The sequence below is a fragment of the Sceloporus occidentalis genome, unplaced genomic scaffold, assembly GCF_023333645.1.
Source record: "Sceloporus occidentalis isolate IW3139 unplaced genomic scaffold, rSceOcc1.0.p SCAF_65, whole genome shotgun sequence".
In the NCBI taxonomy this organism is placed as follows: domain Eukaryota; kingdom Metazoa; phylum Chordata; class Lepidosauria; order Squamata; family Phrynosomatidae; genus Sceloporus; species Sceloporus occidentalis.
The window spans coordinates 2,228,650-2,372,828 of record NW_028317045.1 but is presented as its reverse complement, the minus strand read 5'-3'; the positions used below and the strand labels follow the sequence as shown (position 1 = coordinate 2,372,828).

Below are 144,179 nucleotides of genomic sequence, written 5' to 3'. Positions count from 1 at the left end.
GCATGCATACAGAGACAGGCAAAAGGGGTAAGACATGTTATGTTTTGATATCCCAAGCTAGCACAGTCTATTAAATATTATGAAATGTTCTGTGGTTCAGTGGCATTCATTGAGGTTACTCCTAAATACACCAAAGAGGAATTGTACAAAGTTTTATGCATTCCACATCCTTAAAATACAGCACATGACCCGCTTTTGTACACAAAAAAGGCTTTTCTTTTTTATTCTTGTTTGAGCTAGCTGTTGCATTGCGGGCTGCATGAAAATCAGGTAAAAACAAAAACATCCAGCCAGGAGAGAAGAAAATGCTATTAAAAAAAACACGTAATTATTTATTTTAAACAAACATTCCTGTGCGTTCACATTCACCATGGACTTTATGTGTGACAAAAAATGCTGTATAGATACAGAAATAAATTATGTTTGATGTTGTTATCACAATTATTCAGCATTATCAAACCCTACAACCCTAATAATACATTTGTAATAAATTCACATACAGGGACATTCACTATGTGGAAAGCAAGAAAAATATATGAATATTTTATTAACATGCTTTCTAGTATTAATATTTATATAATATATTTATTGCTCGATGCCAAAGAGAATAACCAACTTTTTGAATAGTGTGTTCTGCAAACACAAAAACACAAGAAATGTTTCTACTAAGTACACAAAGCAAGCTTTACAATATTTTTAGTCTTTCCTAATAGAAAACATCTGGTAATGCTGAAAAGAAACATACAGAAACCCCCCACAGTCAAAAGGGAAAAAAAGTCTCTACCCTGTTTCCTGAGACACAGAAACAGCTTAAATATTCATACTGCAAGAAAAGTTATCAAAAATATTGTATAAGATGACTTACTTGTAGCAGAGACAGTCTCTTTGACTGACTATGGATGCAGTCCTCTTTCTGAGCACAAATTCCTTTCACACATTTTTACAATGAATGAGAAAACTCAATAGAGACCTACTAAAAAAGGAGGGGAGTAAAATGAAGCCCAAGTTATAGAACAAGCCAGGGAAAAAACTCAATGAAAAGTGGGTGGGTTCTTCCTGAAGTTTAGTACCTCCATAGATCTCTTTCACTGATTTTTTTATTTTTTTTATTTTTTTTTACATACAAACACAGATTTAATTTTTCAATGCCAAATTCATTGGGAAAACTTAAATTTCAACAACAAACAAAAACATGAGCGTAATTATATGAAAACTTTTTTAGCAGCAAAAATGATTTTAAGAAAAAAATAATAAACTACTTTTGGCCAGAATTATGAAAATTATGCTTTTATTTTACCAGATTATCTTTTGATAAGTATGTTTAAAAAATTACTTGATTTACAGCATCTCATTTCCCCTAAAAGTTCATTTTTGTTCAGCAAGCATGCTTTTTTTTAAATGGAACATATTTTCACTTTACTTAAGAGGAGTAAATGTTAAGCAGGACTGTTATGTTTTCATTGTTATGCTGCAGGAACCATGTTCAAACCTGTTTAAGATTATCACATTTTATTATTTTGTGCAGTAATCAAAATAGTCTTTCACAGGTAGAAGAATCAAGAATTTGAAACAATTTCCTGCTGTTAGGTTTCCTAGAATCTGTCTGTACTTTGTGAACTTTGTTAAAAAGACTACCATATTGACAAGCCTGATTTGTAGCATGCCAAGTAACTCATTCTATTCTATACTATCATGCTGAGTTGTGGAACATGATTTACTGTAAAATGTCCCATTCAAAAATTACCTTTTTCCTTATTTTTAGGACACTTATAGTGGGCATTATAGACACATACATAACAAAGTAACCTTTGTGTAATGGTTTCCTAAAAAATTCAGTTGTAAATTCAGCATTTATGTTATACATAAGTTTGTATGTGTATAATATCTGCACATCAATTCTCTTCTTCTTAGGATGTCTCCATGTTAACCGCTCAATACAGTGGCTCATTTACTTTGTTCTAGTAAATTTGCTTACCATATGTGACCCCTCTGATCGCCTTGCTCATGTGTCAGAGAACCTCCTATCAGAATCCAGTTGCTAAGTTTCTCAATTCAGGCATTCAGTAAAAGAAGGATGTGACTAAGAGCTAAGTTTTGAGACTGTGTAAACCACATATATTTTCCTTATATCAAACATAAACATATGACAGCTGCATGAACTGTAAAGTAGGGAGGAGCTGCAATGTTCTAACATTAATCACTGTAATAAGTTGAGAATAATAATAATTTGGAATTGGTGGTTTACTTGTCAGGTTTCTAAAAACACATCTAGACACCCGGTTTTTACTTTATTTAGTACAGTTTATTTCTTTACCTGCAAGCTATGGGGAATTCCTCACCTCTCAGCATAAATGATGAGTGCCACTGTCGTCAAATCATCAAATGAAGAACGCTGCCAGATGAATTGAGTGACAAAACATCTGAAAAGGGTTGTCTATTTGGGTCATCCTAGTAGGTTACTACTAGACAAACTTAGTTTTTACTGATGGTGTACCCATGTGTCTGGGAGCAATTGTAAGGAGGAATTGGGCAAAATAACCATGATGTTTATCTTATTTAGTTGGAGATCCTTTGAAAAAGCAGGAAGGGCTAAAATTACCAGGAGCATAAATTGCTCCACTTTATTTATATGAAGCTAACACGTTATAAGCAACAGGACAGGAAGTATTCATTGTATTTGGTATAATGCAAAAAACCCCGTTCCTTCAAAACACTGATATGACAAAAATAAACTGCAAAAGTGCAGAAAATTTGTCATCATTCATCCATTCGTCGCCATGTGTAACTGCCACCATTTCAAGCCATTTTGACATCATTACAAGCCATTTTCGCACTTGTTGATGAGGTAAAGTTGGAGGGACTGTGTATAGGAAGGTACATGTCAATGACTGATGTATAGAACTAGTCAAAAAAAGTGGGGTGTCTCATTGATGGTTATGGTTGTGATTGATGGGTCCAGCAACCTGTGGGAATGCAAAAGGGGGTCCAAGGTGTACCTAATAAAGTTGCCAGTGAGTGTATATATATATATATATATATATATATATATGTGTGTATATGTATGGATGTGTACTTGTGTATGTGAGCATGTGGACAGCCAATAGGTAGCAAATGCAGTTGGTCAGAGAATTAGGTTAGAATTGTTTTTTGAACTATCATGCTAGATCATCTATGATCATCTATGATGCTATCATACCAAGTGCAACATAAGTTTAAATTGTCTGGGTGTCTAGGTTTTACTGCCTAATACTTTTCTATATCCATTTATTCTAAAACACTCATATTTTAGGTGATATCCAGGGTTGTCTGGCTAGCTGATACTCTTGAACTGTGATCCAAAAAATATAATTAAAAAGTCCAATTATAGCAAAAAAACAAAGGCAAATAAAAAGCCTACAACAGCTATATATTTTTCAGGGCAATCCCATTACATGATATAAAAATGAAAATCATATTAAATTATTAAAAGCCATTCCCCTTTTAGCAGATGTATCTAATAATAAATAGTAAATACAGGTAAATTGTTCACAAAGCACATATAGGTGACTGTGTACAATATGACACACTTAAATAAAGTAATTCATCTTGCTAAAAAAGGAAAATAAAGATAGAAAATTAACATATCTGAAATGATGGCTTGTTGTTGCACCTTCTGAAAGCTGCAAGTCCCATTACTCTTATCATTTGACCGAGCCATTATTGCATGTACAAAATAAAAATACATTTTTTAATATCGATCGAAGAGCCTGCCTATGAATTTAGCTACGACTTTATTTTACTAGGGGAGGGGGTTTTATAGTAGGTGGGCTGATTTCCACATATTAGATATTTTTTCTGCATGTAGGGCAGCTGATCTCGCAATAGTCACTAGCAGAAAGCTGGCACTTTTTTTCCACCATTTGTTGTCCTTGTAGCATGCAACCGTCTTAGGGTATCTGTTCCCTGCACCAACCACTGAGCTATATAATCGTTTTCTTTTTATCTATCACTTACAGGGAATGCAATGGGAAGCCTTGATAGTGACACCACACAAGGTGTACATAGTTACCAATCAAAGCCTAATCTGCAGGCTAGGTACATAGTCACATAGCAAGCATAATTAGGTCAGCGTTCATTTCACATTGACTCCTTTTGAGGGGTAAGAGTCGATTATAGTTTGATGTTTAAGCGTGAAGTAGTGTATACGCAAATTGGATATTTTGTCATGCAGTTGGCTGTTGCAAAGAAATTGATTTAGAAGAAAATGACTATACATGTGTCTCTTTCATTATCCTGAAGTAAACAGCAAGAAGATAAAAAGGATCAAAATCCACATGAAATATGAAGCCTAATGAGGTTATCCTCATTATATTACAAACATACAGCTTGATCTTCTTAGCTGTCCTCCAAACTGCACGTTTTTCTTCACTTGTAAATTAATATTCTTTGAAACACATTTTATAACACCTCTTGAACAATTCCTGTGTAGTCCTTTTGAATTCACATTTAATATTGGATACCTTTTTATAAATTCCTTATTCCACAAATGTTTTTCAAATGTACCGTATTGGCTCGGATATAGGCCGCCCCCGTATATAGGCCACACCCTAAAAGTTTGGTGCTTTTTAAAAGAAAAAGTTTTTTTAATAGACATGCTGCCACTCCCCCCCGAGATATGCTGCCACTCTGCCCCCCCCGAGATATGCTGCCACTCTGCCACCCCCCCCCCGACTTACCAAAGCAGACTCCCGGGTGTCTTGCGGGGCCGGCGGGGGACATCTACGCAATACGCGTATACAACTTCCGGTGCCGGCACTCAGCGGATATGCCGGCACCGGAAGTTGTATACGTGTATTGCGTAATGTCCCCCGCCGGCCCCGCAAGACACCCAGGAGTCTGCTCTGGTAAGTCTTGGGGGCAGAGGTAAAACGCATTGTGCGGACGTTCACCGGCTGCGGCAATGCGCGTAAACAACCTCCGCTGCCGGCACGTCTGCACAGTGTGCTTTAACAATCTCCCTTGCGTGGGAATTCCCGTGCAGACGTGCCGGCAGCGGAGGCTGTTTACGCGCATTGCTGGTGCCGGTGAACGTCTGCACGATGCGCTTAGACAACCTCCCGTGCCGGCACCCCCCCTGTGGGAAGTGATGGCAGGGGAGGCTGTCTGAGCGTATCAGAGAGTAGGATGCAGGTCCCCTGCACCGCTGCGGGGATCTGTATCCTAACCCTGCTGCCTGCCCGGCGCCCGGAACTGCATCTCCCGGGCGTCGGGAGCTAGACCCCGAATATAGGCCGCACCCCCACTTTAAAGAATTAAAGTGGGGGGAAAAAGTGCGGCCTATATTCGAGCCAATACAGTATTTTGTTGATTGGTTTGATAAATGGTACACAAATCTGACCCATTTTATATATTTTAAAAATGAAAAATAGATTTTTACTATATTTTGCAGTATTTAATTTGTATAAAATGATAAATAAAAAGGTTCACATGGAAAATAGTAATAAGAGGTTATAGGAGCTCAGCGAGGGTGGCCAGTCAAGCACTGCTTTGAATTCACTTGGCAAAACATGTGTTGGACATGTCGCATAAAACATTTTTTTTTATGATAATGAGACACCCTACATGGGTTTATTTATGACTCTCACATTGTAGCCACAGATAGTATAGTAGATAGGACCGTTTAAAGAAAAGCTGATCTCCAGAATGCTGGCACCCATATGGAACACTATCTGTTTTAGGTAGGCAGAGTGGGGGTGAAAGGCACATGATAATAGCGTAATTTAGACAATTAATTATGTGTGCAAAGGAACTCAGACATCTGTCTAACTATCCTTAACTTATTGCTTACTATGTTCGCACTTTAAATATGCAGATTAAAAATGTTCTTTACTTTGAGTACCTCGATTGAGGCATTTCAGCTACACAATTTAAGAGAAGGAACCGATCATGGATCACTTCCTAAATGCTCTTTCTACCAGCAGGGCACCTTTATATTTAAAGACATGTGTCCATAGATCTATCACATGGGCCCCTACATTTGAAACACCGTTTCAGCGATAAATGATTGTTGATGGCTTTTTAAGCTTGTTTAACGCTTGTTTAACGACATGACAGGCCAGCAGGAGCTTAACTAGAAATCATGGGCCCTGGTGTGAAAAATTGCCCCAGGCCCTTTACCTTCAACACAACTGGTCTGTGCCTTCAGTGTCCCTTTGCCCGCCTTCCAACATACAACATATGTAAACACACACACAAATTACACACATCCACACATCATTACATATCCATGCTCACACAAAGAAGTACACACACACACACACACACACACACAAGAACACATGCATGTTCTCTCTCACACACACACACAGAAGCACGCATGCATGTTCACACACACAGAAGTACACATGTATGCTCGCACATAGAAGAACACATGCATGCCCACATACATACATATATATATATTTATATACATTCATATACTGTGATCCTGCACCCACACATTGTACCATGTCCTTGCCAACAGCACAGTTCTCAAACGTATTAAAAGGCAGTCCTTGGTGAATTAATGATAAGCCACAGTTTATTGTATAATCCACGTCAGCAGTAAGTAACAGAAGCATACATCCCAAATTCCCTACAAAAAAAATCCTAGCTCATCTGAGCTCTTACTAACATAGATGTTCCTTACTAATCAGGGTCTAAACCAAAAAAAATGCAGGCCTCACCAACCTTTTAGACTGTCACTTTGTTGCACAGAAATCTTTGCTGTTTCCAGGCCTCAAACAAAACACCCTTCTTCTGTCCATATTTTATCATATTGTTATGTGGCACAACCCATACTGTCAGGGTCCACCCTGCCTGCCAGGACTATGCAATAAATATTTATAATCATGTCTACCTGCAGCCACTAGTGGCCACCCTTCCCTCTCTGGAGCAACCATATCCAATTATTTGGGACAACTGAGCCTTGTTACCTGAGTTTAGCCCTGCCTTTATATACCTGCTCTGCCCTTCAGTCTGGGCCTTTGCATTTGTGTGGCTTGGGTCCCTGTTAGTCTACTTGCAGCTAAAGATCTGTTTTCCTGTTCTGATTACCTGTGTATGACCTTGGCTGTGTTCTCGATCCTGATTTGTGTACCAGACCCCGGCATGTCCCAGACTTACCTACCTTCCAAGCCATGTGCCCTGCCTGAGGGTTTCCAAACCTTGTGCCCTGCCTGAAGCCTTCCAAGCTGCGTGCCTTGTCCTTGCTACAACTCCCCTGTTCTTGCTACAGCTCCCCTGCCAGTGGGCTTCCTGCCGTCTGCCCTGCCAGTGAGTCTCCAGTTCCAGGACTGTCCGGCAAGACTTTCTACTTCATGTATTACCATTTACTGAATCCTGTTTAAGCTTTATGCCGCTGTATATACCAGTCCTGTTCCTGTTCATCAATACAATCTATTCTTGTATATCAGCCTGGTGTGAGACTGTTATCTCTTGTCTGTTCATTTATTGTCTGTCGAAATGCATCTCGGAGTACAGACAGAGTGTCAGGCTCATCGTATTGCAGCCCTTAACTGGATGTTGGAGTCCAGAGCGCAGGATTGAAGTGATTGAAATAAACTTCACAAATGACACAAGCGGAATGTTTGGTTATAGGTTATATTACACAAAGCAAAGCAAGACATCTCACCAGAAGCAGCAAAGTATGAGGCATATCATGCATACAGACTGCTGGGGAGTATGAGGGTAGAAATGTCCAGGTAACTATTCAAAAGGGTCTGGGACAGGTACAAGCAAAAAGGGGAAATCCAGTAGGCAGTCCGGGTCAAACAGGCTGGCAAAAGGGTAAACCCAAAAGGCAGTCCAGGTCAAAGAGGTAACAGGCAGGCGGGTAGGTAGGTAGGTAAATCCAACAGACAGATCCAGCGTCTGGCATGAACTATGGCTCCAAAGAACTTAATGAACTCACACTTCTGTTACTGGGAGGCAGGGATATAAAGCCTGTTCATTAGATCAGGTGAGAGTTGTCTAGGCTTCAGGTGAGGGAGGCAGGGTAATGGTATAACAAAACACAGCTGAACATAAATACACAGTTGAACATAAATACACAGAACACTGATTATATTCATAGCCAGATAATACAAACATGGTACAGGATGCCACAAAGGACAAAATTCTGTCTCCCTGTGCCGGTTCAAAATAGTTTAGAAAGGACCCTTCTGACCTGGATCCGCATGGTTTCAGGTCGAAAGGGCCCTTTCTAAACTATTTTGAACCGGCTCGGGGAGACAGGAATTTATCGGGGTCACGTGACCCTGCAGTAAAACCGAGGCTGCCCTCTGTAGTTACGCCAGTGCACGCCAGGTTTGTCATTGTTCCTTAACGCTATGTTTTTCAGTGACGTGCCTTTCACATCATTGGTCATTAAAGTATTTGAACTGACTGTAAATTAATGAAATATACAACAGTAAGAATCATAACATTTAAAAAACATGTAGATACAGAGTGCGTATAAGGACCAAGGGTCTCCAAGGTCTTTAAGGACAGAAACTTAAATTAACAGGCAACCAAGCATAGCCATTACCTTTAAAAAACAATGCTTACATAGATTGCTGTTCATAGAAATTTTTTTTATTATGTAACCTCATGACAATAATAGTGTACATTTGAAAAGAGAAAATATAAAGACATTGTAATTTTTGTTCTGTTTGTCCAATCAACTATTATATTTAAAAGCCTTGAAATTTAACCTGTACTTATATCTCCAAGGTTGAGTTTCAACTTTTCTTATACCAACCACAAGGATTTTCTCAGTGCCAGGCCTAATAACTTGAAAAACAGGCATTTTGTTAGATGAATACAAGTTAATGGTGAAAAAATTGAAGACAATATTATATTGTATATTTGAGCATGTGTTGGATATAAATATAACAACTCCTGAAGTATAATTCCTTGTAAGAAGATAAAGACAGGGCCAGTGAACTAGAGATATATAAGTCCTAGTCCATAACACAGTTCCACCAAGGGTGTCATCTCCATATTCTACCTTAGTTGTGTTTTCCATTGAGGGCTCACAAATACATAATTTTAAGTCCACGCCAGAATCTGTGCAATGTCTGTACAAACTATATGGTGTAAGCCTGCTGTACCCCAGGAACAAAATTCCTTCCATTGGCGTGTAAGTACTGTATAGAAGAGTCACAGTGAACACTTCTTCTGCATTACCTTTCACATTTGCTGACCTTACATAGAGATCGAACAAGATGATGGTCTCACTAAGATCATCTTGATTACTTATTCTGATGTTGTCAAATCTTGTGGCTCTTAATTTTAGACATGAATGTTTATTCTTATCCGCTTGTAGCTCAACAATCTTTTTATTTAAATAGCCCAGTGCAAATTCTGCAAACAAAGCATAATATGAATTATTTTTCTGCATTGTGTAGGACATCTGGCAAATGCACAAATTCGGGTGCAGTCTTGGTATATCACTACACGTTCTAGATGGAGACACTGGGCTTAGGAGTCCATCACTATTTACATTGTATTTTGGAGATTCTCTGTCGTTCTGGTTTACTGAAGGAAGAAGGCCGGTTAAAGTAAAATGTACATCAATAAGGCTCACCAGTCGGTTTTGGTTTGTGTGCAATGCTTCCATTTTGCCATTCCCAAGGAGTTTTGCTGCATCATCTGTTACTATGATAAACAAGAAAGGATGGAAAATTTCTACCTGGGATTCAGTAGACGCTGAAATAAAATTCCCATAAGTATTACCATGGTCCGAAAGAATAAACGAAATGGTATTTGGTTGACGTGCCAAAAAAGAAACATATTTAGACAAGTCGTTATCCAGTTGTTTTATTCTAATGCCAGTGTCCTCGTGTCCAGTATCCAGGATATGAAAAGTAAAAATAGGCTTGCCTAAGCTTATGAAATATCTTATAAAATGTTCCATGTATAATATAAGGTAGGTGTGATGGTGAATGCCATTGTAGCAGATAGATTCAGGTCCATGGAAAACATCTGTCACATTGTTCTCTTGCAGAATCAAACAATTACTAAAAGAAACATCCAATCTATCTATCCCAGCCCTGTGTACAGCTTCAATGAATATCTTTACCCTTTCTTGATATGGTGCAGACAGATTCATGGCTCTTTGTTCCTTCACCAGACCCCATTCCCATTGCCAGCACATGTCTTCAACATACAAAGTCTCATACCCATGAACCTTAAATTTAAAAAAGGTTTCATTAAGACTAACAGATTTTGGAGGCAGCTCGAAAGCATTAAATATGGGAAGGGATAATACATTACCTCCAAAAAGTGCTTGCAATGACTCAAATGTCCGACCCTTTATCCCCTGTAGAAGTTCAAAATCAAATACATGTCCATGTCTGAAATATTGTTTATTCAAGTTCTTAAATTTATTTATGGTCTTGGGCAAAGTCCTATAAAAATGGTGTCTGGAAACGGAATCCAGTAACAAAACATTAATATTTAATAAGGCCTTATTTTTCATGACACGTTCATGGTTTGCATGGAGTACAGGAGGTAAAATGAGAAGTTGTGAAATGAACATTCCATTCTTATTAGTACATTGGATTACACAATAGCCGTTATTTGGATAATTGTCTTGAAAGTCTACTAACAACTTTACATTAATGAAAGATGTAAGATCTTCAGATGAGTTCATTTTATGCCATATGTACTCACCTATTTTAGAAACGTACAACCCAATAAAGATAGGGTGATATTTCTTGCATATATCATGATGACAAAATGCTTTAGATTTTTGGGGGTTGGATACCTGATGGTCATAGAAAATATAGATATATTTAAAAATATGACATTGTAATAATAATAAGCAATTATATTTCCAAAATTACTTTATGGTGTAAACATCTTTAAGAAATTGTGTTTTTAACTTGTCTGTCTTGAGTATGTATGCTACCTTTCAACTGTATCACCACAATGTGTTTATTACAAATGTTTAAAATTTGTTTAACGTTTAAATGTGTAATATCTTTTAAACGAGACACTCACAGCAATGAAGTTCAGCTACCACTGACAAAAAGTTTCTCAAGTGACAGTAGAACGGGTAGAGACTACCTGAGGACTAATCTTCATTTACATGATCCTGGCACTAGATGTATTATCGGTATTGCTAATATTACTACAATATTCATTTTTTGACCAACCCCATTCAAATAAAATACAGACAACCATTTATTTTGTAAAGGCCACAGCTTTATTTATGATCAAAGCATTGTGACGCATAAAATCTTCTTTAGAACTTAAAACATACATTATACTGTAACCATGTAACATCTAAAATTAGGGTCCCTCAACCCCGCTTTTCTTATTACTACCCTTAACCCCATGGAGGTTACAAACACACCCCTTACAATTAAATATTCTAATTCACGTTCCCCCTCCCTCTGGGAACTCCCTCCAACTTTTTGCAGTGTACCCATACCATGAGCCGTAAACTGCACCAGCCTGTGGGAATAAGCACAACGGTCCCCTCTGCCCGTGGGAAAAGGCCCACAACTTCACAATAACTTTGGTTTCCATGAAAACGTCAACCAAGTACCGTGAATGAACCGTCAATAAAACCCACACAGAACCTCAGTTTCAACCAACCATACCATTCCCTTGCAAAATCTTTTTGGGTAGGTGGTGGGAAATTCTTCCACGGGGTTGTTTAAGTAACAGAAAAGGAAGGCCCCAAACACTTGACATCCCTTATAAAGCCTTCAAGTTCCCTCTTCACCCCCCTTTAACTTTACATTGCCTCTACCCTACCACCATAGGTCAGGCGTGCCTACCCAATAATCAAGACCGATAATAAGAGCTAATTTACTGCATGTCTACTACACCAAAAATTATATCAAACACTTCAGCAGGTCTGCAGATACTGGTCCACTTCAATTGGACAGATAAGAGAATAGTCAACATCTCCAAATGCACAAGTGAATCAAATGATGATTTATTTTGCTTTACATTATTTATAAATGGATATAACTATATTTTGCTTTTTAAAATAACTGTAAAGATAAGAACAACATTGTCCAGATTCATTTAAAGCAAATCTCCAAAATGCATTCAGAACACACCCCTTTAGAAAACATGCAATGAAAAATTATACATCAATTGAAATCTGGATGGAAATCTTGCTTACCTCAACCTCACAAATAATATGAGTGGGTTGGTGGGAACAATTGGCAGGACTTCTCTTAAAAAGAGTTTTCATTAATTGACAGGCACCTGGAACAAAATCTGCCCTTCTGCAGGCAACATTTTCAGGTATGGTTTTATTGGGATGCAGCTTAAAAATTGGACATGTATCATTAACGTCTATATTCTTTTCAGTCTTTTCATGCAGAGGAGATTTTAATTTGTCCATTGAAATTTGAATACTTGAGCTCATCTTCTGCTATGACAGTAAAACAAAATAAAGCTAATCAACAAATTAAAATACAGTTTATATAAAGTTTGGAGTCAAAAAATTTATCCTAAAACAGTCATATAAATTAATCTGGAGAGATGAAGCAAGGGATAATAGTTATTTATGGGATTTGGAGTGATCATGTCTTAATGAAATATAGAAACATAGTTTGTGACAGCAGAAAAGAACTCTAGAAGGCTAATCCACACCTATATAGCTATTTCTGTAAAGCAGAGTTTTATCACATTATCCCTTAGCCTTCTGCCAGTTAACTTCAAATAATGTTCTTTAGTTCTTCCGCTTGTATCTTTGTTAAGAAGGCTACCCTCTTAGACTCTACTTAAACCCTCAATACATGTAAAGGTTAAAATCATATCTTCCCTCTTTTGGGAAGTATGTCTTCTTAGTAATGCCATGCATTAGTGCACATGGTTTAAATTCTCTCTAAGGGTGAAAGTATACACAACTGAGTATAAAGTATATCATTTAAAAAATTTAAAGAATGTGGGTTAACTTAACTGAATTTAGAAAAGTATTTACTTATACTTCACAACATATTTTGTGTATAAAAGAACCAGATCACCTGTGTTTTTGTGATGAATGAATAAGTATTGGATGTTTTGGACAATCTTAGGTGAAGAGAATTATCCAGGTGGGAATTATCCATAATCATTTGTGTCAGCCACAGAACACACTGTAAAAGAAGAGTAATTATTTGTTACGTTACTTTAAGGCACTGCATGAGGCAGAACTGGAAAATGAAATCAAGTACGTCCTTATTTAACCAGAAAAGTAACACATTTCATACTCATACCTGAGAACATTCTGTGTTTGACATAGAGTCTATGACAGAAGCAGTGCTCCTCTTTTTATCTTTTTAGGGTAGCAGCATTTGGCCATGCACACTCATGCTCCAGTCCTATTCTTACCCACAAAGTTTATCTGGAACTACTTTGGCTGCTAAGGAAACCTAGCCCTGCCCTTCACTAAACCACACTCCAGAAGAGCTCTGGGTAGCCTATTGTGGAAAATTCTTAGGTACAGACATACATACAAATAGCTGCTCTGAAGTTATTATTTCCTCTCTCTTTCTCTCCTTGTATCCCTTTTTGCTCTTGTCTCTTTCTCTTCCCCTCTCCTCTCCCTTTTTATCTACTTTCTCCTATCTCCCTTTTTTTCTCTCCTTCTACCTCTTTTCACTCTCATCTATCTCTCCATCTGCCTCTCTTTTTACATCTTATTTTTCTATTTAATCTTTCATTTCTATCTTCTTTCGCTCTGGTTTTGTTCTCTCCACTTTCTCTCTTACCTATTCCCTCTCTATTATTTTCTTTCCCCTCTCTCCTATGTCTTTATTCTACCAATTCTCTCTTGCATTGTTGTCCCACACTCCCAGGAGTGTTAACAAGCAAAAGTTTTAGTTTTTTATACATTTCATAATGCAGAACTTGCATCTTATTTATCTATTTTGTAATTATCTTTCACTAACACCAGGGATACTTTCTAGAGTATTAAATAATATAAAATGATTTCATGGCTTATGCTTACCCAGTAAGCACCAGAAAGCTTTTGAAGATGCATCTTGATTTTCAGATGGAATACAATTTAATACACTGCTATGTATTTGAAAAATGACCAAATGTGTATACTTGTGCTGCCACCTACTGGTGATGTGTTATTAATGTGACTAAAATAGGCAAAACAGGAATGATGTATTATTACATTATGGACATTAAAAAATAAAGCATAATTTAGACATTTATTCTACTTTATATAAAAAGAAAGGATATATACAATAATAACGCAAATCGTTTTTACAGAAAACGGGGCCATTACTAAATAGTTGTGCAGGAATATATTTTGCAATACACTTTAACTACTCCATTTTTTCACATAAAGTTGTGCTCAAAAGTTTGCATACCCTGGCAGAAATTATGAAAACAGTCTTTTAATTAAGGCTAGTGATTATATGAAGCAATTTATTATTACATAGCTGTTTGGTTCCTTTGTTAATACTAATGATAACAGATATCGCCCAAATGGTCCTGATCAAAAGTTTACATACCCTTGAATGTTTGGCCTTGTTACAGACACACAAGGTGACACACTGGTTAAAATGGTGAATAAATGTTAATTTCCCACAGCTGCGGCTTTTTAAATTGTCAATGAGTTTGTTAGCTCTCACGTGGATGCACTGAGCAGGCTAGATACTGAGCCGTGAGGAGCAGAAAAGACCTGCGTAACAAGGTAATGGAACTTTATAAAGATGGAAAAGGATATTAAAAGATACACACAGATTAAAAATTTCAGTCAGTACTGTTCAATCACTTATTGAGAAGTGGAAAATTAGGGGATATCTTGATACCAAGCCAAGGTCAGGTAGACCAAGAAAGATTTCAGCCACAACTGCCAGAAGAATTGCTAGGGATACAAAGAAAAACCAACAGATAACCTCAGGAGAAATACAGGCTGCTCTGGAAAAAAATGGTGTGGTTGTTTCAAGGAGCATAATACGACGATACTTGAACAAAAATGAGCTGCATTGTCGAGTTGCCAGAAAGAAGCCTTTACTGCACAAAAAAGCCCAGTTACAATATGCCCAACACCATCTTGACACGCTTCACAGTTTCTGGCACACTGTAATTTGGAGAAATGAGAACAAATTAGAGCTTTAAGGTCACAACCATAAGCGCTATGTTTGAAGAGGCCTAAACAGCAAGGTTTATAGCGAAAAGAATACCATCCCCACTGTGAAGCATGGTGGTGGCTCACTGATGTTCTGGGGGGGGGGGGTGAGCTCTAAAGGCACAGAGACTCTTGTGAAAATTGATGGCAAGATGAATGCAGCATATTATCAGAAAATACTGGCAAACAATTTGCATTCTTCTGCACGAAAGCTACGCATGGGACGCCCTTGGACTTTCCAGCACGACAATGATCCTCAGCACAAGGCCTAGTTGACGAACGGTCAGCTATACCACCTGCAAGAATTTGAGGCCTCATAGACAACTATTACAAAAGACTGCACGCTGTCATTGATGCTAAAGGGGGCAGTGCACAGTATTAAGAACAAAGGGTATGCAGACTTTTTAACAGTGGTCATTTTATTTTTTCTTTGTTGCCATGTTTTGTTTTATGATTGTGCCATTCTGTTATAACATACAGCTGAATATGAAACCCATAAGAAATAAAAGAAATGTGTTTTGTCTGCTCACTCATGTTTTCTTTAAAAACAGTACATATGTTATCAGTTCTCCAAGGGTATGCAAACTTTTGAGCAAAACTGTATTGATGGTTATATTGATGGTATGACACAGTCAGTGGTACAGCATAACTCCCAATATCACATCAGCAACCATGCCGACGACCGACCCGCAGCCACTCTCCGGAATACCCGCAGGACGGTCCTCCGCCGCATTGAGTGGCACAGGTCTATCCTCCGCCGCGTCCACGCTGCATCTAGCCGATGACGTCACCAGCTGGGAACATTCAAAACCCAGTAGCTCCTGCTGCTGGGCACTTGGTATATTTTTCTCTCTGTGTGTTTCCAGATTGCTGAGCTATTATTCGTTGTGACCCTGCTTGTTTAATCGGACTTTGATGATTTTCTGGATACCCTGACCCTGGCTTGTTTAACGGACTTTGCTCATTTTCTGATACCCCTGACCCTGGCTTGGATACCAGACTCCGACAAATATTTACCTTACATATATGTGCTCGGCCATTGGTGCAAGCTTTCCTAGTTTTTACACCAAGTAGCTATGGGTTAACATGTGTCCAATGATTACACATTATTAAGGATCATCACAGATCAACAAATAATTTTTTTATGATGTTGACAAAAAAAAATCTACGCTATGACCTACAGTTGAATATGAATCCCATAAAAAAATAAAAGAAATGTGTTTTGCCTGTTTTCTTTCAAAATGGTACATATATTACCAATTCTCCAAGGGTATGCCAAATTTTGATCACAACTGTAGGTTAAAATGTTTTATTACCGCAACTGGAAATCTGCCGTTATCCCCACAATTCCAAACATGTTATTCCAATTGGAGCAACACAGAATCCTATAATGAACAATAACCACACCGATACGAAAAAATCTGGTCCCCCCTGGACCAACTGTAGACAACGGGCTACAATTTTACCGTTCTAGGATTATGTATAACCTCTGCTTATGGATCAATGCCAACTATATACACTATATCCACCTTTTGAGGATGCGCTTATTTAAACTACAGATCTGAACCCAGAACTTAAACAAGTTTGTTTTACATTAGTTATTCATGTTAATGTTTTCTTTTTCTTTTTATCTTTGACTCATAGGTTTGTTCTTTTCTAGAAAAGAAAACCTGTGCTGCATTAACTACTCTAAACAGCTAGATACACCACATTTAAAACACGTGTGTATGACCTTTGAATACACACAAGCATACTGTTTATTACTGGATAATTAATCTTGTAACTGTTTAGTAATTCTCTGTATGGGCCTAAATGCATATATATATATATATATATATATATATATATATATATATATATATATATATATATATATATAATAGAAATAACCATAGCAAAATATTTGTGTATATGGATATGATAAACATTGAATATGCATTATTTGAAACATGTATATTTCTGGATGTATTTGCTATCATGGTTGTATTCAATATGCAATTAAATTTAAAAAATGTTTAATCATTTTTCAATTGCTCAGTCTAGAGTAAGTCTATATATTTTGCCTTTATAGTGAATAGCAGGGGTAGATTTGGTACAAAAGTGGAACCTGTGAAACTAGCCCAAATGCTAGTTGAGGAAGAAAGATTTTTATATTTGTGGACAACATTTTCTACATTTCTGTATGTTCTTGTTCAACAGTTGGTGCACCTACACATATTATATATTGTATTTTAAGGACAAACAAAGCGTTCTTTTAAATCCGTAGTCATCTATATAATCCTTCATTTAGTATGAAAAAAAATGAAAAGCTGAAACAATTTAACCAAAAAAAATTTACTACTTAGAAATTGTACCAAACAGGCAACAGTCAATTTATATAGTGTTTTAAAAAGATTGGTACTCTCCATTACTTAAGCCTTACTTGCTATTCCCTGTTTATCCTGTAAATTATGATGGGTCTTTACATAAATCAATATATAATAATTGTAATAATAAGAAGAATATGAAGAAGAAGAACTCCTGCTAGGAACACTTACCAATGTTAGTACAATCCCCAGAAGAAAAATCACTTGTTTTCTTTGAAACGGTGGGAACAGCCTGTGCATTCTCTTATGTATGCATCCACAAATAAACATATTGCCTTTCTTCTTCTTTATGGTTAATGTCATATAATATTGGTCTTGTTATTGTGCCAGCATAGCAAAGATGTTAGTGTCTCCAACTTCTCCCTTTGTGTTTGTTGCCATAGGTCTTGTTTACCATCACTGCAGACCACTGAGCTGTGACTATATTCTTCCCTATACTATTCCTCCACCCTCTTCAAGTGTAGTTAACTACTTAAATCCCATTATTTTCCACCATACAAAATATGGTAGCTGCCCAGGGCCTTTGATTGTGCAGAATTAAGTGGGTAGAGGGGAAGGCTAAGGGTTTCAGTTGACATGAGGAAAAAGAAGAGATGCTGCAATAGAGGAGCATTTAGCAGTCGAGGGGAGAAAAGTAAACATAAAAGCGAGGGTGTTTGGAACCTTTTTGAAAGGCTAGAAAGTAACGTTTGCTCATGTCTATGTTAAGACAACCATGTGTCCATTTCGAAGCCAGATATACCAATTTATTTAGAAGCCAAAGTTGCCTGGTACACATTGAAGTTATACCCTATGAGTACAAACTGTTTCCAATGAATTCCCCTAAGTCAAAGCATCTTTATGGCAGAAATGACAGCCATAACTCAAAACTTCTTTTTGAGATTACTGGTGTTACTGATAAGCCACCTTCAAATTACTTTTTGAAAACATCACTTTTTTAGAGAACCAAATGTTTAAAGGATTAAACTGGGCCCTTTAGTATAGCAAATTATTTAAATGTTTTCTTTACTTTGAAAATGTAACTGATTTGTATATAAATTAGTGGGGGATTTGAAGAACAAGCCCAATCATGTCGTTAAATACAACTTATTGCATTGCAGTGGGTAGCTGGTAGACTTGCGCATTCGTCTTCGGGCGAACATGTAAACGAGCACGAAGAGGCCGTTTTTTTGTTCGTTCCGAAGACACGCCGAAGAGAATACAGTGCCGGCAAAACGTAGGAGAAGACGAAGACTCACAACCACGAAGAATCGAAGATTCAAACACGAGTGAGCTGATCCTCGTCTGTCCAATCAGCTCACTCTTGTGACGTCACGCTAAGGGTCTCGTCCAATGCCTGTGCTGCTGCTTTTTGAATTTCTGAAACCGCCTTTATAAGACCAGAGTTTGCCTGAGAGATCCATTCATTTTTCGCTGTGACTGCTTTGGCAACACTGCTGTGCTGCATCCGAGCGTTACAGAGAGATTGTTCTGTTCTGTGTGAGACTGGTAAGCCTCGGCCTGCCATTTCTCACAGTGTACTGTGTTCAGTTCTACTGAATTAATATTTAAAATAATTTTATTAATTTAATCATTTTTTTATTTAATTTGTCTGTCATCAACTGTGTAGTGCTGTTGAGTTGACAGTGCACCCAGTGCCTCACTGGCACTGGGATGCCCTTTCCCTGGGCTGGCACTAGTGCCTACTGCCTGTCCTGCTTAAATAAATTAAATAATAGAATTTATAAATAATTTAATAGAATATATTATTCATAATTGAATACATATAAAATTATATATATATATTTGTCAGTTATATATACTACAGTTAGTATAGTAATAGAATAGTATACTAGTGTAGAGTGTACTGTAGACATTCAAGACATCTACTAGTGTCTAATCTAAAATCAGTAATATTAATAATTAATAATTGCATACATTATAAAATTATATATATATTTGTCAGTTATATATACTATAGTTAGTAATAGTATACTAGTGTAGAGTGTACTGTAGACATTCAAGACATCTACTAGTGTCTAATCTAAAATCATTCAGTAATATCAATAATTATATAATTCTTATCTTAATAGTTAATTAAATTAGCTATAAATAAAATTAATAATTAATTACTACTAGCTTATAGTTCAGCTAATCTTATTAGTACTGGTGCTGCAGCTCTTTAGTTTGTGCTTTGTTTTAGCAACAGCAAGAGACCAAGTAAATTTTTCTTAATTAATAATATTTCATTTTATTTCATTTGTTTTGCTCACCTCAGTCCATCAGTGAAGTGAACTTGTTGGGCTAGTGAGTGCAGCCGCATAAATGCTGTGTGTTTCAGCAAGCAATGAAGCTGTCTTGCTGTGACATTTTATTTTATTTCTAATTTCTTTTCAAGAAAGATTGACTGTGTGAGGACAACAACTGTACTAAGCAAAGCTTCAAGCTACTAGCTGTAGTACTAAAATTATTATAATCTTTAATCTTAATATATAATATATTATATAATATAAATTCTAATTCATAATCTATAATATAAGTAATTCTAAATTCTAATCCATAATCTATATTCTTCTATTTATAATCCATAATATAAATAATTCTTGTAATATTTATTATATAACATAATATAATAAATTCAAATTCATAATCTATAATATATATAAGTAATTCTTTCTAATTCATAATCTATATTCTATCTATAATCCATAATATAAGTAATTCTAATCTATTAATAATATAATATTATATATAACTTAACCTCACTTTAGCTTAGTGGGCTTGAGAACGTCTGCCTAGAGTTAGACTAGAATACTAAGAAATATAGCTTTAGGTTTAGCATAGTAGTAGGATAGGCTCTTAGGCCCGTGTAAATTCAAAGTCTTGAATTTTTTTATCCCCTTTTTTTTTTTCTTAAGTTTTTTTTCTTAAGTTTTTTTAAACACTACACTACACACACAACACAAAATTTGAAATGGATCCTCCTTTTGGGACTAAGGAGGGACAAGCTCCATCTACCAACACCACCTACACCACCACCACCAGCACCACCACCAGTTCTAAGATGCAGCCTTTGCGTCAGTCTAGTCGGCCAAGTACTCAGCACTCAACACAACGCTGTGCTATTGGGGAAAGATACAGAAGTAAAACTTGGTGCAGGCAGCATAGCTGGTGGCCGTGCAAAAACCCCAACAGCTGCTTCTGAGCCAATAGCAGCAGCAGCAGCAGCAACTAGTGCTGGCAGCCAGAGACCAAGGCAGGTTGCTCCAACCTGCCTTGGTCTCTGGCTGCCAGCACTAGTTGCTGCTTAGTCCCAAAAGGAGGATCCATTTCAAATTTTGTGTTGTGTGTGTAGTGTAGTGTTTAAAAAAACTTAAGAAAAAAAACTTAAGGAAAAAAAAAAGGGGATAAAAAAATTCATGCAGTGCTCCACTGCATGTCCAGCCCACCCTGGAACAATTTGTGGCATTCCAATCCAAAAGGTCAATGTCCAAACAGCAGGCCAATAAAGTAACGCGACTGATTGGTCAGTTCATTGCTGTTGGAGGGGCATCCTTCTCTATGATTGAAGGGGAGCCTTTCAAACAATTGATGGCGGCTGTGGCTCCACAATATACAGTTCCGTCACGTTCCACTTTCAGCAGGAACATTGTCCCCTCATTGTATCGGTCCTGTGTTTCAGCAGTGAAAGAGGAGCTTTCCAAGGCTGCTGGTCAGTGTGTTCATTTCACAACAGATTTGTGGAGTGCACCTAGTGGGCAGCATGCCTTTCTTTCTTTGACAGCACACTGGTGGCAGCCCGGTGTGCCCAAGGAAGCTGCTGCAGCAGGCTACCGATCATTCCTTCTCCATGCAGAAGTGATGGATGAAAAGCACACTTCCCAAAATATTCTGCATGCGATGAGGAAAACGTTTAGCCTTTGGGTAGGAGCAGAGGCAGGCACCAATGTTGAAGTTGGTTTTGTGGTAACGGACGGAGGTGCCAATATGGTGAAAGCGCTGCAAGATGGTCATATTGTTGGTGTGCGCTGTGCAGCCCACATCATCCATCTTGTAGTGAAGGCAGCAATGTCAGAAGGAACTAATCTAGCAGCAGTAGTTCTGTCCCGGTGCAGAAAGATCGCTGGGCACTTTCACCATAGTGTTAAGGCTAGCCAACTTTTGAGGGAAGAGCAAGAGAGGTCAGGTCTTCCCGTACACTGCCTACGTCAGGATGTCAGTACACGGTGGAACTCCACGTTAGACATGCTGGAGAGGATTTTGGAGCAGCAGAGGGCAATCCATAATCTTGCCTCAGAGCATAATATTGGGATTACATCTACATTGAATAGGGAGGATTGGCCAGTGATCGCCCAGCTAGTGGCAGTCCTTAAACCATTCAGGGATGCCACTGAAAATTTTAACTCAAACACTGCCAGTCTGGCCCAGGTAATCCCAGTGTTCTCCCATCTAGGCAGCAAGATGGATGTGTTCCTTGAAAACCGTGAGGCTGTTCAAGGTGGCACTCTACATCCTGACGTAGCAGCCATTGTCAGGAAGCTGAAGGATCTGCTAAAAGTACACCTTCGCAAACGCATGGAAGAGAGTCCCGAAATGATGCTAGCGTGCCTTTGCGATCCAAGAATTAAGGGAAAGCTAGCTTTGAAATTCAATGTTCTCAGTAGCTACCGGGAGCAATAGGTCAACAAGGTGCGTGACTGGCATTGTAAAATGGGAATGCTGTCCGAGGAGGGAGAGGTGCAGGAGGAGGAAGAGATTATGTGGTCTGCTACTCCTAGCAGCAGCATCAGCAGCAGTGCCACAAGCATCACAACAACACAGCTGAGTGGAGCAGCTGCGTTTTGGGAAGAGACACTTGGGAGTATAGTTGGACCATCTGACAGAGCTAGCAGCAGAAAGGAGAGTAGTGCTGCTGAAATGGTCAAACTTTACCTCTGTGAAGTTCCTTCTGCACCTAATGTTGATCCTCTTAGCTACTGGGATGAAAAGAAGAGTGTGTGGCCTGCACTCTCATGGGTTGCGCAGCAGCTTCTATCATGTCCGCCAACCACTGTTCAAAGTGAACACGCGTTTTCTATGTCCACAGCGCTCACGCATGGCACCTCATCTGATGGAGCAGATTGCCTTTCTTAAATTCAATCTGCCCAAGTTGGGTTACCCAGCTCTTAGCTTGGAAAGTTAATTTGTTCAAGGTAGTTTCTCCCCCTGGTTGCACGTGTTTGTGGTGGCAACGTCTGCTACCTCCGCCGGTGTAGCCAATTTACGCTAGGGCCTAGTGTTTGAGTTCTGGAAGTCCGCTCCCAAACGCCATGGACTGACAGACTTTCATGCTTCGCCCTGGGGTGAAACAGGTGAGCGGGTCGTCAATTGCCCACTCATTCAACTTTCCCAATGCTGCTGCTGCTGCTGGTGGGGGTGCCAGCGTCTCTTCAATGCCAGTTCCCTTCCTGGCTAGTATCATGCCTCAAATGTCCCTAATGGTAAGGGCAGTTTCTCCCCCCTGGCTGCATCTGTTTGCGGTGTGGCAACGCCTGCTACCTCCGCCGGCGTAGCCAGCTTACGCTAGGGCCTTGTGTCTGAGCTCTGGAAGTCCGCTGCCAAACGTCTAGGACTGACAGTGTTTGGATGCTTTGCTCTGGGGTGGAACAGGTGAGCGGGTCGTCAATTGCCCACTCATTCAACTTTCCCAATGCTGCTGCTGGTGGTGGTGGTGCCAGCGTCTCTTTTCTGCCAGTTCGCTTCCTGGCTAGAGTCATGCCCAAAATGTCCCTAATGGTAAAGGTAGTTTCTCCCCCCTGGCTGCGTCTGTTTGCGGTGTGGCAACGCCTGCTACCTCCACCGGAGTAGCCAGCTTACGCTAGGGCCTTGTGTCTGAGCTCTGGAAGTCCGCTCCCAAACGCCAAGGACTGACAGTGTTTAGATGCTTTGCTCTGGGGTGAAACAGGTGAGCGGGTCGCTAATTGCCCACTCACTCGCCTTTCCCAATGCTGCTGCTGCTGGTGGTGGTGCCAGCGTCTCTTTAATGCTAGTTCCCTTTCTGGCTAGAGTCATGCCCAAAATGTCCCTAATGGTAAGGGCAGTTTCTCCCCTCTGGCTGCATCTGTTTGTGGTGTGGCAACGCCTGCTACCTCCGCCGGAGTAGCCAGCTTACGCTAGGGCTTAGTGTCTGAGCTCTGGAAGTCCGCTGCCAAACGTCTAGGACTGACAGTTGTTTGGATGCTTTACATAAACTAAAGCTGATTTAAAATGTGAATCACCTGTCTCTGTGCTGACTGATCTTATGCGGCGCAAGTACCAATTATACTGAAATAATGGAGATATATATATGATGAAATATATATATGAAATTATTTTCATTTGTGTCCGGATACCAATAGCATCTCCAGCTTTCATATTTAGGGGGGGCACATGGGGGACAGGGACCAAAGTAGGGGGCAATTATAAAATTCTACATATATTTATATATATATATATATATATATGCGTTAGACATGCATTTTTAACTACATAATATGGTATTTATCTCTTATACCTAAAGAACGTGATTGAAATATGATTTCAAAATTGGGAGTTATTTTTCGTTCTTTAATATAAGCCCCTGCTGCCAATATATATATATATATATATATATATATATATATATATATATATATATATATATAAATATTAGACCCTGTTGCCAAAATATTTTATATTGCAAAATTAAACCCCAGGAAAGCATTTCCTTGGGCCCCGCTCCATGCTCCCTTGCATGCAATTACTCCCTCCACTACCAGACCAAAAAAAAATATTTGCCACACTGGCCGCAGATTACCGTGACTTCTGTGGCTTTTAGAGGTCCTCTTCACCGCAATCATCCCCAGAGTCCCTTTGTCCCCTCATTCACTAAGCCACACCTCTCTTTTACTTACTCCCTGTACTTTAGATATAGATAAAATAAACACATGAAACAGTACTGCAGGTATTGATCAACTGAATAAGACATACAAAGCCTATATTTGCAGGTATACATAAATAATGTATGAAAACATAGCATAGCAGATTTAGATCAACAGAATAACACAAAAAACCAGCTTTGCAGGTATAGATGAATTGGAATTCACATAAAAACCTCAGCATTTAAGGTGTAGATAACACCCCTTAAATTACAGGCATAGATCACAGGTTGCACATCCCAAAGGCCAGCCTTAGTGTCCACATTGCCAACATAGAACCTGACTATAGATGTATAAGTAATTTGGGGAAAGGCAAAGATGGCACAAGCAGGGTGTTTGAGCCTTGGGGACAAAGATGGTACAGGCAGGGTGTTAATGGAACAAAGATGGCGCAGGGCACGGTGTTTGGGTACAAAGATGTTGTATGCTGGGCTGTTTGAGGGCAAAGATGGCTCACGCTGGTCTGTTTGGGGACAAATATGGCAAGTCCTATACATGTAATATGGGTGCTGGTCAGGTTCTATGTGGACGCCAAGGCTGGCTTTTGGGGTGTACAACCTGTGATCTATGACTGTAATTTAAGGGTTTAATCTATACCTTAAATGTTGAATTTACATGTGGTTTCCAATTGATCTATACCTGCAAAGCTGGGTTTGTGTGTTATTCTGTTGATCTATACTTGCTATGCTATGTTTCCATACATTATTTAAGGAAACCTGCAAATACAGGATTTGTATGTCTAATTCAGTTGATCCAGGCCTGCATTGCTGTTTCCAGGTGTTTGCATATACAAGTATATAAGAACTGAGAGTTATGGGTAATGCCTTTTAACTTGTATTATCCCATCAAATCATTTTATAGTTAACAGATGGATCATCGTCTATGCTTCTCATCACTGTCTGTGACTTCAATCAAAGCTGGTTTCTGTTTAAAACTCATTGAAGAGGAAAGTTTAGATTTCAGATGAGTCAGCTATTTTCTACTTTCTTCATATGTCTCTTTACTTTTAGTAATGTTGCTAAAAAGTTTAGTAATGATATGTAAAAGAGTTGGCAAGCTATGCAGGGCAAGTACTGTTAGGCTCCATTTATTTTTGTTATACACTGATATAATTTTAGTGCAAATATTAAGAATAGACCATCTTTTCATGTGTTTTCCTTCTTGGGCAGATAAATGGGCAAAATAGTTATTATCTGCTAACAAATTCTATGTTTCTATGATTAAAAAAACAACAAACATAATTTATATGGGCAAATTGATGCACACTTGTGTAAAGTAATTTAGTACCGAAAAAACCTCCTTTCCATGTTTAATATGCAGTGTTGGCACTTTGAGGTCTGCAACTTGGTTTCATGCAGAAAATTGGGCACTCAGGCCCAAAAACGTTCGCCATCACTGCCCTAAGCTATGGCTAGTTTAGTGTGGCTATGCACTCAACACAGCCTTTATTTGGCTTACAGAGCAAATGTCACGGTTTCATTGGAGACCACCACAGGCATTAGTATAGTACTGTTTACACAGTACAGCATCACACAGAATAGCAAACAAGTTATCAAATTTTTTTTCTTAGAATTTCACCAAAGGCTGTAACAACTTGGCTTCTTTAGATCACATGTAATCACACACAGTTACAAGTGGCAGACGCATGTTTTTATTTCTTAAAGTCTCTATATAACATTTTAACATTAACTGACCGGAGCATGGATCACACAGTTGAATAAACCTGTTGTACAGCTGCCACATTTCGGCCCAGTATTCAAGTTACTGACCAAGCAGTAACTGCTGCTAAGCACACCCCCTAAATACAAGGCCGGAAACATTTTGTTGAAAATCATAATCTATTTCAGGGAAAATGATGTAAGTGTACAGACTGGTTAAAGTCATATCGCATGAATAGTGGAGGCTCATTTGTGTCTATTGGACCTAGGAAGTATAAACAAAATACCAATCCACCATTGGAAAGAACAGTTCCTTTGTAGTGTCCTATGTGGGGCAGGGTTGCAGGAAAAGGGAAAGATGAGGACAAGGAAAAGTAGAATGGACAGAAAGAAAAAAAAGGGTGGACAGTTGGCCATCCACTATTTACACCGTTGATTCATGGTGAGTGTAACAATAAGGACATCTTGAAGGGCCAGGGATCCAGATCCTAAATCTGAATTGGGAAAAGTACCTCCATAAAGTGCTAAGCTGATGTAATGTCACAGTTTGTCTAGGTTACTAGAAGTTAATACACAATCTTTATGGCTAAAATGCACAATTCGCTTGATTGATATCTTTATTTGAACAGTGGAATATCTAGAAATGTTTGTGAACATGCAGCTCACATTGGAAACTGCCGTAAATTGATCAAACACTTTGCATGTAATACTGTTTTAAAAAGTCCTGTTTGATCAATTCATATGAAACATCAACAAAATGTTATGAAATGGTAATTCTCTAAAACATTCTAATCTCTAGCCACATTGGTACGTAAAACATTTTGCATTGCAAGTTTTATTGTATTTTAAGATTATACTAATTATGTTCTCTATATCCTGGAAGTGCTAGTCTAATTTTAGCATAATTATATGTTCCTTGGAGTTTTGCTCCTTGCAGATCTTTGTATTTATAAACCACAGGGATTTAAATGTCCAAATGGTTTATCATTCTTAGAGCTGATAGTGGTGTCTGAATGTCTGGCTGCACAATTCAGTGCCACTGATTAGTAAACTCTAAAGTATTCCACTTTCCTCCACAGATACAACTCTTTTTTGGGAAACTTCAGACTACTGTTTTCTAAATGGGATCAACTACTTGCTGTGCAACCTATTAAGGAATTTAGCCATGGAAAATCTCCCTTTTTAGGAGGGAGAGCCCTTCACTGTGCCCACTTCAAAGCAATGGCTACATGGTTACACACCAGTATATAGCTTTAAATATTGATACACGTAAAGTAATTATTTTACATTACATTACAATTATTTATATAGCGCCAGTGGATTCTGCAGTGCTGTTACAATCAGTGGAGGAATTGAAAATCACACACAATGACAAACTGGAGAGGAGAGGAGAACCCTGCTCTTGTGAGCTTACAATCTAGTTTTTGGAGGGTCGGCTGTAAGTTGTGGGAGTGACCTAGTTCAGGTTTTAAAAGTAGTAGTGAACAGGCTCTCCGCCCTTTCCCCTAGCTCGTCAGTAAATTTAGGTCAGTCTTAGTTGGTGGATGTGGGTGAGCTCTTTCTGCGGCATGTGAGATGTCTCTGTTGGGCATGCATGTGCCAGCCGACACAAAATTTGGAGGGGTGAGTTTGTAAACATCCTCATTCTGGTGCCGCAAGATAGAGAGTTGGTAGATAACTCTCCCTTAAGAATTTCTGTAGGGATTTGCAGCATTGCAGACATTTTGAGATATTACTCAATTTGCATACCTTGATCTTATTTGTGGGGCCTTTAAAAGGTATACAGCAGGCAATACTGGTTCAGATTTGTCCAGCAATTTCACCAGATTGATGCTAATAACGCCCTTTGCCTTTTCATAGAGCTGCAGCTGCATGTGCTGGAGCAGTGGCAGCTGTGAAAAAAATGGGTTTGTTGGTTATTCAATGAAAGATATTGTAAATGGTACAAAGGGTGAGGTGCATGTCCAAAAATTTGCAGTCAACGTCAGCAAACGAGGAGGTGGTAGCCAAAAATATTTTTTGATAGCATGTCCATTCCCTTCCCTCACGTTACACAATTTGAGGGTTCCCGCCTTGGCCTGGCAAATTTTGGTTAATCCATCCTTACCTTTCAGGTTCTTTGGTTAATGATGGGGTAGACAAGGAGAAAAGCAGGGTCCTTTAACAAGGTATTAGCTCTGGTTCCTACGGCCGGACAGGCATACTTGTTGTCGGAAATTTTGTAGAAGGTTATCTTTGGCGTTGATAAGTGCAAGGCATCTCAGACACTAGGCAAATAAAGGAGGACCTTCTGATAAGCCGCACCTTCCACCACCAGCTTGGGGCATAGTTCAATGGGCAATGGTGCGCCCAGGCATTGTCCACCTCATGGGAAGGTTCTGCATAGTTTGGCCCTCTTAGAATTGCTCCCTTTTGTCGTAGCTGTGGGGTTGTGGGGTACGGAGTTGGCTGACCAGGGGGGTTGTCTTCTGCACTGATAAAATGAGTGTGCTGTACGTCATTAACCACTCCACCTCAAGTTTGTTGTTGCCACTATTGTCTACTTCTCAGGCCTTCTAGAGTTGCTAAAGGAATTGTCATTTGTGCAGTCAGGCAAGTCCTACAGCAGGTTCTAAAGATCATGGTTGTCACTGGCTGAGAGTACAACTGGCTTAAGGAATGAAGAAGGTAGGAGGTAAGCCATATTCTCATAAGTGGAGGAGATGAAGGCTTCAGGTTCATTATTATTATTACTTATTGTTTTATATAGCTCCATCAAATTCTGTAGCGCTGTACAATGTGTGGACAGGACATAAGTAGTATGTAACATAATTTGACTTAGAGACAACAGGTGAAGAGGGCGCTTCTCAGGCGAGCTAGGTTCATCTAAAGGGACAGCAGTAATCCTTTATGTTCCAAGCGTGTGTGGCATAACGTTACCAATGACTTTGTTATTCGTAAGATTATAAAGGGATGGGAAAAGGTGCATGCAACCAGATAGGCATTGGTCTGTGTCATTTTGTCTCTTTTTTTAAAATCGGTAGTATCACCAGGTTTCACCGGCTTGTCATTCTGCGTGTGAGGTTGTATTGTTCCAGGCTGCTTTTTTGCTTGCATTTTTGGGGCGCTTCGAGTCGGGGAGCTAATTATCCCCAGCAAGGCTTCTCTGCGGGGTCTGCAATAGTCTGATGTCTCCTTGTTGGCAGGGATTGTGGAGATCATGGTCCATAGGCAAAGGTGGACCAATGGAGTTGACAAATTGAATTTGTCTGAAATGATTTTGACCTCGTGCACAAGTCTATTATGGAGATGTCTGACACTTAAGCAACGCTTGCGAAATGGCGATGGAGCACTACACAAGGGATATGGTGAAATCTTGGTTTGCTATCTCTTCGGCAGTCAGCTCAATTTTGTTCCAATATTCAGACAGGGACATCACCACCAGATATGAAAGATAAGTAGCCCCTACAAGAGACTTTGGGTCCATGAAGATTGGCAGGTATTCTATACCATCTAGTAATTATTATGTATTCTATTTCTAGTATTCAGCACGCTGCAGAGCATTTTGGGTAATAAGCATGATAATATGCCATTGGAACCTTGCATTGTGTGAGCAGCATATGTGTGTTATTGCATTCCCCTATAAATTTACAGTATAATTTCCGTGTTTTTGCCATATAGCACTGCATCTACACACTGTACACATTTAAATTGTGATATAATACAAATAGTAAAATGTAATTTTGGTGCAAAGTTTGTAGAGTGGTTCTATCACCATAACAGGGAATTGAATGGTCCAGCTGCTATGGTGATAAGAGTACTTTTCAATGTTTGCAACTGAATCACTTTTTTTATACATACCTGCCGTTGTATTCTCCTATCTCTTATGCAGAAAAATACAGTAATGCATAATGGATGTATGCCTTCTCCATAAATGCTACAGTTATAACAATATACCGTATTGTCTCAAATATAGGCCGCACTTTTTTACCCCACTTTAAGTCTTTAAAGTGGGGGTGCGGCCTATATTCGGGGTCTAGCGCCTGACGCCCGGGACATGCAGTCCCGGGCGCCGGGCAGGCAGCGGGGTTAGGATACAGATCCCCCGCAGCGGTGCAGGGGACCTGCATCCTACTCTCTGATACGCTCAGACAGCCTCCCCTGCCAGCACTTTCCACGGGTGGGGTGCCGGCACGGGAGGTTGTCTAACCTCCCAAGCGCATCATGCGGACGGTCACCGGCTGCGGAGGTTGTTTACCCGCATCGCCGCAGCCGATGACCGTCCGCACGATGTGTTTTACCTCTGCCCCCAAGACTTACCAGAGCAGACTCCCGGGTGTCTTGCGGGGCACATCTACGCAATACGCGTATACAACTTCCGGTGCCGGCACATCCGCTGAGTGCCGGCACCGGAAGTTGTATACGCGTATTGCGTAGATGTCCCCCGCCGGCCCCGCAAGACACCCGGGAGTCTGCTCTGGTAAGTCGGGGGGGCAGAGTGGCAGCATATCTCGGGGGGGGGGGAGGACAGTGGCAGCATATCTCGGGGGGGGGACAGTGGCAGCATATCTCGGGGGGGGAGGACAGTGGCAGCATATCTCGGGGGGAGAGTGGCAGCATATCTCGGGGGGGAGAGACAGAGTGGCAGCATGTTTTTTTGGTGCTTTTTTAGGGAAAAAACTTTTTTCTTTAAAAAAGCACCAAACTTTTAGGGTGCGGCCTATATACGGGGGCGGCCTATATCCGAGCCAATACGGTATATGCACCTGAAAATAATGACACAAAATACAACTGCAGACAGATATCAATCCCCACATATTTTGCCAAAACTCTGTTGGTTGGTAATTGTATAAGACTGTAAGTTAACAACAGAGGTTTTGGTAATTTAGCAGAAAGGTTTCAACTAGGAGATCCTTCTGCAGGACTGTAGTAGACAAATTCAATCTATGACACACGGTCATCCTAGGCACATGTAGATTGTGGTTTATTCATGAAATTACAAATCACAGCATCCAGGTTTGCACAAGAGGCTTCCTACTCAGCTGTAAAATGTATTAAGGTTTGGGCTTTTGCAACACAGGCCTTGCCCTGTTACCAGCCAGTCCTCTTATACTGCCCCACCTATAACCATGCCTCCAACAATGATGTCCTGTTTTGGGAACATGAAATGTTGAGGGGCATGGATGTAGAAGAGAATTTGATTTAAGACTTGCAAAGACTGTAGGTTCAAGAGGTCAGAAATATCTAATTGAACAAGGCTTCAATTGGACAAGAAAAGACCCTGTGGTAATTTAATAAAAAGAATGCTTCTTATTTGCATATTTTGTACCTTCCTGGACTAAACACTAGGCACAGTTCATTCTGTGAATACCAAGAAGCTGTACAAAAACAAACATATGAGTAAAGGAATCATGAGTTTGATTATTTCAATTATTAGAGTCGTAATAGTAAAGTTGCTCCTTTAGAAAGAAAGAGTCTCCCAAAGAACTGTACCACCAGTCACAACACACCATTCAGAATGCAAGAGAACACACCTTATTTGGACCGGGCATAGTTTATATAGTCACTTTACAAAGGATGGGGAAATTGACAAACACAGGATACAGGGAAGGATTAACATAATTAACATATCCCTTACAAAAAATTACTGCAGTTTTTCTGAAGTAATACTGCAGTTTTTTGGACATGAAAAAACTGCAATACTGCACTTTTACTGCATTTGTACTTCACTGTACTGCAGTATTACTGCACATTTAGTGCACTTTTTTTTTTATACTGCAAACCTACAGTTGTACTTCAAGTTGTACTTCAATCTACTGCAGCTTTATTGCATTTGTACTTCCGTACAAAAATAACTGCAGTAAAACTGCAGTACAGTGAAGTACAAATGCAGTAATACTGCAGTAAATGTGCAGTAATACTGCAGTAAAAGTGCAGTATTGCAGTTTTTTCATGTCCAAAAAACTGCAGTATTACTTGAGAAAAACTGCAATAATTTTTTCGTAAGGCATAACACAGTGGGCATGTGATTATGCAGACAACATCGACACCAGACTAATCTCCTCATACATTCAACAATGGTGAACACACAACCTACGTGAAGGGATTAGGGAAGAAACACTTTAACTGTAGACTAGACGGTGAATCATTCTTAATACATATAGAAATGGAAACAGGAGGGTGAATATACAAAATATTACAATTTAACCCCTATAAATCAATGTTAAATTGCAGTCCCAATACTTTTCACAAAATTACACCTGGTTTGGGCATGAAAAACTGGTCAAAGAAGTAGTTGGTCAGATATGCTTGAAAAATCTGGATCCAAGTGGTACTTCAAAGTTTCTATTCTGCCAGCTAAATGCCAGTAGCATGTGTTAATTTCAGAAAAAAGCTGACTACTGTTGATGCGGTATTTAGAAATGCTGATCTAGCTGTTACAGGAATCCAAATTGGCAGACAAATGGAAAGGGAGGTGCTGTGACTAGCTTTAACATTCAAAGCTATTATCCCAAGGTTTGTTGAAAATTTAGAAACAAGAAATCTGCAACATCCATTTTCAGACATCCATTTTCATTCTTACAAATATGCATTTTATTTCTATGTTTAACAAAAATGTTCAGATAACTATTATCTTTAATTAATCTTTATTTTTTAAACCTCACACAAGTGTGATCTCAGAACTAAGCTATTTTAGCCTCATAATTACAGCATAGGGTTTGTATGGTTGGTAATAGTATACCATAGCATTGTTGCAGTGGATTTAAACATAGGCACCAACATTACACTCATATTGCCAACAAGCAAGTCTTGTAGCTACATATCACTAATAGAGAGGCTATATAGGGGTTGCAGCACCCATGCCTCTAGGGGGTCTGGGCGAACCCCACGACCACTTGATCCTTTAAGTGTACGTGAGCATGGATGTCTATGTAAAAGTGCATGTGATCATGAATGTCTATGTATCAGTGTGTGTGAGCATGGATGTCTATGCATAGGTTTGGATGTGTGAGCATGTATGTATGTGTGTTTGTGTATGAACATGTATGTGTAAGTGGTGTGAGATGGAGTGTGTACATGTGTATTAGTGAGTATGTGTAAGTGTGTGTGTTAGCATATGTAATTTGTGTAAGTGTGTTGACATATGTGTTCCAGCGTGTATGTTGGAGGGGGGTGTAAGGGGCAAAGAAGGCACAGACAAGTTGTTGGAAGGCAATAATGGCACAGACAAGCTGTTTGAGGGCAATGATGGTACAGATAAGATGTTTGGGAGTACTGACAAGCTGGGGGCAAAGTTGGCACAAGCAGGCTTTTTGGTGTTTAGGATGGTACCAATAAGGTGCTTGGGGGCAAAGGCACTCACAAGCTGTTTGGGGGCAAAAGTGGCACTCACAAGCTGTTTAGGGCATAGGTGACACTGTGTTGCTTGGTGAAGTTGGAAGGCCAGGGGGCAATTTTCACACCAGGGCCCTGTGGTTTCTAGTTACATTCCCATTTCTAACCAATATTTTTACCTAAGAAAAAGACATAGCAGACTAAGATTTATTTTAGGGTGACATTTTTAGAGGCAATTAAGAGGCGGGCTGTGAACTTCCGACTTGTGGCATCAGAGTATGACCAGGGGGAGGATCCTTATAACTTTTAGAGGCCTGAGGACTAAGCTCTGAAATCATGCAAATGTTTATTACTATATCTTTAAAACTCACAACTACACTACAGTAACGATACTAGTCCTAACTTATACAGAACACATTAAAATGTTTCTAAGTTGTAAAAGAAATGTGCAACAGAAACTATACACTGGTGTCAGTAAACTCACCTCTTCTCTGATAATTCTGCAGTATGGAATAAGGAGACCTCAGGTTCCATACAGCCCTTTCTTAACCCCTTAAGGACAACGGGTTATACTTAAACCCATTAAGGACTGTAAGAACCCCCTACACCATCCCATGACGTCCAGATCGGACCGCTCCTCAATGAGACCTCCTCCGGTGGCTCCCCGGGCTGGCTCCGTACCTTACCGCTAGTCGCACCACATGGCCGATCGCATGGCCGGGGTAATCAGTCGACCCTTTTTCAAACAAAAAAAATAGAAATTATAGACAATACTTGGTCAGATCATAGTATAGTTTCAATCGAGTTGAAAGATAAAAAAACATGGAGAATTAAAGACCATTTACTTAATGACATAACCTTAAGAGAAGATCTTCTACATACAATAAAACAGTTCTTTGAAGAGAATGATCCAACTGACACTTCACCAATAAACAATTGGTGTGCTTTCAAAGCAGTATGTAGAGGTCACTTACTAAAAATAGAGATTCATAGGACAAAATCAGCTAAACAACAATAATCGAATCTTTACATTCAATTTTTTAAAATAGCTTGTGAAGTTAAGAGGAATACCCTCCATTTAAAATTCAGATTTTTTTACTCTACAGGAAGAGATAAATAAGCCTTTAAGACTTAAAATATCCAGAAATATGGAGAAATTAAAACAAAAATATCATATCCAAGGAAATAGAGCTGAGAAAATGATGTCGAATAAACTTAAGAAAATAAGGCAGAATAATAATATCAATAAGCTAATAATAAATGGCAAGACCAATTTACACCCAAGAGAAATAGGTCAAGCTTTTAATAAATATTATGAACCTCTATACAATCTTCCGGTACAAGGTATAAACAAAAGTAGAATCTTATTTAAAAAGATCTAAGCTACTTCAATTATCACAAGAGCAAAGATCTACGATAAATAAACAGTTTACAACAGCAGAAATCCAATTAATAATTAATAAATTAGAAAAAAATAAAACGCCAGACGGTTTCAGTAACTATTTTTTATAAGATTTTTGCAGAATCAATAATACCCAAATTAAACCTTGCATTTAATGATATTGCAGAAAAAGGATTTGCCCCAGAGGAATTATTCAACGCTAATATCCTCCCTATACTAAAACAGGGCAAAGACTCAACAAAGATAGAAAACTATAGGCCCATTTCGCTACTCAATGTAGACATAAAAATGTATTCAGCAATATCAGCTGCCGCTGGGGAGATGGGCCGGCTGCGCCGTCTCCCAGGCCATCTGTCAGCCGCTGGGGAGGGAGGACGATATCCTCAGCTCCCTCAATTGGGATCTGCCGCTGGGGAGGGAGGACAGGTTCCTCCCGGGTACTCACTCAGCCACTGGGGAGTGATGCCGCCTACATCCCCTCCCTGGTGCTGGGGAGATGGGCCGGCTACGCCATCTCTCAGGCCATCTGTCAGCCATTGGGGAGGGAGGACGATATCCTCAGCTCCCTCAATTGGGATTTGCCGCTGGGGAGAGAGGACAGGTTCCTCCACTCCTGAATCTGTGTGCTGCCGCTGGGGAGACTGGCCGGCTGCACCATCTCCCGTGCACTCAGCCGCTGGGGAGTGATGCCGCCTGCATCCCCTCCCTGGTGCTTCTGCTGCCGCTGGGGAGATAGACCGGCTGCGCCGTCTCCCAGGTCATTGGTCAGCTGCTGGGGAGGAGGGACGACACCTCATGGACTCATTATATATTTCATAGTGGTAATGGAATTGGCTATTAATCGGAAATTAAAAGCTGAAAAACATAACGTTAACAATGATAAGTGACAATGTCAAACTAACAACATTAATGATATGATGATTTGAGGAAACTTAGGAAACACACAATTTTGGAGGTTGGAGAGAATATGAAAGCAAAATTTCCTGCCCCACTCTTCGCAAGATTTCCTGGAAGCCCAGTGGACAGGGCACAAGGCAGAAAGCCCAGTGGACGGGGCACAAGGCGGGAAGCCCAGTGGACGGGGCACAAGGCGGGAAGCCCAGTGGACGGGGCACAAGGCGGGAAGCCCAGTGGACGGGGCACAAGGCGGGAAGCCCAGAGGACGGGGCACAAGGCGGGAAGCCCAGTGGAGGGGGCACAAGGCGGGAAGTCTAGTGGACGGGGCACAAGGCGGGAAGTCCACTTGAAAGGACACAAGGCAGGAAGTCCACTTGAAGGGGCACAAGGCAGGAACACAGGGGATGGAGTGAGGAGCCGAAATCCCCAGACACTTCTCCTTTAATCAAGGCTAGGATATCTTAACCTGAAAGAGCTTCTCGAAGCCACCTTAAAGAGCGACTGCTGGCGACCAGCACTACCGCCTTGCTGGCTGGATTTACCGCGTACGGATTCCCTGGTCAAGGCACAGGTTCACTCAATAGCTGGGGCTGGAGAACAGGAACACAGCTGGCAGAGGATCAGGTACAAGGCCGGATCAGGTACAAGGCCGGATCAGGTACAAGGCCGGATCAGGTACAAGGCCGGATCAGGTACAAGGCCGGATCAGGTACAAGGCCGGAGCCAGAGCAACACGGTCCTATAACTTCAATGCAAAGGCCCTGACTGAAGGGCAGAGCAGGATGAAATAGGCAGGGTCAGTCCAGTCAACGAGGCTCAGCTGGTTGCACTGATTAGGTCTGGGTGTTCCAGAGTGAGAAGGGTTACACCCAGGTAAGCAGAGGCAGCTGGTCTGCTCGTTAGCCTACAAGGTACTGTGTACACACAGGAGGCCTCTAGGGGCTGCCACTGATATGACGGGAAGTAAAATAAATACAGAGTCCTGGCTGACAGGGTGGAATCCTGACAAGAACCATTTGCAGTTTTGTCTTACGGTACCATAGTATCCAGACAAAACAGAAACTTGAACAAAGGGACACTTGTGTAGTAATCATTTACATACCCTTTGTTCATTAAGGGGTTTAACCAGGTCCTAGACATTTTTTTTCCAGGTAAATTCATAACATTTCCAGTTGACTGGAACTTGTTAGTTGTTGCACGGATTATGGAAATGGGCTATTTTCTTATACCCACTTCCCATTTTGTGAAGCTCAACAACCTTTTGCCGCACATTACAGCTATGTACCCGTTGTAATGAATGACTAAGGGAATTTGTGTTAACTAATATTTATACCTCTGTGAAACATGAAGTCACAGTTGACCCAATTCCTGTTCTTAGGTGTACTAAAAATGTAAAATATCACTGGGGATATACAACTATATTTTTCTCATATGAATTTAATGGGGGTATAATAATGTAGCACACATTTATTTAACAATTTAATTTTTTTATACACCTGTGCTGTATTTGCTCTCAGACATCAAACTGCAATGTATTTCTTTTGTATTGTTTGAAGCAAAGATCAAAGGCTTAAGCAATAAAGATAATTCTTCACAACCTTCTTTGCTCATATTTACCAAATGTGCCAATATTTATGGAGGGCACTATAGTTCAGATATAGATTAAATAAACAACACATGGAAAGATAGCATTGCAGGTATAGATCAATGGAATAAGACATACAAACCCTGTATTTGTAGGTATAGACTAAATAAATAACACATGAAAACATAGCATAGGTAACCTGAAAAATCCCAAGCACAAGTTATAGATCAAATAAATAACGCATAGGAAACCTAAATTACAGACATAGATCCAGAGCCGGCCTTAGGCGTTGTGGAGCCCTGTGCGGACTACTCCTCTGGCGCCCCCCCTCACTACCCCCCCTCTCTGCCCCTTCAAACTACCCCCTCATGCCCCTTCAAACTACCGCCCCTCAAACTACCCCTTCAAACTACACCCCCCCTCTGCCCCTTCAAACTACACCCCCCCCTCTGCCCCTTCAAACTACACCCCCCTCTGCCCCTTCAAACTACACCCCCCCTCTGCCCCTTCAAACTACACCCCCTCCCTCTGCCCCTTCAAACTACACCCCCCCTCTGCCCCTTCAAACTACACCCCCCCTCTGCCCCTTCAAACTACACCCCCCCTCTGCCCCTTCAAACTACACCCCCCCTCTGCCCCTTCAAACTACACCCCCCCCACTTACCTTGTTGCCGGAGTCCTGCGGTGAGAGCGGGAGGCATCCGTCTTCTCGCTCTGCCGCGGTGCCGGCATTTCATGTTGAGAGCCGGAATAGTCCGGCGCTCAACATGAGATGCCGGCACAGCGATGGAGTCACGGAGAGTAAGGGGCGCCGAGCGGTTGCCGAGAACTTCACGAGCAACCGCTCGGCGCCCCTGACCGGGACTTAGATTTAAGCATCGTTTTTTTTTTTTAAACTTTATTTAACATGAATGATGTTAAATAAAGTTTTAAAAAAAAACACAAAAAAAAACCCGATGCTTTAATCTAAGTCCCGGTCAGGCGCCCCTGCAACCATGGCGCCCTGTGCGGTCGCACACCCCTAAGGCCGGCCCTGCATAGATCACAGGTCATACACCAAAAGGTCAACCCTGACTTCCAGATTACACTCATAGCATGTTTCCAGCACCCAGATGACTGTATTTGCTCGATTATAAGACAAGGTTTTTTTTTTTCTCTTATATTCAGACTTCCAACAGAGGTCTGACTACAAGCGTTGCAAGGGACCTGGATCCTCCTCTCCTAGACAACCTCTGCTGCTGCCAGCACTTTCGTGGGGCTTCTATGACCTTTCCGGTGCTCCACCATAGAACCCCTGGCGGAAGTACCGGCCAGCAGAAACGGAGGTTCAAGTCTAGAGATGCATCGGTAAGTCGGGGGCATATAGGGGGTATAAGGCATATCGGTTGGGGGGGGAGTGGGATATCAGGAGCAAATACGGTATATCCACAGTGGTCTCTTCTCATAGTCTCAGGCCTCATCTCAGTGAGGTCTCCCCTCAGTCTGGCTCTTGCACAGCCATGATCTGTGGAGTCTGAGCACCAGGAGGTCATATCAGCCCCGACACTATGACTTCTGCATATGTGCCTGCCCCACAGAGAGAGGGCTGTGAGGGGAGATCTTTTGATCTCCCTAGCCAGCGCCTCTGGCTGAGCCGCAGACACAGTTAGACAAATTGTTTATAAATTAAGACAATTTAGTACTGTGTCTACACTTATTAGCATACCTGGGAACTCTCCGGGTCTGACCCGGAGATCTCCGGGTGAAGCACCACTTCTCCAGGTCAAGACCCGAATCCTCTGAGTCTTGACACGCCCTGCTCCCCACCCATTTTCCCATTAAATGGGGGTGTTTCCCGCTGACATCAGGGGCGTTCCCACTGATATCAGTGAGAACTCCCACCGACGTCGGCGGGACCACCCACCAATATCATAGGACCGCCCACTGACATCATGGGACCACCCGCTGACGTCAGTGGGCAGTCCAGGTTGCGTCCCGCAAGGGAAGGCTCCGGGTATCCGGAGCCCAGAAGTTCCCAGGTATGCTGATCATTACTGAGAATTAAGATGTGTGCCTACAGTCCCTGCCCTAACCCATTCATCTCCACAGGATATGAACAATGTTTTGTTTAAAATACTGAAAAGGTCTAGGTAAATACTTTCCACCCAATATTATGGGACACATATGCACAGTATGTGGCTGTTTTCTCAAAAGGATCCACCATGAAATGTTGGCAGTGGGGTGATGTCAAGAATAACATCATAGATTCACAACATTCCTAAAAAGACACTAGTCTACAGAACAATGTTTATGGAACATTGGTGTCTACAGTCACAATGCTTGTTGCCAACTAGGACAGTGTTACAGCATGTTTTTAATATATAAGGTGGGCAATGATGGGATATTGTTGTGTGTTCTACCTACATTATGTGAACAGCAGTGTGGTATCACGCTTTTTAAATAGATTTTCCAAGATATGAACTGTGTAATTCTTATACTAACACAATATATACATAATCTGTAAAGAGGTTAAAATGTCTACATTTCTTTTTAAATATAGACAGATGTAGAACAGCAAATTTGTGGGAATACGTAACCATATGTTGATTGCCAAATATAGTTTTTAAATTAAATATCTTACAACCTTATTAAAGCAAATAGGATGCAGATGTCAAAACATGTGGAATTTGTATATATTGCATGCCAATTATTTTTAAAACATGTAGTCATGTTTTCTTATTTATTAAAAGCACGTCAATTGGAAATTACTTCATGTTATTTTAAAGAACCTTCAAGCTTAACTTATTTTATTCTGATGCAGAATGTACACACATAATGTATTTGGTCTTTTTAGAGTTATAATAAACTATGTTATTTAGTTGTACTATAAGTAATGAAAACCAGGCTACAAAGTAATAAGGTATTTTAGCCAGTACATTTCTTGTAATATCGAACTAACCATTATCGCGCACCATAAATATATTTATGATATTTTTTATTCCCTTTCCAGATATGACTCGTTAAATAAATGACTTCAAATAGATGCTTACCATGTATTTTACATAAGGTTGTAGTGATGGCACCACTATTTGTGCATATAGGCAATTCCTGATTTTGCATTGCCAACATATTGTCACAATCCCTGAGAACTTTTAGAATGAGTTGGCTCTAGGTCTCATGAAATATGGTGGCTTTTGCAATTTTTGTTTAGTATTTTTTATTACTAATGATGCAAAACTGGCCCTATATGTAAGATTACTTGCAGACAAATAATGCAAAACTGGCCTTATATGTAGGATTGGCTGAAGACTCATTTAATTGTGGACATTTTTTGCCTCCATAAGGCAAAAAATGCCTTATGGAGGGGACAGAAAGGGTTTTAAAGAGACACTCTGGTCCCCAAATACTTTTATTGCTTAATTGCGTATTGGAATCCACTTTGCTTTTTACTGGAGTAAGAAAATTACATTTTAATCTTGACTGTGTATTATTATTCGTATCATCTTGAACTAATGTAGTGCCAATAATTTATGGAATGCATATATTTAAAGTGTGTAACAAAACTACAATTGACATACTAGGACAAGTGGGAACATTAGGTAAAGTGTGCCCTGCACTGAACCGTACATTCTAGATGATCTGTTTCCAAAGCTTTGCTCTACTAACAAATATCCAGTTTGAGCTCATAATCTGGCCCAATAACATTGTGTTGGAAACATCTTTCAGACAATAGTACCAAGGCATGTCAAACATTCACCAAAAGGGACTGCTTAGAAAGCACAGAGAGTGAGCAGGGAAAGTATCCAGTCAGGATGTAAATATTGCATTCAGGTCTTGTAACGCTTGATACCCTGTGGGCTATATGTGGAATTGCAATTGACCGGAAAAAGGCTTCACCCTAGGTAATAAAGTGGAGTACATATATGCAAAACCTGTTGGGAATTTTGTAGACTGAACATCATCTGAACAGAAGATGCTCCTTTTGAAACTATGTAGTTAGCCATAAGCACCAGTTGTGTTTAACAGTCTTTCAAAATGTTTAATAATTTATTCAGATTATACAATAAGAATGTTTCATAACTTTCCAGATTACTTTTCAAATCATGTTATCACTTTTTTCTCATTGAAGCATTCCTGAGCAAATATGTTGCCTGAACATAAAAAAAGAATAAGTTTAAATAAAAGATTGGGGGGGGAAAGTAATTTGTAAGAATGGAGGATTAATGTGCATATTTATCATTGTGTGGATTGAGGGACCTTAATAAATGTCTGGTTGAATCTGAGTAAAGAGACCTAAAAAACTAATGAATGAGTAGTACAGAATGCAGAGAATTAAGATAAGGAAAAAAATGGAGGACATAAAAAAATTGATGTAGTTTGTGTCTCTCCTGTATAGTAATTTGACAGGTACGATGTGTACAGCTGGTAGACTATAACCTGTACAACCATATCGGTTTTCGAGGAGGGACGGACTGCTATATTCAAAGAGAAACACAGTGGGGTTTATTCACTAAAAGGGAGAGTTTCCAGGATAGCAGTAGTTTAAATTCTCTCACTTTTATATTTTTTAAAGGGCCAACATTACCAGGTTTCCAGCAGGAATGGCTGACTTGGCTCTATATAATGTATAATTCAAATGGTGAGACTTTGAAGAAAACCTACTGATTTCACTACACATTATACAGGGCCAGCAAAGCTATTCCTGCAGCAGAAGCTCATTGAGGGCTCTTAATAATGTATAAAGAACCCAATGACTCTTCTGTGAGCTCAACTCTCCCTTCAGTGAAAAGACACCTTACTGTGTTAGGGTTGGCACACTCCCCACACAAACCTAAGAAGAGAGAAGAGAAAGATTTCTTGAATAACCCTGGTCATAGTACCTCATGATGTTTACCACTCTCCTTCTGAAAAGGGACTGTCGCTCCTAAACTCTGAAGAGTTATTCTTGTACACAACATGGAATTGGTCATAGGTGCCATGTTGTCTTTGCCTGGTTGAGGTTTTGATGCTACTCAGATTTGACTAAAAGGGTAAGTCGGTTTCAGTCTGTACATTTTTAAGCACTGTGGAATTTTCATAATTTCTGTGAATGCTTTATAAACACACAAAAAGTCAGGAAACTGTGGTATTCAGATAGAAATCCCACTGCATATGGACAATGCAAATACTTATTTGAATCCACTTAATCAAAACAAGTGTTAGTGACTTCAAAATCCAGGTAAGACAATGATAAAGAACAGACTTCTGAGAGATGTTAACTAGAAATTATCAAAATGCATTTTGAATAAGGTTACTTAAAGGGATGCTCTAGCCATCACATGCATTTATGATAGCCGAGTGTCCGCCTTAAAAAATGTTTGTTGGGATTTATCAGAATCCCCCACACATGCTTTGTTCGACCAAACACATCTCCTGCTTACCAGAGCACATGTCCATTATGCCCACTGCCAGCCAGCTCCAACGATGGCTCACACAAGACTTCCAGGGGGTCTAGCAAGACCTAACATGCACATGCAGATGCCAGTGATTGAAAAGAAACCAACTTGGAAATCAGATAACGGGTAGGGATTTATTTTCCCATTGAGTGTAGATAGGATGTTGTTTTTTTTCTTTACTTTTTCTTTTTGTATTGTTTAATTTGAATGAGTCATCACAGAGGAGATTTAATATAGATTAGATGGACACAATTTTCATGTCTCTTAAAATGGTTACTACCAACTCTCAGGGATTAAACTCCCCATTTAAAAGCTCCTATCTCTTTGAGATGTTAACTAAAGACAATATTGACATAGCTTTTATTCAAGAAACTCACTGGTTGTCGGGACAAGATAAAGGTCTATGGAAATATATAACATTTCCTCACATATTTACATCCTCTTTGATCGATAAAAAAAAAAAGAGGAGTTGCAATAATTATTTCAAACAAGATTAAGTTTGAGTATATACACACCATGAGTCTGATCGAGAAGGTAGAAGATTGATTTTGATATGTCGATTGAATGATATTGAATATACACTAGGGAACCTTTATGCTCCTTCAAAGGGGTCTGTTAGATTTCTTAATTCCTCGGTAGATGCTATATCTAAAATTCACAAAGGTCTTTTGTTAATTGCTGGCGACTTAAACTGTATTGCAGACTTTTTAAAAGATAGAAAGTCTAGCTATAAATGTAAATATGACTCTCGTTTAAAGATCAAAGCTGACTCTTTTTCCAATGCCCTCTTTAACTTGGGTCTTTATGATGTTTGGAGAGTGCAACATCCGCAGGAAAAGGACTATACCTTTTTTTCAGCGGTGCATCAGTCATATTCTCGTACCGATTATTTCTTAATGCCAGGTCAATCCTTAGAGATGTGCTCCACTTCTAGACTGGGGAACATCTCATGGTCTGTCAAAGGTATCCATCCCTCTATTCATATTATAGTAAATAGCTTTTTCTGATTTAGCTTGAAAGTGTATTTAGATGTTAAAATCTATTCTAAGATTTTAGCTCTTAGACTAAATTCAGTTATTCATAATCTTATACATATAGACCAAGCAGGCTTTAGACAGATTAGGGGAAGAAAACACCCGCAGGATCTTTAACATCATTGAATTTATTCACATAAACAAATTACCTTCAATAATACTGGCTCTTGATGCAAAAAAAGCATTCGATAGAGTTAATTGGGATTTTTTACTCCAAACTTTAAGTGTATTCGGAATAAATGGATTTTTTAAAGATCTGACTCAAGCATTATATATTAATCCTAGAGCAAAAATAAAAGGACCTTTTTTAGACTCTGATTTCTTTAATATAGCCAATGGAACCCGGCAAGGATGCCCATTGGCTCCGTTGTTGTTTGCTCTATCTATAGAACCTTTTGCTGCTCTTGTTAGAAATTCTCCAGATCTTTTTGGTATCAATATTAATGACTTAAGTCATCGGACCACTTTATATGCTGATGATATACTGCTAACTTTTTCTTCCCCGATGAAATCTGTGAAATCCTTTCTGGATGGGGTACACAGATTTGGGTTACTTTCTAACTACAGCCTAAATTTATCTAAAACCCAGATGTTGCCTATGTACCTTTCTGATTCTCAGATATTTTCATTATGTGCAATGTGCAATTAATAAACCTTCAGAAAACAGACTATCTAGGAATTAAGATAAATCCAAAACTTAGATTAGTCTCCACAATAAATCATGAAAAACTTCTACATGATCTTAAATCACTATTATTACAATGGGGTAGGACTGAGGTCTCTTGGTTAGGCCGGATTAATATCTTGAAAGCCTACATTGTTCCTAAAATATTGTATCTGTTCAGAATGATTCCATTTACAGTTTCTAACCTTTTGCTACTCCAATACGATAGACTTTTTTCTCGCTTCGTCTGGGCTGCAAAAAAGGTTAGACTCCCTACTGAACTTTTGAAAAGGACTTCAGATCAGGGAGGCTTAGGTTATCCCAATTTACGTAATCTTTATAATGCTTCAAGGATTGCTCATATGCTGGCTTGGCGTTTTGTGAATAATGTTCATCCTCCTTGGTATGAAATTGAGAGATTCAATTGTAATAATCAGGATCCCTCTCTATTATTCTGGATACCACAATCTCAGTTTAAAAAACTTAATATTTCTGCCTAATTATAAAAGACATTATGTATACATATTATAAAACCAAAAAAATATTTGGCAGGAATAATTGTATTTCAAAAAAATCTCCTTTAGAGATTTTGAGTCTGCTGCTTCCTGACCTCTCAATTACTAATTGGAAACTAGCCGGTATCGATAAGGTTAGTGATCTTTACCATCAGAACTCTTTGATCTTATTTGCCTCCCTTTCTGATAAATTCAGATTAGCTTCAAAATAAATATTTAAATATATTAGGGTCAAGTATTTTTTGTCTTCAAATACAATATTAGAGCAAGAGCCATGGGATAATATAATATCTATAAACTCCAAGAAACATATTATCTCTAATCTAGCTAGACTTTTTAAGCTCAACAGACCTATAGATAAACCCAAAGCTCTTAAGCAGTGGGAGAGAGATCTTGATCTCATCAGATCCACACAACAATGGCATAATGCATGGCAAACTACAAAAAAGGCAGTACACTGTATTAACTTACACAAACATTTTTATAAACTATCACATAGATGGTATCTAGTTCCAGCTAAAATGGTAAAATGTAACCCTCTGAAAGGACCTTTGTGTTGGCGATGTCAATCTGCAATAGGCACCCACCTACATATTTGCTAGATATTGGAGACAACAGGTCTTACCATCATGGCCAGAGGTTAGAGCACAAATACACTTTCAAGCTAAATCAGAAAAAGCTATTTACTATAATATGAATAGAGGGATGGATACCTTTGACAGTATTTGGTCTCGTTGGTATAATCTCAAAGATGATAGGGAAATACAAGATATTTAACAAAGTATTAAATAAGTAGTACCAACTATATATTTTTTCCTGAAGAGTTGATTTATCCTAAATTGCATCTCTCCGCTTCCCGATATCATTTTATGATATTATCTTCTTGTGCGTGTTTTTTTTTTGTTTGTTTTGTTTGTTATTTGTCATTTGATGGTGGTTTTTTTTGTTTGTTTTTTTCTTATTGAATGTTTTTGTCTATATTTATGTTAAAAAAAAATTTAATAAAGAAATAATAAAAAAAATTTTATGGGGAGGGTGATGCATTTTGTTTTCTTTCATGTTAAGAATGCATATTAAACTACTTCCAAATTAAGTACTTTAATACACTGTGACAAAAGGTGTGGTAAAGTGGTAGATGGCAGGTATATTAGACCAGCCTTGGTCAATAGTAGTCTGCTTTAAAATATGTCCCAGGGAAAGATATTGTTTGTCTACAAACTGCACTACTGGCAGTTTGCAAAACATAGTAAGGGTCCCTGGGGCGGAGCATCTGGAAGAGCAGGGTGGGCCAGTGCTCCAACAGCACTAAAGTCTGCATTCTGGACAGGAGCTCCACAGGTGTGGACCAAGTAATAGCTCACCTGTGGTTGATTAATTAGCAGGCAGAGGGTAAAAGGAACTGAGCCTGATTCAGAGAGAGAAGCCACTGTTATGCCAGCTAGGAGTGCTGAGGGGTGGTTTCTCTCTGCAAAGTCGTATTGATGGTAAGTTGTGACCTGTTTTGTACTAAGCCAGTGCTCAAGCAAAGACTGTTATCCTGTGCTGCTTATAACTGCTGCTGTTTATTCCTGTAAAATAAACATTGAAACTGAGCTGGATGTGTCCTGGGCTTCATTTACCCTAGAAGACTGTGGTAACAACCAAGATCCTTGACAAAAATCCCAAGGAAAAGGGAGGCCTGTCACAACACATTCTTCATTAGTGGGGCTGTACAGGGCACTGCCGTGTACCTTTAAGATATAACGGACAACTGCTTTTTCATACTGTAAAAAAACATATCACTACGCCATATGTCCTATATAATGGATTGCACTGCAGAGAGAGAACATGAACATACAAAAACATTTTGCTAAATTCCCTTTCCTTAAGGATCTATTCACTTAAACATATGTTATATAAGGCACTTCTCGGAGGTAAAAAATATTCAAGAAACAATCAACAACAATCATTTACACTCCAGCCTTTAACCCCATCAGTCCCAGGGGTTTTTGGTACCTCAAGTCCCAGAGGAATTTTGCCATTTTTGCGGTATGTCGGTTCAGCGATTATTCTCCTTTCCTGTGAATAATGTACCCATGTAAACTCTATATTGTTTTTTAAAGAAGAGATAGAGCTTTCTTTTGTAACCACATTTAGATGATTAGCTAAAAATTTAGGATGAGAAATTTAGTAAAAACTAGCGCAAATTAGAAAAAAAAAACCCTAATTTTTTATAAATTTGCCCTCTAAATCCTCAAATTATGTAAAGTGATAAATCCCCTAAAAATGTATCATTTTCAGAAATACCTAATATATATATATATATACATTGTAGGGGACAGCTCACACATGGGGCAGCAATGACAGTATTCACACAGGTTTCAAAAGTCAAGCATGTTTATTTAGATGATGTAGGCACAGAGCACCTTGAAAATAAAACAAACTCTAAGCCTGTCCGGCTCTAACTAAACATTCGGATACCTCTCTACAAGCCTAAGGTCTGAAGCAAAGCAAAGCAACAGGTTGTCCATGGGTAAAGCTTCATACCTGGTGGGCTGCAGCCCTGGCTGTAGCTAGTCCCTCCTCCACCCTGCAAACCCAACAGCCCTCTTTTAAGGCTTCCTCCCCAGTAATGAGCATAGGAAGCCTCACCTGAGGACTCCTGGGTTTGCTACCATGCCTGGCTGAGGAAACCAGGTGAGATATATACCCCATCCACCACTTTCCCATACGCTTTACCACAATATATATATATATATTTATTTATTTGGGTTTTTTTAATGGTTGGGGTCCTCTTAGTGACCTCTTGAACATGTTATTAATGCCAGCATAGTCTCCAACAGATCTGCAGTCTGAAATCATGAAATCACTTAAGTCAATACTGTATCATGGAAATCATGCCTGGCTGAATGTGGAGTGTGTCTGAGTTTCTTCTTAGTTTTTAGAAACATTTGCAGCTTTTTGAAAGGTGTACAGGAAATCAGTAAATAAAGAGAACTGACCGATTTATTTGACACCATAACCAATGTCTTTAATTCTTTAGAGGATGGCTCAGTTATTTGAAGACATCTCATTTTCTACACTAATTCTTATTTTGTAAAAGGTAGAAAGATTTGAAACCCCCCCCCCCAGAAAAACAACTGTATAGTGCAACTTGTACTACTTATAGTTGTTTATTTGGGTGGACCTGTTCTAGTCTTCTTCAGCATACCTAAGAATTGTCATTGAGTTTAAGAGTGGTCAATATACCGGTATTATATTTATTGAATTGCATAGTGTCATCATATTCCTTGGTGCTGTAAAAGTGGTAAGCATGACATAACTGGCAGTGCACACCAGTTAAGGAGGGACCTCTTAAACCAGCCTATGATCTACAAGTTTGCATTATTTTGGGGAAGTGTAATCAGTATTAGTATTCGTCAGTGTGGTGAAAGGTGGTCAGTATGTATGTGTTTGTAAGTTTATAAGCATGAGAGTATGAGTGAGTATGTGTGCAAGATTGTATGTTAGTTACCGACTCAGATGGTGCCAAACCTCGCTTGAGATCAATGCAGCTGTGAGTGGTTAGGATGGCATTTTGGACAATGCTATGCTTCTAACTTTGTGGGAATAGCTTGGCGAAGGTCCATAAAGACATGGTTGGATGAGCTTGGTGTTGAAAAACTTGACTGTCCCTTCAAACACCTTTGGGGTGAATAGAAAAAAAGATTGGAGCCAGGCCTTCTCAACATCAGTGCATGACCTCACATATGCTCTACTGGATGAATGGGCTAAAATTTACACATAAACACTCCAAAAGCTGTGGAAAGCCTTCCCAAAAGTATGGAAGCTATTAAAGCTGTAAAGTGGGGACCAACTACATATTCGTGCCTATGTATTTCGAATGCAATGTCAGGTGTCCCAATACTTTTGTGCATATAGTGTATGTGTGGTGCATCTGCATTACATGGTCATAGGAGACCCCCAAATCAAGAGACTTCAACAGTGGAACCAGAAAGGCACACATGTTTTGGGGGTAAAACTAACACTAAACATAAAAATAACCCCATAAACTAAAAATCCTCTGAAAGCACATCAACTAAGGATTTCAAAAACACCCCACTTACTTTTCCTTGTGGGCCACCACAAACACATATCTAATGGGAAAACAGAATTTGGGGCTTTTTTCTGTACCCTGTCAGGCACACTTTGGGATGGATGCCGTAGACTGAGACATATAAAACATCAATAAATAATTTCCCACTTCTCTGGAGGACACATATACCACATATGTGTGGTATATGAACGTTACACTGTCACAAGACCCATTATTAGAGTGCAAAGAGGTTTCAATTTTTTTTTTTTTTACAGCTGAACCAGGAATGTGCATCTCATGCATTCAGGGGTAAAACTAAACATCAGAATAATCCCTTAAACTATATATTTCCTAAACGCACAAAAGCCAGAGGACCTCAAAGACACCCCACTTACCGTTCTAAGCGGTGCATCACAACCACAACTCTAACAGGAACGCAGGAGGCTTCTTTCCTTCACAGGGTTTAGGGCTAGTTTTTTCAAATGTGTCTTTAGCATTTTGCAACCATGATGTACCAGGTATGTCACTGGTTCTATAGGGACACTTGGGCATAAAGTGTCTGGTACAGCACATCTCTGGCCGTGAAAAGGGTGGAGCTTAACTTTATGAATGCATACTTCCCAAGTATCACGTTTTGTGATATTCCTGAAATATCGGTAGTTAGGTATGTATGTAAATCTTTTCCAATAAAAATAAAAATCACTGTTTCTGTATTCATATATTAGCATCTATCTAGATTGATATATATACCATATTGGCTCGGATATAGGCCGCACCCTAAAAGTTTGGTGCTTTTTTAAAGAAAAAGTTTTTTTCATAGACATGCTGCCGCTCTGCTCCCCCCCGAGATATGCTGCCGCTCTGTCCCCCCCGAGATATGCTGCCACTCTGTCTCCCCCCAGATATGCTGCCACTGTCCCCCCCGAGATATGCTGCCACTCTGTCTCCCCCCAGATATGCTGCCACTGTCCCCCCGAGATATGCTGCCACTGTCCCCCCCCGAGATATGCTGCCACTGTCCCCCCCCCCCGAGATATGCTGCCACTGTCCTCCCCCCCCCGAGATATGCTGCCACTCTGCCCCCCCCCGACTTACCAGGGCAGACTCCCGGGTATCTTGCGGGGCCGGCGGGGGACATCTACGCAATACGCGTATACAACTTCCGGTGTTGGCACTCAGCGGATGTGCCGGCACCGGAAGTTGTATACACGTATTGCGTAGATGTCCCCCGCCGGCCCCGCAAGACAGTTGGGAGTCTGCTCTGGTAAGTCTTGGGGGCAGGGGTAAAACGCCTCGTGCGGACGTTCACCGGCTGCGGCGATGCGCGTAAACAACCTCCGCTGCCGGCACGTCTGCACGATGTGCTTTAACAATCTCCCTTGCCGGGACTCACCCCCTGGGAAGTGCTGGCAGGGGAGGCTGTCTGAGCGTATCAGAGAGTAGGATGCAGGTCCCCTGCACCGCTGCGGGGGATCTGTATCCTAACTCTGCTGCCTGCCCGGCGCCCGGAACTGCATGTCCCGGGCGTCAGGCGCTGGACCCCGAATATAGGCCGCACCCCCACTTTAAAGACTTAAAGTGGGGGGGAAAAGTGCGGCCTATATTCGAGCCAATATGGTATATACTGGCCGGAAACGCTACACATTTATAAAAGCAGTAATGAATACCCAACTGGAAAAATACAATAATAAAACAAGGAAATGTTACTAATTGCAAAATAAGTCATTATTGTTGTCTTACAAGAACTATTGCTATGTATCTATCTATCTATTACATTTTATTTATAGAGTGACAGCAAATTTTGTTGTGCTGTTACAATGTTGGAAAATAAAAATGAACAATAACTTTAAAATTGGTAATACCATTACACATGTTAGGACATATTGGTATTGAAGGAGAAGATGGACTTGTCATTGTGAGCTTGCAATTTATTAGGCGGTTGAGGGAAATGAGACAAAATTTGAGGGGCTGTGTCAGGAACCACTTTTTCGCTGCCTGAACCATGGCTTTTTCATACCTGTGGTATATAAATCTACCTCCACTAGTGGCCACCCTCCACCCTCTGGAGCACTCAGAACTCAATTACTAGGATCAGGTGTGCCTTGTTACCTGGGTTGAGCCCTGGTCAATACATCCAGCTGGGCCTTGTTACCTGGATTACCCTGCCTTTATGAACCTGCCCTGCCCTTCAGTCAGGGCCTTTGTATTGAAGTCTGTGGACCTTTCTGCTGTGGCGCTGCACTTGTACCATTCCTGGTTACCTGCTTTGTGTCCTGATCAAGTGGATTCCCTGCTTTGTGCCCTTCCAAGCGGGCTCTCTGCCTTTTGTGCCCTTCCAAGCAGGCTCTCTGCCTTTTGTGCCCTTCCAAGCGGGCTCTCTGCCTTTTGTGCCCTTCCAAGCGGGCTCTCTGCCTTTTGTGCCCTTCCAAGCGGGCTCTCTGCCTTTTGTGCCCTTCCAAGCGGGCTCTCTGCCTTTTGTGCCCTTCCAAGCGGGCTCTCTGCCTTTTGTGCCCTTCCAAGCGGGCTCTCTGCCTTTTGTGCCCTTCCAAGCGGGCTCTCTGCCTTTTGTGCCCTTCCAAGCGGGCTCTCTGCCTTTCGTGCCCTTCCAAGCTGGCTCCCTGCCAAAAGACTTATTACTGGTATTTATTTTGCCATACGTCCGGTTTCTTGCTTAGACTGTATTACCCTTATTTGCTTGTCCTGTTATACATAAAATACATCACATTACCTGGATTTCTGCTTGTGGTGTCTTTGTTTGCATAATCATGCACTGTGGGTTACAGACCGAACCCCAAGTATCCCCTGCGCATGGGCTCCAACCCGTCCTGATCGCCCGAGTCCTGACAGGCTGCTTGGGGAGGATAATTTGACTGCAGTGAGGATCACGAGGAGAAGTCGGTAAACTAAAGATCTAGAAGGTGGCCAGAACAGATGTTATCTTTAAGTGTTTGCAGGTAGAGTGTATGAGGAGGGTAAATTGTATGCTTCTCTGAAAAGGTGAGCTTTAGTGAGCATTAAAAGTTAGAAGTAGGGCACAGAGTGATAGAACTAGGTAGAGATTTCCAAAGAATAGGAATAGCACGGGTAAAATCTTGGATATGCGAGCGGGAAGAACTGATGAGGGTTGAAGGGAGACAGAAGTTGAGAGCAGAGCGAAAGGGGACGCCTACCTTTGTAGGAAAGGGTTACACATTTTATTATGGCAGGTATGGGGAGCAACAAATGAAAAAATAGAGAATATATTTAAATGATTGGGGAGAGGAGTATAGGGAGCCCAGATGGGTTATCATATATGGAATGAATTAGTATCTTGGCTGTGTCTTGTGTGAGGAAAGGACATATTTAATGCTTCCCAGATTAAAGTCTCCCTCTCCGTATGTGCTTATGGTGCATTTACTTACTTAATCACTGTGTGTAATTAAGTTATAATTTAGTTTATAAATACATAATGTTACTAAATCTATTATTGCAGCTTTTAGCTTTATACAACACTGTCAGTTCTATTAAAAATGTGGACTGTTCTTCCTACTGAGGGGCACTTGGAAGGTATGAGACTATAACTAAGGTGGAATACACATTGATACTATGTACGTTTCTATGTAGCCTAAAATGTTGTAAAATAAGATTTTGTTTATTTTAGTGTATATTTCACTTTGCAGAAATATTGTTGAAAAACAGAGAACACTATTCAAATGTAATTTTACACTGCTACGTCAACCAGAGACATGCCTATTAATTCTGGTTATCCATTATTTTGTATGGTGATAAGGCCCTTTGCAAACTTTGCAGCAGAATAAATTGTGAATCCATGCCTCCTTAAACCATTGACCTCTTTGCAAACCATATGCGTTAGCTTTATATGGGGGGTTAAGGGTATTTTTAAGCAGGGAAATTATTTAGATCTGCAGATAAAATAGAAAATAAAACTATGATGACATTATTATTGAATTCAAATTTATAATGCAATACTACCTTGCCTTCTTTGTCAATATATTGATATCTTACAAGGAGAGAGTTTTGCAAATTGATAGCAGTTTTCCATCATTTCATTTAAAAATTAGGCCTTTCAAATTAATATAGTTGTTAGCATTATAATCACCACCATGACATTTCAATAAAGGAAGAAGATCCACATTGGTTTATATCTAACTGTTGAAGTACATTGAAACAAGTCCAGTCTGGCTAATGGGTGCATTGTGGAAATTCCCAGTGGACCATTTTCCCTTGTGTGTCCCACATGACATAATCACTGGTTCTGCTGCTTTAGTGTGCAGTAGTCTCCATGAAGCTGGATAGATGGCTAATGTAAAAGTGTAGCATGTAGCCATGTGAAACCAGATAGCCACATACAAGTGAAGTTTTGACAACCAATTTTCATCCACAGCCTGTTCCTGTGTTGAAATCAATCAATAGCTAAATTTTTTTTTTTTTTAGCGTAGCTGTCACAAATGCGTTTTGCACTCTTTACACTTGACACATGCTTTAACGACGTATCCCTTGCCCTTGATGCAAGAAACAACCCTGACTTTCCTCAGGGACAGGGCCGGCCCAAGCAAAATGCCGCCTGGGGGGAATTTTAAAATGCTGCCCCCCCCCTTATCTACCCTTCCTCTACCTCCGTCCCTGACGCCCCCCCCCCCGTACTTACCTTTCAGCAGTTCTGCGGCGAGTCTTCCTGTTCGGTCTCGGTGCCGGCTTGTAATGCTGAGCGCCGGAAATGAGGTAATCTTCTGGCATTACATTACAAGCTGGCACCGAGACCGAACAGAGAGACTCGCCGCAGAGGAGAGAGAGAGGGGCGCCGAGTGGGTACTGACAGCTTGGTAAGCGAAAACCACTCGGCGCCCCTTTCTCTCTCTTTCACTTTAAAAAAAAAAAAAAAAAAAAGGGGGCTTGGGGCGGCAAAGTACCGCCCCTTCAAAAGTGCCGCCTGGAGCGGTTGCCCCACTTGGCTCCATTGTCGGGCCGGCCCTGCTCAGGGACAAAGTACGGGTTCCTTTCTCTCGACAACACCAACGGACAGAGCCCCGATCTCAGAGTTTTTGGTTGATGGCAAATTGCGACCCTTGGAAGACATTGTAGCTGACAGAATACCTACCGTATTGGATAAATTTCATTTCTTTCTAAAGTTCCACGGAAATAGACTCTGACCAGGGGACTTACTAGTTTTGAGCTTCTCTGTACCAGGCCCTCCCTGCCTGCTCACGGCATTTCTTTGTTATATCAGCTCCTATTGCAATCTCTGACAGCCATCCCACTACACTTTCAGGGCTGCTGGGAGCAGGCGTTGCAGATCACCTTGAGCCCCCAGGAGTGGGAAAAGATTTTTCTTCTCACTCAAAAGTGTTCCCGTAGCACGGAGCTGCAAGAAACTTCGTATAAACTCCTTACGCGCTGGTACCGGTCCCCTGAAGCGCTTCATGGCACCTCTCCAGATTTGCCCAATACATGTTGGAGGTGCATGACGGGGGTAGGTACACTTTTGCATCTTTGGTGGGAGTGCCCGAAGATAGTTCCATTCTGGCGACAGATTCATGCGCTCTTACCTAGGTTTACAGACTGTTCGATACCATTTTCACCAGCAACGTTCCTTTTACACAACACCACTAGTTCGATCTCCAGTTGTAGGAAATCGATAGTGCCTCATCTTTTGAATGCTGCAAAAGCTTTAATACCCCTTCATTGGAAGGACCCCTTATCTCCTTCCTTCAAGGAGTGGGTCTTGAAAGTGGAACACATAAGAACACTGGAGGAATTGGCTATGTCCTCTGATGATCAGAGTGAGAGATACAGTAGAATGTGGTACTATTGGATGGAGTATACTGCGAGCCCTGATGCTTGGTCCATGCTGGGACTCTAGGTGCGGACATGGCGCTTGGGGTGCTGTGGCTGAGACTTTTCCTAATTTGTGGGGTTTTTTTTTTTCTTCTCTCTCTCCCCTCACCACCATTGTTCCCTCCTGGCCCCTGCTTCTCTGTTCCCTTTCCTCTTTACGTAGCCCCTTGTCTTACCTTCTATGTTCCTCGCTTGTGATGCCGATTATGCTAGTCAGATCATTCCACGCTGCTCACAGCTATATGTTTACTTTGATTACGGATGCATGTATATGCTTATTTATTTTTCTTTTTTTTGTACTTCACTTGATATCTTCTGTGGATGTATAATATTCTGCTAGTCCCGCTTTGTCGGGACTCATGTTTCCCTTTCCCCTCTTCTTTTTGGTGTATTGTATTCCACCTCTCCCTCCCCCCTCCTGCTATAATTGTAAAATCCAATAAAAATATATTACCCAAAACAAAAAAAAAATTCCAAACATTCTCCAAAGCCAAAATCATACATATTGTGATACGTTTAGTAAATATACACTATAGTGCCAAAAATCTGTACACTACAAAAAGTAGGCTTTTGTGCCATGGATGATGCAAAAAAAAAACCTATTAGGCTTATACAAAGGGGCAGCACATGTTATGCTCTTTAGAAGAACTAAAAACCTAATTAACACCTAAACAGGTATATATATATATAACAGGAAAGAAAAGGCCCTAATCACATACACAAAGTACAGACATCCAGACAGGAGGTCTCCAAATGAATGTATGCAGTGCTTTAAGAAAGAGTAGATTAGACAAAAGCAATTCTCAACAGGGGCTAATTTAATTACAACTACAGTCAGGTTGTCATGCATTAAACAATAGCAAATACAGACTAACCAGCCTCAAAAGTAAACATATGTCTACAATACAATTTACAGACCAGACAATAATTAAAAAGGAAACCTGGATGGACATTCTGTGTGTCTAATAATGATAGTCACAAAATGAGTGAGGGCAGAGTTTTCAGAGTTTGGCCATAGAAAAAGGTTGGGGAGCTTCAATATATTAATTCAATGCATGATAATAAGAAAATAATAATTTAGGCATTAGTGTTTCTTTAAGCCTACTGCAAGTTGAGCAGGAAATTGTTTGATCTATAGATATATGACATATGTAACTCAGCAGATATAGGTCCTTATCTATCTGAATGTGACAAGTGGAAAGATGATCTACTGCACCACCACCATTTGTTTTCTTGTAACACCACACGGTTTGTAGTCTTTGGTTGAAGTTGATACTTTTTATTGGTCCAACATAGAAAAATAAGTAAAATTACATAAACTTTAGGGACCTTTCAGATTGAACACAATGTAAATATTTGCATATTCCCTGCACCTGCGGGTTAAATAGGAACTCTACATAAATATAGAAGTTGTGGGCCATGTTGGCACACCGTCATGGCCGACTAGGTATGAAAAGTGGCCTTGACACGTTAAGGCCAGAGCCTGCTAAATGACATACGCGCAGCCACGCATTACATTTCTATACTCCCACAGTCTATGGCTGCACTTACCCAGCCGGTCCACACTGGAAGGATAGATCTTTGGCTGGAGTGGCAGTAAGGGTAAGTGTGGGGTGCATTTGGCCATCAGCCTACAGGGCATTTGACTTGTGTGCCAGATGGCCAGTCTGGGTCTGGACAGTGTCGTGATGGGATGCAGAAGGAGCTGGATTTTTGACACTGGCAGCTGTAATAATACTCCTGGATGCACACTTTACTCCATTGTCGTACCTGTTGTGGGAAAATCCTGAGCAGTATTTACATGTTTGACCACTTTCAACACGTTCATGTGTAATATGAGTCCAGGTTGCTCGCACCCATGATCTTTAGTTTAAGCTGTTATCTTTAATCCCATCAAAGTGCAAATACCTTTTCTAATATATCCGATAGCAAACTGAACTTTTTAATCAAAATCGTAAAACAAAAGGGTTTTATCAATAAGATTCTAAATTGTAAAGGCCCTCCAATATTTTTTTTTTTGGTAAATCCAAATTATGTGAAATATTATTTATGTTGCTTTTGTAATGTTGAATATATACAAGAGAGTTGTAAGTACAAGGAACAGCCTTCCCTGGAAATTGTAGGGGCTAATGTAGGAAGGGAATAGAAGCATAAGAGCAACCTGTCTTTATGACAAGACCAAGGTCTAAATTAGTTTTGAGGTTTTTGAAACAGGACAAAATATGGCGACTAAATGGGCCCAATGCTACCAACGACCCTCAACGGTTCTATCACCCCAGATTCTTAAGTAATCAGCTGGGAACTGCACATTACCCGCATCTCTCCTGCGACTGGCTAACTTCATGTGCTATTCCAGCCCCACCTTTGTATTATGACCAATCACTGATCGCTGCCACAAGTACCGCTGCACAAGCCCATCTAAGGCAACCGGCGGGGAGAGAGTATTTTCACCAATACCCCCTTTCACACAACCGGGGATCGCGACATTTAAAAACAAAAAACACTTAAACAATAATTAAATCAATAATACACTCGTAGATCCAGCTTTTACTTCAACTCAAATCAACATGAACGTGGTTAGCAGAGCACTCAGCCACCCCTCTGTCCAATGGTTCGATCTACAGACGAGACAGGGACTGTAACCTTAGCGTTGTTTGTGTTACCACCTTCTGAACACCACGCCCACCGCTTGGGGCGTGTCCCAGAACGTTTCGTGGGCGGGGCGGGGGATCGAGCGCTGCTACGGGCAGAGCGGTGCAAGTGCATACAGCTGCTGCTTCTGTAGATAGAACGGTCAGGAATAGCTCTAATAATGTGACTGATCGCCAGATGAGAGGTCCGAGAGGACACAGGCATCAGACACGTCAAAACATCGCCTGGGTGAGCGACAGAGAGAACCTCATGGACTCTAGACGCCTTCTGTGATCAAACTTCGCTATGGCTGCCCAGTCAAGGTAAGCAGTGTCTGTTTACACGGAATGACCGCTTTAAAGTTATGTTGCCATTGGGCTACTTACTTATGAGTAGGCTGTGCCTTCATTCAAGTCGTAACCCTAATCATGGCGATCAACAATGTTTTTGATTTCAAGGTGTTACATCCGCTGTTTAGGGTTAAGTGAGGTTATAACACCAATAAGAAGAACGGGCGTGCTCGGATCTTAAAAGGCATCTCTCATTTAACCGGAGTGCATTGAGTAAAACCTGATGCACTTCATTGCTAAAGTAATTACTGGGCACAGTAAGAGGTGTCTGCCTCTATCCTCGGTGTGCAATTCGTAACAGGGGGAGGGGCGGGGAGATCTTCTGATCGGTTATTAACCCTTCAGAATAATGCAGCTGCCACTTTCCTGGCTATTTTTGGGTGGAAACCCTTTAGAAAACCCACACGGACGTTATGTCTGGCACTGTAACTTTTGCAGGTGTTTAGTAATGTATTTAAATGCCCCGTGACGAGAGTGCAGAGAGTAGGAATGAATCGGTCACGCTGTAGAGATGGGATAATAATTAAAATCCATTTACACAACGTATTATTTTCTGTTCTCCTCACCAGTGGATTGGCACCGTGCTGACAGCAAACTCCTTTTTTTTTATTTGTGGAAAGTCATAGTTCCAGGAAACATGCCTGACGTGCCACGTATGGATTGCTTATAGATAAGACACAGGGAAGGTTTGATCAGAGTTTGGAGTTGTAATTGTGTTAATGGCCATTCATTTTTTGGGGGGGCCATTGACTCTAATGGTCTGTTAGGGCCTCGTAGGTGTCTACTTCAGATAAAGAAAACTATCAGAACAACAGTTATTTGTAGGTAGCTTTTATATCAGTTTTACGGTTGGTTACATATACAGTTTAATCATTCTGATACAGGGCCCACCATTTCACACTTGCACATTTTACTACATTTATATTTATAAGAGAATAAGCAGCCCACATTTATTTGTTTTATATTCCTAACTAGTTCAACAAAAGCACCATATGCTGTATAGTGTGTATAATTAATATATATATATATATATGTCTCACACACAAGGAGTACTTTTCATTTCACACTACAAGGTAACAAGATAACATACTTCTTATTCTCTAATAGTTAAACAAAAGCACCATATGCTGTGTACGTTTTATAATATATCTAAATTGCTGTGTATTAAACTAGTGTTGTATTAAATTAGTGTGTGTGTGTGTGTGTATATATATATATATTACACACACACACAGCATATGGTGCTTTGTAGAGAATATAAAGTAAATGTTACCTTGTTATTGTGCCATTTACAACTTGTTACCTTGTAGTGTGAAATCAAAATTACTTGTGTGTGTGTGATAGATAGAGATATAATATAATATATATATATATATATATATATATATATATATATATAACCACAGAAGCACTGACTCTGTACTTTCAGTAGTGAGCGGCTGGTAAGTAATAGCTGACCCAGCTATTACCAATGTGCAGCCTTTTATAGGCTAACAGCCCTCTGCCCTTTCTACTGATATGGCTGATGACCTCCCTTCCCCCTTTTCTAAGGTCTTAAAACTTTAATGGCCAGTGGAGGTTGTCAAAATTTGGCCTTTTTAAATTAGTATTTATTTAGTTTTGTTAAACCATTATTATAATGTTTATTTGAAGACTGATCCTAATGCTTTGAGTCCTCATAAATTTGTATTTGACATTGTTGGGGCTGTCACTTACTGAACATTACGGTATATAAAATTATACCGCACAAAAATATCAGGTATATGTATTATTTGTGTACCTACCTCTATGAATGACACTGTCCTTATCTTTTTATTTCCTCACAAAGTGCATTGATGATCATGCGTTCTTTAACATTATGATTTGTATATCTGATGTAGGGTTGTATGTGTCCAAATAAATATGGCGCGCAGAATGTTTGTGTTTTCACATTATAGTTTCCATAGCTGTCTCTTTTAAGTAAAAAGTTCACTGTATTGGTAATATTAGGAAAGTGTCGCTCTAGTTCTGAAACTCACTCTGCTTCTATGTATATTTTTGCACATAAAAGTGTATTCCTTGGAGTGTTTTTCCAGGGCTGTCCCCTAGGCTGAGGAGGCATCCTTGGTGCATCTGTAGCAGACACCATGCTATGACATTCAATTTTTTTCCTTTTATAAGCGGCTTGGTGGGTTATCTTCATTATAACACAAGGATCTTGTTGGCCCTGCATAATGCATAGTTAAACTCAGTGAAATTTCTTCAAGGCCTCCCTACCCGCTAAATTATACGTTGTATGGGGCCACCTCAGCCATTCTTGCTGGAGGATCCTGCCAGTATTGGTCACTTTGTAATGGCTAACATAATGAAGGCGCTAAAAGCACAACTCCCCTTCAAACTTCCTGTCAACTGTTCCTTTAGTGAATAAACCCCATTTAGGGCACCATTGTTGGAGAAGTTATGGAAGGTCTAAATGGAGGGGCTTTATAAACAAGCCCGCGCATTGCCCTGAGCACGTCATCTTCCATTTTTGAGTATGGCCGTTCAGTTCCTGTTTGTTCAGTTGTTACTGTACCATTATTTATTGTTTCAATGAGAGAATAGGGTCGGAGTATTTGTGCCTATGGAGGCCTGGAATGCAATTCTGGCCTAACAATTTAAGTCTGGTAAAGATGATAATTTTTATTGGCTAACTGAAGTATAATAGATTGTAAGTTTTCAAGGCTATGTAGGACTCTTCATCTTGCATATTGTACATATCTGGGTCTCTTTTTTGGGGGGCATAATACTTATGAAGAATGGACCTAGATAGCCTTGAAAGCAAGCTAATACTTCCGTCAGCCAATAAAGGTATGATCACCAAATGTACTCATTTTCTACAGCTAACACTGTATAACTCTATACCTTAAAAAACAAAACAAAGTCCATTCTCCGTTGATCTGCAACTCATAATAACCATATTTGAATAGAACTAAAAACTATTTATAAAGTTCCATATTGTGACCATGCAAACACGGCCCTTTTTCCTTGTAGTCATTTTGTTTGCCAAATCCCATACTAAATTGTTACTGCTGTGTCCATCATAATAATATCAGGTTCAACGTATTTCTGTAACATTGTATTGGCTCCTGTTTAAAAACATTGATTCGATGGTATGTCTACCAAACTGGTGGTGGGTTCCATTTGGCTTGAGAATAAACGCCTAACCTTCCATGCCTACAGGAAAAAATAGGCAGGTTGGCACAAAAGAATTGGTGTTCTCCAGTCCTTTTGTAAATTGTTGAAACCTACAAAAAATCATGTTTCAGCCCTTGTAGCCTTAAGCTTGTACTGGCCACTAATTTTTTGTATGTTTGGCAAATCTATTTTACTAAAAGACTGGTGGGTGCCGTCTCTTTTGTGCAAACCTCTTTTTTTTTGTCTTTTTCATTATACCCCTCAACAGTAACCATACAAGATGAGAGGTGTTAGGGAGTCATAGAAAGTTTGGTAACCTTTAGCCAGTTGAGCGAGCTTTTTCATTTTCTGGTTCTTGGAGATCTGTGAAGCAATGATGATTTTTGTCATCTGATAATGATGTCATCTTCTCACTTGTGGCATCCTATCACAGCACCATATTTAAAGTCTCTGAGCTCTTCAGTATGATCCATTCTACTGCCAGTGTTTGTGTACGGAGATGGTATGCCTATGGACTTGATTTTATACACCTGTTAGCAATGGGTGTGCCTGAAAAGCATAAAGTAAATCATTAGGTTGGGTGTCTGCATACTTTTGATCATTTTATTTTACACGGGGAGTCTCCATGCATGAATGTTAAGGTTTGCATATGGGGTATAGTTCTACTATACCGCTCATGAAATGTCACCTCACTCTCTCTGCCTTAGCTTGAATCACCTTTAGTCACATTTATCAGCTTCTTCAGCAATTAAACCTTAACGTATCTGTCACTTTTATTTCTTCCACAAAAGGATTAATCTCAGAAACAATACACACTATTAGAAAGCTTTTTATTGTTTCAATAAAACAGTCTAATAATGCCTACTTTTGAGTCGCATGACCAAGCCGTCCCTACGTGTGTACGGGGACCTTGACTTTTGTGGGCACCTCTATCGGCAAAAACCTTATGTAACCACCATGCTTTTTTCTGGAATTCCTATTCATTTATATATGCATGTGATAGTACATATTGTTTAACAAAAGATAATAAACGCTCATGTGCATGTGTTCTCTGTCAAATCATAAAAACATTATATATAAAAAATATTTAGTTTCAGAACTAAACTCTCAACTGTTATGTGCTACTCCTACAACACGGGGGACAAATCCATGGTGTTTGGCCTACATAAAACCCATCTTTTTTTATTGTAGGATCTCTTAAACTTTTAAAAGAAGTAATTTTCCCTATCATTTATTTTATATAGTATAATTATATTACACTTTTAAGGAATATCTGGAAACGAGAAGGGGTCCCAACGACCCAGATTTTTTTTGCATTTTGTTGCTGTCTCATGCTTCTTTAGTCTTGTTTCTTGGTTCATTTCTCAGCGGTATCAGCTCCGTTGATGAGGCATCCTGGAGCACTAACGCAAGAATGCAGATCCTTGGAGCTCCGCTCTGATTGGACTGAAGGAGGGGCTCTCCCAATGGCCCCTCCCATTTGCATAAGTACTCCCAAGAGGCCAGAATAATGCAGAAACACAAAAGGCAGAGCCACAGCATATATTAAAGGGGCAGGCACTCCTTGGTTTCTACTATAGGGGCATGGGCATAGGAACCGGGGGGACAGACCCCCCCCCCCAGTAAATCATGCGGGGGGTCGATGAAGAAATCCTTCCCCAGGGCTGTAGGAAAACCCCCCCCCCCCTCAATCAACGCCATATGGCACCCAGGAAGAGGATAGAGAGGAGCGGCAAGCGGTCGTTTTCAGCAACCGCTCTGCACCCTTCTGTCTCCTCTGCTCCCTGCCGGCACCCGCCTCAGAGCTGCCCTGACTGCAGTAGTGGGTGCATGAGGCGTCTCTCTCTGTGCCGGCGCTCAGTGTATATATGATGTCGTATGCCGGCACTCAGCAGTGAAGCCGCGCACACCGCGGGAGAGCAGCGAGACAGTGGCCGTGCGCTCCCACCACAGGACTTCAACACGGTAAGTGAACTACAAAGAGAGGTAGGGTGAGGGTAGATAGTGAGAAGGGGCGGTAGGGAGAGGGTAGATAGAAGCTGGGTTTGTGTGTTATTCTGTTGATCTGTGTCTGTTTCCATACTTATTTATATATACCTGCAAATACAGGGCTTGTATGTCTTACTCAGTTGATCTATACATGCACGTGCTGTTCCCATGTGTTTTTTTTTCTATACTTGATTGTGTATTTGATCTATACCTGAACTGCAGGGAATAAGTAAGAGAGAGGTGTGGCTAAGTGAATGAGAGGACAAATGGACTCTGGGGATGATTATTGGGTAGAGGACCTCTCAATGTCACGGTAGGGTCAGGAGGAGGGAAGACTGTACTAACTTTCACAGTCTTCCCCTAATCTATGGTCAGTGTGGCAAATATTTGTTTTTGGTGTGGGAGTGGAGGGAGTGATTGCATGCTAGGGAGTGTGAAGTGCGGCCCAAGGAAACTCTTTCCTGGGGACCAATTTTTCAATATTTAAAAAAATAAATTTTTTGTTACAAAGATTAGCTGTTTTTTCCTATATTTAATGTATTACACATACATTATTTTTACCAGTGTTTCAAGTTATATATTATTGTATGTATTTGCAAAAAAAAAATGAGAAAGTGGGATATCTGATATCCCCCCCCCATTTTTAGGGGTTCGCCATTTTTGTGCTCCAAGTGGCCTGGTTAACAGAGCTGATACTGGTGAGCAACGGAGGAAGAAAGAAGAATAAGAAGAGGCAAGAGCTGCGGAAAATAATATATATTATTGACCAAAAAAGACCAGCTGTGCGCTCTATCTTAAATGTACCCATAGTCTAGTTGGCAGTGAACCAGCATACCTCTCGGTGTTTTATTAGGAGTGTGGTTAGTTACATGCAAGGGGTGGGGCTCCTTGAGACATAATATGTTTTATTTAGACAAATTAGTCTGTAGACATCTCTACATACTGTAGAACACTGACGCAATTATACACAAAGATCATTCTGAACTGCTAGAAAGGAGATAGACGAGGTCTCCTAAATAGGATCAGTGGGGGTGGTTATGAGCCAATAATGTGGTTTTTTGGGGGGGGGGTTCCTTTTTCTCTTTCTCAATCAAAAATGATGAGCTGCCACCTCAGTTTTGTTTTGCTGTTGTATGGTCTACTGGCCAACAATACAAGGAAAGAGAGTTATCCTACATTTAGTTGTAACCTTTATTGAATTTTTATTCACTTTGAAATTAATTTAAAGCAATGATTCCACTTGTTCATGTTGTGATTTAGCTAGTACAATGCACATTCCACGCTCTGGGGAAAATCTTTTGCAGCATCTGTTGCTTACTTGCAAAACTGCTAAAATAAGACCTGTCCTTGGGGGGGGGGGGGGGGGAGTGTGTATCCTAGTAAATGAGGTAGCTTGTTTTCTCAAGCTGTTTTGCCTGAATTCAGGAGCTTGTACTTCCCTGAGTTATGTGCCTGGCCACACTGAAAACCTTTCATTCCCACGGAAACCAGCATGCTAGTGTGAAGGACCTAACTACAGACACTCCAAGCCTCACTGGCATCTTTCTGAATAAGTGCATTCATTTTGATGAAATCATTGAAAGAAAAAAAACCCCCCCAACTTTCATCCCACTAGACTATACTTCATTTTACAAGCACTATTTACATTTATGTTGGTCATATTGCTTTTTTTATTTATTTAAAAGAAAAAAAAGCTATTCCTGCACATCTAATTATATAATGGATTTCACGAATCACAAAATATTTCACATTTTTTTTGTACGTATGCTTCGATCCCTTCCTAATGTGCTTGTAAGTGTTACTTATCTAAACAGTTATGTACGTTGGGTTCGGTGTTTATGACACATCTTCTTAGATTTTCACTCATTGACATCCTAACAAGTGCTGAGTTTGCAGGGTTTTTAAGCTCTGTGGGGTACCTCGTGATTTAGGATAATGAACCATGCTACACAGATCACTGGCTCACGAGGCATAATTGTTTCCCAAGCGAATGAAGTAATTTGGGAATTGCAGCTTTATCTTTGTGGTTATGGCTCTATAAAGTGCACCTGTCTTCAAGAAATGTTGTCATGATTGTGGTGGGCAAGTTAAAAAGGATGTAGCAAATCTATATCTTTTTGGTATATTTTTCTTCTTGGTGGCCCTAATATGACAGAACAGAGAATGTTAGCTGACGCCCTAAGAAGGAACCGTAAGGTAATAAAGTCTTGTTTCGGTTTTTGTTCTCTCAGTTTGTGTTGTGACCACCCTTTCCCAGCATCAATTCATGCTCCAAACGTCTTGGAGAAATAACCACAGTTTTGTGGATTTAGTCAGCCTCAGTTAATTCTCACTTTATGTAATCCCACACTTAATGATGTTGAGATCGGGGCTCTGCGGGGTCTTACCATCACTTCCAGAACTTCTTGTTCTAAAGATAGTCCTTAATGACTTTGGCTGTATGTTTTGGGTTGTTATCCTGTTGTAGAATAAATTTGGGGCCAATCATATGCCTCTGTGTGTGTGTGGGTGCTAAGCATTTAAATAGGTGGATGTCAACATGGAATTTGATCTACTAGTAAAACTAGAACATTTTGTGCGCATCTGACATGTAAATGGATAGCTGCATCCATGTTGTATTTTTTTAAAAATTTATTTATGAATTCTCCCTTTCCAGGAGGTCATTTTAGTTAATTGAGGATTGGCTCTGCTCATACGTACACAATAGGTGCTATAAGCTGCGTTCTAGTGGTTTTCTCCCTTGTAGCTGTTACTATGGCCTGAACCCAGTTGTGGCTCATCTTTTGCATTAAATGTTATACTTAGAGCCCTCGCTCCCTGGAATGACTGCACTTTTCCCCCCTAGTGTGTAGACATTGGGCTTTAGCTGGTCAAATCTGGCTAGTGTACTTTTATGGTTTAATGCAATTTGGAGCCGTTGCATAAATGGAACGTACGCATAATTAATAATGTTTGAAATGTTATGTGTATATATATATATATATATATATATATATATATATATATATATATATATATATATATATACACACACAAACAAAAGCCCTTGCATGCATTGTGTTGCGTTTCTGTGCAAATTATAACAGGGTACATTTATTGTTGGGAATACAAAAAACAACAAAACAACTTTACTTTCTCTGAAAAAAACCCAAAACATTAACTATCTTACTTTTTACAAAACATTAAACCTTTTAAATGACATAGACCTACATAAGTGCATGTTCTGATCCAAACCTTCTCCCAATTAAGTCTGTAGAACTATGCAGAGCCTTTCAGACTCCGTGTAAAAGGTTAGCACGCATGAACTGAGCTCGTGTGACATCAGCACTCAGAAGCATGTTCCCTTATCAGCTGTGAAGGTGGTAGTCCCTTGATCATTACTTTTTTTATTTTTTTCTGTTGGAACCTCCTGCCACAAGAGATGAGCATATTAAGAAATAGTGGAATTTGTGTGTTTTTTTATTAAATTAAAGAATATAGGTTACATTAAAATGAATAATCTAAATTGTAGTTTTGTGGGTGTCACAAAGAATCTGCTGACTGTGATTCCTTTGTCAGTGGGCATCAGATTCAGGAGCTTGGTCAGAATAGTTAGTATTTTTTTTTTACATAAGTACGATGGTACTTCTAGTGATTTGAGCTGTCTCTGCTTGAAGTGTTTTGCATCTTTCTGGATGTTACCTGTTGAATATGTCTCTCTTTGGGGCTCATTCGCTAAACAGTGAGTTGAACCATTTTATGTTGCAGCATTATGAAGTGCCTTGGCATATCGTACTATTTGGTGAATACTATTATTATTATTGTGTTATATAGCACCATCAAATTCAGTAGCGCTGTACAATACAATGCCTGTTTTCTGTGCTGTTTCGTGTGTGTGTGCCAGTATATTTGTCAGAAAACTATTTGCTTATTACAGTGGGGTTTTTTTTCTTTTCTTTTTGTATCTTTCGAAACGCTGGTGCTGGAACTTCACCTGTAGGGAAATCAACTGAAGTATACAGGGAGCTAAAACTTAAGATGCTTCCAAGTGGAGAAGCACCGTGGGATAGGCCATAAAGCAGCTGTCCGTTTCAAATTTGTTTTGCACGATAACCGGTGTGATTATTATTTGGCAAATGTATATGGGTTACTTACCAGGATTACAAGTCCAATGTGTATACCTAGAAACTTCCTGGGCTGTGATAGCTGGAAGAGCTTCCTTTTTCTGGGAAGGAACATGGCTTTGTGAGGTGGGGCTAACCTGACCCAGCCTTTTGGGTGGAGAGTGGGAGGGAAGTGGGCAGGGAGCAGGCTGGCCAAATGCCACACCCCTGCCAAAGAACGAAGGACCTGACCTAGGTGAATCTATTTGCATGCTCCTTTTCTGGTGATTTCTGACTAGAAAGAAGTGACGAGTAATGGTAATTTGAAACTCTTCACCTTGCTTCCAGCTGGCAAGAAATCTAACTTGTTTGACGTCAAGCAGCAAAAATCAGCAAATACACTGTTAGCACAGCAGTTGAAACCCAATACATTTGTTACCTTTAGTAATATCCCACATACTTCTCTTTCGCTAATGTTGCAGTAAACTGTAGATTCTTGTAAAAACTTGAGAAATAGAAAAAAAATCATCCATATGGTGTTGTTGTTCTCCTAATCAAAAAATGCAAAACAGGGGTTTTTGATTGTAAAGATTTAAATATGCCATGTGCTGAGTCCAGAGTTGTAACTAGGGCTCTCGGTGCCTGGGGCAGGATCAGAGGCTGTGTTCTGCATTGATGCCACATCAACTTCTGGAAGCAGGATGGGGTATTTGCATTGCTCAAGTGCACTCCTCACCTTTTTTTTACAAGTTAGAGTGCAATCAATGTTTGAGCTAAGTGAGACAACACCATATACTTCCTTGCACGAGACAAGCATGTACTAGAGCTGATCTTAAAGTAATCATGCTCTGTTCAGCCAATAAGTAAGTTGACTGTATTAGGGCTGCAACAACTAATCGATAATGAAAATCGTTGCCATCGAATTTCATTATCGATTTTATTGTTTATGAAATTAGGTTTTTTTCCCCAGAGCAAATGCTCAGAAAAATATAACACTAAGATTTATCTTATAATACTAAGATCCAGATCCCCCTGCAGCGCTGCAGGGGACCCGGATCCTCCTCTCTGACAGCTGGCGGGCATCTGTGCGATGCGTGCAGACATCCTCCTCTACTGTCCTCCACTTCCGCCGGAGCTTCTATGATGGAGCACCAGCGTGACGTGACCTTTCCGGAGCTCCACCATAGAAGCCCCGGCGGAAGTATCGGCTAGCACAGAGGAGGCTGTCTGCGTGCATTGCGCAACATTCACTGGCTGCCAGAGAGGAGGATCCCGTGCAGCGCTGCAGGGGAAACGGATCCTCCTCTCTGGCAGCCAGTGGGTGTCTGTGCAATGCGCGCAGACATCCTATGCTACTGCCGGCATTTCCGCTGGAGCTTTTATGATGGAGCACCACTTCACATGACCTTCCGGTGCTTCAGAAGTGCCGGCCACCAGCAGAGGTTATCTACGCGCATCGTGCAGGCATTCACCAGCTGCCCCTACTAGACACCAAGGAGTCTGGAGCACGGGGGGTAAGTCTGGGGGAGGCGTATTTGGGGTTATAAGGCATATCTGGGGGGGCAGTATTGCAAGCCTGGGCTCAAATATGCATAACTGGCGGGGGGCAGATTGGGGGGGGAAACAAGAAATGCATTTTTATTAAAGTTTTGTTGTTTTTTTTTTTTGTTTGTTCTGCTTTTTGTTTTTAACATCCTGTGTTAATTTTTCATGTATTTAAAATAATTTATCGGCTATGAAAATAATCGTTAGTTGCAGCCCTAGACTGTATACTGGTGAAATTAAACATGTTTAAAAAGATTCCATCTGCTTCCCCTTTAGTGACTTAATGTCTTAATCACCTACACCAGCAGTCCCCAACCTTTTTGGCACCAGGGACCGGTTGTGTGGAAGACAATTTTCCCACGGACCGGGGGCGGGGTGTTTTGGGTCTGATTAAAGTGCATTACACTTCTCTCCCAGCCTAGGGCCTGGGAGAGAAGTATAGTCAAGTGGTCCTTTTGTGCCACCAAATCAGCCCACCATCTATGCCCATCTTTTCCTGATTTTCTAATGCATATTGATGTGATGGTATTTGGGAGTTCATCAGTACACTAAAAAAAAAAAAAGTAATCAAACATGGGAAGCCTGAAGCCACAATTTAGTGCCAATAATCCTTTTTAATAAAATATGCAGATTGAAACAGAGTAAATAACACAAACCCTTTCCTTTCCCTCTCACTGATTTCTGGGCCTAGAAAGTTTTGTCCTCTGAAGTGACTACAAATTCAGGAGGGCGTACTATCTCCGGATAAGTGAAAATTAACTAGTTCAACTTATCCCCTACAGTAAGTAGGGATAGTAAGTGCCAGGAACCAGACAACCAAATACACAGGCTGTGCCACACCGACCCCCAACCACACACACATGTGATGCCCCAACCACCCTGTTGTGTACTTATACCCCCCAGCCACCCCCTTTTTGTGTTTAATTGTTGTCCCAAGGCACACCCCTGCCTTTGAATATGGGTCCCCTTCCACCTACCACCCCCACCTATTTTATTTCTTTTGCTGTCTTCCTTCCCTGCAGACTGCTCTCATCCGACATGTCCAGCTGTTACGAGGAACTGTTCTGCGTGACCCCCCCTTGAGCAGCACTTCGCGTCTTCAAAGGGTCGGGGACGAAGAGTCTCACTGAGGCACAGGGCCGCATGGTGCAGGCACGCCGGCCGCTTTAAATCATTAAGCGGAGGCGGACTTACGGCCACTTTAATACTTGCATCGGTTGCAATGGCGCTGCGGGCTTGTGCGGCCGTTTAGTTAAGATTCAGGGCGGCCCGGGAGCATTGCTTCTTGTGTACTTTATTGCTGTGCAAGAATGCATTTGCATTCTTCTGGCTGCTTTTTTGTTTGGTTCTCGATATTTTGTCCACCAACCAACTGAGAATGCATAAGTGCTATCAAAGCTACATCTATGTTGCGATAGAAACAACTGTTATTATTATTGTTTTATATGATATTCTGCAGCGCTGTACAATGGGGACAGGACATAACGTAAAGGATAAAGTAGGATATAACGTAACAATTTGACTTACAGGAACTAGAGGTGAGGAGGGCCCTGCTCAGACGAGCTAACAATGTAAAGGGAGTTGGGGAATATTACACAACAGGTAAAAGGTAAAAGTGCCATTGTTAGGGATACCAGCCACACTGGTATAAGTATTGCAGGAGACTGACTAGGAAAGGGGAGCTAAAGGAATATGGGTGCGTGTTTAATGTAAGCATCCTTAAAGAAGTGGGTCTTGAGCAGGGCCGTAGGAAGGGAGAGCACACGTGCAGTTGGCTGAAGCTACTCGTTAGTGCTATAGAATGATGAATTGTGCAGTCTAGTATCTTTTAAGAGAAAAAAAAGAAACCTAACCAAGTCTGTAATTCTTTCCTCTAAAGGGTTAAACTACATAAAGTAGCAGAACATTCTAAAGTTTTTTTTTTTGTTTTTTTTTGTTTGTTTTTCCTTTCAATTTCATGGTAGCAAAAACAATGAATAAGACAAAATTACAGGGTTTTTGTCTGAACTGTTTTGGGCATTAAGCAGCACCATGAATGATGTTTCTAAACCTGCATTCAGTTACAAAAGTGTACCATTTTTTGTTTTAAATTATCTATTCTCTTACCAGCTTGTACAATGAAGACAGGAATTTACTTCGCATCAAAGAACAAGAAAGGCGTAACCATGAAGCTGTTCAAGAAAGATGCCCATTCCAAGACCAGGCACCCCTTTTTCCAGAACCTTACAAGGTATTCCTTCTCTTCTTCTTTAATGAAAATGATTTTGTTTTAATGAAATATTGCTTCTCTCTAAAATGTTAACTCAGTAGGCTGAGTGGTTGAAAAGTAATGGATAATGCATAAAGGCGCAATACAAATGTCACAGACAGCCTCACCAAAAAAAATGCATATTAAAGTACTTTTTGAGTACTTCAATATGCATTCTTAAAATAAATTAAATAAATAAAGCACTTAGAGAGAAGCAGCAGCTCCTCTCATATTCCGTGGTCTAAAGAGCCTCTCTGCTGATTGGCTGGAATCGATGGCAGCCCAACACATTTCCTGAATGGAAAATAGCAGTGGGGATATTGGGATATAAGGGGCAGGTGCATAGGGGGAGTATTCTGCAGAACCCCATGCATTTGCAATGGTGTCACCATGATTTTAAAGGGACCTCTTAGCTATCATACATGAAAAAGGCGCCAGGAGTGTCTCTAATAAGGCTGATACATTTCTTCAGATTACCCACCTGTATATGTCCGATATCTTCTACTGTGTTTGTTGTTGTATCAGGCGCCTTAAAAACTTTCCTCAATTTATTGGGTTAAAGAGGTATCACCTTCACTGCTTTTTAGCATTATAGCAATCAAAGGTTTCTCTGTACAGCTATTCCGTTGAATACTACGGAGAGCCTTCTGATGACAGCTCTGTCATCGGGGCTGCAGCATATTCACCTACACACTGCCTGATCGCACACTTTGTGGTATTATTGCAGGAGACCCAATCGGGTTATCTATAGACCCCACAAGTCCCTGCTGCATGAAGGGGTTCCCTCGCAACCCCAGCAATGACTTCGTTGGAAGACATGCTGGCATTTAAATCCTATTTGAATCTGATAACACCCAAAGTGCTGTTACATTGAATTTAACACATTTTTGCTGCCACCACAGCTGTAGCCCTCCCCACTGGCAATTACTGCTTACACTGGATGTGGCTTCTTGCAAAGGTTTCATTAATCACCTGATTGGACCTTACTCTAAGCCCTGTCCTGGTTTATTATGTATTAAGAGATCACTAACTGAAATATAAGTGTCATGGCACGATGATGGCAACACAGGCAACTAGGAATTCCATCTTGGCACCTAGGGTATCTACTTCTGGACACCTGAATCGTCTCTACACAGAGCTGCTTTTCGCTTTATATGTGCTGCTGGAAGGCAGGAGCTGGGTGAAATCATGTGATGCAATGTCACATGACTGCAGTACTAGCATAGCAGGGCATTGATCCTGTGTGTTGTAGCTGGCTCTTATGAGTGTGTGTGAGAAAATTGTGATACTCTGCAATATGGGCCTGTCTAAATAAAGTCCTACTCTAAACATGCAAATATAGTGCATGCATTTAACCCCTTAAGGCCAAAGGATGTAATAGTATGTGCCCACAAAACTGACACTTGAATCCAGGGCTGTAATGTTGCATTGTCCACCACTGTCGCCAATCATGGCTAATTGCAGCCGCAATTGGCGGAAGGATAGCTGCCGCTGGCTTCTTGCCAGACCAGCAGAGGCCCATAGGAGCCACTTCCATGCATGCAATTGTTTAAGAGCCAATCACGTCCATGTTGCCAACAGTGATGTCTGAGGCAGAGATCACTGCCAAAGGTAATGTTGACACACTGTTCATAAGGTTAAAAAGAAGCAAAGAAGAGACCTGGGGTGAGTAGAAAATCCATTTTTTTTTCCTTTATAACAGGTCGATCTCTCTCATGTGATTTATTTATCTATTTTGGTGTGGCTGCATGGGACATATTACATAAATATTGGAGCCTTAAATTCAGGAGAGGATAATTAGTCCCCATAATTTCATAATACAGGCACTTAATTTCCTTTTTATTCCATGCCCTTGGTAACTGCTTTTTAGGTAGCTTATCCACTTTAAGTGTTTCAAGCATCCTCTGTTTTGTAAAATAGATATTTTTGTTTGTTTCTTTAGAGAAGCAGAGGTGATGAGCTGTCAAGTCGTATCCAAAGTATGCTGGGTAATTACGAGGAGGTAAAGGAGCTCATTGGCGCAGAACGCAATCAGAATTTTATTGGCATCCCTAAAAGTGCATTGCCGGTTTCCACACAAGGAAAATCTGACAGGTTTAGTGGTGCACATCGGCCAGTTGGGGCATCCAACTCTTCTATTGTGCCCTCTGGGCAACGGAATAGACATTACCCAGGCCCTGAGCCAGTGACAAGACACCTTGGTAAAAGTCAAAGCTGTGCTCAAGGAAATATAAAGAATAACACTCGTAAGGAACAACCTGGAATCAAGGCCATGGATAAAATTGGCAGACGAGTTCAAGACTTTTCCATTGAACAGTTAGCCTCTCCTTCCTCCATATCTGCACTTTCTCCCCTTCTCTCCTCCTTGTCCCCTCCAGGCGAGCCGTTGTCACCTTTACATTCCACCCATGACATGGATTCAATGCCACAAGGCAGCCATAGCCGTGAGAATGTGTACAATCATGTTAAATCATCTCCATCCCCAAGTGACACAGAGAAAAAGGATGGCCCTGCCTCCGTGACTAATTTAATACCCTCCACACAAGGATTCCCCACATCACTGACTTCTAAAACAAATGTGATGCCACAAAAACCCACAGCTTATGTGCGTCCAATGGATGGGTTAGATCAGGCCCCTAATCAGTCTCCAGATCTGAAGCCGCTGCAAGAAGACTACGATGAAGAGTCTTTTGGAACCTTTGCAGACATTAAAGGCAAGGAGAAGTACTCTAAACTGGAAATGCATTCTGTGCCGTGTGAGGTAAGGTTTTTAATATTTGTATACAATTTTGCGTTTAACCCACAATGATTTTCACAAAGAACTCTGCTATAGTAATTCTGATAATTTTGAATTTAGAGTGGACTTACCTCAACAGTCTGCAGGGGGTTCAGATTTAATGGGGAAAAAATGTATATAAGATATATTGGGGAGAGAGGCATTCCTACTAGTCTGCTTCTCTGTGCCCTACCACTACCTTGAGATACATGTAATGTGAAGACAATAAAATGTCTTGTTAGATTTACTATTTCTTCTTCAACTCAAGAACTATGGTACTCTTGATAGATCCCCCATTATATCTATATCTTTTAATTATGTTTTATGTTGGCATACATAAGATACAATTATCTTCTTTTGATAGTAAAGTAATTGAGTTCTGTACTTATATTTGCAATCCGTATGCTATTATCATCAAAGTTTTGTGGATTTGTTTTTGTGGCTTCTATTTATTCCAACAAGTTCAGGTCTTTCTGAGGCATGTTCTTGGAGTTTTGCTATATTGTGTACTTTCATGACTGCATCCAAAATAGGCATTGCAACAGCTAAAATGTGTTCTTAGTTCCGTTTTCATAATCTTTTGTGACAGTGTTAAGATTAACATAACAGAGCAGGACAAAGTGATGAACTACTGTAAAATTCACATGCTGGTACTCTGTTGTTGCCCGTAAGATATACCACTGATAAGATATACAATGAAATAGTGGAGAGGTTGTAAGTCAAGACTTCTATAAGGACCAGCATTGCAGCCATTTCAGTCACCTAGAATCTTCACAACAGGCTATAAACGGGTTAATATTACAAATCTCGGGCTCAGCTCATTTACGAAGTTCCCAGGTATTGCTGTAATTCACTCAGTTCCCCAAGTTTAACCAAAATGCTAATGGAGATTGTGAGGTCCACAAATGTTCAGATGTTTATCTTGTGTGATTATTATTATCATATTGCTGCATGCTCTTTATTAGGCCTGGGTTTTGAATGAACGGGTGGCCCTCCAGCTCTAGGGGTTGAGACGCAGGCCACTACCACTGCGTGGTCATCGGGTCAAGGGGAAAAAGTTTGAAGTGCACTGCATTTGGCTTAGTAGAATTAGATTTTTCTGCCACCGATTCTCTCATAGTTGTCGAGGTTAATTAGTGAAGCAAACGCCTCGTTCTCAGAGATTTTTTTACATAGTGCTGTATATATGAATCATTTTATTGGTGGCCTTTTGCAGTACTTATATCTAGGGCTGTCAACGATTTTCATTATCGATTAATCGAATCGATTTTTATCGATTATAAAAATTATAATCCGACCTCAAACAGAGATCGGATTATAACACTAGAATCCAGATCCCCCGCAACGCTGCAGGGGACCTGGATTCCCCTCACTGTCGGCCGGTCTCTCACTTCCGTCTCTCTCCCCCTCCCATACACCCCTCTGACTCCTCCCCCCTCCCATACATCACTCTGCCTCTCTACCCCGCTCCGTTACTGACTTCATAGAAGCCTCAGCGTAAGTGAAGGGCAGTAACGGAGGCTGTCTGTGCGCATCGTTTAGACCCCCACCGGCTGACACAGGATCATCCTCTTTGTCAGCCGGTGGGGGTCTGCATCGCACAGACAGCCTCCGTTACTCAACTTCACTTATGCTGAGGCTTCTATGAAGCTGCAGTGAAAGTTCCTGTCAGTAACGGAGCCGGGTAGAGAGGCAGAGCGGTGTATGGGAGGGGGGAGGAGTCAAAGGGGTGTATGGGAGCCACCCTCCCATACACCACTCTGGCTCCTCCCCCTCCCGAACGGCACTCTGCCTCTCTACCCGGCTCCCTGGTGTCTTGTGAACCTCCTGGCTGACAGGAGGCAGAGTGGAGTATGGGAGGGGGTAGGAGGCATAGTGGAGTATGGGAGGGGGTAGGACAGGGCTTGACAAATTTGTTGTGAATCTAGGCGCCAGGTAAAAAAGTTAGGAGCCAGGATTTTTTTAAACTAACAGTTGGTCAGGAGTGATCTGATCATCATCAGCCCACTTACTAAAATCACAGCGTTTGACCTGGAAGCACCCTGGACTTTCAGGTCAGTGCTGTTTTTTTTTTTGGTTTTTTTTTAACTCTTTCGATGCTGATGTTCCATTGGAGCACAGCATTGACTGATATTTAGTCCCCACAAGCTTGTGGGGACAAATGTTAACCCCTGCAATGCCACGAATGTGTCATACACAATTGTGGCATTGAAGGGGTTAACGCTGCACTGTCGCTCTCATGGAGCGATCAGGCAGCAGGGGGGTGTTGGGGCTGGTCTCCACACTCATGGGGAGACCAAAGAACCCTCTCCCCTGTCCCTGAAGCTGCCTCTGGCAGCTGGGAAGCAATTGCTGGTCTATAGACCAGCCACTGCAATGGGGAGTCTCTTTGATGACGACTGTAGGCTTCCATGCCTACAGGAATCATCAAAGGGCTTGTGGGGGCTCGTTTTTGCTGTTGCTGGTCTGCCTGGGCTTCCAGGCAGACCACCAGCAGCAGAGTCCCGTACAAAACGGGAATTAACCCCTAAATGCCGCGATTGCGGCATTGAAGGGGGTTAACGCTGCACTGTCGCTCTCATGGAGCGATCAAGCAGCAGGGGGGTGTTGGGTCAGGTCCCCACACTTGTGTGGGGGCCCAATCAACACACAACCCCCTTCCCTGAAGCTGCCTGTGGCAGCTGAAAACACGATTGCTGGTTTTCCAGCAACCGTGTTTTCAGCCTACAGGATCACTCCGTGGGAGTGATCTTAGGCTCGGGGGCGGGCTCTGTGTGGCTGTGCTGTCTGCCCAGACTCCTGGGCAGACAGCAGCAGCGCCCCCGTGTGGTGACTCAGCCTCTTACATCCACAATTTTTTCTGGATGTAAGAGGCTGACAAAACCTAGGCGCCAGGACAAAATTCTCTGTCGCCATGGCGACCTGGCGCCTGGGATTTGTCGAGCCCTGGGGTAGGAGGCAGAGTGGAGTATGGGAGGGGGTAGGAGGCAGAGTGGAGTATGGGAGGGGGGAGGAGGCAAAGTGGTGTATGGGAGGGGGAGGAGCCAGAGTGGAGTATGGGAGGAGCCAGAGTGGAGTATGGGAGGAGCCAGAGTGGAGTATGGGAGGAGCCAGAGTGGAGTATGGGTGAGTTATAGTGGTGTATGGGGGTATTATGAATTTCAGGGCATATAGGGGGTATAAGGCATATCGATATTAGGCATATCAGGGGGGCATAAAACATATCTGGGGGTAAAAGGTATATCAAGGGGCTCAGTTGCATATCACTGGCATATAAGAGGTATAAGGGATATATGGGGGCAGAGTGGCAAGCTGGGGGTCAGATGTGCATAACCGGGGGCAGTTTGGTAAATAAAATTTTTTTAAACAAGGCTTTTTTCTCATAGTTTTTATTAAATATGAAAAATAGTTAACATATGAATTAATATTTACTAATAACTTTGTATTAAAAACTAGTTTGAGAAACACTGTGTTTGGGTTCTTGTAGCTTTTATTATGTCAGTAAAATAAGAAGGTGAATAAAGAGATGAAAGTGTAAATTGTACGTTTTTTATTACATTATTTTAAATTGAAATTTTTTGTAATTTTTTTATCCGATTAATCGAAAAAATCGGCCAACTAATCGATTTATTAAAATAATCGTTAGTTGCAGCCCTACTTATATCTAATAAAAGATGATCTGAGGTGCAAGTTGCAGGTCTACAGGTGCAGCTACCCTGTCCCTCCATGGTATGATGATTCTTGCTTGAAGCAGCTGGTCAGTAGCCAGAAAGCTCTGCCATTTGAAATCAAATACTGTCTCCATGCATGCTTCAGGTGTCTAAACAGAGCTTGCAGAGCTGGAGCTGACTAGGTTAAAGTATATCACGTGTGTGGAGATGTGTTCGGCCAAATACATCTCCTGGAAAGCGTAAAGCTGGGGTGGGAAAATAGGGGAATGCTGCAAAATCCCTCTGTTCATTAGCAATGAGGTACCCAGCAGTGTATTTACCTTGACCACTGCCCTAGGCCCGACCCAAGACAGAGCCCCCTTTGCAGTCGGCAATATGAATTTATGATGATGAGGAGAGCTGAGATACGCTGTTGTGTGTAAAAGACAATTGTCCAAGACAATGTAGTCCTCTGCTGGATGCTTCTGCGTTCCTGTCTCCTTTCTCACAGCTCAGCTTCTTCTCTTGCCTCTTTTTCGGGAAGAGGCTGTTCACGTGGTGCACAGAGGCTTTGCGGAAGCTCTCCGGAAATGTGAAACTGTTTTTTTTTCCCATGTAAAGTTTGTGATTGAGTTATGTGAGTTTTTGACATCATAAATACAAAAGATTCTTATGTTGTATCTTCTTAGTGGAGAGTAACGCAAATGTGGGGAAAAATGTATTCCATTTTTGTATTGCTTTTATAACCTCGCTATCCACCTCCTGGTTTTGAGGTTAAAAGTAAGCTGAAGGGTGCAGGTGGTTGCATAATGGAAAGAGTAAAGGGACATTTGAGTAACTGGTTTTGGAAAGTTATACTTTGGAAAAAACATATGGTATTGTGCTGTATACAGGCCATGAAGAAAAGAATGACCTCTGGGTTGTGATAACACCACTTACTACTCTTGTCATAGAAGCATGTTTCACCTCGTTGCCTCCAACGTGTCACCTAGGATTAAAATTACCTCAATTCATAGAGATTTCCTTTTTCACACATAGCTCTTGGATAATCACATTTCCAGAGCGCGTGTCACCCACACCAATTTTTTTTTTACACATTTTATTATTCCTTTTGTGGACATCTCCTGAGCTTGGCAACTGTGCCAAATAAGCCTGGTCTGTTTGAATAGAGCAGCAGCTTTTTCTGTGAAATGGAATAATCCACAGCGGGATAACTATGTAGTGACTCACGTGTACTTTATAGTCGTCTTTTAGATGTTAACTACCAGATTATTACTGCAAGCCGGATCATGTCCGCACCGGGCCATTTTTTTCCCCTCTTCCTCGTTTAGGCGTCTGAGGCCACTATTTTGCTAAGCTGTTTGTAGCTTTTGAAAATATTTATTGTATGCATTTTTGTAGATCAGTTTGGGAAAACATTACATGTAAAGCCACCGAGAGAAGAAGGGAAAAAAATTGTTTTTATTACCGTATTAAATGTGTATTGGCTTCCTTTCAGGATCCTGTCAAAGAAAGTTAGCAAATGCTCCCAACAAATTGCCAAGCTGAGAGCCTTCTAATGTTTCTTTTACTAATTGTAAGCTCAAATTTTGATTGACAAGGTTAAAAAAAGAAAAAGTGTTAGATTAGTAGCCTCTTGTACTGGTTCTAATGAGGTACATGTGAAGAAAATGAAATCTAGATTTTTTAACTATTTAATTTATAAACTTAAAATAAAATATGCAGGGCTTCTTACAGTACACACATTGAAAGGATATGACAAAACTAGAAATTACAAAAACAAACAGTTACATTAGGTAAAGAAGGCCCTGCTTACAATCTATTACAAGATCACCGTTGGCTTACTTGGTTTGATTGCATTTATGTACGTTTATGAAAAGGATTGGTAAATTGATAATTTTTTTATTTCCTTTTTTTTTTTTCTTTTAGCAAGCAGACTCACTAGGGCTTTTTAATGCATAATCCCCATTATATCACATTTGTGCTGTGTGTGTGTGTGTGTGTGTGTGTGTGTGTGTACAAAGGCAAAGGGCAAATTAGAAGAGTACATTTGATAACGGGCAGAGTGGACACTGTCAAGTTATTGTCACAGCTCATCTTGTGTCTAGTAAACTGCATGGAAAATTGGAACACTTTTGGTGTATACTGCAGAACTATTAATGTGTCTATTGCAAGGGTCAAGTATATGGAGCACTTATGTACAAAGCAGGAGTATATTTACCTTTTGAACCATCCTAGAAACTAGCTCAAGTCGTCCCCACCTCTGTGGTTAGATCTCCCATACTGCGCGCCTTTAAGAAAGAATGCCGAGATGTGGTGTCATGTCCCGACCTTCTGTATCTTAAGGGAGTTCAGCGCCTTTTTTATGAGGCCTATATAGGTTGGGAAATGAGAGATCTCCTTTATGACTTTCCCATTATTCGATGGGACACTGGAGGCTGCCTGGCTTTGTACCAGGGGGACTGCCACCCATACTTGGGAACTTTTAGGCTCCTGCTACCCAGAACCCGGAGTATTCGAGTGTCCACCTAAAGAAGCAGCGCTTCTCACGGAGTCTCAGGGCAAAACCCAGAGAGTTCCGACATATGCGGTCACCACCTGGACCTGCAGCCTATCGGCCTATGTCACTTCTTTCAGATTATTGCTATATATGCTAAATGCTAATATATGACTCTGAACCTTGTAGGTTTCCATTGTCCGTATTAGCAAGTTCTGTGTTTGCAGGGAACTGTTCAAGTAGTAGTAGTTTTAAAGACATTTTACTTGTATGAAGTACTGGAAAATAGTGCATAGTGTCAAACCTTAAAGACAGGGGCAGGGTTTTGGTCCGCCCGGGTGCCACTCAACAGGGAGTGGGCCAGGGCTCAGCCAAGAGGACATCTATGCCGACTGACGGCCACCTAATGTGTGTCCACAGCTTATCTCTGTGGACAGGGCTGGCCCGACAATGGAGCCGAGTGGGGCAGCCGCCCCAAGCCCTTTTTTTTTAATTTATTTCTTTATTTCTTTATTTTTAAAGCGAAAGAGAGAGGGGCGCCGAGTGGTTTTCGCTTACCAAGCTGTCAGTACCCGCTCGGCGCCCCTCTCTCTCTCCTCTCCGGCGAGTCTTCCTGTTCGGTCTCTGTGCCGGCTTGTAATGCTGAGTGCCGGACGATTTCTGGCGCTCAGCATTACAAGCCGGCACCGAGACCGAACAGGGAGACTCGCCGCAGGACTGCTGAAAGGTAAGTACAGGGGGGGGGGCGGCAGGGACGGAGGGAGAGGAAGGGTAGATAAGGGGGGGGGGCACATTTTAAAATTAGCCACAGGCGGCATTTTGCCTTGGGCCGGCCCTGTCTGTGGAGCTTGCGCACTGTGCAAGGAAACTTTCGCCACCCAGGTTCCTGCTCCCCCTGGACAGGAAGTTTCCTCACACAGTGTGTGGGCACCACAGCGGTAAGCATAGATATCTGCACAGCCCCAGTGATACTCGGCTGGCCCCCAAACCACTTGGAAACTTACCTGGTATGCTGGAGTGGAGGTCTTGCCCTTCTTCTGGACATGGAAATACTGTCCATAAACAAACTAATAGGGATAGAGCCACATAGATTATTTCGCACGGAATGAGAACAACTCTACAGATGCTAGTTTTATTGAATATTTGACATTTTATTGTTCCATGTGTTTCATCAGAAGATGTCATTGTTGCTACTTACTGCCCTAAATGTAGCCATTTTCATTGGTTAAAGCACACTTGATCCTGTTGCGATTGTGACATTGGTTTGTGGAAAATCTGGCATGCCTAAAATATGCTGGGTATTCCATCTCCAAGAAAATGACAGGGGCGCCTGATCAGTCACCACTGCTGTGTGCTGTTCCTATGGCTTTCCTTGTAGGTCAGAGACACGTTGTAGCTTAACCGGTAAATGACTGTGTCAGATATGGGGGCGTTCAAGGCCATAAAAGGTGCAGGCAAGAACAGACTGTACCGACTGAAAAGGCATGTGCTTGTTTTTGTTTTTTATAATGACCTCTTTGTAAATGTCCATTTATAATAATAATAAAATAAAAAAACCGATAATGTTTTGTCCAATCCTACATACTGCTGGCTGTGTGACCGTTTTTCAGATAAATATAGTTTCATGCCTGCAATAGGCATCTACAACCATGGTGTCTAATTTTTAAATGCGTACTTTTAACTACTTTAATTTTTTAAACCAACCATTTCTCTCCAATTATAGTCATACTTGATATCATATCCTAATAAGCTCCTAGCTGCACCTTTGCAATCTGTTGCCTGTATTGTGGTCTTGTTGCCTTGTTCAAACTGTAGAGATGCTCTTTTTTTTAGCCTAAGTAAATGGTTGTGTAGCTGTAGGAGACTTCAGTGATGCTATCTGTCAGGAGATGGCTCTCCCTCCAGGGACAGCATGACCTCCTTATCTCCAAGATCCAGCAAGTACCATTACAGAAAATGTTTTTTACCAGCCTAACTGTTATACATAAGGTTTCTTAAACGCAGCTGCTTGATGAATCAAAGCATCCATACACTTAAACCCCACCACCATTTAACTGTGCTATTAATATACACTCACTTCTCAATTGCTTGTTAACATAAATAGCTATCAGCCAATCACATGGCAGCAGCTCAATGCATTTAGGGGACATTTTCTTGGCACACTTTGGGCCCATTAGTACCAATTGAGCATTGTTTAAATGCGACAGCCTACCTGAGTATTGTTGCTGACCATGTCCATCCCTTTATGATTCGCAGCTGACAAATCTGCAGCAACTGCATGATGCCATCAAAGAGTTCAATTAGTGTTGAGGTATTATTAAAGGTCTTTCCAATGGTTAGGTGTGCTACAGTAGGTACATAAACCAGATCTGGTCCTCCAGACATGAAATGACCTGGTCACTCAAGGACCACTCAGCAGCTGCTAGAGTGCTATAGCAACATTAGCTGGCAAGCTCCCTGTAGAAGACACTTTCAACACAATTCTTGCCCAGATAGTCATCACTTTGATGCAGACTACCTCATCCACAGACGTGGAGGACAGGTGCTAAACTGTTCCAAAGCTATTAGTCAGACAAGTGTTAAACTGCATATCTGTTTACAAGGGCAAAGAACTCCAGTTCTACCTGCACTTGCAGCATCGCCTTACAAATGATTAACATAGAAGTCTTAGTACCTACTCTGTTTCAAAGACTTGAAGGGCAAGTTTGGTGACTGTGCTACAGTATCTGTAATATCCATATAAATACAGTACCCTGTTAGTTAAGGCTCATAAATGTCTCAAGCACGGCCTTCTTGGGCAATAATGCTCAGAGACATCAGTTTGCAGCAAATTGTGTCTATTATTTACAAGTGCAGAAATCGAAACAAAATAATAAAATGAAAGCCTAGCTCCCAATTGAAGCTTTGTCTGGCTTATACGTTGCTGGTCTGGGCTGGCAAGCCCCAGCTACTCTCTGACTTCCCAACTAAGCCAGGTTCTTGAATACCTCTCCTAGACAAAATACACAAAACTGATCCAGTCAGGTAGTGCCGCACTTGGCCTAGGGATTGTCTTTATGGCCTCTCTGCCCTGGGAGCGCAGGGGAGCTTTCTATCTTCTCACACTCCAGAGAGTTTAAATGTCCACTTCCTACACCTGATTAGATTTCATCAAAGTCCTGGACTGGTCTATGGATATCCGATGTGGACTTCCAGTCTGTTGTAACACTGGAGCTGGCGAATTGGCCTACCCTGCCCCCAAATGCTCCACCCCAGGACCCTTAAACACAATTTACACATCATTTGTGTATAAAATCTCTGGGGCTGTACAGTGTCACAGTACATTTATACATATGTTGCATTGTTTTCCACAAAACATTGAACTGATTCTTGAACATTATTTACTAGAAAAGTAGTTGTCTGGCTAATGGAGCTATTAATAAATTCTTCAACAAACCGCAAAAGGAAACGGTAAAAAACACACTGTTACTGTGTTTTTTAATGAAAAATGCTATTTTCTTTACGTTACCGAGCAAATGCTTGTGATCCTGGATTAGTTTCTTCTTTCTTTGGGCAAGGGAGCGGCGTTTGACCATGCCCACTCTCCACCCATTAAATGTGTCTGTGTTAAACTTGCTCCTAGACTCTGCTACTCCTGCACCTTCATGATGTCTCTCCCCCAGAAAAAGGGTGAGCTCGAATTAGCCAACCCTGGGAAGTTCTCAGGTATCCCTTTATTTTTATGAAAGGCACAGGGTTACCCTGATCATGTCCCTTGGTAGAATTAAAACCTCTCACATTTCCTGTAGCTAAAAGGTGTTTTGTTTATTTTAGTGCTATGCATAGATTATAGCCTGATTCTGAGAGAAGATAAGCATCGTCGCACTCTTAAATTTAGGATAGTTTTGAGGTTAAATACCTACAACTTGTTTACCTCAGGGCTTGACAAATTTGTTGTGAATCTAGGCGCCAGGTAAAAAAGTTAGGAGCCAGGATTTTTTTTTTAAACTAACAGTTGGTCAGGAGTGATCTGATCATCATCAGCCCACTTACTAAACTCACAGCATTTGACCTAGAAGCACCCTGGACTTTTAGGTCAGTGCTGTTTTTAAAAAAAAATTATTATTTTTTATTTTTAACTTTCGATGCTGATGTTCCATTGGAGCACAGCATTGACTGATATTTAGTCCCCACAAGTTTGTGGGGACAAATGTTAACCCCTGCAATGCCACGAATGTGTCACACAATTGTGGCATTGAAGGGGTTAACACTGCACTGTCGCTCTCAGGGAGCGATCAGGCAGCAGGGGGGTGTTGGGGCTGGTCTCCACACTCATGTGGAGACCGAAAAACCCTCTCCCCCTGTCCCTGAAGCTGCCTCTGGCAGCTGGGACGCAATTGCTGGTCTATAGACCAGCCATTGCAGGGGGAGTCTCTTTGATGACTGCTGTAGGCTTCCATGCCTACAGAAGTCGTCAAAGGGCTTATGGAGGCTCGTTTTTGCTGTTCTGCCTGGGCTTCCAGGCAGACCACCAGCAGCAGAGCCCCGTACAAAACGGAAATTAACCCCTAAAATGCCGCGATCGATGTGGGGCGATCAGGCAGCTGGGGGGGTGTTGGGTCAGGTCCCCACACTTGTGTGGGGACCCAATCAACACACAACCCCCTTCCCTGAAGCTGCCTGTGGCAGCTCAAACACGATTGCTGGTTTTCCTGCAACCACATTTTCAGCCTACAGGATCACTCCGTGGGAGTGATCTCAGGCTCGGGGGCGGGCTCGGAGTGGCTGTGCTGTCTGCCCAGACTCCTGGATGTAAGAGGCTGACAAACACCTAGGCGCCAGGACAAAATTCTCTGTCGCCATGGCGACCTGGCACTTGGGATTTGTCGAGCCCTGGTTTACCTGTACCACTTCTACTGGGACACTGCTCCACTTATCTACCCCTCTCTCAGTAAAGTAAAGCATAATTTTATCCACGTCTCTCACCTTCAAGTTTTGGAGTGCTACATTGTCCTCAGTTTAAATCAGTAACAATAACACAAAGTTAGAACATTGTTTAACCCCTTAACGACCTTTGCCGGTTCAGGACCGTCATGGAAAAACGGTCGCTTAACGACCTTTGACGGTCCTGAACCGTAAAATTAAATAAGCTTAGAAAGTGATCAACGATCACTTTCTTTGCTTAAACGGCGTTACTGTAATGCCTCGATGTTGAGGCATTCAGCAAGGCCGAGATCGGCATCGGGGGCCATGTCTGGCCCCTCCCCGGGGCGTCAACAGCCGCCATAAAACGCCCGTTTTAAATGCGATTAGGAGGCGATCAACGATCGCCTCCTAAACTTAAATGGTGTCGCTGGAATGCCTCGATCAGGAGGCATCCAGCGACACCAAACACTTACCTCTGGATGGGCTGTGACCACTCCGGAGAGCAGTCACAGCCGCAGCTGCCGGTGATCTTCGCCATCAGCAAGATGGCGGCGGCCCGGGAAAAAAAACAATAAAGATGAAAGAGTTCGCTAGATGGTCTCCAGACCCTCTAGAGAACTCTGGCTCCACTTGCAGGTTGAATACAGGTACTGCACTCAACCATGCACGTCAATGGAGCCCAGCTTTCTAATCACAATGTGATTAGTAAAATATTCAAAAAATAATAAAAAAAAAAAGTGCTAACATTTAAAAATAATTATGCAGTGATGTCACTAGATGAACCATCCAGTACCAGCAAAATGTGTAAAAAAAAATATAAAAAAGTATTAAAAAAATAAAATAAAATAGCAAGTGCTAAAATTTCTCAAAAATCTCCACAAAGAGTTAAAATAAAAGCACTTCAAATACCCAAGGGGTGTCTAATATAAAAAAAATGGCTGATGGGGTAAATTGGAGTGGCAGAGCTCAAAGATAGGGCATAGGTAGAGACTGACCAAAATGGAGAAAAAAAGCGCACTTCCCAAATGTGGCATTTTAAATCTCAAACAACACGACAAACCCATGCATGTCGGGTATCACTGCACTCAGGAGATGTTCCTGAACACACATTGGGGTGTTGTTTGACAGTGACATATACCAGAACCTGTATATCTATAACTAAAGTACAATTTGTGTGGAAAAAAATAAATAAAACAAATTACTATTACAAAGTTTGACAAAGTGTAGTTGTATAATTGGTGCATGGAAAGGGTTAAAATAACAGCATTTGGAATACCCTGGGGTGTCTAGTTTTCAAAAATATATGGTTTGACGGGGTTAAATTGAGTTAACCGGCTTCAAAGATGCCCCAAAAGTAGCCTTTTACCAGTCAAACAATCTGACAAACCCATGCATGTGGGGTATCGCTGTACTCAGGAGATGTTCCTGAACACACATTGGGGTGTTGTTTGACAGTGACATATACCAGAACCTGTATATCTATAACTAAAGTACAATTTGTGTGAAAAAAAATAAAAAAAATTACTATTACAAACTTTGACAAAGTGTAGTTGTATAACTGTTGCATGGAAAGGGTTAAAATAACAGCATTTGAAATACCCTGGGGTGTCTAGTTTTTAAAAATATATTGTTTGAATGGGTTAAATTGAGTTAACCGGCTTCAAAGATGTTCCAAAGAGGAGATGGAGGCAGACTGACCAGATTTTTTTTAAAAGGTTTGGAAATTATAAAACGCTGCTTGTACTTATTGCCCTATAACTTACAAAAAAACCAGCAAAAAAAACATTAAAACATTGGGTATTTCGGGGGCGTGGCTTGGATGGCAGCCTGAGCAGACGTGCTTAGAGAGAGCTCCTAGGCCCGGGATCTAAATCGCACGCCATCCACATCATTTTTGGACTCTTTTTTTTCTCCAAGTGCTCCCTACCTCATGGCGCACTCCCGCTCACGCAAATCTGCACTTATGCCCGGTTTTTTTGAACCTAAAACCCGGAAAAAGCAGTCATCCCGAGACAGCGGCCTACCACGTGCACCAGATGAAGACTCCGAGGCTTCCCAGGGTCCGCACTCACCATCCAGGTCGGATCCACCCTCACCAGCCACACACTTATCATATCCTACCCCAGACGACCAGGATGATCAGCAGCTCACCTCTCAAATCCTCAAATCCCTGCTTCAAGACATGAGGGAACAGCTCAAACGGGATTTCCAAGAGATTGCATCCTCTCTCCGCAAAGACATCGACGACATAGGTGAACGCACTGATCACCTAGAGAGGAAGATGGACGACTTTGCAGAAGCCCATAACGCTCTTTCCGACGGGTACACCACTGTACAGGCAGAGCTGGATGATCTCCGCACTAAGGTCATGGACCTCGAGGATCGGTCCCGCCGCAATAATATTCGGCTGAGAGGCATCCCGGAAGAAATCTCTACGGCAGACCTGCCTCAATTTGTTCAAAACCTCTTCCGATCTCTCTTGGCTGATGAATCCTCTTCGCCTGTCAGGCTAGATCGCCTTCACCGGGTCGCCAGACCCAAATCAGTCAAATCCAACTTACCTCGTGACGTCTTGACCCGGATCCATTACTTTGATATCAAAGACAAAATCATGCAGGCTGCACGCCGCAAACCAGAGCTACCCGAACCATTTCGAGATATCTTACTCCTAACGGATCTCTCGCAGCTCACTCTCCAACGGCGACGGCTCTTTGCTCCCATCACATCCATCCTAAGATCTCGACAGATCTCCTACCGATGGGGCTACCCGGTTCGCCTCTACATCCATAAAGACGGTTCCACATCCACCGTTACATCGCCTGAAGACGGTCTCACTCTGCTCGCCTCCTGGGGTCTTCACTCCGACCAAACGCCCTGCACTTCATCTTTAACCACCTCGCCTCATCGCTCTTCATCGCCAAAAAAACTCCACAGAACGTGGACGACCCAAACGAAACCGTGATAATACCGAGCATCTGTGTCTTCCATCGCTTGCCTCCTAGCAACACTCCATCTTCGCAACCTGGGACTCTCCTGCGCTTGAACTTCCACCGGCTCCTTCTCCCACCTGCCCTGCGTACCTACAGCGCTAGATAGTGCTCGATCCCGGATTCGGCTGATTCCCCGTCTCCCTGCAAGACTGCTACGCGGCACATAACTGTATGGTGGATCGTTTGCCTTCGATCGTGTCTTCCGTTCCGGGACTCTATCCCTTCACCGCTCAGCTAAGTGCCTTGCCAGCTCTAAAACTGTACCTACTGTGTTTACCTCTGATGGGGAGCCTTACCCTACACATTTTATTCCTCATGTCCACTCGCCTTAGTTCTCGGGCCCGATAACGGCTCTCTCCCCCCGACCCTTTAGTGCTACCCACAGCGCTGGCACTCACACTGACTCGTGAATTCATTTGTTTTTGTTTTCTCAAGTTAATTTGTTATATGTATAGTTCTTTTTTGTTTTTGTTTTCTTTATTGCATCACACCAATGGCACACCACACACTGGTCAGGCGCAGCTCACCTCCATGAGATTCACTTTATACTCTCCTTTCCTTATTTCTGTTGTCCTTCTGTATGCCTTTCCTGTGGGTCCTGAGCATACATCCAATCCGCCTTAGCTTCACCTTCAATTTCCTGACTTGTCCACATGGCCAGTCTTAATGTCTTGTCCCTAAATGCTAAGGGCCTTAATTCTCCCCACAAGCGTCATCTTTTATGGGAGGAAGCTAAATCTTCAAAAGCAGACATACTCTGTGTACAAGAAACGCATTTAAAGAAATCTCCCAACCCGTTTCTTTATTCAAAGTTCTTCCCCACACAATTTCACTCCATGGCTTGTTCTAAAAAAGCTGGAGTCTCCGTTCTCATTTCCAGACGCCTCTCATTTACACTCACTCATAAGCTCCTGGACCCACGGGGGAGGTATGTCATCCTTAATTGTACTATTAATTCTGTTGAGTACACAATTGCCACATTCTATGCTCCAAACTCTGGCCAACTGACCTTTTTTCGCTCCTTCTTAGAAAAACTCGACCGACATACGAAAGGCCAACTTCTCCTATGTGGCGACCTTAATGCCGCTCTGCACCCCCCCTTGGACACCCTCAAACCCCGCAACTCTCCCCACACGCAACACTCTCTACGCCTGGGCCACGACTTAACAAATCTGCTCCACTTACATCGACTCTTTGACTCATGGCGTGTTTTTCACCCTTCCGATAGGGACTATACCTTTTTCTCCAATCCACACAAATCATACTCCCGTTTGGACTATTTTTTTTTAGACAAGCTCTCCCTTCAGTTGACACTTTCCTGCCGTATAGGCACTATTTCCTGGTCCGATCATGCCCCAATAGTACTCACAATAAAACTGGACCACCCAATAGCAGGCAAAGGCTCATGGAGACTTAATGACACACTCTTACATTCTGACGCTCATAAATCGCAAATTCACTCCCATCTCACCCAATATTTTCAAGAAAATCAGTCTCCTGACGTCTCTATCACCACCCTCTGGAATGCCCATAAGGCGGTCATACGAGGTAGACTCATTAGCCTGGCCTCTCATGTCAAGAAACAAGCCGCACTTTCTCGAGACACCCTTCTTCTAAAACTTTATGACCTGGAAACAACTAATAAACTATGCCCCACAGACTCTCTCCTCGCTCAGATCAAACGTCTCCGGCTTCAACTGGCCGACCTTAACTCCCAACGCACTTCCTACATGCTTATGAAGCTTAAACAGAAATTCTATGCCAAAGGCAACAAGGCAGACACTCTCCTTGCCCGTAAATTACGCCACGTCCTGGCTCTGTCTAGACCCCCACACATACGTGATCGGACCGGACGAAAAATCTCTAATCCAGCTCAAATGGTAGAGGTTTTCGCAGACTTCTACACTCACCTATACAACCTCCAAAACACGCCAACATCTCCTCATCCCACGCCCGCTGACATCACTTCTTACCTTTCCACAGTCACCCTCCCTTCCATATCCCCAGACGTAGCAGAGAGCATCAACACTCCCATAGAACTCCGCGAAATCGAAAGAGCAGTAGCCCAACTCAGGAAAAATTCTGCCCCAGGCCCCGATGGGTTCACTTCCTTCTATTACCGCACTTATCTCTCCACATTAGGCCCTTTTATGTTGACCCTCTTCCGCTCTTATATGTCCTCTGGCTTAATTCCCTCAGAAAACCTACGTGCCCATGTTGTTACAATACCCAAACCCAATAAGCCCACAGACACTTGCTCTAGTTATAGACCCATCTCCCTTCTCAATAATGACGTTAAAATTTACGCTAAAATTCTTGCCAACAGATTAAGTCCTCTTCTCCCATCCCTATTACATACCGATCAAGTGGGTTTTGTCACAGGGAGACAGCCCTCTGACAATACCCGGAAATTCATCGATGTGATCTGGGCAGCTAATCGCCGCAAACTCCCCACACTGTTAGTATCATTCGACGCAGAAAAAGCCTTTGATAGGCTCCATTGGCAATTTCTAGCAGCGGCCCTCAATAAATTTGGCCTTCCCCCCCTATTCATTCAAGCTGTCTTAGCCCTTTACACCTCTCCATCAGCCTGTATCTCCATGTTAGGCTTCCTGTCTCGCCCATTCCCAATCACAAACGGAACCAGGCAGGGATGCCCTTTATCCCCCCTCCTTTATGCACTCGCACTCGAACCACTAGCAGAGCATATTCGTATGGACCCTCTTATATCAGGCTTCCCTATGGGCTCCGGTCCCCCTTGTACCCTCGGTCTCTTTGCCGACGACGTATTGGCCTCTATCACCTCACCCATGGTTTCCTTACCTGCGCTTCTACGCCAGTTTGATATTTATGCGGCGGTCTCCTACCATAAGCTCAACATTTCCAAAACACAAGCCCTATGCCTTAACATAGACCCATCCCAAACGCGAACCCTCTCCACATTTTACTCTTTTGATTGGCAGTCAACCTCCCTAACCTATCTGGGCATCCAATTGACCAAAACCGTAGAATCCCTTAACACTCATAACTTACTTTCTGTTTGGCGACAAGTCAAACTGGACATATTGCGTTGGCGGAGCTACGAACTATCGTGGCTAGGACGTATCAACGCGCTAAAAATGACTGCACTCCCTAAACTCTTATACGTTCTACGCACTGTCCCTATCCAACCCCCCCCCTCTCTACTGCACTCCATACAATCATACTTCATAGACTTTACTAGACTTAAAGGCAAATCACGCGTGGCAAACAACACTAGATTCTCTCCCAGACTTTGTGGTGGGCTAGGGATACCACACATCAAATCATATCATGAGGCATGTATTCTATCTCCGATCTTGATGTTTCATGCCTCCTCCAATGCACCAGCCTGGATCGCCCATGAGAATGCTTATACCTCCCCTCACTCCATTCCACAACTTCTGTGGACCAAACGTACATTACATCCTCCGTTGCCCCCGCTTCCCCCCACTACCTCATATATGCTCACAATTTGGTCCAGACATTTGCGACGATTTCCCTCCTTGGCTCGACTCTTTCCCTTCACCCCCTTAGAGATACTTGACCTCATGGTCCCTGATTTGCATATCTCCAGCTGGCGGCGCCCGACCCTGCGAACTCTGGGTGACCTGTACCATAATGGTAGCCTGAGACCCTTTGCACATCTCACTCAAACACACGACATTTCGCATCGCGACTTTTTCAAGTATTTGCAAATACGACATGTCCTTACATCTTCTACTTCCCCGATGGCACCATCCCAATACGAACTGCAACCTATTCTCTCCTTGTTCCGCTCGGCTCCAGAGATAAAAGGAGCAATCTCCCGTTGGTATTCTTTGTTAGTTTCTAGTTTCTACGCCGACAAACTCCCACATATGCGAGCCTGGGAGAGAGAACTGAACCAAACTTTTCCATCTGATTCCTGGCTGGAATCGGAAACGATGATGAGAGGTGTATCCCATTGTTTGAACCACTTAGAATTGCAGAAAAAGGTGAGCTGCCGTTGGTATCTAACACCATCTCGATTATCCCACATGATCGCTAATTACCCTAAATCCTGTTGGAGAGGTTGTGGTCAGGAGGGCACCATGCTCCATATGTGGTGGTCGTGCCCGCTGTTGGTACCTCTATGGCTTCAGATATTTTCCACCATACACTCTGTTCTCCGCATCCGTCTGGAGCCCAGTCCTGAAACCGCTCTTCTCCATATGTTTCCAGATCCTCTCCCTACCTCCAAACGCAAACTGATAATACATTTTTTCCTGGCTACGAAATTATGCATTGCGAGATGTTGGAAAGCCAACTCTCCCCCACTACTCACGGAAGTAATTTCGACTATTGACCATCACAGTGTCCTGGAAAAGATGTCTCACAACGCCTCACACACGCCACTGCAATTCCAAAGGGTCTGGACGCCATGGCTCCATTATGACACCAGGGCGCTGACTGCCCCTTAACATTCTCTGCACCCATACTATACCGTGTCTCTCTGCCCACACATACATCGGCCGCGCCTGACCAACTTTCGCCATTGCACATGCCGAGTCTTACCACTCGATGTACGCGTATTGGGGATCTTTTTCTCCCTTCGATGTCCTCTGCGACTAGGTCGCCTGTGTGCATTCCGCTGCTCTCTAGATCTCCGTTCCTTTCGGACCTGCATCACGTACTTAATTGTGCCATTATATATGTTCTGTTGGAATGTACCTTATGTTTTAGGTTCTTGTTGAATTTTTATTTATTTCTCTTTTTTCCTTCTGTGAGCACTTTATCTGCATCAATAGAGGCGTTATCATCACGTCTTTATCGGCCTTCTTCCTAACGCTGCTCACTTGTTATACATAAACAGCAAAATCTCAGATCCTACTCTTTACATTGTTACGGCTTATACATCATACGATTTCCAAGGTTTCTGTGTTTACCACGACTTACTAATGTCCAATTTTTCATCCTCGGGATGATGTACTCTGTAACATTTTAACGAATGTCTTGGAGTCTGTACCGATGGTTCTTGCTGTATTTGCCCTGTTCACTCGGATCTGAATAAAAATTTTATTCACAAAAAAAAAAAACATTGGGTATTTCTAAACTCAGGACAAGTAGTAGAATCTATTTGGCTAGTTTTTTTACTTGCTTTTTTAGGTGAGTAAAAGATTTTTCAAATAAAAGTCATAAAATGTGTTTTTCTTTCAATTTTTCACCATGTTTTTTTTATTTATTTTTTTTATAGTAAATAAGATGATACGATCAAAATAATGGTATCTGAAGAAAGCCCATCTTGTCCTGAAAAAAAACAATATATAACTTATGTGGGTACACTAAATGGGTGAGGAGAAAATTACAGCTGAACACAAGCACCACAAAAGTATTAAAACAGCCTCGGTCCCACAGGGTACAAAAAGAAAAAACGAGCCCGGTCCTTAAGGGGTTAAAAGCCAAGCTGACTGCTGTTTCCTTTGTCTGTGCAGGTGAGCTGCAGTTTATGAACACTAATCCCGGTCACTGTAAATATTATTAGGTATTTGTCCCATAATGTCTCATTTTATCTTTATGGCCTGTTTGAACATGATCTGTTCTGAGCTGGGGTGGAGTAGCGTCAGAAGCTAAGTCACTGACTGTAGTTTTCTCTGTCAAGTGAGTAAGTAAACTAAATCCTGGATAACCATTTTATGCTGTAGGTTACATTCCTAGTTTCCTTTTACCTGTTAAATAATTGACCATCTTTTAAGAGTATGTATGGCAAGGTTAATCCGCCATTCTATTTTTCATTTGTTTATGTACAAGCAGGAGCATAACTAGAAACCACAGGGCTGGTTGTCTGCCTTCTCTGTCCCCCCCCCCCCAACATATACACTCTGGCACACATATGTAAACGCACTTACACAAATTAAACACACTTATTAATACACACTAACACATGTACACCTTCATTCTGAAACGCACCCATGCTCACATTCGCACTCACACACAAATATGCATTTAACCTCATCGCAAGGCTGGAGTGTGGGTAGTGGCATGATATCACAGATGATCCACCCCAACTTTTTTGTTTCGCTTACATACACCAAGCATGTTAGACATTCACAGTTTGCGGCCACGACAGAAGACGTGTGCGAGTCGCCCAACATAGTCACTGGATCGGAAGCACTAAAGGAGTTGAGTTAGGGTCATCTGTCGCTTACTTTAAAGTGAGGTGCCTTTTTGAACAAATTGTGTGTGTAAAATAAATAAATAAATAAATAAATAAATAAAAATTTTACTCCACCAGTTCCACCAACACACTGGTATTCTTCCAGGTGGTAACTGTGTGAACACACAGGGTGTGGCACTGTAAATAATTATACTACATGTACAAGAACAGGGGAAGCAGCAAGCAAACTAAGGTTGTACGTTGCCAGTGAAGAAGACAGTCGATTTGATGTGCCAAAATTTAAAGTTATTAACAATAAAGAATCTAGTGTTTCAGGCTGGTAAATATCTTCAACAGGCTGGATTTTGTCTCTAGTCTGGTGTTTCTGGGGACCACCGAGAAATGAGTCCATGTATGGCCTGCCAATATAGCATGCAAACCTCGTTACCAATGAAATTGTAACCTTTTGTATTTTATTTTTTAACTTTAGTTAGATTTCTAATTTAGATGATTTAAAGTGGTCTTCATTTGGTTGTTTTTCCCATCAATGTCCAACACCATTAATTTACATGTCAGCTACAAATGAAAATGCTACCCAGGTTCATAAAGGGGTGTGCAAATACTGTCCTTGCAGTGTTGCGGTGCCTGTGTTCATTGTGGGATATAGAAAAACTGTGGCATGTTTGCACCCCCTATAGAGGTCTCTTTAAATTTCCACTATGTCCCTTTTGAATCCACCCATCTGCATTTTTTGCCACCCCCCAGTTACTTCCCATTCTCAACATTTATGGACCAGTCACCTTCAGTGCTGTCTGGCAAAGGCTGTGAGTGGGGGGTTATTCAGACCTCTGTGCATGGAAACCACTCCCATTGTATTCAGAGCACTTTTTTGCCGCTGATTTAAGCAGCCAATCAGTGGCAAGAATAGTTGGACCACAGGTAAGTGTGTAGAATACATTAATATACATTTTCTTTATTGTCCCTGATAGCGCTACTAAACTGTCCCTTAAATGACTGGAGTTGTGAAGCGCTGATACAGCATTGTTTTTGTCATGGCTTTACTCCTTACATTAATGGCATGATTCCAGCAGTAAATGTCTGTAGGCATATTCCATGTGTTGCAAGCAGTCAGCACCTGATAGTGAACATAGTAGGTGGGCCTTTGAAATTCTAAGGAACTAAACTGGTTCTTTAGGAATAATCTTTTTTTTTTTTTTTCCTCTTAAAGGAAAAATCACTCTTATCACTAAATTATAAAAATTACACTGATTAAATTAGGCAAAACCTAAATGCATGGTTCCAACAAACATTCCAACTTTAGTTAAAGCAGTATATTATTTTAGTGTTCTTCACCTGGCTTTGATTTCCCTTATTCTGAGGTGTGATGGTGATACCATATATTTGTATTTTCGTCGAACCCTTATTTGAGGACTAGCAACCTTATCCTTTTGGCATTTGCTCAGTGTTTCTGTGGTCTATAGTCTGCTTCACCCTGCCCATTGGAATGACCTGAACTCTGTCATTAGTGAAAAGAGACCATTGGAAGTATGTGCATGTATAATACACTACGCTGTGCTGCTGCTGCTGCTGCTGCTACCACTAAAAATGAGAAACAACTCTGAATAAACTTTCAAGGAACACTCCAGTGTCCTTTTAAATTACTTGCAAGTACTTTCATGTGCATTCATTTAACCCACAAGAAATACTTACCCTGGGGAGAAGTTGCAGCTCCTCAGCCCTAATTGTTACACATTTGGTGTAGTTGTACAGTAAGGGTGGTGTTTGGTGCATAAATAGTATATATAGTTTTCCATCTTAAAAATGGTTATGTGAGCACCTTTGACAAACAGCGCTACACCCAGAACAGCTGATGTTCTGCACAGCATTGTAACTTTGTAGGATTGCAACCTTCAGTCACAGCAATGCGATGATAAAGTAATATACATGAATCCTATGATTCACTGGAATTGAATAGACAAAATGGTTAGTTATACATCATTTTGTTCAGGAGAAGTAGGGCCTTTTTAAAATCATAGAAATATATAAAATAGAAAAAAAGTTTTTTTTCTAAACCCCACATTACTTTTTACTATTGACTTGAGTTTCCGTGTGGTGATTTCTTTGAGAGAGATATATCTCACAAAAGTGAGTAAACCCCTCGCATTTTTGTAAATATTTTTACATCTTTTCATGTTACAACAATGAAGAAATGACACTCTGCTACAATGTAAAGTAGTGAGTGTACAGCCTGCATAAATTTGCTGTCCCCTCAAAATAACTCGACACACAGCCATAAATGTATAAACCTTGGCAACAAAAGTGAGTAAGTGGAAATTGGGCCCAAAGTGTCAATATTTTGTGTGACCACCATTATTTTCCAGCACTGCCTTAACCCTCTTGGGTATGGAGTTCATCAGAGCTTCACAGGTTGCCACTGGAGTCCTCTTCCACTCCTCCATGACGACATCACAGAGCTGGTGGATGTTAGAGACCTTGTCGCATGAAAAGATATAATAAAATATTTACAAAAATGTGAGGGGTGTACTCACTTTTTTTGAGATACTGTGTGTGTGTGTGTGTGTGTGTGTGTGTGTATATATATATATATATATATATATATATATATATTTACTTACAGTGGAAGGGCACTTTTTTAGGGGGGGGGCTATTTTCTTATTTTCCTTTGCACTGTTGCAATGCAGTATTGCCGGAGATCCCTTTGGGAATCTTTCAAACTTGTTATACCAATGATGTCATGGGTCAATTTTATTTTATTTTTTTCATTTCTTTCATAAGAAATCTCCTCCTACTCTTCTTGATCTGCTTGTGCTGATCATGTTGTGATCAGCAAGCAGCCTTCCATATTCCTGCATTGTAAATTGCAATCAGCCAGCAGGGGGAGCAATGGGAGAGTCCAGCAGGGTCTAGAAAGACCCTGCTTAGATTCTCCTGTCCTCAAGTACACTTTGGGTGGGTGTCAGCAGCGACACCTACAGGAAGTGAATGCCTGATTGGGCATTCCTTGAATGAATGTGTAACAGTGGCTTCTGCGGACAGGGGAGAATCCGGGCTGTGGCTGCCTCTTTTCATAATGCCATACTGTATTTTTTACTTCCGAGGCTGTGTATATGGGATCTCCTAGGGGCAGAGCTAGCTTTGGATGGGCTCAATTGGCTGCAAAATACATGTAAAGTGGGTTAGAGCCAAATATCCTTCTAGTATTCCCAAAGGCCTGGTAATTAACTGGGATCCCTCAGGGTTTAACTGATGCGTACTTATGTCTGTGTGCAACATTGGTCCCACCCAATGCCGACAATGATTGTACAAGATCTCTTTTTGTATCTTTGCATGCGATTATGACTGAAATGTGCATAACCAGCAGTAGCGTATGTGATCAGCATTGCAGTTTATTATTTACCTTTGAATCTGAGGGTTTTGCTTTGGAATTGAGAACTGTAGGGTTTTGGGGTTTGTTTGTTTTTCTTCCCTTTTTTTCCTTTGCATGTCTGTGTAAATCGGCTTCATTAGGTTTGATTACAACACTCTTATTCATACTGTTCCACATGCCGTAAGAACATATTTTTTAACCTTGTTTCAGGCACCGTTTCATTTCAGAACCTTAGATCGTATAAAATTAGAATTTCAGTCTGCTAAGAAAAGCCATTCATATATTATGTAACAACATCACTGTAAACTGTACAAAGCTTAGGTGTAATGAAAACTCATTCCGTAGAAATCTACTGTGCCCAGCCGACTCCTTGACCTCTATTTAATGCTCAGAAGAAGCCGAGCCACAAAATAAAGTGAGAGTAAAGCGGACATTGGTCATGCTAATTATTTGTAACATCGTATTTAGTGGAGTACAAATTGCCATCACTAAACTTTTTTGTTTGTTTGTTACAACCAAGGGTGCAAGAAAAACTTGCATTAAACAAATGTGTTATGAAAACATGGGCTTCACGACAACCTTACATAAGCGGAGTCATGTTTCAGGGAGTTTCTGTAGCTGAGAATGTGTCGGCGAGTGTGTGAATGCTTGCATGCAAGCATCGTACCTTTCTGTCTGTAGACAGTGTTGAGCTAAGCAGGTGTTTGCTTGTGAACAAAAGGAAAAAAAGCACTCGGTAAACTGTGCAGTTACTAAGGAAGTCTCAAGGGTGATGGTGCTTTCATCACCTCATGTCCCTCCCTCCCCTCCAGTAAGATACCTCCTTTAAAAAAAAAAAAAAAAAGACGAAGAAGCCTTCTTCCAAACTGACCTTTGGGGCATTCCCGCAAAATAGGTGTGTTATCTGCGTATTGGCCATACATCGTGTCTTCTTCACGCTAGTCATCGGGCTGCCGGAGGGACAGATGTTGCCAATTTCAAATATACAGAGGGGAAGGCAAATATTGCTAAGCAACCATTTACTTGAGAGAGCATTTTTAGGAGCACAGCCAAGGGAGTTATGCCTGGGAGCTCAGCAAGCCTTCTCATGGCCCTGCCTGTGCTAGGGAAGAGATTAAAAGTTCTTTCCTGTCAAAGCTGCCGAGCTGCTGCCAGAAGAAACACCGACCTGTTGACACTGATTAGGAGTGACAAGTGGGCTTGTGTGGAGACAGCAAAAGCTTTTGGCCATGTAGGAGGGAACTAAGACATGTTCACAGAGGTAAGTTGCAACGCAGAGTCATCGGACGGATGTGCTAGAACGTGCGGCCAGATGTAGCAGAACAGCACATCGCTTTTTTTATTTTTCCTTCATCGCTGTAAACTATTGATGTTTTCTGTGGTCCTGCTTTAAGGGAAACGTGCATTAAACAAAAACCCCATGTTAATGAGCGAAATAGCTTGCGTAAGATTCTGCCCCTCCTCCTGTATACACAAAGGTTTCTGGTATTGAACTGATTGGATGTTCTTTTGTTTTGAGTGGGTGGGTATTAAAAAACCCAACTTGCTCTTTATTGCATCAAACGTGGGTTCTTTTGTATACAATTCCGATTGCATTCTACATCTAAACGTGATTGTATACGTGTATTGTAAATGTATAGCTTGTGGTGTGAGTTTGTGTGTGTGTATAAGCATTTTTTGCTGGAAATACATAATGTGTGTATTATGTATGTACAGTGTTGCTTAATCTGCTAGCACTCTGTAAATAAAATGCAGTGTGTGTGATATATAAGATATAATATATATATATAATCATTTAATATATACCCAATTTATAGTGTGTGTGCATCTTTCTATCTATCATATGCACAATGTATGTATAAATTGGTATGCATCTGTGCAGTAAATGCCAGTCCCTATAGAATCCTCTGTACACCCTCCCCCTATTTCCCTACCCTCCAATAATCTCAAGGGTCGTTAGGCTTCTTTGGAAGCAATTAGTGGTTCATGTATCTTTTAGATTTCTGTGCTTTACTGTGGTGCAATTTACACTGTGTTCTGGATGTTTATTGATCCAATCTTATATCTAAACAATAATAATTTGTATATATTAATAGGGTTACGATGTGAAATGTCTCTTGATGGAGTGACACCAGAAAACCATGAGTTGCTTTATTAAGGTTTTTTTCCTATTAGGATACTTTAACCATGTCTTTACAGGCAACTTAGTTGCTCTAAAAAACAATTCACAACTTGTCGACTGGATACTGTTCCTTATTTTGACTTGTATTCACATAAATCCCAGATGAAACAGGTCCGTCTTTAACACGGGACAAAAGAGGCAGCTGCCTCTTATCCAGTCATTCCAAGGGGAACCAATTTGGTGGCCTCCAACACAAACCTGCCACCTCTCTCCAGAGGCAGACTGGATCGCGCACCATCGGAAGAGCAGGCCCGGTTGGGAGATCATGGATGTCCCTCTCACCAGCCCAAAGTAAATGGAGCGTTTGGCTGACCAGTCACCCACTACCAGCGAGCGAGCGAGCTAGCCTGGTCATTCCATCCATGCTGCTAGTGAGCATGGAGGTAGTGGGAAAGCAAATGCTTGCCCAGGGTCAAATATTAAAGACGGCCCTGGGCTGAAGAACAGCAAGGAACACATTGTGACATTGAGTTAAGATACCAAATACTGAATAAACAGTGTTTCTGTGTATCATTGTGGTTGTAAATTATTAATAACCCCGGATTTTAAGTTAATAATTACCAGTACAAAATGCTTTAATGGCACTGTTCTTGTTGAAGCGATGAAAAACGCATTTGTGTGTAGTTTACCTAGAAATATCATGTAAAATGTCTCTCTACACAGTTGTGAGGGAGTTTATTGGATGCTACTTTCTTTTTTGTAATCTTTTGTAATTTCTGTACAACGCTAGGGAGTGTGTTGTTGCTAAGCTCAACCTAGAGTCCAAGTTCATCGGGAAACTATTTTATTTTTAGAAAGCAAAGTGTATGCCATGAAACACAAGTGACCAAAACAAGCTTTCCTATGCAGAATCTTATATTGGTTTATTCACTAAAGGGGGATTTGGCAGGACAGTTGTGGTTTCAAATCTACCAGCTCACTATCCATTATGATTGGCCAACATTGGCCACACGGTTCCATGGGGGAAGAAATTGTACAGATTTAACTATGCATTATGGAGGGCCAGCCATGCTCTTCCTGCAGCTGAAGCTCAAGGGGGTTGAGTCAATGTTCTTGCCAATCTACCGCTAGTGAATAAGTGTTAGCGAGACAACATGCCCTCCATAATTTTAGCAGTGTGCTCATCACACACGTGAACACAAATTTTGGGGTCTGCAACCCTTTTTGGGAATGTTTACAGGCATTGGTGACAATGGGGTAGGAGAAACATTTGTGTTTAACCATGTTCAGTGGCGCAAGTGCACTGTTAAAATAATTTTGATTTACTTTGTGTGCATGTGCACTGGGGAGATGCCACATTGACAATTGGGTTGGATTCGGTGGCTCGAAAGCACCTTTTAAAATACGATATGGAGTTCTTTAGATGTATTACAAAATACGAGTGACCTTTTCTTTACAGCAATTATTTCAGTATCTTTTTATTTTGTAGAGTAGGGTTTGTGTTCTGTGAAAGCGTGTGCCTTTTTTCTTCAGTGGTTCACTCTTTGTGTAACCCGTAAGTTTTTGTGGTTGAATCAGAACTACCTGAACAAGTGACTTGACAGAACTCTGCAGTTCCCTGAAGCTAAATTGTCTTGTGGTTTGTATTTGGCTATGTGTTCAACAAACTTACTTGCTTTGTTTATTTTCAAGGCAAGGGGAAAGCAAGAGTAAACAGACGTACAGGTTTGATTTATGAGAAAATAATTAAACTTCTTTCCATAGGGGAAAGGAACATAATGCATTACAACAAAAATAGCCATGTATTGTATGCAATGCTTACATTCTAAAACATCTCATATGGCATTTTTTAAAATTTTATATTGGGGGGGGGCCAAATGCTAACACATTCCAGTCTTTTGACATTATTTGTAACAGGCGCAGAAGACAAACAATAATAGATTCATTAAGAGTGGCGACAATGCTCAAAACCTTAACGCAACTTTACATGTTGTATTACAAATATCTTTAATACTGGCATTTTTAAATATAGTAAGATATACAATCCCCTTTTTTTTTGTACAGTATCATTTTATAAGTTACAATGAAAGCATATACACATATGGGTTGTGATTATTGAACGTAAGTCATTGTGGCAGACTAATTCTAATATACACAACAGAATTGTGTAACAAAGCTGTACTGATACATGTTATGAAGTGAACATGCTTCAGCTCCTTGAGAAACTTCACAGAATGATAAACGGGGGATTGTCTACTGGGGTGGGTCAGTCTTATCGGGAAGATCATGCACGCACCCTCTATCCTCCACATTATTATACAGATTTTAATGCACACATAGTTTTTGCGAGAGTCCAAGGAGTGGATGGTTCAGAATGTTCATGCAGTACCCTTCCGTGGGACCTATTAGTATTTTTTATCTTTATAGCTCAAGTACTTGACCGCATAGAGAAAAGGCTTAAACCTTTTGAATAGATCTTCTCTGCATTATGCAAAGATGCTTTAACCTACTGAGCTTTGCCTTGACGGTTCGTGTACTGACATGTCCACTTGTGACATAAATGCTCCTGTGTACAAAGGAGCCAAGTGTATAGGAAAAAATTTATATCTCAAGACCGTATTATGTGCCATTGATGTTGGGTTGACGGCTTTAGTTTTATTTAACTAAAATTAGTGGTTAAGTGATCCCGGTGTCAGTAAGTTGTTCTCTCTAAGTTTGACAAAAAGTTTTATTCAATAAAGATAGAGTTGGGGAAGAACTGCAGTTTCGTTGGACGTCTGTTTTGATTATGATGGCAAACCTTCTGATCCTAAAAAAAAAATGAAAAAAAAAAATGTAAAAGACATAAGAAATCTCACTGATTCAAAAGAGTTGCAGCTTTTCCTTCCCTCTGCATTATATAGGGCCAGCTCAGCTCTTCTCGTATGGTTGTTAATGGTGCATATGATGAACACAGGGAGTTTAAACCACAACTCCTCCTGCAAATTATTCTTCCAACTCTTGCTTTAGTGAATAACCCCGAAAGAAGTTTGTCTTAATGTGTGTGCTTTTATTTTCTAAAGTAGACTGTTTATTCATATTGGCAGATTCTCTTTGCTTACTCTTCAACATTGGCTTTCGGTCTTTGTAACACTTAATAGACAGGTTTACCAAACCATGTGAGGTTGGAGGAAATAAAACTACAGAGAGAAGACATCTTTATATAATCAATGGAAATGTAAACAGAGCCTAGTGCCTGATAGAAACAACCCAAGAAGGTCATTTGTACCTTGCCCTGAAGGTTAATCAACAGAACTTGAAACTGTTTTTCTTCTCTGTTTAAAAGGTCGCTACAGCCATAATATACACTTTCATGCATATGATAGCTCACTTACATTTTTGTGTGGTCCTGCTTGCAAGTGTATAGGGGGATTCTGCAGAAAACTCTCCTCCATGCACTTGCCTTGCAGCTTGCAGAGGTTTGAGCCTGGGTATCTAACAAGACCCCCATGTGTCCATGTGCAGAAAGCACTTCCATTGATTTCAGTGAGCCAATTTGTGGAGCAAAAACCGTATCGCTGAGGGGATATTGCTCTGCAGCTTCTCCTAAAGCAAAGTAGCTTCATTTTTTTAATTTAACTGGTTCAAAAATGCACAATAAAATACTTGGATATTTTAATATGCGTTCTGCCATGTTTGTGGGCTGCACTGGAGTGCCCCTTTAATATGTATCACATCCGGTCATGTTAACCCATTCTAAGCTTCTTCCGTAGTAAGAGGAATAGAATAGTTTATTTAAAATAATGCATATTGGTATACTTCTGCATTGAGACTCGTGACCATGGACCTTTTTAAAGCAGGGAATTTATATGCATAGTGCCATCAGATTCCAGAGCGCTGTACAACAAAACAAGGTCCTCTTGCTTTCTGTTACCACATTATATAGATGGTTTATGCTTTTAACTTAAAGGGGCAGTAATTCCCATTGTTGGAATAAAGGTAAAGTTGTTCACTTCATTGTTCTGTGCAGTGTTTCCCCCAAGAAATGGCGCTCATTAATTCATCTGACTGCTTCATGACGTGAGTTAGGAAGCAGCACTGGGTCACACATTGGCGGTGAGCTTTAACACCTTCCTAGTGCTTTTCCTTTTGTTGTGGTTGATTCCATGTTGTGAACCATCAGCTTACTGTTAATGCTAAGGACACTCAAGTTCCAGCGCTATCGGAGAAAAGAGGGTTAAGAAAATCGGCATTTAGGTAACTAGTATGCTTCAAATGTGTAGGCACCAAAGATCATTTTACATATGGTGTGTTTACCATCAAACTTCATTCCTTTGGTTCCCTATCTGTGCACGTGTGTCTGTGTTTAGGTTACAACGGCTGTCAGTTGTACTTTGGCTACTTGGAAATTAGCTTTTGAAAGTCTGCTTAAACCTACAATATAAGCATAAGATTCCGCAATTCACTTTTTGTCTGTTTTCTACATCTGTACAACAGGAGGAGTGGATGGATCCAAACATCAGTAGTTATAGGCAATTATCTGCAGATGTTTACGAGAATCCCACAGCGTACATTTTGATGTTGAAAACATTGACTTGCAAAAATGTTCACTCGTTTTTACCGTAATAGTCCGCGCAAAGAACATAGTGCTTCATTCTGTTTATATCTGGCCGTGCAAATAAATGTGTAATATTTCTAAATGAAACCCAGCTGGTTTGCAGAAATAATGGGGAGAGTAAAGCACGTTAGCAGAGGAGGGTATGACACAGTTACAAAGGTTAAATGCATACAATTAAATTACATGGAATTATTGCCTGAAGTGGATTATAGGTAAATAAATTCATGTGATTAAATGGTTTCAGCGTAAAGCAGACCATTTAAAAGCCACGTTCACCAAAAAAGCCCTGAGTGCTTGCGGAACTTGCCAGAACTATTATTTGTTGAAGTCTAAAGTGTGGTCTGTATTTGCTATCCTCTTTGAACGCCATTGACTTTTTATTACATTTTAAGTTTTTTCACGTTAATAAATGTTCATGCAAGAATAGACTACCCGCACCTCTGTAAAGTTAACAAGACTGATATTTGACTATTAATTACTCATTGGAGAGTGTTACAAATATCCCAATATAATTATTTATTCAAAGGTTTGAATTGTAGAATTGAATTACTTTATGCAGTTGATTTTATCTAAAGAGAACGGTGTTAAATGTTTTTAGTATCATAATTTTGCTTTTACAACTACATGATGGATTAGACATGGCATTCTTTCCAAGTATCTGACTGGCACCCAAGTGCCTTCCAAGTCCTCCCCTGATGTCCTTTTCTTGAAGCTAAGAACGTCTGTGGGCTGCAAGTATATCGGTGTTATACACAGTAATGTAAATTTTAATTGTGGAACTAAAATGCACTAGTAATTGTCTAAATGTCTCGGTAAACTTGGTTAAATAGTTATCATATGCCCTAGCCACACACAGGAATTAAAGGGTGCCACCTGTCCCTTTCAAAGTGTAGGAGAGTATAAGCTAGAGAGACTGTGAGGTAACATGACCTTATATAGAACTGAAAATGATTTGCTTATATCATATATGGTGTACACGGTGTTCTGTTTTAAAGCCAGACAAGTAGAGCCGCTTTCAACTTTATATTTGTAGATAAGACTTTGTAATCATGGATATTCTTTAAACATGAGTGTCATTGTTTGATTTTGTGATAAAGCCTACCAAGTGAAGGTTTAGGTCTCAGTCCAGGGTCAGAAGGGATATGAATTAAGATTATGAATATCAAATGTTCTTTGTTCTAAGCTTTTCTTAGCTTTATCACACATTTACTTTGGCTAGGGTTGATGGGTTTTAATGGCTGTTTGGGCAAAAATATAGCTGAACGTTTAATGTTGACTTAGGCCTTATCTGTTACCTGGAATTCTATCACAATATGACAAATATACCGTCTTGTCTTGTTTTTCACCTTGTCTAGTGGAACAACCACAGCTGTATGATTATCAGTTCAGGCCTGTTTTCCACTTGTATGTTTTGCTGTTTGCATATTATTTTTCAGCAAGATTGCAATAGTGTGACGTGTGTAGCAGTCTAGTAAAGAAAAGCTTTCTGCTCCCTGGTCTTCAGTGAGCAGCAGACTTCTGAAGTTCAGTCTGATTGCTATATATATATATATATATATATATATATATATATATATATATATATATATATATATATATATATATATATAAAATCATATTTCCCCAAGTATAAGACGCTCCCTTGTATAAGACGCACCCCTATTTTTGGGGGCCGAAATAAAATAAAAATAGTACATAAAGTTATTGTACTGGCTGCCTGGGTATGATATCAGTGTGATTGATGTTGGCTGCTAGCAAGTGTTAACAATCATACTCAGGCAGCCAATACATGCACATCACTTTCAGCCTCCCTGTGCCCCCTACACATGGATCCATGCTACCACACACACACACATATACATACATACATACATACATTCATTTCCGCCCCCACCTTACCTGAACTGCAGATCTTCTGCTGCCGCTCGCCGACTTCCGCGGGGGCCACTGTTTCCCCTCTGCCTTGCTCAAGCAGGAACAGGAACTGAGCGGAGTCATGTGATGCGATGTGCATTCATGTGACTTCACTGGGTTCCTGTGCAGCCGCGGCGGATCAAGGTAACTAAAAAGGGGACCTGCTGCTTATTAAACGTATAGATGTGTTTGCCTTTGTGTTAGTTTTGTTCCTTATTCAGGGCTGGCCTTAGGGGTGTGCGACCTGTGCAACCGCACAGGGCGCCATGGTTGCAGGGGCGCCGGACCGGGACTTAGATTAAAGCATCGTTTATTTTTTTTGATGTTAAATAAAGTTTAAAAAAAAAACAACGATGCTTTAATCTAAGTCCCGGTCAGGGGCGCCAAGCGGTTGCTCGTGAAGTTCTTAGCAACCGCTCGGCGCCCCTTACTCTCCGTGACTCCGTTGCGGTACCGGCATCTAATGTTGAGCGCCGGACTATTCCGGCGCTCAACATGAAATGCCGGCAGAGCGAGAAGACGGATGCCTCCCGCTCTCACCGCAGGACTCCGGCAACAAGGTAAGTGTGGGGGGGTGTAGTTTGGGGGGGTAGTGAGGTGGGGCGCCAGAGGAGTAGTCCGCACAGGGCGCCACAACGCCTAAGGCCGGCTCTGTCCTTATTAATAACATTATCTGAAACCCGTAGTGTACTCTGTTGAGGAAAACGGCCAAGAGGGCTTGGTGCATTTTAGAAATTTTATTTTTTTTCTGGTTTTCAGGCTTCTGTAGACTACTGTTGTCTTGGGTTTATTTATTTATTTTTGTTTTAAAGATTTATTTGTTGCTAGTTAAAAAAAAAATAAAAAAAAAATGATATAGTACAACGAAGGGACTGAACCACTGAACCAAAAATAAATTCCCAATATTTAATTTGGTAAAGTATGATCTTAAGTAGCACAGGATATATCTTTATAAACGCCTTCCTGGATATTTGTTGGGTCATTTATAGGTATTTGCTTGAAGAGCTTGTGTCTACAAATACAGACCAAGTGTTTGTTTCATCACAAGCTGGTTCATCTTAAACGTTTCAGGAAATATCTGAAATGTTAGCAAACACAGTAGCTTTCACAATTTTTTTCCCAACATAAGGGCCCTATATTTTAAAGAAGCAAAAAAAACAAAAATGTCTAAACACATTTCCATAGAAAGATGTTCATGGATGCTAACGGTACAAGTACAGAAACAAAACGTTATTAGGATGTTAGCCATTTTACATGTCGTCTTGGAAATTGTTACGGTTGTGGTACCCTCTATGTCTGTCTAGGCTACATTTACGTGTTACTTTCCTAATCCCTTCACCTCTGTAGTGTATTCGCCATTGTTGAATGTGTGAGGCGGTTATTCAGGTGCCAATGTCTGCATAATCACATGCCACTGTGTTATGTGTTTGTTGTGTTAATCCTTTCCTGTTTCCTGTGCTTAGTAAAGTGACTATATAAACTGTACCGAGTTCCAAGTGTTCTCTTGCGTCGTTACTGGTGGAACGGTTCACGCACACACTCCTCTGCTTTCCCCATGTGGCACATCAGCTGTTAATTTGCTTCATGAACTCTTTGCACAGAGCTCATCATAGCATAATTCGTTTGTCCTTTGAGAATTATTTATCAAGCAGAAGGGTGTCTAACAGATGATGAATAGATTATTTTGTGAGGCTGTGCTTGTAATTTATAAGGCTTTTTTTCGTTTATGTTCCAATACATTTCCAGTTTCACTCTCAAAGTATTAAACTGCTTGCAGGCAGGCAATGTTAAAAATGTAATGCGTGATAAGTCAAAATATTGCTTTCTTTAATCATTGATTCATACCCATTTGACATATCACAAATAATGTACTTACAACAGTAGAATTGTGTTAAATCATGTGCTTTACAACAAGTCACAAAAAAGTCTCTGTGAAGCCCTTCCCCCAAAATATACCTCCAACCACAAATATTGTCAATGCGATGGAAAAAAAAGTTGGGTTTAATTAATGGAGCAAGATTTCAACAATGTGTACAAATGTTTTCCTGTCTGAGGTTTTCGGCTAACTGGGTACTCATCTAAAGGGCACCCTGTTTCCTGTTTTCGAAACAAATCTTTAAGGCTAGTCAGATGTTGGACACAGGTAATATAACCGTAAATCTTGTATATATTATACTTTAACAGTGTTGGTATTGACATGGTTTGTATGTTCTATCAATGTCACGTTGAAAACAAGAAGACTCTACCATTATTTATTTCACTTTATGCAGAACCTATGGACACTTCTACATGAGAACATGGTAGTATTGGCATCCTAACATGCTAGGAACTTGAGTTTTGCTATTAAGTTATCATATGACACTATAGATATAGACTATTTTTTAATACGTTTAGGCAATTGTTTACACTGGCATGCAATTAGCCACGTGGAAAGAGGCTCATGCCACACAATTTCTAATATTGTTTGTTTTTATATACACTGCTTTTGTAGTTAATGTAACTATATATATATATATATATATATATATATATATATATATATATATAAATATGTATTCTCTTTCAGACCATCACCAATGATGCACACTGTGTTGAAGAAATTTTGAAGGTCTGTGCAACTTTATTGCATTAAATATTGTCCGTTTAATACAGTAATGGATTTCTACGTTTGCTTACTACGCAACACACGTTAAATAAATAATTTATTTTATATATATAAAAAAAAAAAGAAAAAGAAATAGTGTTGGTGGTTTTTGCTGTTTCGTATTAACATCATAACAATCCCATGTCCTTCCTTGGGTGGAAAAGTTTCTGTATGCTATATAAGCTTGATTGGAAATATGATTTGTAATTAGGGGATAAATTATACTATAAATTCTTTATTCTCTATATATAATTGTATTACTAAGTTAGTTGACAAGTAATTGTTTAAGTAGCTACTATATTGGTAAAGTACTGCTCAAGCAAATAGGTAGCTTGGAGTTGACATTTAAGTTATGCAATTTCTTGAGAATGAGTGTTAACGCTAGTTTTTTTCCTCCATTGGAAACCTACAGAGGTATCCCTGCTACCTGAAATGACTAGGCTCCATCATTCAATTGAACTAGATTTCTAGAAAAGATTACTATGACTTTCTACACCTTTTTGATTACATAGTGTGATTGTTTTATAGAAAATTATTAATTTGTGCAGTTGATCATTTTAACAATGTTTCTTTATAGATGGTCAATTTAAATACGTAAAGTACATATCCAGAGCCACACATTTACTTGCTATTTATATTTTAGGAAATGACCCATTCATGGCCCCCGCCATTAACAGCTATCCATACACCCAGCACTGCTGAGCCAACTAAATTTCCCTTTCCTGCAAAGGTTAGTGCAATAAATCTAAAGTGCAAATGCTTCTTTGAATTGTGTGGGGGTTTTTTTCTTCAATGGTCTCCCTAGCTACACATGTATGTCTCCCTCTCCATCCATTGCACGTGCATTTCACACTCTTTCCCCAGCTCCTTATTCTCCCAAGGCCTTATAGTTTTTTATCCAGCTTACCTGTTTTTTGGTTAATTTCCCTAGTTAATGGCACTTAGGGTGATGTGATCCTCAAAATTAGACCAAGCACTAGCTGCATTTCACAGATCTTCTTTGTCTTGACTGGAATAATGCTCCTGTTAGCTTGATGCCTACCCCTTCGTTTTTTAGGCCCTGAAAGGGAAACCTTTAGACAATTCTCATCTGAATTGGCTTAAATTGAGTAACTTCCATAATTGCTAAGCATATCTGAAGTCCGTTCAAATATACTTCCAGTTTGCATTGAGAACTTGTCTATTCACAGAAAGTTGAATCTGTATGACCGTTTTGTTGGCAGTAGGAAACAAAATGGCTCTAATTTAACAAATTCAGCTGGACTCCTCAGGTGCAGGCCGAATAAAGCAAATAGGCTGCTAAATTTGATTGCTGCATATCAGTCAACAAATTGACAAGAAAACTGAAACGCAACAGAATAGAATGTTGACTGAGTAACTAGAGGAGGAGATAGAGCTGTTGAGTAAGCTCTCTTGGTCTACTAAAAACCTTTGTGAATAGACTATTGAAAAATTGAGTGAATATTTAAATAACAATGTTTTTGAATGACATCCTCTATAAAATTACCTGCTGCTCACAAACATAATTAAGTGAAATTTGCATCTAAAAACCCAATCTAGCTATAATCTGAAATAGATATACAAACCGATCAGCCATAACATTATGACCACTGACAGGGGAAGTGAATAGCACTAATAATCTTGTCAGTGGGTGGGATATATTATGCAAGTGAACATTTCGTCCTCAATTAGTAGCAGCCAAAATGGGCAAGTGTAAGGATCTGCGCAACTTTGACATGGGCAAAAGTGGGGCAAGGAAGGAAAATCGGTGGCCCAGACTCATCGATGCATGTGGGGTGTGAAGGTTGGCCCGTGTGGTCAAATCCAACAGACAAGCTTCTGTAGCCCAGATTGCTGAAAAAGTTAATGCAGGTTCTGATAGAAAGGTGTCAGAACACACAGTGCATCGCAGTTTGATGCGTATGGAGCTGCGTAGCCCCAGGCCAGTCATGTTGCTTATACTGACCCCTGTCCACTGCCAAAAGCGCCTACAATGGGCAAGCGAGCATAAGAACTGGGCCACAGAGCAATGGAAGAAGGTGGCCTGAATCACATTATCTTATCACTTGGATGACAGGGTAGTTGTGGGTTGCTTACCTGGAGAACACATGGCACAAGGATGAACTATGGGGAAAAAGACAAGCCGGTGGAGGCAGTGTGATACTTTGGGCAATCTTCTGCTGGGAAAACTTGGGTCCTGCCGTTCATGTGGATGTTCGTTTGACACGTATCACCTTCCTAAGCGTTGGTGCAGACCATGTACACCCTTTCATGGATGCAGTAGTCCCTGATGGCATTGGCCTCTTTCAACAGGATAGTGCACCCTACCACAAAGCAAAAATGGTTCAGGAATGGTTTGAGGAACACAACAATGAGTTTAAGGTGTTTACTTGGCCTCCAAATTCCTCAGATCTCAATCTAATTGAGTATCTGTGCTAGACAAACAAGTCCGATCCATGGAGGCTCTACCTTACGACTTACAGAACTTACAGAATCTGGTGCTAATGTCTTGGTGCCAGATACCACAGCATGCCTTCAGAGGTCTAGTGGAGAAGGTGTCAGGGCTGTTTTGGCGACCTACACAATATTAGGCATGTGGTCATAATGTTACGGCTGATCGGAGTGTGTGTATGTAATATATATATATATATATATATATATATATATATATATATATATATATCGCTAAATTTCCCCCATGTCTAAGGGCAGCAGTAATCACTTGCACAATATTTTAAATATAGAGTTGTTGGATTAGGTAGTCTACATGGTATTACTCAGGCCTGTATCTTGCTTCCTAAGAAATGTACTCCATTTCACTAATGAAAACTTTTCTTTCTTTCTTTTTTTTTCCTTTTTAAACCTTTACCACATTTTTCCTACCTCACCTCAGGAAAGTCAGCAAGTCCCATCTGTCAAAGTGAACCAGAGTGAGTGATAAACTTAGTTGTTTAAGAATACCCATGGCCTGGTGTAAATTGTGTTGCTTTCCCTAAATAACCTATGGGGTGAAAATGTATGTGTGTTTGTGAGTGTGTATATAGGTATAATGTGAATGTATAAATCACTTGTGTGTGTATAATGTACTTATAAGGTATATTCTACCTTCTATAATGTATAACTATTCACTCTGGCCACTCTTACTGTTGTAAATATGTTTATAAATGTATAGAAATATACAATTTTACGGCAGGTGAGCGCCGTGAGCGCCATCTAGTCTGCCTGTTTTTCCTGATGTAGTGGCATTTTCTGTATGTTTCTTGTATTTGAGTATAAAACAAGATAATTCAAATACCAAAACCTGGACAGGAAATACATGCAATCTGTTAATGATCGCAACTCCTATGAACTGCAATTGTATTTTGAAAGTGTGTTATTTCTGTTTCTACCATTATTTATTAGTCTTTATTAATAGTCTTACTAGAATTAATAATTGTAAGTCTTAATTATTGTAAGGGACCCAAAACCTTTATTAACGTAAATAATGTGTGAAACGGTTCTAAAACATCTCCATAATAAAATAAGAAAAAAGACCTGCGTTGAATTTTAGATATTAAAAACCTGTGTGTTGCAGTCAGATCCTGAAACCTATTCCTTGAAGGTGACTGTAACCAGAGGTGTCGCTAATACTGGGCAAAAGGGACGGCTTCTTGAAGCAGTTAATTGAGCACCTTCAAAAACCAATGTAGTCTGAAGCGGTCGGCTCAGACCCCTCAACTCACTCTTTCTACCTTGTGACCTGTGTACCACCTCATGTTGCAGGGTGCTGGGATATGACCTCATATCCTGGAGTCCAGCAGGAGGTGGCATTAGTAGCATGGTTTGTGTCTGTTATGTCCCGTGGTAAAAGACCCTGCCCCGATCCATTATGTTTAAATCAGACTCTGACTGTAGCACCCCTAATAACTAATGTTTTTTGATGGCAGTTCAGAATGACAGCGGTTTAGGTTTTAAACTAGGACTACATAGTGTCTGATGTGTTGGTACAAGTTCATAAGCTCTTGAAATATGCAGATAGTGTTATTCTTATGGGGAGAACATCCTAATTTAAATTTTTTTATTACAGAGCAGTATGACACCTCTTCAAAGGTGTTGCCAAGTCCACAGGAGGGAACATCGTAAGTGGATCTGTGTTTTTGTTTGTTTTGTTTTTACCTCTGTTTCCACGTTTTGAATTTATTTGGCATTTGTTGTATGGCTTACTTTTGAATAATCGACACTGTAATTTATCCTCATCAAGGTAATGAAACCATTGCAATTAAAAGATGGTTTGGAACATGATATAACAGCTAAGTTTTCTAGGTTCCACCAATGAAATTAAATTTTAACAATCTCAACCAAATGAGAGAAATCTTGTCCCACCTCCTTTGTGGTCCTATACAATAGTTTTATAGAAGGTGCTATAGATTCTGATGTAGATGCTGATGCCACTAGTTACATGAGTGTTCGCATTATATAGTTACACGAGATACAATAAAGGTGTTGTTCAGGGGTGAGCCTAGGCTTAGTGACGTCTGGATGCAGTTTTGCTTCAGCCCCAGTAGCACCCTTATCCTCATGTAACTAAAACACATCCACATACTAACATGCAAACTCACTCTAAAACTCTACACATAGACTCACTGACGCATAGACTTCACCCCCTTACAGTAACACAGACTCACGCGTCAACACCCTACAACAACACACTCTAACATACATTTACGCACGCGCTCTCACGCTCTCTCCCTTTTCCATCATCGCTGCAGCTCGCACAACTCCTTCCTCCCCCATCACTCTCTCATTGCATGGAGGCCTGTCTTCACTGCGTCTCACACTGGCGGTGCAAGCAGCTGCCTCTACTAGTACATGGTAACTTATGCATGTTACGTGACCCCACTGGGTGCCTCAATTATTAGGCTCCTGGATACCATGCGCTCAATGCACCCCTGGAGCTGTTCCGCTTAGATAAAACATTAATTCCAGTGTCTAGGATGCTAAGCAAATAACCTGTAGCAGATCTGTTAATTTACTTTTTTCCCCTGGAGTTTTCATGACCTAAAAAAAAAACCGTTTAAATGTCTCTACCCAAAAATGTGAACATGGTAAAATGTTCATTGATTAAAATATTTTTTGGAAGGAATTGGGCTTCCAAAAAGTACTCGAAGTTATGTTGCTAATGCTGCTTTGACTTAGAAAAGTGTTTAAATTCAGAAGACTAGGAGGAGCACGGCCATTTCGTTCACTTGAGCGATTGGCCAACATTCTAGATGAACTCCTTAAGGAAAAAGGCTTTTTAGCACCATTTTTGCCTATATTCTCTCCAACCCCAACCCTTCTCATTAATTGCACCCGCACACGTTTTTTTTTTGTTTTTTTTTCATGACAAGTAAGGCTTTCTTTTTAAAATGTCTGTCTATACCCTAATGCTATCATTTAGTATCGGAGAAGAAAATCTAAAAATCCTCATTTTCACAGCTGTGCTCATTATATATCGTACATAGAGTAAATGGAAAATGCACTGAAAATATATTCATTTACATGTTTTGAATTTTGAAACATGACATATGCCTGGAGCTGGGGTTTTAAAATAATAGTAAATACAACATGCTAGGACTAGAGCCTTAATAATGATCACATGAAAAGCAGCTTTTCTTTTTCTTTTTTTTTTTTTTGCAGCCATTTTATAGGCAACTTCTATCAAACACCCAAATCATACTATCATTTCTCAAAATGTACTCAATTCAAAGTTCCTAAACACACACACACACACACACACACACACACTCTCTCTCCCTCTCTCTCCCTCTCTCCCTCTCTCTCCCTCTCTCCCTCTCTCTCCCTCTCTCCCTCTCCATACACACCAAGGGACTAAAATGTATCTGCTGAAATGTTTCTTTGCTACCTTGTGTTCATCTGAAACACAAACAATATTGTAACCACTGCTTAGATAAAATATTGGGACAGGAGGACAGGACAATGTAACTGAAGATGGTACGATAACTCCTTTTTTAAAGTTATTTTAAGTTTAAAGGTTTTTTTTTTCCCTTTTATTTTACTTTACATACTTATATACTAATGTACTTTTAAGTTATGATGGGGTGAAATCTTTGCAATTGACAAAACTGCTTTACCTGGGCTTTGGGGATATTTCCAAATGTTTATAATGCAAATGCAGTACAGTTTTTCTTGCAGCAAACTCCTGTCCCAAGCTTTCCTATACACATCTCTGGCTTTGGTTAGGCTTTTAATAAGATACCCTGATTTGCCGTCAATCCAGTCAAACAACTTTTTTGTTCAGTAAGATGCGGTTTCGCACGCACGGACCACACCTCCTCATCTACGCATGCAGTTTACTGTTCCTGAAGCTTGGGTGGGGTTAGTAATCCTTTTCTAATGCATAGGATTTCTGACACCCAACTGGTTTCCAGTGGGCTCACACACTGTCCCAAAATTCTGATATGCTCTACTGGCCCAACGTAGTAGCTCCATTCTGTAAAGTATTGCTGAAACATTATGTAGTGTGTCATGCCTTGTCTATCAGGGTGACACAAAGTGCGTTCTTCCATGCCAGTCCTGATTGAATGTCCCTTATGTAACAAGAGATATGTTCCAGTAATAGTCAGGTGCTGCAAACGCATGGCGGGTTCTAAATTCAGCTGTTGTAATGTTGCAAAATGCTTACCACAGGTAGCATTATTGGCCCTATTCCCAGACTGTTAATTACTGGTATCTATAGCTGATGATCCTCAATGTGCTTTTTTTTTTTTATTTTTTTTATTTTTTTTTTAAATTAAATATGCTGAGAAGGCAATTGCCCTTAGTACAGCCTCTGAAGTAGAGCAGACCACCAGACACTGATATTGTATATTCTAGCGATAACTGATGAGGGGAGGTACAATAAGTCCGGTAATATAGTCATTACAGTAGCCAAGCAGATGTTTGCTTTTGAAGCGATGATGGGGTCGCAGTTTAGCCATTATTTTCTAGCTAACTGACCAAAACTGTAACTTAGCAAAGTATTTTGTTTCTACCTGAAAAGATTGTACCCTTTATGTGTATTGTTGTGGTCATGAGCTGTGCGTAGAGCTCTTTTCTTTTTTTTTTTTATCAAAATATGTAGGGTTGGCAACGTGTGGTAGGCTTTCTGAAAAACAATTGACGCATGGCATATGTGCTACTATCTCCACCGTAAAGCCTTTCCTTGCCTACCTCTGATTAAGTAGTGTGCTGGCATAACTTAGTATTCATACATTTATTGTGGAGCTTGTTTTAATAACATACACATGCTATTGGCAGAGAACTATTATAAGCTCAGGAAAGTACTGGTTCTCTAAGGAGTTAGCAGTTGTCCTGACATAATCCTAAAACGGAGTACCTTCGCTGCACAGTCTACCCCATTGTACATCAGTAATTGCTGAAGAAGAAAAATGCTTTATGATTTGTTTTCATTAGAGTTTATTTAAAAAATAAAATAAAATACAGGGATGGTTTTGGCAGTAGCTAACCTCAGGTATCCAGTAAGCGGTTTCTGTTTTATTGTGCTGAAGACTGCAGTTATTATCTATAAAAATGAATCTTTTCTTCTGACATTTCTGATCTTCCCCTTCAATCTGTGTAATACAGCCAACATACAAACGTATTTGTAAAATAGCTATGTATATTGTTATTTTGAAACTGTTTTATGCTTGAATGCATGTGTGCCTTCCACTCTACACTATTTGTTACTTTATGGTTAATACTTTTTTTTCTGCATATAGCGCTACCTTTGGTATTGAGTTTTGGGTTATGTTTAAATAATGTACCTATGTTTAGGATCTTCGTTAATTGTATGTATATTATATGTCTTTAGTTTACTCTTAATGAAGGTAGATATTGTCTTTCTCTGTGTTATTCTCTTTGTTATGTATTCGAGTGAGATTAGAGAGGGAGAGTGGATGGGATAAGTTTCTAAAATGTTTTCTCATTCTCAGCAATCTGGAAGATGACCTCCATATCAGTGAAAGTGACGACAGTGATGAGGAAGAGGTATTGTTTTTTTTAGTTTTTTTTTAATGTTGACTTTATAGAACTTTCTTTTTTCTTGGAAAACCATAAACTTTGCATCCTTGTTGTAGGTGCCTTCATCTTGAGTCAAGAGCTTCTTTACCAGTCTATTATGGCCTGGTTGGTGTAGTGATGCATTGGACATCACTAAAGATTTTATCTCATCATCCTGTATTTATTTATTTTTGTATCATGCAGGTCTCTGAAAAGCCGCCATCGTCTTCTGCCTCATCAAGGTAAGTTTGTAATTCTATGAAATGTCAGATTTGTTTAACCTGATTCTGAGCTAGCAACATTGTGAAGTATTGTCTGTAAAATACTTGGTGCTGAATTTAACTTTGTTGACTCTGTGTATCCCAGATGGTTATGAGGACTCCTGCACTTTACACAGCTCTCTCTGCAGGCATCCCTGCTACCCCAGCTTGGCTCTGCCTATTCCATGTCTGCAGCATTGACCTGAAGGGAAAGACCTTCAGGTCTGCTTACTTGGGAGGCTTCTAGTTATGGAAATGAGCCACAGTCAATATACTCTACTCAGTATCAGGACTGCTTGCCAAAATCATATAGAAAAATTAGATGCACGGTGCAGTTAACATACATTTTTCAATTGAAACTAAGCATATGGAGCCCTAGAGGTATAAAGCACACATATTGTGGGTGTGGGTAAATAATTTTCCTCCCCTGCTCTGGCATCCTTTGGTGGTAGGGGTGAGGAGAGGTAACTTATGTAAAGTAATTCATAATGCAGGTAAAATAGAATCTTAATTTTAAGTTGAGCATCAATCGAAAACACTTACCCTATATTTACTGAAAAATAAAAGGCACAACATGTGCAGTTTTAATAAGTGATATTGTTGAGTTGATAAGTGTTGTGAGGTAAAGGTACATGAAGCTACATATGCTAGTTCTGCCATATTACCCAGCTTCCCTGAAACATTTTTAAACCTGAATTAAATGAAGTTTAAGAAACGTGTTTTTTTTTGTTTGTTTTTAACTGTCCCTTTATTTGGGTTGGAAAAAAGTTACAATTCTCTTGCTTTCTGCTTCCAGAAATATTGCATAAAAATGTAAAAAATAAATATCCTTCTATGTTTAGTCTGATGTTAGTAATAAAAACTTGGGTGTGTGTTTCCCTTTGTGTGGCAAGATATGGCACCAAAATATGTGTCGTCTGGCACTAGAAGTCGCCAGCACTTGTTTTGGCATTTTATGATATCTTATTGCATCATGTTTCCTAAAATCATTGTCTAATAAATGTGCTATAGAGTGTAGAGTTTAAATTCTTGTAACAGGTTGTCTATTTACTGTTCAGTGTAAACATAGAAGGAAACGGCTTTTGCGTTTTCTATTGCTTTACTACCTTGTTATTGATAATTGTTGACTGAAACTTTATCCTGCTTGCTTTAGCATACTGCAATCTCAGGCTGGCAGTGTGGTTTCTGCACATTCCAGTAGTGTGAACTCGGACAGCGGTGAATCAGACAGCTCCTCAGACTCGGACAGCGAAGGCAGCTCCAGCGACAGTGAAGTAAAAGTGCCATTAAGACCTGCTTCTCCAGAGGTACTACAAACAGAATTTGGGGTATAGATGCAGAATTTGTATGACCTCTCATGCAACTGACAAACTGTTAGGTAGTTTTTAAGCAAACCCAAACAGGATTGATATATACTAAAACAAAAATTTACAAACAAAAATATACAAGTCACAGATTTTACATGGGATTATTGTAATGCCGCTCACATGTACTGTGTGCTGATCCTGTTCTATTCAGAGTTGTCGTCCCCTTACTCAATAGCCGCAGAGAGACAAACATACAGCATTGTTTATAATGCATTGCTCAGTGATGCACAGTTTTCATTTTGATAATCTTATTTAAGGAAATGCAAAGGAGGCCATGAATGGTGGCCTTTTTGATATTGCTGTGCACTCTTACAAGTCTAACAGGTCCCTCTGTAGCCTTTTCACATGTGTATCTAGGCCATCAGGGCATATCCCACACGACAACACAGTTGTATTTGGTGTATATTTGAGTATGATAGTGTCCAATAGCTGGAGGTTTAATCTCAAGGCATATTTTTTATATTTCTGTGAGTTTTTTATCCATAGATGGTACACAAGTGTTAGGCAACGTCTAGGGTACTTAGTTCTAATACTAGTTGGCAACTCTTTACTAACACTTTTTAATTTCTTATATCTCTAATATAACCTCTGACGAGTTTAAGCCTTGGAAGGCTATACTCTACTACTAGTTTGTTCTAATTTTTGAGTCATGCGAGATGCTGATCTTAACAGTCTTTGTTTTCTGTTTATGATCCTCTTCATCAACTCATCATAGTAAAATAGGTAATTCTGTTCTCAAGAAATAACATTACCTCTGAAACATGATTCTCGTGGAAAACGTGAGACAGTTGGTAGTCCTACTATGTCTTAATGTTATTGTGGATTGTGTATATTGCTGGATTTAGTGTTAATTTTCACTTTCCCCTATTGTAGTAGTGCCATGGAATCTGCTGGTACTCTGAAAACACGTGGTATAATGTAAAATGATTAAAGTTAAACATTTGCCTGGTTTTGCTTGTATGGTATAAACAACCATGGATTAAACCTGAATAGAACCTTATTTGGTCTAGTGTTCTTTTTTCATCAATTGCACTTTTTTTTTTTTTTTTTTGCATTTTCAGGTAGTTTGTTTTACCCAAATAATCATTAAAACATTTTTAAAACTAAAATGTCTAAAGTGTTATCCTTGAGAGTATAATTATCATCTGTTATTATTCTTGAGTGATGCTATATTAATCTATATTTTATTTATCTGTATAATGATGGCTGTCTCACTCTTGTTTTGTTTCAGCCTGATCCCCCAACTAATATATGGCAGTTACAAAACTGGCTGAAGACACCAGCATCAACTGAAAACCATGGCAATGATGACCATGAACCACAAAGCCAATGGCTGGATAACAAAGGACAAGAAAGTCTTTCCCCCCCACCTCATGACTCTCCAAAGACTATTGAGCCTCATCCAAAAAAGGCCACATGGGCTTCTCAAGAAGAAATTCAGAACGAGATGGCCCACCCAAATTCCTTGGCATCAAGGGAAGCAGTTATCCCAAGACAGACTGTTGGCATTAAGCAACCCAGAAAACCCACAAAAGCCTTTCACCAGGAAGAGCCAAAGACAGGTCATACTGGTCTTACTGTGGAAAGTGAACCCGCCCCATACCGGCCCAGAGACCAGCCTTCCAAAGAAAAGCCAACTGTGAAAACGAAAGGGAAACCCAAATCAAATGATTTTAAGGAGCCAAAAGCCAGCATTGTACATACCATTGAGAAGAAACACAAAAGCTCTCATAGTAGCAGCAAGAAGTGTTCAAACTTTCAAACAGACAAAAAACACACTGATTATTACATACAAGAACCTTCCCCTAGCTCCAAGGAGAAAAGACAAAGCAAAGCTAACCATAGGACTAGTATTCGTCACCCAGCAGTTGTTGTGCGTGAAGACTTCCACAGGGACAAAGTGTTATTACCAATTGGAGACAACAGATTGCTGCCACCACCATCACGGAACATCCACAGGCCTCAAAATTTGATTGTGAAAATAGACTTGTCAATGCTGCTCAGGGTCCCTGGGGCACATGGGAAACTAAGCCAGCCGAAAGGTCATAAAGAGATGAGGCAAGAATCTCACAGTAGGAAGAAAGAGGGGTCAGAGAAGAAAACCGGGCAAAATCATAGCAAAGAGCACAGCAAGAGAAAGGTAAAACAAAAATTATTTGAAATACGTATGTATGTTTTTCATATGAATTATCCAGCAACATACATGCTAGGAGTAAAGAAGAGAAAGAGGAGATGTAATATAAACTTATAAAATACATAAAGTGAGGGAAGTTTATTTCAATTGTGGAGGTCAGAATCTAAACCTAGAGGGTCAGAGGCTTAAATGTAATGTAAGTAGGTTTTACTTTACTGAGAGCGTGGTAGATTCAAGTAAATGCTTCCCACCATAAGTGGTACAGACTAAAACAGTGAGGGAATTTTGTGCATGGGATTGGCATAAAAGATCCTGAATCTAAGAAAAGACTAGGGGCTGATTAAGGTATCAGGAAAAGCAAGCAAACTAGATTTTTGTTTTATGTATACATAAGTTCCCCCACATTCATACCATATGTTGCATATTTCTTTCCTTTCTTTCATTTTACCCTAGAGATTTATCCTTTCTTTAAAGACCACCTAATTTCTGATTTCCATCTTAATTAAGTTGTCATGTCTTCCAATAGACAATTGACCAAAGTTACACACCCAGATGTTTTTGAACACCATATGTCAAGGAGTATGTGCTATTACACTCTTTAGTATGTTAAGCAAATAAACCATAGCAGACATTTCCTTGTTTCCTTTTTGTTATTTCTCCTCGTTTCATATAAAACACAAACATTAAAGAATCTTTTTTTTTATTGTTAGTATTTTATTGCAACAACATATCAGTGCCTTCTTATGTGTTGCATAACAACTTAGTGTTATTGCCAAAAATTCTTTAAAAAGTGTCCCCGACACAACAAATAATGACGAAAGCGGAGAAGGTGGCATAAGAGGAGACCTAATGACAGCAGCACATGCAGCCAGCAGTCCAAATTTTACTTGCTTAAATAATTATTGATGTTAAAGGTCTGAGCATAGAACAATATTAGAATTGTTTTTCTGATGCTGAATTTAGTTACTAACCTGCTTTGTTTAGCAAATGAAGTATGATGATATAGGTTAATTAATTTAACTGATGCTTCCATTTTAGCAGGCAGAAGACCGGGAAAAAAATGAAGCACAAAAGAAAATAAAGATGGATGCAGGAAAAAAATCATCGTCTAGCCACAAGGAATTCTCCACAAAGTGTGTAGCAGATGATCAGATATTTATTCTTAAATTGTGTGTTTTTGTCAAAGCTTCATAACGGTAGACAGTTACACCTGTATCACAAAAAATGCTTCATATCTGTTCTGCATTATTAAATTTGACATTTACAGACGTTTTCCAATACTAAACTACTCTCCTCTAAGCTATTAGAGGAGCTATTTAGATGCACAAATATAACTATCAATTTATCATTTTTATCAGCAACAGTGATATTTACACTTGCAGGTTTTCTTCTTTTAAAAACTAGCCCCAGAAAGTCCCATCATTCTTTGTGGTTTTGACACAGATTGCAAGTGAAATTCCATCTCATGTTTCCCTTTTTTCATCCCCACCCCCCCCACCTTGTGTAATATAAGTAGTAAAAGGCCATTTTTTTTAACAGGGTGCCTAAAATCTCTTCGGAGAGCATTCACAAAGAGCATCTGCAGCCAAAGCAGATGTCCCCAGCGCAGCACATATTGAAGAAAGCTGAAAAGGTGGCACATAAGAGGAGACCTAGTGAAAGCAGCACATGCAGCCAGCAGTCCACGACAAGTATAGGCAAAAGTAATCATAAAGATCCTTCCTCTTCCAAGCACAGGAAGGTTGAAGAAAAAGAGTCCAAACATGTAAAGAACTGCAAGGTATGTTTGCAAATCCTGGCAACCAGAATAACGAGATGTCGCTCTTAACTTGATCTAGTACCTGTTATGCCGGTTGGTGCATTTGTGTGTGTGTATGTATGTATGTATGTGTGTGTATGTATGTATGTATGTATGTATGTATGTATATATATATATATATATATATATATATATATATATATATATATATGTATATATATATATATATATATATATATGTATGTATGTATGTATGTATGTATTTATTTGAAAGAATGTTTGCATTTATAATAGTTTGAATGTATGATTTGATGTAATATGCAAAATTAGTATGAAACTAAGCCTCATAGAGAAGGAAACAGCGGTGAATAAAGGTGGAAGAACAGTTTTTTGGGTGGTTTGTATATGATGGGCTCAGACATAACAGACACAAATCCTGATATATTGCAAAGCAAGTAAAGGCATATGCCCATGGATTCCTTCTATCTAATATGATAAGCGGTGTCAAACAATGCTGAGGGATGCCTTTTAGTTGGTTAGCATGTCCATGGCGTAAGATGATGAATTTTCAGTATTGCCCAGGTACTTATGGGAGGGATGGCAAAGAAGTGCACGCAGGTACAGGCATTGGAAGCATACGTTCACATGCTGTCATCATATTCTCCCTGCATCTGGTTTAACAAAGACCTCTGCTGTGATCCTTTTGTGCCGATATACCAGCCTGAAGTGATGGGAAGTCAGCATGAGGAAATGGTGTGGGGCTTAGTGGCCTTGTATGGTGTTTCTCGTAGAATAACTTTTTTATAATAGGAATGGTAGAGGGTAATCCTTTTTTTTTTTGTTCTTAAACTGAAGGTAAATTAATAAATACAAATACTTGACTAAAGATATTTCTTCACGTTTATTCCTATCTTGCTCCAAGCATTGTCACAGTGTGTTTTTTTTTTTTGTTTTTTTTTTTATTTTGTTAAGTCTTACTTTACTGAAACAACTCACAGAATTTGTTTATTTTCTGTGTTGGTTGTGCATTGCAAGCTCGGGTGTATATATATTTACATCCCTTATTACTAATCCTAATACATACCAACTTAATTCTTTATAAAAATTTGCAGGGTTCTACAGAAAATAACGCAAATCCTTTCCCAGTGCCTTCTTTGCCAAATGGTAATGCCAAGCTAACAAGACCTCAACTCAAGTTTGAAGAAAAGTATGTTTGTATTATTATTATCTGAATATTCACAAACCTGCCTAATATTTCCAGTTTTTTTTTCTGCAGCTATAGGATATTTTTTATAATGTGTTTTTTTGGGGGTTTTTTTGGTGTTTTTTTCTTCCCCCTCCCCTTGCATTAGGTTACACTCACCAGAGCATTATATGAAGGAGGCCAAGAAGTTAAAGCACAAAGCAGATGCTATGGTAAGCATGTTTGTTTGTTTGTTTATTTACCCCTTAACTATTTTTTTTTCCCTCCCTTCTTCAAACGGGAAAAGTGACTTTACTATGTCATAATGCGGAAACTGATTGTGCCAAATTGTACCTGGCCTGTACAGCCACAATTAAATCCTCTACAGGACATCTCTCCCAAGGGATTAAATATTCATCATTATTTCCATAAGCGATAAATACTTATTGCACATCACCTTACATTAATGGGCTTAATTTTAAATCCCACAAATATTAGATTTCCATTTCCATCCACGGTTATTATACTAATCTGAAAAGCCATTTAAGCAGGGTGCCAATAAAAATTACATTTGTCAAACGATTCCCTAGTTAAGGGATAAACTCATTTGTATTCAGATGATTAATTAGCAGGTATTAACATGCTCATCCAAATAATGCTATAGCTAATTGTTTCCATATGTTTGATGTATCTCCCATATGCCTTGACATGGCTTGCTTTCAGTAAAAGCTTTCTTCTCACCCGTTCTTCTGGCCAGCTTTGAAGTGTATTTTTTTCAATATCACCGGTGGATCTCTCTAGCTCTTTCCTCTCTAATACCTTCCTTGCCCAGTCACCCAGTTTTGGTGGACAGCAGGAGTGACGTATTCCTTCCAATTTTATACTACATTTGACTACATTTGACAATGCGCCAGCGGATGTTTGTGGTTTTTGGGATACAAGTATTATACGTCTTCAAGAAATTGTTTTGCAACTGCTTTATTTTTTGTTTATACACTGATACTTTTGGCACATTTTAGAAACAGATATATAAATGTGCCATTATACTTCAACTATATTTAAAAATAAAAAGACCATTCCATTGATTGCAGTGGTGATGAGATGGCATTTTGTACATTAAACCACATATTTATAAAGAAATTGGGTTGTAGGAGAGTTTTTGTGGTTTGTAATAAAGACTTTTTGGATTTTTAAGGATTTTTTTTAATTTACTGATTTACTTATTTACTGACATTTTTGATCTTTTGTGTAGACCATTGACAAAAAAAATCTGAAATCCATTTTAATTCTATGTTTTACAATAAAAGGTGTAAATGTTTAAATGTGACATTGGTTTCCTTCAGTTGTGTTAATGTTTTGTTGGTAGAATAAATGATTGCTCCAATTTATCCATATTTAAAAAGCTAAGAAATGTCAGAAAATATTTTTTTATTCTCCCCTTTTTGCATCAATATAGTCAGACAAGATTGGGAAGGCCTTCAACTACTTGGATGCTGCAATGTTTTTCATAGAGTGTGGGATTTCAATGGAGTCAGACGTACAAGCCCCAAAATCTGCCTACACCATGTTTGCAGAGACCATTGATCTCATTAAGTGAGTAGAAGAGCTGTGGGTTTTACCCTTCTCCGCTGTGTGTAACCACACACACACACACACACACCTCACCATTCCCTCTCCCTCACTTATACTTATTAATGCTATAAATGTATTCATATTGTTCATAAAACTAGTACCATTCTAACAGAATTAGCATCTTCACCAATGTTAAGTTATGGGGCTGTTGTGGTTTGAGAATTAAAAAGTCGATCTAAATGAGTATGTGTATAATTTTTTTTTTTTATTTTTTTTTTTTTAATTTCTCTATAGATTTATAATGAAACTGAAGAACTTTGCAGACAGTTCAGCACCTCTATATGAACAAGCATTTGCTATTTTATGGTAAGTATTTTCCAGCCCCTGCTATATGTGAAGTAGTATGTTTGATATTTTTATCATTTTTCTTTTTTCTTTCTTATAGTATGCGTTGCCAGTCCCTTCTCTATATGGCCATGTTTCGGTACAAGAAAGAAACTGCAGTAAAGTATTCACGCACTCTTGGAGAACATTTCAAGGTAAGCCTTAAAGGACACAAAAGTGCCCTCTTAGCCAGGGAATATAATGCATGAAATGAACTGGCCTTTTAGGATTTGCGGTGTAAGACATAAAACAGTGATGTCAGGGATAAACAGATCTGCCTCAAAGATCTGCCGCTTACTTTAAATAACTAGTTCGAAGAGTTTTCATTTTACAACATGGCTGACCCAACATATAAAATAATAATAAAACTATTCCTATTGTAATTATAAATCTTTTGCCGTAGAGTTCCTGTCGAGCTGCACAGGCACCTTCTCCATGTGTTGTGAGGTAAGTTCAACATTCAAGTTGTAAATGTGGTAAAAATGTAATAAAAGAGCTGGATCTAGAAGAACAGTAACATTTGTGTCAATTTCTATAATTAAACTCCATCATGTAGGCTCAGAAAACTGTCCCATTCAGATTGGCTTGTGGACTAGTAGTTTGTGTGTTATTTTTTTAATAAGATATACCTTCAGAATCTACTGAGATTTAATACATTGGTACAAAAACTTAAGGATGATTGTGGCATCATATTTTAAACAAAAAAATATATATATTTTTTAAAATACGTTTTTGGGGCCCTTTTAAAAGGAGTGGTTAAAAGTTATGATTACAATATACAATTATAGACATCATCAAGCCACAATATTCATTCCAGTTCTTCCCAAAGGCATGGGGATGTTACGGACCTTGTTTTGTGCAGGGTACAGTCATGCTGGTATAGAAATATATATATATATATATATATATATATATATATATATATATATATATATATATATATATATATATACACACACACACTGCAATGCATTGCTAATGCTGAACAGGCTTCTTTGGTTATTTTGAGTAGGAGTACTTCCAGTCTTATTTTAGTAGCTTTTATTGGTATCATAAAACAATTCAATTTTACATTTTTATTTTTATTAGAATGTCTGGTACACCTTCCCCTCTGTCCCCAACACCCTCTCCCGCAAGTTCTGGAGGATCTCAGCCAGGATCCATTGCTAGCAATAGCGGAAGTCAAAACTCTTCAGTTACCATCCCCCAAATGATTCATCAAATAGCATCATCATATGTCAATATCACCTCATATTTCCTGTATGCTTTTGATATCTGGGAGCAGGCTGATTTGCTGTCAAAGAAAAATAAAGGTAAGACTTCCTAGTAAAACCAACATATTTCAGCAGTTATGCTTTTGCCAGAATGAATCAACTACTTTTTATTTTTATGTTTTTGAGTAGTATCATGTCTTCAGGATCCTTGATAACTCTGGATAAGAACATTTAAAATCCAGTGGTAGTTGGCATGCTATTGTTTTAACACAAACTGCCATGTATTTAAACATATTAACAAATACATTTGTTTAGCAATTTCAGAGAGAATTTGGATAGAATATTAAAAACTAATGAATGGTGCATTATCCTGATCATTTATATCACTACAAATTCAATTACTTTGTTGGACCTTTTCCTTTTTAATCTTCTTAAATATCCTTAATGATGCTGCATCAAAGGCTTGAGATTTGTTTATGACTTGAGAACCGGTATGTAAACTGCTCTCTTAAGCAATTTATGTAGATTATCACTGTCCCAGATGTAGTGTAGTTAAAGCTCCATATGTGGGATGTAAGTTCGAGACAAGTTTTTGTATTCTTGGGTAACAACATTTCTTAATGCTATATATACCTTTTTATCTCAGAGTTCTTTACAGATCTCAGTGCAGTGGTTTGTCCCCTCGCTCTGAACAGCACTATGAATGAACTGGTACACTACACTAGACAGGGTTTACATTGGCTGCGACTGGAAACAAGTATGATTTTAGATGGGGCTGGAGGGCATATCCAGGCCCTCTGAACATTTTCGCACTTTGAAAGGCCATGGATATTCTGTGATTGGGCACATGAAAGGAAACTAAAGTGGGTCAAAAGGATTTGTTTAGAATCGACCCCTGCTGAACATCCATGTCTGACGGACTTACAAAGGAGACCTCAGAAGTAAAGAATGCCTATTGGGCTTATCATAAAAAATGTGCAATGTGTTATTGGAAAGGTCAAACACCTCAAGGTCTTTAAACATTTCTTTACTAAGCCAGCAGAGTGGTGAAGTCTTCTGGAAGAATCTACAGACAGATCACTTTGTGGATTGTTTTAATGATAGGCCTCAACAGCAGAACAACTGGAAGAAACAAGACTATGATAACAGACTTATTAATGCCAATAATAGAGAAACTGTTGCAAAAGTAAAATAATAATAATATGGTTTCCCAAATACAGCATTGAATTTTTGTAAAGAAAGAGAAAATATATATGTAATATAAATTTTTTTAAAAAGCAAAAATCCAGGGAATTAAACATGACCAGGCAAAGTTTGCTAGTGCTCCTTATGGACATGTCCATGTTCAATGCTCTGTGCCTTACACAAGTATACTCGTAGGAAACTGGTCATGTATTTATTTCCTATGCAAACTTATTTGTTGAGAGGTTTTGTGGCATGGTTATAAATCCATGTGCGTTTGAATAAGGGAGGGCCACTGCTTTCAGTTATTTTCTAAGCAATCGGGATACTGCATACATTCTGCCTATTCGCTTGGCCTTAATAAGGAAAACTGAGTGAAATATAATTATTTTGCATATGAATTAACGCTGCCACCAATCCTAGAGGTTACACCCACCGTCACTGCCGTGCTTCCACATACTAATGTTTCAAATACTCAAGTTTGTGTTTGGTCTTTCAGAATCAATTTTTTTCCCATTTTACTAAAAGCATTTCTAAATATGACGACGATGTGTCTCCCTTACCCCACGCCCGCTTTTTACTATTTCAATATATGTACTGGAAGTTAAAGGGTAGAACATATGCAATGCAGTGATACCATTATTACAATATTTTGGGGGGTTTAAATAAATGGGGGCATCCTTACCTGCTGCTGTTTTTAACTTAAAAGGAACACTAACATTCCCAGCATTTCTTTTCAAAACAAAGCTGTAACTCAAAAATGTGGTTTCCATTCGGCAGGGCTTTGCACCTTTGTTAAATTGAACTTCACCAAGTTCCACAAATCCTTTTTTTACAGGCACAGATAGCACTTAATTAAATTGCAGGACACAGTTTGCCATTGTTATGGTAGGAACAGAAATGTCTGCAAGGAATAAAAACTCTTCATACTGGTGATGCTTTCTTGTGTAAATGTGTCATAAGCATAGCCTTCTCACCTGACTTGTTCTGTGTACCTTCAGCTTACACATGACATTTTAGAAGATATGGTTGTGTTTTGCTACAAGGATTAAATATTAATAGCAAATTGTTAGCTCTGTGGAATCAAATCTTCAATTACATTGATGTGTGTGGTAAAATTATATTGGTTATTCCAGCTTAATTGTGTTAAACCAGCATGTTCTGGTACATAAGCCTGTACTCCTGGGATGTGCATGAATGTATGTAACATGCCTATGACAATGAATGGGGAATAGATCTCATTGTCTCACTACTTACATCAAAAATCATGTTGTAGCTCATTAACAACACTGCATATAACCCCTCTGCATGTGCCGGTGCTTATGCAGCCCCTTTCATAATTCTCCTCTAAAGAAGGTGATCATTTCTTTTTAACTTCCTGTGTTACTTTTTGTTTATTATTTTACTATTGGTCTATGTGTTAGTAGGGGATCTGATAAAATCGTGTGTAACAAAAACAATGTACTACTCTGTGCTTAACATAGACAGGAAGTACTTGGTAGCCTGTTTCATCTCACAAACAATTAACAATGGATCTTTTCCATTTCTAAATACACGTTAACCACCTTTACCATTAAAAAAGTAATGTATTCTTACAAGTACAATACTCCTCTTCTCTTATGTGTGTTTAGGTTTGAACTCCTTATTATAGTAATGGGTACTGACCATTGGCTGGTGTCCTTGTATAGACTTTATTCTATCCCAAATATCAACATAGTGTTTCCAGAATCTGATAACTTACTCTTGTAGTGTATAACAAATGTCATGCCCTGCCATGCAATACAATATAGTCACATGCCTTTAATACTGATCTAGGTGCCAAACTGATCTTCTGACTACTACTTTTGAGTAATGGCTATTTCTGGCTATGTGTTACCCTCATGTGGTGTGCGTTCATGTACAGGGTCTAATTAGTAACCATATCTCACTATATAATTTTAGTATTAATGCAACCAACCACTCTGACTGTCTTAGAGATGAGCTATGGTAATTCTAAATAGAAGCATGTTAAGTTTAAAAACAGGAGCATCACCAGTACTGAATAAACTTAGACATATCATTTCCTGTTGTATCTTTAAAGACAATGGCTGTTCTTGCATAAACCATCAAAAACAAAATTGATGTTTATTGTAAATATGTAAACACACAGGTTCAATAACATTCTTTTCTCAGAAATAACACACAGACTTTGACAATTCCTAAACCTGAATTCCACTCCAAATTTGTTTTTATTAGTTGCACTTAAAGGGAAAACAGTTTCCACCACAGTCCTGCTGCAGTGCCTTATTGCATAATTGAGGATGTTGGCCAAAGAAAAATAAAACAGAACTGTGAATACGTAGTATTATATTTACAGAGAGGCAGACTATAACCTCTTTTTTCCTAGGTCCCATTAACACTTTTTTTTTTTTTTATTTTTTTTAAAGCCCACATTTTTTGTGTATGATAATTATTGTTCATAACAATTCCAGCAACTACTGACCTGAAAATAAAATGTGATTGGTGAGTTAAATCTGCAGATATGTTAGTGTCTGTTAAACTGAATTTTGATGGCAGTTTACTTATGTTTCCTCCCTCAATTAAATTTTTGGTGTGATTCGCTCCTTATTTCATATTGTAATATGTGCAATGGGAAGATGTGCAAATGAAGCCTTCAATGGAGATAATGTATTTTTTAACTACTTTCAGGAGTAAAATTACATTCTGGGGCTTTTGTGAATATACTACAGCTGCCTTGTACAGTTCTTTAGAGCAAGAGAGACTGAAAAAAAGATCTGTGATTTGTTTAATTGTATTTTCTTTTATTTAAAGTAAAACAATACATCTATGTGAATTCTCCTTCCAAAGAAGCTGTGCCACTCATATTTTGTTTATGTTGTCTGATGATTTGCTGTAAAAAACAGAAACAGAACTTCAAATGATTTATCCTTTTTTGGCAAAGATGTCAGGAATGAATCTGTAAATAAAATATCAAATATATTTCTATGAATTGTTTCATTTATTGACTTGTTCTTTACAACCTCAATCAGTTTCTTTTCCTGGTTTTTGAGTGAGAGAGGCTGAATATTTAAAGCATGAGAGTTTTTAAAAATCTGCTCAGCTTTTGCTATATCCATTGTGGTGGTGGTGGTTTCACCTTGTTCCACCTGACCATTCAGACATTGCAATTTTAACCCCTTAAAGACCAGGCTGTTATTTTACATTTTGTACCCTTTGGACCAAGGCAGTTCTAAACACGAGCACCGCAAAAGTGTTAAATGTAATTTTCTCCTCACTCATTTCGTTTACTCACACAAGTTATATATTTTTTTTTTCAGGAAAAGAAGGACTTTCTTCAGATACCATTTCTGATCATATTATCTAATTTCCTATATAAAAAAATATATATATATATGATAAAATAAAAAAAAAAAATCTTTTACTCATCCAAAAAAGCTAATAAAAAAAACCTACTGAATAGATTCTAATATTTATCCTGAGTTTAGAAACACCGAATGTTTTTTATGGGTTTTTTTTGTTTTTGTTTTGTTTTTGCTTTTTTTCTGCAAGTTATTGGGCAATAAGTACACGTAGCATTTTTTTTTTTGGTTTTTTTTTGGGGGCCAATGCAATTTACCCCATCAAAGTATATATTTTTGAAAAAGAGACTCCAAGGTATTTCAAATGATAGTATTTAACCCTTTCCATGCATGAGATTCTACCACCAGCATTTGCCAAAGTTTGTGGTAGTAATTTTTTGGTATTTTTTGTGCCTCGGGTATGAATTTATAGCTCCAGGTATACATCACTATCAAACACCCCAATGTGTGTTCGGCAACATCTCCCGAATACAGTGATACCACCCATGCATGGGTTTGTCTGGTGTTAGGGGTTAAAAGTCCACATTTGGGAAGTGCGCTTCTTGCGTCTTCTTGATCTTATTTCTTCATTTCTCCTACTTCATCCGCTTCTCCGTGTGCAACAGGACATGACAAGGCAAAAGGGTGGAGCCTTTGGATACACCCTATCCTAGGAGAAAATATAACAGAATTGGGTAGAAAATTCTAGAGAATAGGTACAGCACGGGTAAAATCCTGGATAAATATGTAAAATAATGTAAAATGTGTTAACAGTAAAAGAGATACACAAGAATGAAGAGGGAGATTATAATATATGTTAGGATATAAGATCAAAATTATAGCAGGGTGCTGTTGGTCAGGGTCAGAAGTTCACTTCTAGACGGTTTAGGGATCCAGTGGAGGGATTGGAGTGGAAAGCACAGTTTGAATGCTGACCAGTCTATCAATGGTAGATCTAACCTGAAATATATGTTCCAATACATTGATGTAAAATACAGATGGTTGAACGTGTTAGAGAAGATATGAAAAATAACCATTATACTGAATAATTTATTTTACTCTTGTGTATACTAACAATAGTAGTGGTTGGCATTTTAGACACCCATAGACTAATTTAAAAAATCTTTAAAAAGTTATTAGCTTAAATCCGCATTGGTGTATGATGAAAAGATTGTCAGAGAAACCTTTTGGGTCAAATTACACACACAGGACGTGCCATCTTTATTCCCAAACAGCCCAGCATGAGTAAACATTGTCCCCAAACAGACGAGCTGACGCCATCTTTCTCCCATAAACGCCCTGCCTGTGTCATCTTTGTTCCATAAACACCCTGCCTATGCCATCATGGTCCCCAGTGCTTAAACACCCTGCTTGTGCCATCTTTGCCTTTCTGACAAATCAATTATACACCTATGATTCACACAAACACTTTTACAGTCACTCACTTATTCACTTTAATTCACACAATCATTTATTCTTTCACTCTTTCACACAAATTATTTATACATATTCATTAATGCATTCTCACAAATTAATTTGCACTCATTCACACAATTCATCCACACATTCATTTATTCTCTCACTCATTCTGACTCTTTATTTCAATATTCTTGCTACCCTCCCTTCTCCCTATCTACCCCCCTCTCCCTCCCTTCTCTCTATCTACCCCCCTCTCCCTCCCTTCTCTCTATCTACCCCCCCTCTCCCCTCCCTTCTCTCTATCTACCCCGTCTCACTATCTACCCTCTCCCCCCCCTTCTCCCTATCTACCCCGTCTCACTATCTACCCTCTCCCCCCTCTGTCTCTCTGCTCTGCCGCGATGTGCGCTGCTTCACTGCTGTACGCCGGAATATGACGTCATATTCTGGCACTCAGCATGAAATGCCGGGACCGCGACCAGTACAGAGGCCTCGCGGAGGACAGTGAGAGGCGCCTAACGGTTGAGTGACGACTCTCTCCGCCGTGTCAATCACGGCTGCGCAAAAAAAAAAAAAAAAAAAGATGCTGTTTCAATGGGGGGGCACAGCTTCTGCCCCCCCCCGCCAACGCCACTGCTCCCTAAAGGATGAATACTGGGTTGTTATCTCTTTAATCAAAATGTCTATTTGCAGATTACATCAAATTGTGTGGGGTAGTAAACCCTGATCAGGATGTTCACAATTTGCACAATAATTAGAGTAGACTCCAAACACAATTATAGCATGCAATACAAAGTGACTGGGGGGCCAGGGGTGTACCTAGAGTATTTGGCACCTGGGGCGGATCCTGTATGTGACTGCATAGCTTTTATTGTTAGGCAAACATTGACAGGGGTACAGCATAACTGTTATCATTATATACTGAGGCAGACATTGAAGGGGGTACAACATAACTGTTATCATTATATACTGAAGCACGCACTGACGGTGGTATAGCATAACACCTATCACTATATACTGAGGCACGCACTGACAGTGGTACAGCATAACACCTATCACTATATACTAAGCCAGACATTGATGTGGTGTAGGCCTACCACTTCAGTGTCTGGTTTAGTATAGGGATGCACTGAAATGAAAATTCTGGACTGGACCGAAACTGAAAATGACCCCCCCCTTAATAAAAAAATAAAAAAAAGTAACACACCAAAATTAGACAAAAAAAGAAATTCAATAACAATATATATGATTGTTAACAGTAATCACAATCCTATCATGCCCAGGCATACCCAGATTCCAGCATGTACTGGCTGATTTAGCATGATAGCAGTATGATTGCTAACAGCAATCACACTCCTATCATGCCCAGGTTCTAGCATGTACTGGTTGCCTGGGCATGATAGGAGTGTATATATATATATATATATATAATTTGCTAACAGCAATCACACTCCTATCATACATAGGCAGCCAGTGCATGCTGGAACCTGGGCATTATAGAAGTGAGATTACAGCTTCCCTATGCCATGCTATACCCCCCCACACACACTTACACCTCCATGATATCACACATACACACACTCATTCACATTAATTCACAAACATTCAGCATAAACTACAGCATAACACCCATCACTCTCACACACTTACTAATCCACTCTCACAGAATGTTTTCCTACCTTTCCTCGCTACAGCTCCTTTTCTTCCTCTTCATTCTTCCTCTTAGCTCTTCTTCTGTGTTCTTCCGATGCAGTGAGCGTGGAAGGCGGTGGGGGCTGCTTCAGTGTTGTGCGCCGGGATATGACATCATCGCAAGGGAGCAGGATCGAAGGTCTGCATTAAAAGACCCCCCGCTTCCTTGATTGCTTTTAAGCCGGTTAAAGGGAGAGAGTACAAAAAGGCCTACGAAATGAAATAAGGAAATTCAAGGGAATTCAACTACTGGATTATAAACTGTGCTTGGCCAAACGAAGTTTATGCCGCAAGTGAGGATAATGTGGATGCTTTTACAAAAGAGTTGGACTTATTTTTGGCGAACGAAGGTGTCACGGAAACCTCTGTGCCATGGGCTCCTGGAGGGGCCTGAGTGCCAACCTCCTCCTTACAGACCCTCCGGCCCTGGTACGGAGTGCCCCTTTTAAGGACAATAGTCACACTGTATAGCTAAGCGTCGGCTAGCCACAGTGCCAGCGCAGCTCTGGTGCAGCGGCGTCCCCCCCCCTTCTCTCCACAACACTGGTTCTGTCTGGTGCTAATGGGGTTAATCGCTTGTATCCCTGCAGGAGGAAGCAATGTTTTGCTGGAGTACCCAGTCGGGGTACAGGGTGTCCTGTCACAGAAGGACATTTTCTTTTTAACCGCTTTATGAGTGGGGTTTTTACTCTCCTAAGTCACCGGAGCTTGTTTGCCATTTTTATCATTCCACTTTTTTATGTTTAGTGTACCCCTACAAATTATATATTTTTTAGAGGCTTTCTCCTTCTACAACTTTTTTTTTTTAATAGTCTGTCAAACAGTAAAAATTATTTTTTTTAACAAAATTGCAATTTTAACCCACCAATGTCAGTGGGACTTTGTACCGCTCTTTCACAAAGAGGGGACTCTGGGTAGCCGGAGCCAGAAAGTTTCCAGGTATGCCTATCAGACATGGTGAGAGTGGTTTTAACTTTTTTTTTATGCATTATTACGGTTTTTCTCCCATTGTTGCACATGCACCCTCATCCATTTTCCTCTACCTGTTAAGATGTCCTTGCTGTTTTTAATATATTTTATCTCACCTCCCTCCCTTTAGCATAAAGTGTTATGAAAATGAAAACTAAATAGCATTCTGTGTCTGATTACATATAAAGTCAATTAAGCCGTTGCCTTTATTTTAGAAAGCTCAGCATGCCCCATGAATCAAAGTTAAATGTAGATGTGTAATAAACCTCTTTGGCTGGTATATATCATACAGCATTCTCTCATAGTCTCGTTAAAGTGTCTATGTATATATATACAACTACAAACCATGTATGTGTATACTAAAGTATTTATAATTCCAGGTGCAAAAAAATATCTATTATAATTTTAATGTGTAGTAGCATTCTCTAAATACTATAAGAGGACACATACATTGTATACAGCATGCATCCTAATTCTCTCTGTTTAATACAATGTTGCTAATTTTAAGGAACACTTACATGTTTCACTTTGTTATCTGGCGGTTTTTCACGGCTTTTATTAAGCCTATTAACAGTGATCCACATGATACACATGTCAATTATAATAAGGGAATTATCCAGTTTAACTTTCATGTAAAAAAAAAAATTGGAACCTTATATGTGTATGTGACTTTGTTACCAGATAAACATACATGAGAACCTCATAACAGCCTGTTTCTGCTCCTTATGGGACAGGTCAAGTTAGAAACCCGGGTCTACCTTCCAATAGTCTTAAAAGAGGTGGGGAATGGTTTGGATCAGATGAAAGTTCCAGATGAAAAACAGAGCATTCCCAGGTATATCTATATATTAAAGGAAGAATTTTCCGTGTGTACTGTTCCAGCATTGTTTTGTTGAAAAATATATATATATATATTTAATTAAAAATAAACAATTTCACATATGTATTAAGATTTAAATTGTGTTAAACTTGATTATTTCACACTAAAGATCAATACATGATTAAGATCCCTAAGATTAATTGTGGCTGATACTGGGAATTTAATTCATAAGAGTATTAATTATTCCAGTAAATTTGTTCCAGTATCCTTGTTCAATGTTGGTATCCAGACCTTGGCTGAAATTAGACAAACACGCGATATCCTTGTGCCTAAAATTGCTTCCTACGTACTTATTAATATCTTTTATTTATATAGCGCCAACAATTTACGCAACGCTTAATACAATACATATATTCAAGGGGTATGACAAGACTAGAAATGACAGACTAAGACAAACCGATAATTTAGGTGGAGAGAGCCCTTATAATGCATGGACATGTGTGATTTATCGGCCACTGCTCTTAAAGTGCAAGGCTGCTTATAACATTCTAGTTTGGTTCGGTTTATATTCAAAATATATTCTAAAGATTACTGAAACTGTTGTATATAACAATAGCTAATCAAAGTAAATATAGTTATAAAGACCAGGGTGTTTTTATTCACACACACAATACAACAATTACAAGTTTACATTCAATATTATGTAAAACATGCAGGACATCATGGTCCCTTTTGTATGTATTGCAGGTATATCAAATTTAATAGGGTTTGAGTTTAAGGTACCATATTGAGCAAAATTATCTAGATGGTGAAAACATTCTGGATTTTGGCATCTAATTCATTTTATTTTGATGATCATTGGCATTAATAAAAAAATAAAAAAAACCCCTTATATATATATATGTTACATTACAAACCTTTTTTTACTTGCTGAAACCTGATCTCTAAAATACACTACTGACATGCCTTTTTCCGTAAGATTTGAATGCACGGAGGTAATGTATTTATATATTTATTTATTTTTTGTGCCTCCAAGGCAATTTCCAAGTTCACAATAGAGGATATTGTAAATTGATCTGTTCTTATCTAGATGTTTTCTTTGATAATTCACATTGCTTCATTGCTATAGTCAAAACTGGTAACTTGAAAGAGCTGGCTGACATGAGTCCTCCCTCCTGTCCCTTACAGTAAATGTATTATACTAAATGATTGACTATACATATAAAACGTTTTAAAAAGAGAGCATTATCTGCCTTTGGAAAAAAAACCTCCCAATATATAATCTGTGAGTGGGCACACCAAGAACAAAAAGGACTTTATGGTTAAACAAAACATATGTAAGGGTGGAAAATACAAGATGTGCGGAGAACAATGTTCTGGAATTTCTAAACTGGAATGTTGTTACTTTAGAGCAAAATTATGTGTGTGGAGGAAAGCCAACTTCCTATTGTCTTTAAAATACAATCACCAGTGAAATATGGAAGTACTGTATTTCTTTAAAGGGAAACAATCAAATGTTTTATTAAAGTATCATAGACAGAGTTTTCAAAGACATTTTGATGTTTTCTGTTAAGGTACTCCTAGTTTTTCCCCCATTATATAATGTTTTTAGATAGCTGCATATGAGCCATTTGTGTGTATTAAAGCCTTTGTATCTTGCCCCTATCTACACCTTGTCTGTGCTAAACAATAAAATTAATCAATCACTCAGCCTGACATTCTGACTGATGAAAGTCTAATGGCCTTCATTGGTATTGTCATAAAATTAGCTCAGTTTGGTGTCTGAGCAGGGAAAGTCATATAATGGCAGCATGCCGTGTCCAGGTCTACAGATATAGTAAGCTTATTGGTTTAAAATTAAAACCAAGATTTATTCAATGCTAAACAGCTTTCCGATATGCACCAGTTTATTTAATATAAAAAAAATGTTTTCCCTTTTAAAGTCGATCAGTCACTATTCCAAAATTCTACAATTTGCAATTGAATGCACGACCTAACCCAAAGTACAATATAACAGACCATAGACCACAGTTTTCCTGAGGTTACATAGCTCCTTAATTCAAAACCAATTCACTATATCTTGTTTGAGTGAAATAATTACAGATAAAAGCCATGTTTGTGATTGTTCCCTTTTCAATGACTTATCTTAGACTGAAGGAGAGGGCTACATCACAGAACTCCACAGTGGATTGTGGTTAATGTATTTGGGGCAGAACTCTGTAGTACACGTCCCTTGCACTGCATAGCCTTCTAAGGGGATCCCCAGGATATGACATCACAAACAGTACACATCCTGCTCAATGAAGAGATACTGTAGAATCCCCACTAAAGCATAAATGCAATGTGGTCTCATAATTTGAACCTGGAATGGGGCTTAAGATGATGCTCTAGGTCAGGCCTAGGTCACCACCCCTTATAACTCCATCACTGTCACCTTTGATTCTAAACGATAGTGGATAGGTAAAAGCCTTGCATAAGCTACGTATCACTACAAGGACCCAGGGCCGGCCCGACAATGGAGCCGAGTGGGGCAACCGCTCCAGGCGGCACTTTGTCCAGGTTTGGCCTCGTTTTGGGGCTTCATACGAATCGCCAAATTTACAAAACGTATGAATCCGAATTCACAAGTCTAGTATTATTTTTACTTTTTGGCCCGTTTTTAATTTGCTAGACTACTAGAAATCCTGAAGTTGGATAAGCCTTCCTGAGCCCTGCAGAGCATTTCTAGGTGTTCTAATCTGCCTTTTTCTGCCTAGCTAGTAATATCAGCCACAAGGGCAACATGCTAAGTAATAAAACTTATCACTGCCATTAAATGTTGTATTTGATTGTGCCAAATTGAACCTGGCACATGGCTTTATCAGTGTCAATTAAATCCCAGGAAGAATATGTTTCCTAAGGGATTCAATATTTTTAAAGGCCTTCTTAATTATTTCCATAGTGGTGAAAACATTAATAGCACATCACATTACAGTAATGGGATTAACCATAAATCCCACAAATATTAGATTTCAGTCTCCATGAGATATTACACTAACTTTAACCATGCCACCCAACAGCATGCCAATGTTTTTTTCACTTAGTTAAATTATTCCCTACTTAAGGGATACATACATTTGCATCCAGAAGATTAATGAGCGGATATCAACCTGCTCATTTCAACAAATTATCACTAATTATATTGTGAGCTTTTTTTTTTTTTTTTTTTTTCCAAGAGTGCTGTTTATTTAGTTCTTTTCTTCAGTCTCATTTAGTATTTTGTTTATGGGGTGGGACTTTTTTTCCTGCAAATTGGACAAACATCAGGAAGGCGCGGAGCTACTTGGATGCTGCCACATTATTCATCATTCAGTGTGGCATCACAATGGAGTCTTTACATTGTGTTTAATCCTTACGTGCAAAAACATTGATCTCAAGTAGGGTTGCTACCTGGCAGGTATTTCACCGGCACAGCCGGTATTTAGAGCACCTTGCCAGTATCGGTATATTAAAAAAATTTTTGCAGGGCAGACCGGCAGGGTGATTGGCAGGAGCAGGGCCGAACAGGCCCACCAGGATACTGGAAAATTTCCTGGTGGGCCGGCAGACCAACATTCAAAACAGCCGGGGTGGGACGAAAAGCTGAGGCACGGCCATTGGGTGGCACGGTGTGTGCACCCCAGCCCCTTTAATTTCATGAATGCCAGCCTCCACCATACACCAGGGAGTCAGAAGCAGTGGTAAGTCGGAGTGTTATATGTTATATGGGGAGCATAAGTGCCCCATGATGCCACCAGAAATGCCTTATATCCCCCCTATATGCCACTCTGTCCCATGATATGCCTTTTAACCCCCTATATGCTAGAGTGGCATATAGGAGGGTATAAGGCATATCAGGGAGGCAGAGTGGCATATGGGGGGGGTATAAGGCATTTCTGGGGGCAGAGTGTCAAGCAGAAGTGCATAACTGGGGGGGGCAGGTTGTCAAATAAAAGGAAATAAAAACAAAAAAAAAATTCTCATATTTTTTTCTTAAATATGAAAAAAGTTTACATGAATTAATAAAGAATTAAAAGTGTCTTACAAGAATACCGTGAAGAATAATGTGTTAAGAATAATCACTGTTTTGTTCCACTAAATAAAATGGAACTTTTTCATCTAAATTGTTTGCAGTAGCAAATGTTTTGATTCCATTATGTCTAATGTATTTAGTTTATTAGGCCTTTTTTTAACACCTTTGCTTTCTGCCGCTTTAATACAAATAATGTGATAAAAAGAATGTTTAATAGTTACTTGTATGGCAAATAGTGTGACTCGGGTATGTATAAGGGGTGCGTGTGGGTACAAGAGCTCGACCGCAAGAGAAACTATATGGGGCTGGTCTCCAAATGTTTCCAGGGCTGCTATTCATTCCCAGTCCGGCCCTGGGCAGGAGGGGGGAGCACCCATTAGAGCGCTCCCCCTCCTGCCGCTCTGTCTTTAGAGCAGCACTACATGTTGCAACAGCGTGATTGGCGGAGGCCGAGTGTTGGGGGGGGGGGGGGGGGAGTGATGTTTAATTTCATGACGTCACTTCCCCCAATGCTCTGGAGTCTGGCAGCATCCGCCAACCGGCCGGCCTGTGCAAGCTCGCTTCCTATGGACTCGGAGGAAAAAGCCTTATTGTCCCTACTCCTGCGTGCACTGATAAAAGTAAACTAAGGTAGGTGCACATTATGTTTCTGTGACATAATGTGCACCTACCTCCCCTCCCAATATTTTCTGTTTCTGTGACAGAAAATATTGGGAGGGGAGGTAGGTTTACCTCCCAAAATTTAAAACAAAGGTTCTACTAAACACATTAAAAATAATGGATGTTAACTTTTGATGCTTACTTGCTGTAGTGTGCCTTGTATAAGGCATCAAAATCTAACAGTACTGTTAGAACAGGGACTGCCCACCACAATTGAGACCGCGTTAAAGCTGTGTTTAAATATGGTTGCTGTATTCAAAGTAGGATAAGGTTGTCTTACTGCCTGAGCTACAAAAGCTGGGTAACAATAGACCTGTCTGTCCTTCAAAAAAAACAACAAAGAACTTCTCCTGCAACAGGTCACTGGGGTGGGCCCTTTATAATATAAAGTGACAAGGGGTTCATTTTACGCCAACAATCCTTAGTGAATAAACCATTTTAACTATGTTTTAAGGCACATCCACAATACATTTCTTGCAAAGTTAGTGAATGGCTGTACCTATATTATACATAGTTAAATTAGTGAGATTTTCCCACTTTATTATGCAGGGCAAGCTTAACCCTTCTCGCTAGAGAAAACTGCCAGCGTTGGCAATTTGAAATAAACAGCGAGGGAGCTAAAACCACAACTGTCTTTTAACACTCTCCCTTTAGTACACAGAGCCCTTTGTAAGAGTTTTTATATATATATATATATATATATATATATAAAAGTATATTCTGTATAATCTATTTTCCTAAACTGCCTTCATTAATATTATTTTTGTGTAAGCATTTTAGTATGCTAATGCAAAAGTAGCATCTGGATTGGTTCTCCTAGTTTTGAAGTATTTTGTCAATGTGCCATCTTTACTACATTCAAATAAATAGTATTCTTTAACTGACATTTTATTAAAATTTACATTTCAAATCTAAAACATACAACAAATGTGCTTCTTCACAAAACACCCAACAAATTAACAATATATTTCACATGAATAACTGGCTTGTAAACAAATATACTTATCTCTCTCTATAAATATATATATATATATATATATATATATATATATATATATATATATATATATATATATATATATATATCCAAAATTCAGACTGTACAGGAAGACACGAAAATATACTTTTTCAGCATAAACTGTGCAGCTTCTATGTCAAAACAAAATTAAAATAAAAAAACTATCAAATGTTTGGCACTCCAACAAATAAATTAAAACCGTGTTAAGTCTATATTTAGACATTGGCTACACAAATAAACACGCATTTCTCAAAGCAATCACAAATCATACCTATACAATATCACAAAAAGTAAAAGTGGAGCTTGAGTGCAACCTTCATTTGACCTTTTAACTGCCAGTATGGTCTAGCAAAAGGAAAATATACCCTAGAATGAATATTCACAGTCACTTGGATATAACAGGCGGTTTGGATATGTTGAAAAGCCTGTTTCAGTTTCATAAATAAAGTCAAGTATTGCAGTAGTTCTATGGACTTAGTCATTACTGGGATCTAATAGAAACAGACTGGTGATAGAGTAATTGAAAGTACTGGGCTTAGAGGCAGGAATTTTATATAAAATATACTTTTAATACGATATATAAAACACAAAATATAATAATGGCTTCTTCAGAGGTGAAGTTTAGACAGTACAAGCACTAGCCTTAGAGTACCATGGGTACATAGTTGTTTACCTCTTAATTTAAAGTAACCAATCCTTTGGGGGATTTTTCAATATTTGTTGTAAATAGAAAGGGAAGGATGTCCTCAAACAAAGCGGGGTGTCTTTTCTAGTGTTTCGTTCCCCCCCCCCCATCAGGTAGCTATAATTGCCAAAACTAGCCACCATTCCTAGCCAGGCTAGTGCTTGTATTGTGTAGAGTTCACCTTTAAAAAAAGGCCTGAAACCTCAGGTGTCTTTGATGCACTAGCACTTGTGCAGACTTAATATTATGTTTTATTTATATATCATACTAAAAGAGCATTTTATATTAACCTAATTCCAGTCTCCTAGCACGTTACTTTCAATAGAGCTATCAGCAACCTATTCTACTAAACTCTCTGTAGGACAGTGGGAACGGCCCTTTTTGGTGATTAAAACAGCTTGTCTCTACAATTTTCATTTTACTTCCCATTACACTGGTGCAGGTCTACACTGAATTTCTCATTACTGGGATTTAACTTTCCTGGGACATTGCAATAGAAAAGCTAGCAGAAGGCCACTGCTTGCTTTAAACCAAAGTGAAAGGATATAATGAAAGCAATGAGGTCACAAAAATAGTGTTAGTAATGCCTTTGTCTGCTGAACAACTGCAACTTATTTACAGAGTATGGTATGGTAAAGATGAAAACATTTCAAGAATAAATTACCTCATTATGGCACCATTATTACAATATATTAAACTATTAAATTAATCTACAGTGTCATCCTTGGGGCAGACCCCCATACACATGAAATGGATTTTAGATCATGTTCATTTAACATGTAGCCTTAGAGAAGCTGTTGATCTCTGATTTTGAGAATAGGACCAGCTGATGATTTCCGTTTCTAGATGCTGTTCACATACAGTCTACCACATTGCTGGATCCCTGTCCGACATCTCTAATCTGACTACACAGGCAGGCACAGACGGCAACACCTGCTCCAGCTCTGCAATGAGCCACCGATCCCACAAGCTCCCATCTGTGAGAACAAGGAGGAAAGATGATTAGACTGTGCATCAAATGACCGACTTTAAAGAAAGTAAACTTTTAAGGATTATGATTCAACATTTTATAGTTGGAATCACTAATGAAACAGCATTACTATTCTTTTCAACGACCACTTAGGATTTTCCTTTCTTCCTCTGCAAACTGAACTGCAGAATCTTAAGGATAGTGGTAACTAAAGTAGACCTGTCATTTTTCATTTCATAGTAATGCTACATACACACTACCAAGTAGAATTCGTTTAGTATTTATGTTCAATTGGTTAAAAAATCTCTATTTTATTATTCATGCAAAATGTTTTGTTTTTTTTCTTTAGTATGGATACAGAAAAAAATTATTGCATTAACGTGCGATTGTAGACATTTTATAGAATTTCTTTGACTGCAGGGTAGAGTAGTGCACAAATACTACTGTATATTTTGTTCCGGTCTGTACAATCTTCAATTACCTGTTCATAATGGGGTCATATGATTCGACAGTGTTCAGATATGCATTGCCGTTGTGTCCACCAACTGCATATATTCTACCCATTAATGTTGCTATGCCAACGCCACCCCTTGGGGTCGTGAGCTCTGCAACATATTCCCATTTGTTTGTGCGCGGATCATAGCGTTCAACAGAACTCAGTGGAGAATTGTCATCAAATCCACCTGGAGGAAATAAAGTACTGCAAATCAAACACGAAACAGCAGATCAGCCAGATCGTTGTTCTGCTATTAATCCTTATGAACACCGTTCTCATTTGATGCACCTAGCAACTTTCAGTGACCTATTTGCGCAGGGCAGCATCCCACCCACCTCCTCCAGAACGATCATCTTTGCTACCGAGTAAAACGCCTTTTACAGTGTTATATAGAAGCTGTGCCAGCTCAGCACTGGATCCATGGTGAAAATGAGTCAGTTGGGGAGATCAAAGATCTCCCTTGTAACCAGCCCACCACGTACATCACTGGCAACATTTGTTTTGTTTAAGAAAGCTTACAGTGCAGAAAATAAATCAGCATACATTAGAACAAGGCGCAAAGTGTGAAGCCCTCTGGCTATACAATTTACATTAACATATGCTAGTTAAGATATTGTATCCAAA

The 144,179-nt window shown here is 40.0% G+C and overlaps 2 protein-coding genes across 3 annotated transcripts in view; one reads left to right on the top strand and one right to left on the bottom strand.

Annotated features, from left to right (window-relative positions):
* The first annotated feature begins 73,019 nt into the window (after window positions 1-73,019).
* On the top strand, window positions 73,020-127,056 carry LOC149286963 (AF4/FMR2 family member 1-like). The gene is made up of 17 exons (XM_089493577.1): window positions 73,020-73,508; window positions 79,880-79,882; window positions 108,286-108,327; window positions 109,007-109,093; window positions 111,257-111,293; window positions 112,430-112,481; window positions 116,316-116,370; window positions 116,587-116,624; window positions 121,683-121,923; window positions 123,015-123,109; window positions 123,255-123,318; window positions 124,542-124,678; window positions 124,952-125,023; window positions 125,103-125,196; window positions 125,445-125,488; window positions 126,131-126,354; window positions 126,902-127,056. Exons 1-17 carry the CDS (start codon window positions 73,020-73,022, stop codon window positions 127,054-127,056), a joined length of 1,929 nt encoding a protein of 642 aa, XP_089349703.1.
* Window positions 127,057-142,942: 15,886 nt separating this feature from the next.
* The window catches only part of LOC149286962 (kelch-like protein 8), a 12,545-nt gene continuing 11,308 nt past the window's right edge, over window positions 142,943-144,179 (bottom strand). For both annotated transcript variants that reach the window (XM_089493567.1, XM_089493568.1), the window contains 2 exons: window positions 143,541-143,742; window positions 142,943-143,066 (listed from right to left, as the gene is read on the bottom strand). In XM_089493567.1, the coding sequence (XP_089349693.1) occupies window positions 142,943-143,066; window positions 143,541-143,742 (326 nt within the window). The remainder of the gene's footprint in view (window positions 143,067-143,540; window positions 143,743-144,179) is intronic.

Bases quoted from the DNA above. Each gene is read 5' to 3' on its own strand.
- LOC149286963 (XM_089493577.1), top strand. From the start codon at position 73,020: ATGGATAAAATTGGCAGACGAGTTCAAGACTTTTCCATTGAACAGTTA. The intron at 124,679-124,951 runs GTGAGTAGAAGA...ATTTCTCTATAG, and splicing joins GAGACCATTGATCTCATTAA to ATTTATAATGAAACTGAAGA. The intron at 125,024-125,102 runs GTAAGTATTTTC...TCTTTCTTATAG, and splicing joins CAAGCATTTGCTATTTTATG to TATGCGTTGCCAGTCCCTTC.